The sequence below is a fragment of the Hirundo rustica genome, chromosome 3, assembly GCF_015227805.2.
Source record: "Hirundo rustica isolate bHirRus1 chromosome 3, bHirRus1.pri.v3, whole genome shotgun sequence".
Classification (NCBI taxonomy): domain Eukaryota; kingdom Metazoa; phylum Chordata; class Aves; order Passeriformes; family Hirundinidae; genus Hirundo; species Hirundo rustica.
In genome coordinates, this window is record NC_053452.1 from 95,678,835 (window position 1) to 95,823,013 (window position 144,179).

The 144,179-nt window shown below is 38.6% G+C and overlaps 1 protein-coding gene across 7 annotated transcripts; it reads right to left on the bottom strand.

Annotated features, from left to right (window-relative positions):
• Window positions 1–22,072: 22,072 nt before the first annotated feature.
• Window positions 22,073–111,832, bottom strand: MYOM2 (myomesin 2). Of its 7 annotated transcripts, XM_058419639.1 has the most exons (40): window positions 103,282–103,407; window positions 100,574–100,715; window positions 98,221–98,298; window positions 96,205–96,337; window positions 95,073–95,192; window positions 93,286–93,424; window positions 92,951–93,108; window positions 92,033–92,125; window positions 82,616–82,704; window positions 82,485–82,535; window positions 82,057–82,221; window positions 77,663–77,824; window positions 75,608–75,749; window positions 73,807–74,006; window positions 73,030–73,083; window positions 70,313–70,440; window positions 66,583–66,766; window positions 63,190–63,364; window positions 61,749–61,870; window positions 60,949–60,969; window positions 59,414–59,601; window positions 56,861–56,987; window positions 52,600–52,778; window positions 52,318–52,432; window positions 51,595–51,751; window positions 51,396–51,502; window positions 49,650–49,694; window positions 49,028–49,164; window positions 44,128–44,272; window positions 43,962–44,021; window positions 42,546–42,613; window positions 38,675–38,788; window positions 37,381–37,468; window positions 34,302–34,340; window positions 33,512–33,617; window positions 28,490–28,653; window positions 28,157–28,193; window positions 28,035–28,057; window positions 27,154–27,209; window positions 22,073–25,290 (listed from the first exon to the last, which is right to left on the bottom strand). In XM_058419639.1, the coding sequence occupies exons 4-40, from the start codon at window positions 96,309–96,311 to the stop codon at window positions 24,964–24,966; spliced, it is 4,392 nt and encodes a 1,463-aa protein (XP_058275622.1). In that variant the 5' UTR covers window positions 96,312–96,337; window positions 98,221–98,298; window positions 100,574–100,715; window positions 103,282–103,407; the 3' UTR covers window positions 22,073–24,963. The 7 variants fall into 7 exon arrangements, with proteins under 7 accessions (XP_058275622.1, XP_058275623.1, XP_058275625.1 ...); XM_058419640.1 differs by lacking the exons at window positions 100,574–100,715; window positions 103,282–103,407 and adding an exon at window positions 111,707–111,726; XM_058419642.1 differs by lacking the exon at window positions 98,221–98,298.
• Window positions 111,833–144,179: the final 32,347 nt, after the last annotated feature.

Here is a 144,179-nt window from a genome sequence, read left to right on the forward strand (position 1 = left end):
TAAATGGCAGTGTATTTACTTATACACTATTCATATATTCATAAATTCACACCAGCTGAGGATCTGGCTCCTGAAGCTCCCTTTCAGTCCAAGAAAGCAAAGTGCCTCATCACAGAGCAACAAACTGCTCACAGTTGGTGCCATTCAAGGTGCAGTTTGCAAAAGCAAAAGTACTTTGGAAATACTGGAAATATAGAAAGGACAGTGATTTCACATCCAGTTCACTGAAATGCTCTGTTCCCAGATTCAGGGGAATGACCAGAACAATGTAATATTTACTGCTAGTTTATAAACTTCTAAGAAAGCAAAAACCTGATAGTTGCTGATAATTATGTTTGGGGGTTTTTGTTAATATTTATATCACAAATGTCATAGAGAGCAGTTTGTGGATATCAGATTTTTTCATTTTCATAATTCAAAAACCTCCCTTTCTCAAGCAGGCAAGCCACCCAGTCAAGTAAACATACAAATCTGAAAGAGGCAGATCCCATTAAGATGGATGTTACTCAACAGTGCAGAAAATATGCTTTGTTACAGAAAAAATAATTCTCTAGTAGAGTATATGAACAAGTGAAGTAATGATATTGGATTTCTACTTCTTTATCAGGAATTTATTTAATTTACAAGCTAGGGCTGCAAAATGCTTACAAAAGTAACACTGATTAATTATATACTGCTCAAATTGTGCAGGGTATTATTGTTTCAGGATGAGTTAATTACTTTTGCCTCATTTTCTGTGCATTCTTCACATCATCATTCTAGAAAGGATATTTTGAAACAGGCTAGGTTTTGGAAAGATGGCATTGAACAGGGACTCACTAATTAGTAATAGCCTAACAGCAGTTTTGCTGGCTCAAGGAGCAGCTGTATTTAAGTAACAGCCGACCTTTATGCTACCTCTGCATGGCACATACATGTGTAAGAGAAAAATATTCAGAAGAGGAAAGAAGTCTAGCTGAGGTAAATAGCAATACTTTCCTTTGCAGCAGACCAGTAGAGAGGCAGTTAGTGAAGAGCTGCAGTATGTGCTGCTGTGACCTGTGCCTGCAAATATTTCTGAACAGCAGAAATGCAGAAAATCACTGAGGTGGTTGACACAGTGCTTGTAGCAGTCTGCAGTGGACCAGTGTTCCATGACACTGGGAAACTTGCATTTGTCTGCATCTCCTATCTTCTAGCCCTTCTGTATATAAGAATTTGGGAAAACAAGACAAAACAAAAACAAACAAACAAAGAAAGGAAGGTAGATCTTTAAAGGATGTAGAGAGACCAAGGCCGAGAGCTTATAAAAAGCTCTGAAAGTGATAGAGGAGAGTATGCTAAGATCAGCATTCATTTAATTAGGGAACTCAGTTGTGTATCCTTGTTGTCAGGTGTCTTCTCTATATTTGTACAAAAGCTTCTCTGCAAGCAGGAGAAATTCTCACTCATAATGAAAACGAGAGAGCTTAAAATATCCACCTGTTCAAGCTACTCATACTTAATTTTCCTAAGGTAAATTAACACTCAGTTTATCAAACTCCTTTTCTAAATCACCACCTCTGAAATGGGGGACTGAAAGGATGATGAGAGGAGTAAAATACTCCCCAAAATGGAGAGATTCATAACTTGTCTGTTAGAAACAGCACAAGTAACAACTTTACTGCATGATTTTCTCTGGCACCACTCCTACGAGTGGCAGGCCAAGATTTAGGAATGAGCAGTCCAAGACATTGTGAAAAAGTCCACATTCCTGGGCTGCTGAGCTTGACCATTACCCTTCTCCTCCACCATCCCACATGTCATCTTCAGCAAGGGCTTTTGTTCTACCCATTTCCTTTGGGTATGCTTTCACATAACTACAGATAAGCTTGTATTGGGAAAGCAATTTCTTGGGCAGAGCACATGGAATCTGTTCCTATGTGAGAAAGGTTGGAGTATCAAAGTCTTCCCTGGCTGAACTTGTGTCAGGGTCTGCTTGTGCATGGGAGTGGAAATTCAAACAACAGACTTAAAAGAAGGGGAGAAAGTAGGTTCTGGGCAAGGGCAGAGGGATGGGTGCAGTGAGTGGGCAGAATTATGGGACTAGCTGTAGGAAACTGAGACAAACTAGATGGGTTTTTTTGGATGGCCATTTTGTGTCCAGACTCTGCATCTTATCATGAGACTAAATTTTACATGTCACCATTATTGTTATATTCTCAGCTCTGCTCTGGGATCACCTGTCTGGATACACTTTCCAAAGCCATCTGTACACAATGTAGGTAATCAACATGCTTTCTTCACGGCCAAGATCTGTTCTTTATCAGCTGTAAACTGTGGAAATAGAAGTGACTGAATAGCTTGCACTTATCTCTGCAGCCAAAATACCGGACCACTGCCTGTGCATAGCCCATATATTCACACTTTAAGATCCAAGCACAAATATGACAGATGAAAACTTTCCGTGTTCCTTGTTGCCATATGTTCAAAGGATAAAAATCTAGACAGAATCAATCATCTTTTATACAACCCAAGTATTAATTGGAGTGAGACTAATTAGTTGCCTACCTTTGATGAGAAATGAGAAATGAGTTCTCCTCCTCTCTTTTTTAAAGTGAAAGATTTACTATTCAATTTTAATGGCATTTTAAACATTTCCTTCTCTTTTAATCTGTGATACAGATTTAATAGAGATACCTCTGCAGCAGAAAAGCTTTCTGCAAACTGATTCTGATACATAAGGTGAAACAAGACCATTTTTCAATAAATTCTAGGAGTCAACAGTAAGCCAAATATAATGCTCTGCTGCTGGGCTTAATTAATAAATTTGGACTATGGATTTAAAATGTCAACATCTGATGTAAATGTTAATAAATTATATTATCATTAGTATCTCTGACTATAAAATCTCCATTCCAATCTCTCTTAAAAGAAAACAAACTAATATACATTGCAATTTGCTGTGCTGACCCAATAAAGCCTTGCTCATTATCATAAAGTAACAAACGTGTCAAAAGTTGTTTTATTGGCTTCAAAGAGCTATACTATATGTAAACTATATGTTAATGACAAAGAGCCTTTCTCATAAAAACGTACTCAGATCTGCTGAATGGAAGAAAAAATATCTATACATTTCAGTGTCATTTGAGGAATGTTACTCTTTATTCTCACTATTCATGACATTGGCAGTACTTGTATAGCTACCATATATTGAAATATAAAATACTCATTATGAAAGTATTCTTCTCTGCTAGAAGTTAATGTAAATGAGAAAGCTGGACCTCCTGAAAATTTTTCTGTCAAGAAAATAAATATACAACTGTTTTCCCTCATGTCTTAGTGGATTTGAGAGGTTTTAACACAGCTAGAAGTCTGTTGGTACATCTATTTTATCAGTTAATGGATGATAAATTCAATAGAAAATGCTTAATGAAAGCTTCATGAACTACCCCAGGTCTCCTGAGGCTTACACAGAACAATTCTAATCTTTCATAGCATGATTTAGTAAACTTCAACAGCTCCATGTGTTTCTAGCACACACAGATTTAGTGAACAACTTAGAAATAAAACAAGGCATCATTATTTTAAATAAAAACATGATAGATAGAATTTTATCACCTGAAATTTACCAGAATCCAAATGCATTCTCAGGAACTTAACTTGAAAGCTCATTTTCAATTGAGGAATTCTCTTTCGCAGAATTAAGTTCATCAACCCTGTGGGGCAGTTTTTCTTAAATAACTTCATATTTACAGGGAGAAAAAAATAGTAGTATTTCTCAGTCTTTATCTTATTTAATATTTTCAGTGTAAATCTTGTATAAAAAGTGTTTGTATACACATAATTTTATTTAATTGGAAAATTTATAATGTTACATATGGGATGAAAATACTGCAGTCCAAAAAACAGTTTTAAAACAGAACATGCTTTATGGTGTACAATTGGATCCCTATGAACTTTTTTTTTTTTAATTAAGAACTAAAAATATTGTTTTTTGAAGTGATTTTGTCCATAATATCTGTACTGTAATTTCTGATATACTCTACCTAGTATATATTACTACTTAGGGAAATATTGCAATGCTGAACTTTTTCAGGGAGTGTGGTTTCAATGGAATTGTGTAGGTCAGTGATAGCTCTGGACCTTACACGATGTCTGAGTATCAGTTAATTCATCATCAGTGATCAAGCTGCTGCTGAGCCACCCTAAAATATTTGTGAAGACTTTGCCTTCACAACATCTATACTCACCTAGTAAAGGTTGGAATTAGTATCCTAAGTTTTCTTTCACAAAAGAAATTAAAATTTAAGTCTCTGTATGAAGTGACACAGCAAAGCAGAAATGAGCTAAAGATAAAACTGGACAGTGGATGTGCTTTAATTCTTCTATGTTACTACTTCATTCATGTTGGTTCCCACAAGTAAATTTTTTTTCTGTTCGATTTTCCTATCTCCAAATCAAAGATGATAGCACATCTTGTGTAACCTTGTACAATTTGCAGAAAACTTTCCATTGCTACTACCTTACACACTCAGTAGCTAGGACAATGTTCAGCATTTGGAAACTGCACCACAGAGAGGACCCATAAATACTCCACCTATTGGACTGAAAGTCTGTAGTAATAAGTAAATATTGGCTTGCTCTGGTGGGACTTTGTGATAGAACATACCACCACACTGAGATTGCAAGCAACAAATCTCCTGCCAACCACCCTCAGCCATCTCTGTCATGCGTTCCATCCTCCCTCTTCCTCTGTGTGACCCAATTTCCTTGCCTGAATTCTTCATTAGGTGCCTTTCCCAATGGGAAAAAAATGGTATTGGGGGGAAGAAAAGGGAAGCCGGGGGCAGAGGTTTCCCTCTGCAAAGACTGCTCATGCTAGGGAAGCTGAAGACAATGGTGCACATTTCCTGGTCCAGCCATCAGTCTCTCTTGCCTCTCTGCTTTCATGTCTCTCTTCCTGACAGCTGTTCAGTAAAGACACATCCAAATTCAACTAAAATGCAAAATATCGAAATGTTGAAAGTAGAAATGGAGGGAGGATAAGTCTCGTGTACTGAAAACCAAATGGAAAAACCAGTTCATTGATTCCTGAGGGAAAAAAAAGCTTTTCATGTTTAGTGATTTACTTGGAAAGAAAAGAAAAAGTATTTTTGATATACAACTACAATAAAAGGCTAACATAAATTCATCACAAACCAAAGATATTTAAAATGCACTAAGGTCCAAAAAGCCACAGATTATTATATTACCAATAATGAGATTAACAATTTTTTCAGTTTTGTTTATGCTTGGATATAGACAAGATACATGAATGTTAAGCAATTGCCATTTTGCTGAAATCAAAGTGGTAAGTAAAAGCCCCAAAAATTACATAACATGAAAATTTCCACCTTCATCCTCTCTTTTACAAACTATTCCTGCCAATGCAAGGGCATACAGACTTACATTTCCCCCTGCATAACACACCGCACAGTTGAAACTAACAACAAATTCTTCTTCTCCCGTGAAAAAGGGACATAAGTCCAGTGAAGCGACTTGCTTAGTAACTGTTGAAATATTATGTCAAATGGCTACTTAAATGACCCTAAAATGAATGCTGAATGACAGAGTTGCAGACTGTGGTCCCTGCATCCACTCTGAATCCTGTCCTCCTCTGCTGGGAGTCCAGCTAAGGCATAACTTGCTGAAAGGTAAGTCAGAGCTAGATTTATGGCTTAATTTAGATGCAATCATTTTAAAAAAGGACAAGTAAATTCTCATAAGTATTAATCAGTCTAGAGCTCATCAGGTGCTTTTTAAATTTTAGCTGGGAGACTGACTAAAGTAAACCAAAGGGCTGTGGTCAAGCAGAGAGATTCAGAGAAAATGTTACACCTGAGTGAGCCTGCTAATACAGGAGAAGCTTAAAGCATTACAGTTGAAAAGAAACCCAGTTTGAAAAAAACTCTGATTGGTAGCAGAAATCAGGCAACTTCAATTAGACTTGCCCTTAAGGAGATGTCTGAAGCTGCAATATGGGTACAAATTGCATTGCATTGAGAAAATACTGAAACTGTCTCTTTCAGAAACACAAAAATCTACTTTGAACAAACAATAAGCCTGCTAACATATCAAGTGGAACAAATTAAAACTGTCAACATCACAGAAACTGTTTAAAATTGGTAACTTAGCATGACCCTAAAGCGGAATAGAAATTAGATGTTCTGATAATGTTCAGAAAAATGAAGGCAGAGAGCAGTAGCCCGCCCTCGGAAACAGCAAAGTTGTAAAATGCAGAGCCCTTCAATGAAGTGTTGGTTCACCCACACAAAACACAACTTTAGAAACTTTTATAGGTTGTACGATAATCTCCGACAGAATAAACACCAAGGAAAAGAAGCCATTAGCACTGAGCAATCATCAGATGAGGGATTTAGCAGTAATCTTCTAAATAATCAGTCATGATGGTTGTGAAAACTTAATTAAAACATTATGGAATGAATATATAATCTCTACTGTAATGTAATGTGTAATCAATAAGCATGCAATATACAACCCTGCTGTCTTCCTAGCGCTGCTGTTTGGTTAAAAACAAAACAAAATGTATGTGTACATATCTGTAGATTCTAGCAAAGTAAACACCTGTCCCTGGCATGTTTCTTTTCAAATTCAGTTGACAAACTGACAAATTTGATAAACAAGATAAGAATATTAAGACTTCCAAAATATTTCCTCTATGCGCAGCAATCAGTCCCACAATAATTTAGGAATCAAACTGTTAAGCAATGTTGCACCTAGCCTTTAGGCATTCCATTGCAAGACAACTAGACCCACAAGGAAGAGTATACCAAGCACAGGGGAAGGGGTCCTGAAGAAAGGGTTTACACTAACTTAGTGCCCCAGCACTACCAGGCAGCACAGTCTTCCTTTTAGGATTTGCAAATCCCAAAAGGTGAGTTCTTAGACCCATTTCCCTCTACCCTCAAAACAAACCAATCAAACAAGTTCTCTCAAAGTACAGCTTCTTGGAGGTGGAATTTTCTAAGATAAGAATCAACTCTCTGCAAATCCTTTCTGAGGACACAGGAGAAAAAGGCAGAATTTGAGAGATGCAAGCTTGGCCCAAGCGCTCCCTGTTCCCACCACAGATATAGTGCTAGCAGGTAACTGTAATATTCTATTCTAGGTTTTAACAAATGTAAATGGTGAAGATTAGAGAGAATCTGGATAAGGGTTTGAGGATCATGGGTTTGGTGTTAGGTGTTTCCACTCTGTCTAAATCCCCCATCAGACATCATGGCCTTTTCCTAATCTTTGAATGAACAGCTTTAGGATGCCCTACAAAAGCTGCTTCATTCATTCAAAGTCAAGGAAAACAAAGCATGAGGCTGCAGCACATTTAATGCTGGCCAGATAAATGTAATAATGTGGTATTATGCTGAACTGATATGCTTGACTGATTTCTTGCTGACTGGACCAAAATATGCTGGAACTGCAGTCTGTGACCTTTCAGGGGTGAAAGTTGTTCCACGGTGCTGACATTTACCCAGGCTTTGTGAGTTTCTGTCTCCTAATATAGTGACTGATTTTTGAGAGATCTTGGCATATTCCATGGGAAAAAAAAAAAAAAAAAAAAAAAAAAAAAAAAAAAAAAAAAAAAAAAAAAAAAAGGGAGAGAGAGGGAGAGGGAGAGAGGAAGCCAGTGTAAAAAAGGACTTCAGCAACCTAGGTTACCAGGAAAAGGAAAGGAGAATGTAAGAAATTTTACATTCATAAGAAACATAAACTTAGTATTATCCCTAGGTAGTGGCAGATTACCAAAATTCAATTAATTTTACAGCTGTGACTTAAAGTAAGTGCGTTTTACTGCACAGATGAACAGTGTCAGTTCCTTGCTAGGTCTGTCCTAGTTTCACATGATTCATTTTCTACCTCCAAACTTCTGTTTGCTGGTGCTCCTGGATGCAGATGTTTCTTCCTGTTCTTCCACTAGAATAATATCTGTTTGTTTGTAACAATTATCTGCAGACGATAAAACCTGAAGATCTTGAAATATACTCAGAAAACTGCAAAATATACAAAGCTTTGACCAAAAGTCCTTGCAATGTAATAGATAATACTTATCACTAAAAAGCAGGCAGCAGAGCAGGCAGGCAGCTTTCACATGCACGAACATCACACTGTGAAAGCTGTAGAGAGGCTGCTGTTGCCCTGACAGATAATTTTGCTTTCAGATAACATTACTTTCCAGTTACCATTTTTACCCAGGTGAGTAGTCATTTGATATTGTTTAAAGAATTTTCTTGGATCCAAGGTTTACAATTAAAGCAAAATGAGTGTCCATGCTCTTACAATAAAATAGAATATAAACTAGAAAAATATGCAAAGCAAGGGAAAGTATATTGCCTTGGCTTGTCTCATGTGTTTAAGATGACTCACAGCATTTTACTGAATTATAAGGGCCAGCAGCAATGGAAAGATTATTCAGGGTGGGATAATTTCCTAGGGGGGTAGAAAAAATGCAGCAGCTCCCAGGTTGCCCTCAACTCTACAGCCAGAGTAAAGAAGGGAAAGAAAAAAAAAAAAAACTCATGCATGACACTGACATTACATCTGCTACAACAGCCACTCAGGATTACTCACAGCAGCAGTTATATTATTGTAACTTATGCCACCAGTCTGGTCTGATACGCAGCTGGCCCAGGGTCATGGTACTGACATCCAAAGTAATTTACAGCATCTGTGCACCTCACCCAAGTTACACTGTGTGCCCCACAGCTGCAATGAAGAGTCTGGATTGTTAACTTTAGAGACATTTAACTTATGCTTGCATTATGACTGCTGCCTGATGGCATCCTACTCCTCTCTCCTCTCAGGTTGCCATGACAAACTAAAAATCTTGATGCAATGACTAGTTAGTAAATCAGATAAGTTCCATGAGAATTTAGAGAATAGTAGCTCTGCCTCCAATATCTTAACAGATAATCATTTTCATGGCCACCTGACAGTGGCAACAGTTATGACTTCTGCATACAGCCTCATTTACATTTCTAGGATTCAGCATTTTCCAAAGATGCAGCCATTCTTTGATTCATGAATACTGCAGCACTGCACAGAGGATCCACATGGCCAGATATTCATTAGCATAGATTTAGGCCCCTGTGTACATGATCTGCATTTTTTCATTATTGGTAATATTTAGCACATCTCTCTAGCATCATGAGAGTGTTTTTACTCATATTCTGATAAGAAATCAGCTCCTTTTTCTCCTTTTTTGTCTTCACCCTTAACCTAAAACATTTGTTTCATGAAGTTGTAAATGATCATTTTAGATTTTGATGAGTTGGGGTTTTTACCTGTGCATATGAGTTGAACTGATTGATTTGTGCATCTTTTTAATGAGCACGTCCAAAACTAGGTACTTCCTAGACCTTTGTTTTCTCCTCTAAACAGTAAATACTAAAGATCAATCTGAATCAAATTGCAGATAATCTTCATTTTTATAAAAGTACTTCAAGAACATTGTTTTGTTACTCAAAAGCTATGAAAAAGGATTACTTGTATTACTCTTGTCAAGAGCAGTGATATTATGTGACAATTATGTTAATAAGCATATAAATATTTTCTTTAGAGTAGCAACATGCCACTATGAAAAGAACAGCATAATTTTTTGTATAAAGAATTTATTTATGAGTTAATAGCTAAAGATAACAGTTCTGTCTTGTGAATCTTACATTGCATTATTGTATATTGCAGCAAGTAGACTGTTATGTGAATACGACCAAGAAGGCTTCTAGCACAGATAAGGACATTGCTGTACCTGGAAATCAAACTCCCATACAAAGGATTGTTTGGGGGTTGGTTTTAAGCTGTTTCTTTTCTAATAAATCTTGATCCTCACATCATTTTAATTACAGGTGACGTAAAAATAATCTCATTGTGTTCATACATTATTAACTATAAGTCTTCAGGTTTATGATAAAGTTAAAACCTAGGGATGCTCACCTCACACCCAGTGGGACTTGCTACAGCCCATCAGAAAGAGGAATCCACGTACACTCCTTTCTCTTCAGCCAGTTCAGCAGCAACCAAGAGTTGGGGTTATTTCTAATAAATTGATTTGCTTCTATCATTTAATGAGGGAACGATCACAAGGGAAAATTATGGTGATGTGAAGATTGCAGCTGTAACAAGAACAGTTCATGTAGCCAGTCTTTCCTGACTCCATGACACCTTCAAAGAAAGGGACTCCAGAGCTGATCATTTGCCAGGTTGCTCCAGTGGCAGCAACGAACCCCAGGATGGGGTTTTTTTGGTGCATCTGGGGAGATCACACTTGTGAATGATGTGGTTGAAGTGAACAGAATAAGCCCAGTTCTCTTGAGAAGGGTTAAATGAGCTTGACTTCCCCTGGCCCTGAAGGGCAAACTTTTCTATTTGCTGCCTTTTCTAGTTCAGCTTCTCCAGCTTTTCTGGGCAACAACCACCAGATTAGAATTGAATTCTTATGTTTTAAATTAAAACTGAGATACTAGCATCAGTCTAGGACTTCCAAGTCTAAATTATAAGGTGATGCAGTAAAAATTAATTTGTGCCATTGCCAATGTTACATCTCATCAATGGATCTGAGGGGTTTGCATACTTTCTAGCACCATTCAGCCACGATTTTTAGCAGAAATTTGAATTTTATTGTAATAAAAAATAATGCACATTTGCATTTTTAATATGATTTTTAGCAGAAATTTGAATTTTATTGTAATAACAAATAATGCACATTTGCATTTTTACTATGATTTTGGTTTTGTCCATCCTTTATCACAAACTCCACTTGAAAGATAAATCATCCTGCTACTAAAATGCAAAATTATTTAATGAGACAAAGTACTGTAAACTCTGTCTTGTTCTCATCAGCCTTTTTCATTATCATGGGGCTGCAATATCAAATTAGTTTAACTTCTTGACTCACAAGAGAATGCAAAGAGCTCACAAATAAGATTCACCTGCATGAATGTTTCAGCACCAGGATTAAATGTGAATGCCCAGTTGATTGATAAGCAGAATTTAGTACAGGCGAATAAAGTCCTTGGAGACCAAACCTTCTCAGTGCCCAAGAACACGTCACATAGTATGACCCCATTTGTTTCAATAATATGACAAGTCTGAGACTCAAAATTTCAGCCTGATGATATACAGAGGGTTGCATCCAGCTAGAGGTCTTTAATGATTCCCATTTCTGAATGCAAATACAACTGTTCTTGTCACATATCTTTTACAGTGACAAAAGCTTCATTTTGCCTTCCCAGTAAGGGAAGAGATGCCTCATTGCTGTTGAGTTGTATACCCTTCATAATGACAGGGTCTTCTTCTTTTATTCAAGACTTTGTCCCTAAATCCATGATCTGAAGAAAGAATTAAGGTTTCACTTAATATGGCAAGATTACATGGGACTACTGCAATAGTTTTGCAGTTTTTTACAGCAGGAAGAAAATCAGTGACCAGCCTGGACAAAAAACCCCTGCCAGCCTGCCAGCCACCCCCTCCCCTCCTAGACGAAAACAAACAAACAAACAAAAATGAAGTTGACTAGCAAGTATTAAATAATTTGTAATTTAACTAATCTTTATTCAGCAAGACTCTTTCAATTGCTATTGAAGCTATGTCCCACATGTTAATTTAATCTTGCTGTTGAAAATTAGCAAATTGCTTCCAATTTGAATTCTGTTGCCCTCAAGGAGGGTTACTGCCTCATAATACCTGGTGTTGAATATTTATACATTAGTAATTTTTCAAGCAACAGAAGGATGGCTGAAGTATAGCACTGCGCATGTTTTCACACACTGCTTTTTTCACATGCTTTCATGCATGGTGCATCATATAAGACACAGAATCATCTGTTTGTCTGTAGAGGTGCTGTAGCCCTCTGAAAAACTTACCCCTCTGGGGAAGAATACCCCTGAGAGAAACTGAGATTTTTATGTGGATTAGTCACTGTGTAGAAGTATTCAAGTTCTCTTAATTTTTTCCTTTAAAATTTGACAGAAGCACGGGATCAATTAGGTTGGAGAAGACCTTGAAGTTCATCGAGTCCAACCTTTGATCAATCACAAGTCTTTAAACTAGACCATGGCACTGAGTCTCATATCCAGCTATTTCTTGAAAGCTTCCAGGGAAGGTGACTCCTCCATTTCCCTGGACAGCCCATTCCAATGCTTTATAACCCTTACCATGAAGAAATTCTTTCTGACCTCCAACCTAAGCATCTCTTGGTTCTGCTTGAGGCCATATTCACTAGAAAGGGATAATCTGCACCTTGTGACAACCTCTTTTCAGAGAGTTGTAGAGAGCAACAGGTGGGACAAGTTACAAAACATCTATTTTTTTTCAAGTTATGTTGTCAGAGTTCCCTATGTTCCAACACGCTAATTTTACTCCAGGTCACAACCTCAATTTTTCAAGAGCCTCAGCTGCCCATGACATTTCTTTCATGACATTTTTTATGCCTGAAGTGCAATACCTTTGCTCTGCTATCCTATCCCCATAATTTTGCTTTTCTGTGAAGAGTTTGAACACTGATCTATTAAAATTTTTCACTATAAAATATACTTCCAGTAAATGATAGCTAAGGTGTTGCCATTCTGGGTTGAATAGGAATACAGCAGCAGCTGTTATCAAGCTTCTCCAGTATGATTCATACTGCACAAGAGTTTATGCACTCAGTCAAATCCTTGTAAAAAAGGTTGGAATAATCATATCCCATCTGGAATTAGCCATCAAAATAAAATTAAATTGATAAAAAGGGAAAATCAGAGCTATATGAAACAGCTTCTCCTTGTCTTTCAAATTAGGTGCAGGTTCATCATTGAATCATTTATTATAATTCAGAAAAGTAACAAAAACAGAGCAGAGCTTGAAAATCAGAAAATGGGCAGTTAAAATATAAATATAAGCTGCCTTTTTTTTTTTCTTTCCTTCTTTCTTTCTTTCTTTCTTTCTTTCTTTCTTTCTTGCTTTCTTTCTGTCTTTCTTTCTTTTTCTTTCTTTCTTTCTTTCTTTCTTTCTTTCTTTCTTTCTTTCTTTCTTTCTTTCTTTCTTTCCTTTCTTTCTTTCTTTCTTTCTTTCTTCTTCTTTCTTTCTTTCTTTCTTTCTTTCTTTCTTTCTTTCTTTCTTTCTTTCTTTCTTTCTTTCTTTCTTTCTCTCCCAAAAGACACAGTTGCAACTCTTCACAAAATAAGTCATGGCCCCAGTGGCAAGGTAATGAAAACAAAAGAGAACTTTGAAAGCGAAGTATTTCTAGAGGCGAGAAAAATATATGCTAGATTCTTGACGTTTGTTTTGTACCACGCCAGAAGAGCAAGAGACACATAAACACTGAGGTTATGGCCACTATGAGTCACTGAAGCTGGGTACGGAGAACCAGGGACACATAGGTGAAACTGGCAGGTCACGGGAACCCTTTTTTTTTTTTTTTTCTGTTAAAGATTTTGGTTCTATAAAGCCAAAGCAAAAAGCTGTATGCAGCTTGACAGATGAAATCACTGCAGAGAGAATACTGATAGCTGTGCAGCTCCTGCTCTGCCCTATATGATATCCATCCCACTGCCAGTCAACCAGAAAAAAACATTTATTCAGGTTATATTGCCCAAACGCGATCTTTATTTTGTGGCAGCTCTGTTACTGGTATCTGAACAGCTGGTATGGAGGAGAAACTCTTCAAACTAAAGGATTCCCAGCTAGCACCTCCTCAGACAGAAGAAAGTGTCCCACTTTTCATCATGAATAACATGTCCAGGTCACCCTGCATATTAAGCTTAGCAGGTCCAGTGCTGCTCAGACATCCTGAGAAGGGGATAGCTAGGGCTGGCTAGAGCTTGACCTGTGTGCACAGAACCATCAGACACTTTTACCACTAGGAAATATCTATTCATGTGCAAATGAAAACTTACCAACTTGACCACATTTACACAGGCTTTGAAAAGGACAGAAAAAGACAACTTTCTTCCTCAAATCCTCTTTCCTGCTCCTCCTCTGTTGCATTGCGCTTTGTGTTGTTTTCATATTGCATTTTATGTTACTTATTTTTATATTGGGGTTTGTGTTGTAATGTTCTGTACTCCCCTGTTCTCCTGGAAAATGTTTTATTCCAAGATTTTTCCCTACCCCTCTTCCCCGTCACTCCTCCCAGTCCCCTCCTGCGGGCCCTGTCTGTCATTCAGCTGTTCCTCCCAGCTTCTGGAGAGTTCGGGTGAAGACATCGAATGATAGGGCAAGAGCCGAGGAGGTTCCTCCCTTTATGTTCCCACTGTTTTTTTTAAATGTCCCTCCAAGGCTGTTCCACTCCCACCTTATCCCTCATTGGGTGTTGGTTTGTCTCCTCCTTCAGCCCCTCCCCTGTATGTAAGCCTGGAACATGAGGCCTGGGTGGGAGTTGGCCTGAGCTGCTGAACTGAGGCTGGTGTCCTCAGTTTATTCTGTCCAGGACAGAATAAAGACCTTGGATTTTGCCCTCTCACCAAGTCTGACTCCTTTCCTCTGCCATAGACGTGGTCTCTCTCCCGTGAAAAGGGAAAAAGCCCCTTCACTGGTCCCCTGGTTTCTAGGACCCAGGGGAGTTTTCCTGTCTGGTTGCAGTCTCATGCTAGCTTGGGCAAAACAGAGCCAGTGGCTCTGGTAAGGACAAGCAACACTCCTCCATTCAATTTGTCATGAATTCATATCACTTCAAGAACTGCTGTCAAAGGTATTAGCAAAAGCAGTAATAATATGATGCTGTAAAACTGTGGTGTAACAAAGTTCCACGACAAGGTTCACTTTTTTACTGCAGAGTACAATCACTTGAACTCTGATTCAAAACTTATTGAGACAAAAATCCAAGTTAACAAACTCGAATCAAAGTTACCATATTGCAAGTTTATGCACAATATTGGTTGTTACCAAAGGTTAGTCACTGGTAAAAGCTCTCTCTGTCACAAGTAGAAACCTTGAGAGGTTTCCCAACTTTCCAGGGGAGATCACCATCATGTAGCCATGCTGCTAAGCAGGGAGAGCTCAAAGAAGGCTCATTTTTCGGCTGTCAATATTATGTGAGGGTCTCCACACTGAGGGTCAAGCTTGTTACCGTGTAAACCAGATTTGGCTTATGCTGCAAATGATTGCTCCTGCAAGAAGGAAAAACAATCCTTCAAAGGTCAGCGCAATCTCGAGGGAACATGTGCTGGTATTATTCCCAATATCATTCCTGAAAGGGAGTCTTGGCTGCATTTTCTGGATGGGTTACCCCTTAGAGGCTCAACTTGTTTAACCACTCAGACTAAAGATAAAGGTCCCTTTAGCCACTCAGGATATCCTTGTCTCTTTAACATCAAAATACAAGATAATCTGAAAGAATAAAGACAGATATAAGCAAGCTGCCAATCCTGAAATGCCTGTGGAGCATCTTTAATTACAGTCTGAGGCCTCAGGAGGAGACCCAGGAGCACAGCTACTGCAAAGTCATTAGCCCATGGCATTTTCAATTAAAGCCTGTCAGGCCCAAAGAGATGTGCTCTGATGGAAGGGGAATTACTAGCTATGTTGTTTGGAATGAAACAGTCGTACATTTTGGCATGGGATGGACATGAGGCCTGATCAGAGCCCATCGGAATGCCTTGTGAAGAGCTTGGAAAGTGATGTTTCTGAATCTTCACTACTATGAGGTAAGGATAAGTTTCTGAGAAGGGAAACCATGGCTAATTAAAGAAGTTACAATACACGTGATTTGATGTCCTGATTCCAGGTGGTTTGAAGTTAAATTTCTTTTTAATAGCTTGTAAAGTTCTGTGTTTTGGATTTAGTATGAGAATAACGTTTATAACACACTGATGTTTTAGTTGCTCATAGTACTTGATCTAAATAAAGGACTTCTCAGTGTCGCATACTCTGCCAGAGATACGGTGTACAAGAAGCTGGGAAGGAGTGTAGCCAGGAAAGCTAGCCTGAACTGGACAAAGGGATATTCCACACCAGAGAATGTCAGCCTATAAATGGGGGGGCTGTTGTCTGGGGGTTGCTGATTGTTGCAGGAAGAGTCTAGACATTGGTCAGCATGTGGTGAGTAACGGTATTGGGCACCACTTTTCTCTCTTGGATTTTATTCTCCTCTCTCTCTCACCCATTTTCATTACAATTATTATTAGTAGTAATGCTTGGGTTTTGGGTTTTTTTTAATTATTATATGGTAATTATCTCAACCCCCCAAGCTTGCCTTTTCTTTCCCACTTGTGTCTGTTTCTGTTCCTGCACTGGGTGGGAGCTGGCCTCCGGCTAGCTTGGGTCAACACAGCCACAGATGTTCCCAGTCCGGGGGGCACGCAGGCTATTACCTGCTGGGTCGGCTTCTCAGCTGGACCAAGTAGTATCTTGACAGCAGCAGCAGTAAGAAAAGATTGGCTCTCAGCTTTGCAGGTTAAAGATGTTTATTCAGGCCGGGCTGTGGGAAGTCCGCAGTTGGTCCGACCTCAGTCCTGTGAGGCCAGCAAGTGAGAGAGAGCAGAGCTGAAGAGCTGAGGAGCTGAGAGACTGAGAGAGTCTCTCCGCCGCCTTATAAGCGGGGGAGGGGTTCCAGGGAGGATACTACAAGACAACAAATCAGGGGATTCAGGGGGTAACAAGGTGTGCCCACCCCCAAGCCTTGGACCACTAAAATCCACAGCTAAAGGAATTCCCCCCAGGGGGCCTATCACCTGAAGCCCTCTCCCTGAGATTTCGCAACCTGGGAGGGCTCCTCAAAGTGATAGACAGGCTGCCCCAGAGAGAGACAGGCAGAGGAGATGTTACAAGTCAGGTGAGGAGTGGGAGGACTGACACAAAACACCTTATTATACAGACAACACAAAAAGGGTTACAACATTGGGGATACAGTGAAATGAACCATAACATAAACTTCTTATAAAAACCTAATAAAACAGTTCTGCACCACCACACCTATTCTTCTTGTTGTGCATTATTTGGGTTTATATTGTATTTCATTTTTATATTGGGTTTTGTAATAGTTTCTTCTGTACCCCCCTGTTCCCCAGGAAAATATATCATCCTGAAATTTGTCCCTGCTCCTTTTCCCCGCCCATTCTCCCACACTGGAATGTAATACAACTCTGTTCCACTCCCACCTTATCCCTGTTTGGGTAGTGTCTTGTCCTCACCTCTAGCCCCTTTCCCCTGGATAAAAGCCAGGAAACCACGTGGAGCTGTCTCTTGGCTTGGGGACAGGGACCGGGACTGGGCTCCAGACCCTGCGGGAGGACTACAGGAGAAAGACTGAATAAAGCCCTGATTCCCCCTGAATCAAATGCAGACTCTTTCCTTTTGCCATCGACCGGGGCCTGCTTTCTCTAAAGGAAAAGGTTCACAGCTACTCCTGGGATCTTTAGGGCCCTGAGGAAAAATCCTTCTGACTGTGGTTTGTCTCTCAAGCTAGCTGAGGCAGAAATGGAGCTGGGGCTCTGAGAGAGAGAGAGAGAGAGAGAGAGAGAGAGACCGCCAGGGTGAAGAGCTAGGGGAAGTGAGCAAGCAGCTACATGGTGCTTAGTTGCCAGCTGGTGCTAAACCATGACACTTAATGTAGAAGACAGAGAGATCTGCAAGAGATATTCTCTGATTTGCAGCAGGACACTTCAGGCAGTCACAAAAGGATGGGACACAGAATTACTTCATATGAGTAAGCCTGAAGAAGTAAGATTCATAGGAATTGAACTGCCTTTCTATTTGGAGAGCTGTGCATATAAAACATGATTGTGTTAAAAGAGAACACAAAAGCAGGTTTAAGACCTCACAACAAAATGAAACAGGTTTGCATGTCATGCTTAGAGGAAAAGATACATCTAAGAAAAATTGGAATCCCACTGACGAGTCATAAATGCCAGACTGCAGCAGCAGGGAATATGCACCAAAATAAGCAAAAAGATCGCACAAGAGCCCAACCTGCTCCTGAAAGGTCAGAACATAACCTTTAAGAGCCAAAGCTGCCATAAGTGCTTACTGTACGTGACCTGGAGGTCTATCTAAAAGCCAAGAAAATCAGGAAATTTAAGGTTTAAGCCTGTAAAATTCTGTGTATCTTGCAGATGAGTATAAATAATACTTGAGTATAAATGTGTCACTTAATCATAACACATTTTTTCCCTGAAGTTACCCAAAAATTAGTGGAAAGATAGTAATTGGTGAATGATAATAAAAAGGCATCATGAACAGGAAAGGGTCAACATCCAGAAATTCTGGGTTCAGCTACCAACAGTACAAGATTCACAAGCTGCTGAACCAAACATTTAATTTTCATTAAGACAGGCTTGCTCACTGAAAAGCGGTTATTAGAACAGTAGGCCATGTAGCCCCAATTATCTACTTACTAAAAAGTCACTAAGTCATGATGCTATCACATACAGATTTCATATGGCTACTGGTGCTTGGACACTTCAGTTATAACCTCTGAGAAAATTACCCAGCGCTAAGGCATCAGCACTGAACTTAATTAGCTAGTATTTTTATTTGTTTGGACTCACCTTAGCAAAGTTTTGGTGCAGGTCATCTCACACACTCCTAAACACCTCTTGATCTGAAGTTAGGGTGGGTAAGTACTGTCTCCAGTGGGCACTTAAGATGACACTGAAGTTTGTGGTGGGCACTAGAAGAGGCAAATGTGGTATGTACAGGGAGTTTGTCTAGGGAAAAGAAAAGTAAGCCTTGTGCTCTTTTATTTCTTGGGACAGATTTTGCTATTAAAGCAGGAATAAATGACAGCAGATGGAATGACCGAGGAAGAAAGATCACATCAAGAAATCACAAAACCTAGAGTAACAGAGCTGAACAGAAAGACAACTGGAACTAGTCAAACAGAAGACTAAAGCAGACAGATTCCAGCCCAGAAGCAGGGGTATTCAGAGCTTTTGCCAGTTATTGAGCTGCCTTGGGCAGAAGAACTTGGACTTTGAGAACCACAGAATGGTGCTTCTCCAGCCAGAGGGTGTGCTTTGCCAGCACAACAGAGAAACTGCACAAGGCACATCTTATGGGCATAGCTAAAGGACGCAAACAGACCATGAAAGGCTTATGACCTCCACTGGTTGAGAAACTGCCGCAGAAGGATGGCACTGAGCAAAGGCAGACACAATTCCTACACTAACAGCAGAACCACAGATAATCAAAAAGTGGAATGAAGACCTACATATTTAAAAGATCTGAAGGCATAATGTGATGTCTTCATAAAGGCCAAATGATGAGAATCACCTATGAGTTGGGACCAAGTGACAGATGGAAGTCAAAAAATGTTTGCACAGAGATTTTGAAATAAGATGGATATCACAAAGACAGCAGCAAATTACAAGACTTCAGTAGAGGAAGACAGCCTGTAAAAACACCGGAAAAAAACCCCAGGTATTAAGAAAGAAATGTGTAAATCGATTCTTCAAATAAAGAGCTAAATTAGAGAAAGATGGTGCAGAATGTATCACACCTGACTTCAAATATCAGCCAATGTGATGTCTCCCATCCAACAAGTTTATACTAAAATCCCTTTACAGACAGTGGAAAGAATATATGATTCATCTCACTGCTTTTGAATGACATGACTTGTGCCCTACTGGTACTTGTTTCTCTCCATTTCCAAGAAGGGAGTTTCAGTGATTAGCTCAGATGGAGACATCTGCATGTGGCCTCATAAGTCCCAGCCAGGGAGTCGTCTTGTGTTTTACCTCCCATTAAGCACCATGCAGGAGGTTGATTGCCATTTTCATATGTGGAAGGATTTTTTTTTCCCCAGGCAGCTAAAGTGGCACATGACTATATGGAGTTCTTTTTCACATACTATCTTGCAATCAGGAGGGCTGGCTTTGGGTTGATTTACAATTGTTGGATTGGCTTTTAGTGCACTTCTTTATTCAAAATGGTCCAGTGGAGGTCACCAAGCCAGCAGACTAAAATTTTGATCATTTGTACTGTGATTTAAAATGGTAAAGAGCTGCACTGGCTCCGTCTTTTACAGAAGTTGTAGTTCTTTCCATCTGCCTCTCTTCTCCATGCTGTGCACCAATGTCGTTGGATGGATAACGGCTTCCCCCACAGGCTCTCAGCAGGGTGGAGGGCAAATTCACTCTTGGGGTGTGATGGTGCCTGGTGAAATCTGCATTGGGTAACCTTGCTGGATAATTTAGGATACCATGGGAAAGGCTTTAGCTGCACCTATTAACCATATTACTTCTAACTGCAGTAGGGTATCTAAGTCTCTTTTTCCTATCAGATGTCATCTGTACACTATGAATGTAACAGAGGACAAACAATAACATAATATGAAGTTGCATTAACCTAAAAAATGGCATGTTTATTACAAGTTAACAGTCCATTACTGCATCCACATGAAGTTCAAATGTTCACAAACAAAATTATGTGAAAACAAGTGCACTATTTTTAAAATACAACATACATACAAGTCTGATAAACCTTGAGCTACCTGAGGACAAATCTAGTACTGTGTTACATACACATTCCAATGAGGAATTAAATATTAATCTAGAAGGCTAGCAGTAGTTTCTTACAGATATTGACATCACTGAATCTGGCAGAGGCAGTGCTGAGAGTCAGAGCTGTGCTCTTTGCTCACACATCTCAAAAGTTAATTTTAAATAGAATTGTCCCTCTGTAAAAACTGAATAAAAATTGTAAGTCATGGGCCTTACAGTATTGGAAGCAGTGTTTTGGAAACCTGTGGAAGATGCTAAGTCTGAGAGGCTTGCATTCAGAGTTCAAAATCAAATCTTCCATCATAAATACGGCTGATACTTTGGGGTTTTCATATCCTAAGGAGAAATTTGATCTAAAATGGGTCTTGCAATATTTTACAAGGCATGCTTAACCTCTTAATGTGTGTCATGCAAAGATTAAGAGGCAGTGTTATTGCTTGCAAAATCACCTATTTCCAGGAAACAGTCATTTGCTGGACCTGTCCTTGTCACTGGCATAAGTATAATGCTTTTAATAATCTCCCATTACCTAAGTGATGTGTTTGCATCAAAATGATGGATCTGCTATAGCTGGCAGAACTTTTTGAGAGCTACTTATTTCTATCTTGTTCTTCTGCTGCCATCTAGAGGTTTTATTCTTAGATTTACAAAAAAGAAAATAAAGTGTTTTATTATATTTCAAAAATGCCTTTAAAAATTGTCTGCACCTTAACATCACTTAAGGTGCTATTATTACCAAACTTCTGTCTCCATACAAGAGCAGATTAATGAAGTGTGTACAAGTTTTTGAGCTGTGGGATGCAAGTGGGCCTTATGGGCTGAAGTAAGATTCATACTAGAGGCAAACACTGGCATAAAAAAAAAAAAATCTTTTCCTCATAAAAAGCACCTGTAAATTGGCCTTAGGAGGAATTTTCATAGAACTTGTTTTCCAGCAAATAAACAGCAACATATCAACGCAGCCTCAATGTAAGCAGGTGCTTGGAGAAAAGGCAGCTTTGCCAGCCTTGCAGCAGATCGCCAACATGACAGGCACAGCTACGACTTTGGCCCATCAGCACAACTGGCTGACATCTTATCTGCCTCCCGTGACAAGGCAGTGATGCTCCATTTCACGCTAGCATTGCCTAGAAAAGCACAACATGAAACTCAGACAACACAAAACTCACCAGTGTGACAGAAAATCATTCTAATAGAAATATTTCTTCTTAAAGTAACAGAAACCGCTAATTCACCGTAATGAGCTCCTGGCTTTGTAAAAATAATAGATTCACATGCAGTATAAATGAGTCCATCTCCCTTGAGCTCAATGTGAATAGGTTAATTTGGCATCAGACCTTCGAGCAAATCTTACTTTCCTGTTTTGCCCCTTCAAATGTTTATTAATTAAAATAATGCTAACACCAGGCCTTTGGAGGGTGTGTGCAAATGCTAATATGCCTCACCATGTATTCCATCTGAATAGGTTACCAAAGCATCACTTTTGTCCCTCTGATATCCATTTGATTGTATTGCCCCTCTACGCAACTAGATGCATATTGACTCTGAAAAGATAGTCCCTTTTAAACTGAGTTGAATTAATTCATTTCCTAGCACTGATAATAAGATTTTTAAATGTGTACAAAGGAACCAAATGTACACTGAACACTGAAATATGTGACAGAGTTTCTAGGAAGTCCTTAGCCTTTAAAATACAATGTTCCTGTGAATGATAATTTCTGTACTTCAACAGAGGATTAGCTGTCATAATAAATTATTTCTGTTTGCCTGGAAGGAAATAAGTGAAACTTCCTTAACTAAGAAGACCAGCCAAAGGTACAGCAGAGATGAGACTAACCTTGCCTCTTGTGCCCAAGGATACCTCTGAAAAGCTGCCATAACATGTAATAATTTGATAATGTCAGCTAAAATTAACCTGTGTACTGTAGAAAGAGATAAGAACAGTATTAAATTCCTGCTGATACTCACTCTGTGTGCTATGAAGACTGGCTCTGATGTTCTGTGAGCCTGCCATAATAAGATTTTGAAAACCTTAAATACCTTTAATAAGAAATGAGAATAGAAAAGAAGAAAATATGGTTTATTTTGCTGAGACTTGCTGAAGTTCTTGTGATGACAGATTCCTATAAAAACATGGGTTTTTATTTTGACAGATACTCAGATGGTAAATCCTTACTTTTCTTTGTGTCCTAAAATCTCCTGGCTAAACTACTTCATGTTAGTACCATATTCTTCAGTCTTTAAACCTCTTGCACATTTTCATTCAATGACCAGATGCAGAATGTTTTCACAACAAAAAAAGTATTTTTCATCACCATTCAGTATAATTCCTGGATGTTTATACTGTACTTAAATACAAACTCACTGTTCATTTGCACTGGGTACAAAAATATTTCAAAACTATTTTTATTTAAAATCAAAGCATCTTTTAATAAAGTGTGATCAAAAGTTACTTGCTTTCCAGAGCTGGTCTGTTGTTTTTTATCATGACTACTTACAGATATCGATGAGTTGCAAAGGAGATTTGCAGTTTTTGGAGAATTTCAAACTACAGTGAATCCATCCTCATCATTACTTATTCAAACCATCAGACTCCTACTACCATGCCCTCAATCCTTCCTTGACTATTGAAAATTAGGATAAAATAAAAGAAAGGGAGAGAACCTCTCAAATCTAGTATTTAACAAGCTAATGTGAGAGGCAGGATGCCTAGGTCTACTCTCTTTTTCAGTCTGTTTACCCAGCCAAGTTAAAAAAAAAAAAAAAAAAAATAATAGAAGCAGCACTTCTAAATACAAACCAAACTCAGCAATAGTTCAAATCTCCATGGATGGGAAGGAGGAGGGAAGGGGTTACTGCTCTTCTGTCTCCCAGATGTGTGCTCCAACCTACTGCATCTGACAGATTCTAAGCTGGTTTCTCATTTCATCTGCTTTTCATCTTTCTCCAAAACAAAACAAAATTGCCGTTCAAGTGAACTGGGTTCCAGACAAAACAATGAAAATTTTGTCATTCAAATGAAATTTTGAAAAAATTTAAAAAAAAAAAAAAAAAGGAAAGCATGAAATTAAATTTGTTCCAAAACTGTCCATTTTTCTGAGGTTTTTTTCAGTTTGTCTGCTGCAGGGAGGAGGAGAGAAGTACAATACAATTGTTTCTGTATTTCCCATACTTAAGCTCAGAAGTTGAAACTCAGAATGAAAGACACAGCATCAGGTTTCAGCAGCGACCCCAAATACAAATTTATAGTCTGTATACTTGTGCTAAACTCTTTCATCCAGTTTGTTACGTGAAGATTTTGTAGCGCCATTTCTTCATGTGCCCCTTAATCCAAGCTCCAATCTCCCACAATGCCCCCTTTTCATCTCATTTATCCTAGAAACTGGAAGAAGTCACAAGAGAGGATGGGTATCCTGAGTGTTGCTTGCCATTAGAACTCTTTGCAAGAAGCTGCTTAGCAAGGAGCAAAGCTTCTCCTAGGTACATTGGAGGTTTTCTACTGAAAAGGGAACCTGATCCAAAAAAGTCATCACTGCATACGCTCCTTTATGTATTGTATGAGAGATAAGTGAGCAACTGATGCCCATCGTATCTGATTTGCAGTAAGAATGTATTGAAATTTTTCCCTAGAAGAATCACTTCACCCAAGGAAGAGTCCCCTTGTTCTTTTCACTGGGAGAAGAATCAAGGACATAATTATCTTAAGTGGCTGAATTGTATACATATCTTCTGGTGCCAGTTTAAGCTTGACCTGTATTGTAAAAAAGTAAAATTAATGTTGCAAGTGCCACCCAGTGACTGTGATTAACCATAATTTGCATTCTTTATTGAAAGTCGATAGTCTGCATGCTACCAGCTGTGAAATTGTGCAATAAGCAATAATTAAACAATGAAGAAGAGTAAATAGAACTAGTTAAGCATGATTTGAAGCAGTGAGTAGCAAAGGTGACTTTTAAAGTTTTATTAGCACAAAGCAGGAAAAACAAAATACAACCATGTGACCTATGGTTCAGTGAATAAAGAGTGAACCTTTGTGCAAGTCTACTAAAGTCACACTATTTATGGAACAAGAGTATCACTACTAAAGCAAGACTATTCACTAAATTTACAGGACCAAGGACTTCAAAGCAAAAAGGATCATCTCTGAATATCTATGTTACTGCAGTTCATTACATTTAGTGATGGGACATTTGTTCTCAGAGGCTTGTTGGATTGCTTGGACTTAGGGTTATTTTGCAGAAGTGTGAAAATGAAAATTTACTGTAGGTTTGTAGGGTTTTGAAACTTGCCATTGCATATGGGAACCTCTGGCAGGAATTTGGCTTTTCATTGTTTGCAAGTCCTACTCTATTATATGCATTCAAAATGAGATTGCTGCAGATGTGTACAGCACCACAGCTAAGCAAACTTAAAAGTTCAGTTTCATTCTGAACATTAACAATGGATTTTATGTGGCAATAGTTCAAATACAGCTCATGTATTCTATTCTGTTTGTCAAACATAGGGTGAAGCTTCACTTGTTACAGGATCTTCTTCACTTGCCCTGAGGTTTGAGGACTTCTTCTGATGGTGGTATTGGCCTGGGTTTAGCAAGTTGGCCAGGCTTAATTTCAGGCATTTTTTCACCATGTCTATACACACTTACAGTGACATCCACTGTTTCCCCACCATACTTGTTCTTGACATGGATGCTATATTTGCCTGAATCTTCTGAAGTCACTCCCTTGATGGTTAAACTGGCGTATTTCCCTTGTTCCAGTGAAAATGCATAGTGCTCATCAATTTCAAAGGCCTTGTCATTCTTGAACCAAACCACTTCAGGGTCAGGATTTCCAAATACCGTACAGGTCAGATTCAGTGTCTGAGGGAGAAAAAAACAAGTAATTTTGAGATCAGTAAGATTTGTTTAACCAGAATATTCACTGAATTGTTTTTAGGCATTTCTAATTCTTAGCTAATTAAACTAAGACAAGGTATCATGTTCTTGGAGACTGAAAAGTAGAGTCCCTAATATTTCTTTTTTCCTTGATTCAGTCTTTCCACCATCTCACCAGTAACTGTGATACAGTAATAGCCTCAGGGTTACATGTCTGAAGATGGTAAGTTGGACTGTCATTGCAGTCCTGCCTGCAGGAGACTCCTGACAACGCATTAGTCTGACATGAGGTTCAGGCAATGATAGTTTTAAAAACATCCTTGAAGCTTCCCTGTAGACAGCAGGAAGGAGAACTGAGCAAATCTTTTCTGACCAAGGCCTCCTGAGGTTATTGCTTGAGATGATTTAAAAAAAAAAAATCACTTAAAAATAGAATATACAGCATGAATCACTGGACACTGATTCCAGGTGCAGCAGACTGGTAAAGTGGAAATATTTTATGAAGAATAAATAATACAAAAATATTGGTAAAAGTGGTCTTAAAATAGAATAGAATGGTTTGGGTTAGAAGGGACCTTAAAGATCGTCTGCTTGCCATCCGCCTGGCACAGGGAGGGACATCTCCCACAGGCAGGGACACCTTCCACTAGACGGGGTTGTAACAGTTCCATCTAAACTGGCCATGTGTTACATGCATGTGAAGTATATTCAGAAAATAGCTGACATTATGTAATGGACCATCCTGGAAGCTTAGGCATTTTTCAATGGCTGAACTGAGATTTAAGGAGCTCATAAAATTTTCATGAGCATTCTTTCAAATTTTTATAGGTGTACTGCTGAACCCCATTTTTACCACCATCTAAGTGTGTGTATGTAAATTTCATGTATTTAGGTACAGTGATCACAGAAAAAATGAAAGAAACATCTGAGAAGGTGCATTGATTAGTCTGCACTTTGTTTACCTTTCCTGAAAACTCACTTTGGCCCTAGATAACTAAGATAACAAAGAAAAAACCCAACTGCTAACAACCCCAAACTGACAATAATTTCTGCCAGAATTCTTCCTTCCACATTCCCTTCCAGGTTTCATTAAATCCTGATCCAGAGGGAGCTGAGAAAGTCCATCTGTGTTCACTCATGCACGTTTTTGAGGAATGTTTTTCTTGATTGACGATAACTGAATAGGTGTGATATAACTCAGAGTGAAAATAAAACAGGAAGAAAATTTCAGTGATCAAAAGCACCATATGTTCACAAATAGAAGTAGTCTTGCACAATTCATGCAAACAAAGTCAGAATGTGGAAGGAAGATTTACATACTGTGTGTACAAACTAGTGTCAAGCTAAGTCTGTAAGTATTCTTGAAGTGATATGGTGTAGGAGGCAAAGTTAACTAATAGCATATAGGTACTAGACTTACTACAAAATATTTAAAGGAATGATGATGCAAACACAAAAATAAAATTTTGGGAAAATAACCTTGTGTCTAATAGTGTGAGTTTTAGTTTTTCTGTCCTTTTTGTAACGTGCAACTTTTAATTACTACTGCTTTCAAAAGTGACATCATTTAAGAGAAATTAATAATTAAACCATAATAATTAATCAAGTCTTAATAAGTTCATATTAAAAACTTAGCAGATATATTTTAGATATAACTTTTAGATATATCTATTTTAGATAATTTGGGTCATTTTAGATAATTTGGGTCTGTTCCACTTAAGAAATTATAGATTTGAACTAAAAATATTATTTTCTTGCTTTCAGTTTCTATGAAACCACTTGCATTCCTGCACCTTTTGACATCAAAGTAAATATTTCACTGCTTATCTTGACAAAAGCTGTCCTTACCTTCCCATCCATTATAGTAACGACATCAGGCAAACCACCAATGACTTTACCACGATCTAGGAGTTAAGAGAAAAATTTGGTGACTGATTGAAGTTGAGACCTCAAAATTACTCATTTCTTAATGATTTTTGTGTCATGACTCACAGCTTTTTTGTTTTGCTTTTTTTTTAAAAATCTTTAAAAAAAATGACAATTTTTGTGATATTTTGGGAGAGTTTTAATGCATTGCACAGTCCCTATAGATTTTTTTGGCAGAGACTGTGCCACAGCATTCAAAACTGATACACATAACAACCTTGCAGGTACTGCTGAGCTTCACAGTTTGTGTTTTGGGCCCAGCGCAAAGTAAGGAGGAGCTTTCAGCATCTTGGTGGTATCCGAAATCTAAGGAAAATTTGTTCTGCCACAGTCTTTGTGGGCAGAACCATGTCATCACCAGGGAATTGACATAATTTCCAGTATTCCTACAGTCCCTAACTGTAATGAGCTTCCCCACAGTCTGGGTCTCAGCAAGCAGTGCAGAACAGGCAGCAGCAGGCAATTTTTTACTGAATAGACAGATCTCAATATTCAGTATTCTCAGCAGCTTCCAGAATCAACACCTCCTTGTATGACCCAATTCACACTTCACCAAATATCTGCAGACACAGTAAGATACAGTGGAGGCTTGCAAAATACGTAAAGTGTTTAGTGGGTTTCCATTGCAATTAAAGACAACTAAATCGACAAATTACTATAGTTATTGCAGTATTTTGAGCTAACAGAGGATTTCTGTAGCCACAGAATTCAGTAAGTTATGGCAGCATATCATGATGGATACTTTAAAAAGAACACTAGATCACATTGCAAAACACCTATGATAAAATGTAAAATAAACTTACTCTTCTCAGCAAAAGCAGCTGCCCTAAAGTTGTTGAAAAAGAAAGAAAAACATATAATGTTATTTTTTCTAAGCAAAGACACTGTTGTTATGGCATTAAAATACAAAAGATGCAGCACTTACTTGAGTCGCTGGAACTCTGCATATGCATCATCAAAAGCTGTAAAAAAACAATTGAGAGGGTTATTTTCCATGAACATAACTTGCACAATAAACATTTCACAGCTCTTTTAAAAGCCATACAGGGTCACACGGTATCACAATGACAAACCAGACCCCTGAAAACTAATGCAGCTGAAAACAGATACAAGACTAAAAAGATAGTAACAGTTTTAAAACTTAACTATGACTTGTTCTGGCCAAAGGCTATCTGTTTTTACTCTAATTCCTCTGTTTCCAGTAACATCTGCATAATCTATGAAAAGGCACAATACAAATCTGGTCTTATAAATATACCTTGACCAGACAGATCAATTGTGCGTTTGTAGGATTCCTTGGCGCCAAAGATTTCAAAGGTGTAATTCCCCTTATCCTTTTCAGTGGGTTCAGTTATCTGCAACCAGGCAACGTCGTCTGCACCTCCAATTTTCATCTTCTCACCAGAGGAAATCTTAGACTCCCTGGGGGAAAAAAAAAAAAAAAAAAAAAAAAAAAATTAATAGAGATGAGTTTGAACATTCTTTTCCTGTATGTTGTGCATAGGAAATCATCTATAAAAAGTCACAAATGATAACATACTATTCCTAAGCTATAGACAGATTGCAACTAATGGTTTCATTTTTCCAGAATACTCTTTGCTTCTGGGTGGGAGTACGAAACACTTCAAAAATATTAGCTTGTGTTTTCATTTCTAAGATTCATTTGTTCACCCTCTTCTCATTCTTCTCTCCTCACACAGAGCTATGCTTACCTCTTTATGCACATACACGACTCTGTGTGAAAGTGCTTAGAGTTCTGTGCACTTCACACACAGTAAAATAAAATACATAAGGGTTGCAAATGATAGGCCAATCACCTTTTCTGATGAAGGAAAGGTATCTTTTGTCTTTCAATAACTTCAAAAATCAATTTGTGTAAAATTACTCTTGCATCAAGTTAAAATACTTTAAAAAAAAAGAAAATATGCAAATAAGAAAATTTCTTGGCTGCAGATAAGTAATAAAAACTCCTTAAAAAACAATGGCATTAACTTTACTTATCATCACTTCCTAGTTAAGAATAAAAGAAATGCTCTGCAGATTGAGATCAGGTGGTCTTCTGGGCCACAGTCTGTCATGAAGAGAGGAAATAGAAGCTATCTAATGAGAGTAAATAAACCAGACCACTTTCAATGGCTCAAAGAGATCTTTCTTCTTTCACTCATTAACTAAAGAAATATTTATTTTCATTCTTCCTCCCCAAGCATCTTTAGCTGGAATTTTTTAATAAATGAAGTAATTTTTACCTTTTCCTTGATCATTCATTTTATTTGCCTAGACAGCTAATTTGACTCCATAGCTAGAATTATTTTAATGGTGAAAAGTATTTTTACCATTTTCCTTTCTTTAAGACAACTTCATTGAGTTCAGCATACCAAATTAGATTTCTGGATAGAAACTGTTATATATCAGAAAATATTACATATAATGTTTCCCACTGTCGCTGGGTGGATGATGAATACTAGGTCTAGGACTATGCATGACACTGGATAATTAAATGCTAGCTAGAAACTTACATGCTAAAAAAAAAAAAAAAAAAACCAAACAAAAACACCACATCATGGGTTGTGTAGCATTTCAATTTTTCCAGGAAAAATAATTTGTTATAACCCCATTTAAAGGAGATGGGAAGTTTGGGAGAGGTTGGTCAATTGGTTTGTTTGTTTTGGTCTTTTAGCTTTAACAGCTCTGACTATAGTCATTATATTCATATAAGAATTGAAATTTTGTTTATTCAGAATCAGTGTTCAGTGATCTTCAGGACAATCAAGGTGTAAAATACATTATAAAATCTAAAATATTTGGGGTTTCTCTATGTAAATATGAATAAATATAAATATTATAAATTATATAAAAATAGAAATAACTATAACTATATAACAAATATAAATATAAATATAAATATAAATATAAATATAAATATGCACACTGATATTTCAACATTAGCCATGTAGCATTCTTTTTTTTTATACATCTATGAAATGGATGGTAGTATAGACTGTCACTTTTAAAACTCAAGCAGATACAGTAAAAGGCAGAGGGATTTTTTTTTTTTTTCCTTGCCATCATACTATTATCACTATTATGAAAGAAGAACTTTATAATACAAAGTCTGAGATATAAATACAGTTGCACAGCCTTGCAGAAATGGTCTTGAGCTCCCTGAATGTCATAATTGATGCTCTGTTTGTGTCCCCATTGTAATATATGTCCTAAAGTTAATTCGTGTTAAAAGATATAAGATGTAATTCACCCCCTATAAATATAAGTTTTATTTCTAATCAAGTATACTAAGGGTTAACTGAGACGAAAGCGGCACGGAGAGGGGTACAAGGAATTTCTTTTGCCAGAAATTACACAGGAGGGACACAAGAAACTATGCTAAGAATTACAGGAAAAGGGACACAAAGATACCTCTGCCGGGAATCGTTAAAAGGAAAACAAAGACAACGGAAAAGGGAGATGGAGAACCCAGAGAACCAAATGATTACATCAGATCGATATTTCATCCGTCTCCTCCTGACATTAGCACCTCTACACAGCCCCTGGACACAACAATCAAGGACATTGTCTTCCCGGGTGAATCCATTCAAAACACCAGAACCCAAACATGAATATCTAATGAGGCTGCCTCGGAAGAGGGAACCTCGGAGTCCCGATTTTCTCTCAGCGATCCAGTGTATCAAAAGAGACGGCTCCAAGCCAGAAATGTGAACTTGGGGGGTAACATACTAGCTAAATGTGTTACCGCGTTCACCCAGCGCCGATCCCGGGCTCGACGCTATCCTTTTAATTGTGGCTTTCAGAGACTGTCATTTTGTCTCTCAATAAAATTCTAAAATTTTGATTTATAGAATTTGGTCTATCATATTTATTACACCGTCTTCATAGAAAGCTCTGCAAATCTAGGACAACATATTCATAAAACAGACTATTCCTGTCTCAGTCAGACCAGTTCACTGTGTGTCATCTCTGTAGGCCTTGTAGGCCATTGAGAAATGGGAAAGTTGAAACCTCTTATAGAGTTTTAAAATCCTTTCAAATATTACCTGCAGTTTCAAACAAGTGAAGGCTTGGCATAACAAAACATTTGAACACATATTTAACTGTAAATACAGAGATTATGTGATTGACTCCAGAGTCAAAAATTATTGTAACAAGAGAGTGGAAAATTATTAGCAACATTAAAGCTCATTTTCAGCCATATTGTCAGCTCTGAGAGTTATTCTCAAGGTATTCTGGGCTCCATTGAATATCTTTTCAAAGAGGAGTATCAAAATTAAAATCTTTTGGGTTACTTAAGTGTAGTGGTTTCACATTCACCAATTTGTTTCTTAAAATTACTGTAGTGGTTTGAGTGCCTACTAGAATTATTTATTCATTTTCTGCTGTGAGATAGGATTATGAGGCTCAAAACTTAAAAGGTATAAAGATAGGTTTATTAACAAAACTACAAGAGAGAAAAAAAAATAAGAAGAATCAGAATAAAACCTTCAAAACACTTCTCCTCTCCCCCAACAGTTTCTTTTCTTTCTCATAGACAACATATAAAGACAAAACTTGAAACTGTACGTCAGTTTACCACTTATAAAATAGTCTTTCATCAGTTCATTTAGAAAGAGAAGTGTCTTTTAGTCTACTATGGAACTTTCCACAAAAGAGAACAGTCTGCCTGTGGCTTTTAACTCTCACAAAAGCAGCCGCCTGAGAAATCTGCAGTTGCAAAGTTCCTCCCGTATTACACAGCTTCCCACTGCTGCAATATGGGTCATGGCTCATGGGGTATCATTTTAAAGATGAACAGTTCTAAAAGCAAAGGTTTTTCTTCATCTCTAGGAACAGAGATCTTTTCTCTTTATAGGGGCAGATCCTCATCTTCATCTCACCTTTCTCTCTGTTCAAGCTTCTCATAAGATCACAGCTACTTCAATACTTACTCAGTCCATCACAAATGCCTTTGCTACAATTTGAATATTCTCCTCATCTCCATAACGCATATTTTTTCCACTATTTAAAGGGATATTCTAGCATATTACAGTCTATCACTGTAGCTCATAAAAGAAACGAAGGCATTTTCTCATCTCTTCCATCCAAGGTGTCACTCTTCCTTAACTGACTTTGATATCTTCATATCATCTCTTTACATGTCTTTACTCTGGCTTTCTTAAGACTCAGAGAAAGGTCAGTGCTCTGCAAGTTTTATCTGTGCAAGGAAATAGTTAATATTCTCTCCGGGCAGTGGCTGAAGGTGGTAAAATTAGTCCGCGCTGCAGCTGCACCAGGATGTCGGCAGCCAGGCAGGTTGATGGAGTTTCCCCCCCTTCAAGAGTTTCGTGGAGGGCCCGGCCCAGCCCGGGCTCGGAGTCGCTCCCCGGGCCCGGCGGACACCTCCTTCAGCCCAGATCAGCTGCAGGGCAGGCTTTAGGGTCGGCGGGATGTTAGCAGCCGCGGCCTCCCCTCTCCCGGCCAGTAGCTGCCAGGGCCCGCGGCCAGACCAGGCCCGGCCGCAGCGGCACGGCGGAGCGGCGGGGCCTGGCCCGGCCCGGCCCGGCCCATCCCGCTGCACGGAGCGGGCCGGGCCGCTCGGTACCGGCTCCCCAGGCCGGAAGGAAAAGAACTTTTCCCGACGTTCTCTGATTTTTAACCTCTGTAGTCCAGGGGTGTTTCTAGCTAATTTGTTCTACGGGTTGTCAGTATTGAAAGCGAGTCACTAATTGTTTTGTTGTTTTTTTGTTTGTTTGTTTGGGGGTTTTTGTTTTTGTTTTTGTTTTTTTTTTCCCTACAACCTTCTTCAATCAATGCAAGATCAGCACATTAAGATTATATATATCAGTTTAGAAAAAAATAATTCCCTTTTTAATGTAGTCTTTTATTAAACTGTGAGAGCAGATCCTTGGTATTCACCTAGAACTGGAGGAGAGTCACCCACTTTAGAAAAAAAGGCAGCCCTGAATGGGAAATTTCGCCCAAATATTTTGCTGTATTTTAACCAGTTAGATAATACAATACAAGGCAAAAAGTCTTGTGTTGAATAGGAGAACACACATTAGGTTAATTTTTTTTTCTGTCTGTTACAGCCCTCCTGATGGGTGTTGGATGAGCCTTTTAATATTTCTTTTACCTTATGGACTTTCTATGTTAAAAGAGAATATGTTGTTCTGGAAAGAGAAATTCATTAATGTGGTCCAATTTATAAATTAAGGCCACAGAATAGTAAATATTAAGTTGTAAAGACAGCATTTTTTTCTCAAGTAAAATTAAAAAAAATATTCTCATCTACCTGTGACACCAGCTGACTTTCATTTCTTCATTGTAGTATTTCAAGAAACACTGGAGCCTTATTCCTTCCTCAGTGCAAAGAATCTTCAGTGGAGAGGCTGACTTACCTAGATTAAATAGAGTATTTGTGGATCAAATGGGAGAGATAGTGGAAGGAACAGGAAATAGAGGACTGAATTATTTGAACTGTTCGGACAAAAGAAAATTCAAGACCTGGGTCATGATTCTCAAGTATAACAGAGACAGTTGTCATACCTCTCAGGGAACATCTGCTGATTTATATCAGGTGAAAGTTTATATCAGGTATAAGTTTAAGACTTTATTGTCATATACAAGCATCTTGACTGGAGAGATCCATTGTGAAATAATAATCGAGTCATATAATTGCCATGAAAGAGTAGTGTAATGATTCTATTTGCGTAAAAATTATATTCTTTATTTGCAAACCCTATTCTTTAAGTGGAAAGAACAGCTTCTCACTGGGAACAGATTCAGAACCTCATTCTCTCTATATCAAGGTTCACTTACTAATGGAAAGTAGGAAGAAAATTATTGCTGCAACATTTTCACAGTATCTAAACCAAACAAGCCAGGTGGAATAATATTTTGTTCCCTTTTAATAGTGACAATTAGCAAGGTCAACTGCCTGTTCAGAACTTAATAACATCCGTAATAATATAAGCATCAAGACTCTAAGAGATTTCCCACTTAAAATAAAAGTTTTCTGTCTCAGCCTCATGTGACTTCAAAATAAAAAAAGTACATGAAAATTCAATACGATGTTTACTTACCACTCATTCCACTCAATGCCAGAATTATATCATCATAAACTGCAGAGAGAAAGAAAAAAAAGGGAGAAAATGTACCATCAAAATTCAATCAGAATATAGCTTTTTTATGTTCAGTTTAATTAAAGCAATATGGGAAATCTTCATGTCCTTAAGCAAAGAAAACCATTAAAATTGCAACAGGTGTACAGGACAAATTGGAAACTGTGTGTGTACAGCATATGAATTCTGTGCTGTGTCACTCAGTATCAGCCTTTTGTGGAGTCAGCTGTCTGCAGACAAATCTTTGTCTCTCTCCCTTAGGCCCGCAAAAAGAAAAAAAGTCATTAAAACTGAATAGTTCACATTCAAAGGAGAGTGCAGGTGAAAAAGAAATCATCTCATTCTTGGTGAAAATAGTTTCACCTTCTCCCTGTAGGGTGGCATTTGACAGAAGTGAAGTCCTTTAATAGCAAGTGAAATAAAGCAGGTATCATATCAAGCTTTTGAAATATCACAGAGCTGATGGGTTTGTAGCAGGAGAGAACCCTGGAGACAAGGGCACAAGAGTGGGGAACCCTTTCATAGCAGAAGAATCATATTCAGTGACACCATGTAAGATAAAAAGAGAAAGAGAAAGAACCAACATAGTCTAAAGAATGCATAGTCAAGTCTGAAGGATGCTTATTTAACACTGATGAATTTTTATGAAAATGGAATACAGAGAAATGCGGGAAGTTCGGAAAACATTATTTATATATTTGTTCTGTATTGATCTGTATAGGCACATTTTTGTCTCAGCTAAAATAAATCACAATACAGTTCCATAATTCTTTGTAATCTCCACTATGCATCTAGTGACACCTTGACATAAGGACATGAATTGCATATTATATATATATCTTACATTACAGATGTCTGAGAAGGTAGGGTTATGTTGACCATACTGTCTAAATGAGGGTAGGTTTTTTAATCTGAGAGAATTATGGGCAGAATTTATGCAAAAGAAAAATGCCTGGGAGACTATCAATTGATAATATAGCCTTCTGCAGTAAACCACATCTTAAGAACTCAGCCTGATACTCATCTTTTCCTCTTGTTACAGGTACTTCCTCCATCTGCTGAAAAGGAATGTTAAGATTTTTGGTAAACTGAGTTATTTTTTTTTAAATGTCTTTCTCCTTCTATTAGGAGCCTGCCAAAAAATACCCGTTATTTGGGACAAACGGCTACATGCATTTGGGATGAATCTAGATTCACTTGGGCGTATTTGGTGGGACCTAAGCAAGTATATCCTGGGAAGCTCTCTTCACCAAAATTAAGTAAAATTCACTCATGTTGGCAACAGATCAGTGGTTTTTTATGGACTCAGAATCACAGAATATTCTGAGCTCGAAGGGACCTACAAGAATCGTCCAGTCCAAGTCTTAAGTTAATGGCCCATACAGGGATCAAACCCACCACCTTGGCATTATTAACACTATGCTTTAAAAAACTGAGCTCATCAGGGTCAAAGTAAACTGACATTTTTTACATTAAAAAAAAAATTAAATGTAAATAGAATTTCTGTATCTCACTGTGATGTCTGATATCAGATGAATCCTTTTCTAAATGTCTATCATGCATCTATTTTAGATTATATTCTCTTATTTTCATTTAACTTAATTTAATTTGAGTGTGAGTGGATACTGAGCTTGTAGTAATCTGCCCCACAGAATATACAGTCTTCCCTGATCCTGCTAGACTTCTCTTTATATCCTTTATGTTTCTAGGCTAACTCCACCATTTAGGAGACCCGTTGTTTGGTTTAATAGTGCAGTTTTCATGGGTTTGCTGGGTAACATTTTCTAAGCCTCCTGGACCCCCAGAATTAGATACTGTGAATTCTCTAAATAAGAATTTCACTGCACATTTCAAGCACAACACAGTTTGCCTTACCTGAAGTATAGTCACTGGAAACTGGACCCCCAGCCATATGATGGAGACCTACTGTATTCCAGTGGTCCGGATACACATACACAAATCCACAGACTAAGGGGATGTGTGTATATATCAAAGGGCAGGAAGGGAGGAGGTGATTAATGAGAACGTATTACTAACTGTGGGACCTGAGCATGACATAAATGGTATGGAGTAAGAGACAGAAATTATACTGATTTTGTCTGGAATAGACTTAATTTTCTTCATAGCAGCTTTATGGTGCTGTGTTTTGGATTTGTGACTAAAACAGTGTTGGTATGTTTTAGCTATTCCTGAGCAGCCCTTGTACAATGTGGAAGTCTTTTATTTCTTCTCCAACTGCCGCACCAAGAAGAAGCTGGGGGTGCACAAGAAGTTGGGAGGTGACAGAGCCAAGACAGTTGACCCCAAATGACCCAAAGGACATTTCATGCCATATGATATCATACCCAGGGAAGAAGGAGGAAGTGAGAAACATTTGAAGTGGTGGTGTTTGTCTTCCCAAGTCACTGTTACACATGATGGAGCCCAGCTTTACTAGGGACGGCTGAACACCTACCTGCCCATGGGAAACAGTGAAAGAATTCTTTGTTTTGCTTTGCTTGTATACACACCTTTTGCTCTACCTATTAAAACATCTTTAGCTCAACCCAGGATTTTTTCACTTCTCCCCTTCCAATTCTCTCCCCCATCTCACTGAAAGAGAGTTAGCAAGTGGCTGTGTAGGGCTGAGATGCCCGCTGACACTAACCCACAAAACAGTTTTATGATTTAGAATCAAAAACACTCTAAGTCCCCACGAAGAGTCCCACATGAATATAGCACTTTGTTGCTTTAGGGTTTTTTATAGATATTAAAGCTTAACAAACCTGAGAGAGAGTGATCTCCGATAAAATGGAGTGTCTGTCTGGTTAAAAACATACTTCATCTCCTGCCTGTCAAAATGCTAGAGATTAATCACAACAATGCCCAGTGTCACCCCTCCTAAAGTGCTGATCTGCAGTTCAGGCCTCTAAAACATAAGAGAAATTAAATTCAAAGAACGCCAAAAATTATGCTGATTTGCCATTTGCAAGGATAGCTCTTTGATACCTCTGGAGAACATGTGGAGATCATTATTCCATTACAGTAGATTCAATGTTACCTTTTCCTGATAATTCAAGAGAAGATACATCATGACCTCTATCATCTGATAGTGTCGCCTTATAAACTCCTTCATCTTTGCGAGACAGCTGCAAGGAAAACACAAGGTGTTTACTAACAAACTTGATAGTACTAGATTTGCTCAACCCCTGCATAATTTTCTAAATAAAACAACATACATTTTACGCTCTTCTGGATAAATAATCTTACCAGAGTCAAGATAGAAACTATGAATGGCTTGTTCATGTTTTTTTACAGAGGTACATTTAGTTCTTAAGCCTTAAACTTATTCTGATTTTGATTCAACTTCATCTAGAAACCAAGGGGGTTTTATCTTGTTTCAGAAAGACAGGATTGATCTAGATCAGTAGAAGTTAAAAGCACTGTAGTAAGATGCAACAAGGCATAACTGCAACCTACACAAACTTTAGAAAGGTAATTTTTCTTCAACAAAAATGGTTATTTTTTTGAATTATGTAAATGATAACAGCAAATCTATATCCTTTAATATCAGCTCCTTTTTATTTCTTGCATTCAAGCAGCAACTATATTTAAATTATATCTATGCTAAGTAAATAATTAATTCATTACCCTTGGAGAGTTTACATTCTGAAATCTATCACAGTGACATTGCATTAAAGTAGGGATGTTGGGGTTTTGAGGGTCTATTTTTTTTTTTTTTTTTTTTTTTTTTTTTTTTAAGCCTTAAGGAAAATGTACAAACAGTTATATATAGATTGGAGATGACTTAATACTTAGACTTATACAAATCCACAAGCACATAAACCATAGCACAAATATCATAAAACTGAATGACAAGTAACAATACTGATCCAAGACGAGCAGAAACCACTCTCCCAAAAAAGTCTGCTCCAGAAAGATGAAGCTGATATGTTGGTATCCTCTTTGAAGGGAAATGAAGAAAGGAAATTAGAAGAATATGAAGCCAATAAATAATCAATTTAGATGGAATGCACATTACTGAAAACAGAAAATCTCGTTCTGGGAGGTTTTGCTACTTCACAAACTCAGCAACTATGCAAGTTAAGGTTTGAGATAGAAGATGGGTTATTCTGTTTGCATAAAGATAAATTTTAAGAAGCCATAAACTTCAAACTTATTCATTTTAGGCAATAAAACTGAAACACTGTCAAAAATTAGGTGCTTGAATAAGCACATGTTTTTTTCTTACGACTGTTAAAAAAAATCATGATAACTGCCTTACTGCTTTGTCTGGAAAATCTATAATGTGTCAAGCAGGAGCTGTCATTTGACATCAGCAGGTGATAAAGTACCTTGGGAATACTGAGGTGACATTCTCCCTTCTGCAGATCAGGCAGCTCCTCAACATCAAACCCAGAACCATCCTTGTACCACTTAAAATCAGTCTCCTTCTTTGTGTTTGCAACCTGTGAAACAGAAAAGGCACATAAGCCTGGCTGTGTCCTGAGGAAAGGTATTGCACTGTGGGAAGTCACACAGGTACTTTCAACACATTAAACCATTTTTTTATAACACGTCAAATAAAGCCAAGTAAAAAACCAATTTCAACCAAGTCCTCCTAAGCAAATCATAGTCCTACAGTGTTTCTTTGCAGCACAGTATACAGGTTACAACTTCAGAGCCCTGTAAAATCCTTAAACAAAATCCTGGCAATCTCTTCCCTTAAACAGTTTTGCACCCTTGTTCTGTGCTTATAGTTTGTCTAGAGATAGCTGTGGAAGAAGTATATTTCAAATTAGAGCTTCTGAACTCTCCTTTATCTTTTTGTGTTTGCCCTGTGACTCCAGAGAGTTGTAACACAGAACTTAGGCCTTATCTTAGTCTTTGGCCAATTTGGAGATTTATCCCAGCTACCTAAGCAATGTCTCTCATGGATAAGCTGCAGAAAGCAACTGAAATTACTATCCTGAAAGCATCCAAGACTTCAAAATTGTGAGCTGCACGAAAAATCCTTTTTTATTTTACCTTCTACATTGAGCCCTATGGGGCATACAAAGACCTGAGCAATTCTACAAATTTCAGTCTCTCCCAACAAAAAGGGGCTTAACAACATAGTGCATATGCAGAGCAGTTGTTCGGAGGCAAGAATTTTGATGTAGTAGCAGCAATTCATTGAAACAATGTTAAGTAGACTACAGCTGTACCTGAAGTGCTGTTCTGATATAAAAACTGTATATGAGATACACTTGAAATATTGCTGGATAAATTCCCTCAAACTGTGAATTCAAAGAGCCTAAAAGGGCAGCTCTTTTCAGACACCCTGGCTATATTTATTTATTTGTTTGTTTGTTTGTTTGTTTGTTTGTTTGTTTGTTTACCCTCACTTTCAAAAACAGTATGGTTTATTTGACATCCCTTTCCCCATACCCTTCTAAAAGTCATAAAAATGCAATGGTATTTTCATGTGTAGCCTGAATTCCCAGTCATTGTGGCTTTGGTAGAAGGACAGAGCCAGCAAGATATTTCTCAGTCCCCAGGCAGTTGCTTTAAAAAGGCTCCTTAAAGAAAAAGCAAAAGACAGAACAAATGGCTAGAGGGCAGCCAGGAACTTTATACAGATCTGCAATAGTTTCCAAGTGGCTTGCTTGGAGGAAAAAACATGCACCAATTTCTAACCTTTTACATTAGAGAAGTCATTCAGTAGATGAACAGCTCTATGAAAGCTCTCTGTAGAGGGCCTTCTATACTGATTCCTAGACATCTCTATCAAACATGCTCAAATTAATCAAATAATTTATTTTTGCTTAATAACCAGTGTGGTTGCTATGGATCCCTGACAGTATTTGAGATCACCACTTGGCCCAAAGCAATGACTTGCTGGAGAAAAGTGAACAGCATTTTACATTTACCAGTAACTACAAAGTGGCTGTTCCTGTAGTCCTATGACATGATTGGCAATTTTATTTGAACAAAGCCCAAAGGAACAAGCCTTTAATGCTTTTCAACAATTTTTCATCAAAGATTGTTAGCACTCAATCTGAACAATAAATAGACTGACTTTCAGACACATACAATTTGCAGTGCTGAAGTTATTTTATGTTGGCATTTGCTATGAAATGTTACATTTTTCACTGTTTAGCCACACACCAAAAATCTTGCTTTTAACAGACACAGTACAAATAAGGGCCAAAGTTATGGAAGAGCAAGTAGCTTCTGAAAGTTCTAAAATTTAGAATTACTAGAAGCAAAATGACAGTAGTTGCTGGTATATGAAGAAAAATAAGCACAAAACAAAAAGCAAAAAGCAAACACCATCAAATTATCTTTCAAACGGACAACCATGTTCCACTGACATTGAGGGGCTACAATATCAAAAACATGGCCATCAATCCCAGCTATTTCAGAATTAAATACTAAGTCAATCAAAACTCAATCAGTTCAGAAAATCAGGGATATGTAAGGTAATATTTGATATATTCTTTTGTAACACAATCCATATTTGTCCATAATTTCTGTTATGGGCCTGGATCATACAGTCAGTCCTTTGCCCTACACAAACTTCCAGTTGATGTGGTTTCCTAGCTTCCCTATGCCATGCTACGGCCTTTAAAAAAGTCAAGGATGCCCTCTCTTATAGATACTTCCTTCACATTATCCCAGGCTCTTAGAAGAGGGAAAAACTCCCTTGACAATGTTTGTTTGCAGAGGAGCACTAAACAGAGCCTGGAAGAGACCTGGGTCAAGTTATGATATGACCTGAGATGGCAGAGACTATTTCTTGATTGTTTTTATTACCACAGAAATAGCGTGGAGTGGCCACACTTCTAAATTGTTCGTCAGATATCTGGAGTTTGAGGGACAAACCCAGGCTTTGTTTTTCAAACTCTTCCTATGTACAAATATAAGTTAAGCAACCATAAACAACAGTACCATGTGAACCTAATGGCCAGTCACATACTAACAATAACAAACATTATAAGGTCAGTAGCATAGTTAAAATGATGAGTGTGCAAGCAGCCCACATCCTAGATTTCATTTACATAAAATGTTCTGACCTTGTGAGCAAAAAGCACACTGGTGAAAAGCAAATAATCAGATGCTCAGCCTCTCACAGCTTCAGTGCCATAAACAGGCTTGACAGTCAATGAAAGAAGGATAATTTCAGATTAATTTGTAGAGAATTAACACTAGCATAACTGGTTCAGCAACATTTAATTCCCCATGTGAATGAAAGGATAAGCAGGGTTCATGCCTGAGGCACATGCATGTGGAGATTATAAAGTACTCCAGCAAAGGTACGGTGTTAACTAATGAGTGTTGAGCCCTAGAATGGGAGCACATGGAATGGCAGCTTCAGCACCAGGTCAGTTCTGCTGGGAATAACTTGAGGTTAAGGGTCTCCTAGTTAATGAGCTGGGGAAAAAAAAATTCCCACAAATATGCATGTAAATTTCTCATAATGAAAGATTCAAATTCAAGTTAGTCTAACTCTAAGTCAAATTTTATTCAAAAGAAAAGGAAAAAATTAATATAAAAGAGTGCATATTAGAGAAAAAGAGACTGAAGAAGAGTTTGATGCCTGAATTTAATTTACTTAGTTATTCAGACTTCTAATTAGACACTCTAGAAGAGCAAAACAAATGAAAATTTATCTGTTCAGAAAGGCTTTTAAAGATGTTTATAGCAGAAGTTACACCAAAATCAATACACATTATCATTACTTAAGATACAAAAGTCATTAACCAAAAATAATTTTAAAATCATGCCTTATAACCTTAATTCTAGAACTCTTTGATTACAATTGTTTAAATAATAGACACTTTGTTAGAGAAATCAGAAAACAGTAAAGAAAGATTTTGAACTGGCTTTTTCAAGCTATATTTGAGAAATAAGAAAAAGGATACATCTTAAGGGATATATATTTCATGTAAATTATTCTTATGGCTCACAATTTTTATAAAGAATTTGACCACCTATATTTGACCAAAAATAGTACATTTATAAATGTCCTATATTTGTTTCTGTTTTCATTAAAACTGTTGAAGAATAATAAGACAGGAATTTTCATATTAAAATTATCCAAATAATAAAAAATAGTTTTCATATGAAATTTTTGTTTTTAAAGGTACCTAAATCCTTTTTCATATTTTTCTAACTCAATTCTTCTTATGCTCTACCTTCTTCTTATACTCTAAAAAAATCTTTTCAAGTATATTTTCTTACCTTACAAGAAAGTAAAACTTCACATTCCTCTGTAACCGTCCAATATAAAAACTCTGAGAAGTGAGGACCTAAGAAACAAAATAATCTTAAAGCAATGTTGCAGAATGAATAGTATCAGAAAGATCCAGTAAAAGAAATAAAAAGGATGACAATTTCAACATCCTTACACCAGAACAAGAAGGAACTCCTGAACTACCCATGAACTAGAAGAAAAATCCTGCACATTTTTATCATACTTACCCAGTGTCTACATTATAGCTTAGAAACCTGAATCTCATTTCTAAATCTGCACGAATCAGGTAGTATTCCAAAATATAAAATGGTGAGTGAGAGAAATTAGTTTATTTGCCTTTGTTCCAAATTGTCAACTAAACAGAGGAAAGAAATGAAGTAGCTACAAACAAGTATACAAAGAATATATTTAATGTAAAAACAACAAACTCATAACAAAAATTGTTTGTCCAAATAATGTAAAGTTTAAAAATGTATTAAATATTACAGGCAGAACAGAAAATATTCTTTTTTCCCATGAAGGTTCCAATCTTGCAAAGAAATACATCCTGATGAAAATTTGTTGACATACACAGTCATTTCAAAATTATTATGTTTACTTATCCAAAGTCCAAAACTTTAACTTAAATCATTGAGTATTAAAAGATTTTTTCAGTTTATGCTGTAAGGTGTGTAATTTCTTTCCCAAATCAATTTTAAACAGGCTTAAAAAAAAAATAAAAATAGAATTACATTGTTTCTGTACAGAATCTTACCCAAGCTATTTAGGAAAAAGTTTTTAATTATTATTGGTACTTTCATCCTGAAAGCTCTATGCTTACAAGTGAAAATTACAAACTAGAGCTCAAGTTCAATTTTTGAAGGATTTCACACGGATAGATTTCTGAATTAGGTATCCAATAGTGATTTTTGCATTCAGCTGCAAGCAATATCAATAGTGAGTATATAACAAACTCTATAACTGTATAGCAACTATGCAACAAATATACATTTATTTCCTGGAATTTTTCCTCAATAGAAACTATAGGGTCAAGCTTTTAATCTTCCTTATCTGGTACTACTTGTCTTGTCTGTCTACTCTTCTATCAATTATATTGAACGGACAACCTGTATGCTTAGAACTAAATGCAATTAAAAGTTTTGTTGGACCAGAGCCTACAGTAGGCACAATTCCCATGACTATTGAGCAAAGATAACCTTTTGTGGAAACTCCTTTTTTTCTTCTTAATGAAAGTTCTGTCACAAACTGCCAGTGTTGGAAAATACAATCCACCAAGGTTTCAAGTGTCTCCTCGGACTGAACAATACACTCATTCTCTAACAAGGAACGGAAGCTGTAAAGCATTCACCAGAGATGAATCATTTGCAAACTGGGCCTAAAGTCACCAATCTGCTTTGTCTTACCTTGTTTTCTGAGAAATTCCTTTCGCTGGAGCTCAGACTCAGCCAATACTCTCTTGAATGCTAAATTTTAGAAGGAGTGAATGAAAAATTATTTAGTCACAAAATTACACAAAGAATAATTGAAATTCACTTCTTCATCAAAGTTTCAATGTTTCAGTGAACATACCATCTCCAATGAGAACTAATGAGGACTGGTTTTTGGCCTTTCCATCCTGAATCTGTACCGTATAGGTACCTTCATTGTCAATTGTAAATTTTTCCATCACCATTTCTATAATGCCATTTGAACGGTCACAATTTATTTTATGCCTCTGAAATAAACAGATAAGTACTTTAGTATAGTGCAAATTACTTATGATTCCTATTGAATAAATGATGATTTATATTCCTTCCTCCACAGTCAATCTTTTTCATGTCCTTTTAATTGTAAAAAAAAGGGAAGAGAACTCTGCTTTTATTTACTGTTGCACAGTAAGATCCCAGTGGTGACAGAAACCTCTGTGTACAGCTGCATTTGGAATTCTCAAGTCATCATAATATAGCTGGTTTGTATTTGAAAACAATTTTTTTATGGCACTGTGCATATTTGAACAGCCTAACAGCCAGCCTTTAGCTGCATTTAGCTTCCAGTTCAACAAAGGGGTTTGCTAGGCATAAGCACTATTCCTAGCAGAGTCCAGACACAACTGGAAATATTATGCTTCTAGACACAAATGTGGATCTTCAAATAAATCTATCACACCAAATCAAAAAAAGTCATCCCTACTAAGTATCTGAGACATATATAGTAGTAAATAGTGGATCTTATTTTCTCATAAAAAATAGTTTATCTAGGAAGAGTATAATGATTTTCTCATTTAATGCTAGGTGTTGACTTAAAGCAAACAACCATGAGAAAAGTAACTTGTGCAAAAATCACAGAGTTTCTGGGAACCATAAGGGATTGATCAAGTCCAGCAAAAGTGGTATAATTCTCTCAGGACATATAGTTACACAATTAAGTGTTTACAGAATACACAAAACATCAAATATTGACTTGAATTCAAAGTTAAATATGCTTTTCACTGTTTATGTCCTTTATGTGTTTGCTTTTCATTAAATCTTCTAGAAGGATAAATTATTGACAAGCATCAAACAGAAAATTACAAGCTGATACTGGACAGTATTTTCAAAATATGTGTATTGAATTTTCAGGTACTGTTTTAGATGCCACCATGTTTTACTAATATCCTCTTTATTCAGTGAGTTACAACTATGAGGACAATGTCCCCCACTAATAGTGATATTTTTTGAATCTCATCTAACAAATTCCTAAAGCTAAGTAAAAATAACCCATAAAAGTTTCTTAGTGAATACTTTTAGGTAAACAATGTGGCCAAGGATATTCCAATCACAATTGCACAGAACAGTAAATGTCACCATCTAGAAGGAGTTGCAGGAAGTGAATTACTATAGACCCTGTTACTTTTAAATTTGTTATACATACTGTTAAAAGAAGACATGATGTCTTATTAATAGAATGTTTTGATAAACTGGTTTATTGGTATCCAAAAGTACAAAATGGTATTAAAGTAACAGATGGACAAAGTTTAAGGAGAAGAAATAAGAAACATTAAAAAAGCTAAAAATGCCGAAAGTAGTAGGAATGACCCTACAGATATATCTGCTTTAGCTTGAAAGGACACATCTTGGCCAGCCTCAAAAACAGACTCCCTGCTGTATGGATAACAAGTCTGGAAGAACAGTGTCACACAATCAAATACTGGCATCTTCAAATATATAAATCTTTTGAATCTTCATGAAGTAAAAGAAGAATGAAGAAAAATAAAAAATATGGAATTAATAAAGCAGTCAGCTAACAGTCTGATCAGGATAATATTTTTTTAAGGGATATGCATGTTAATTTGGATACACAATTTCCTATACATAGTGCAAAGAAAGATACCATGTCAAAGAATAAGACAAGATTAAATTAATTGAGAAATGAATTCTTACACAACAAAATCTACTTATGTAAGGATTCATCTGTAAGATGATAGGTGAGAAAAGTTAAAAAGGGCATTAATAAACTTACGTAAACTATCAAAAAGTGCAAATTTCAATGTACAAAAATCAAATTCTTGCTTACAGCCTCTTCCCCTCAGAGGTCAAAGACTATACTAGCATTTATTTCATGAGTTCCCAGGAAGAACTTTAAATTAGATTTTGCCAGGAGCAGAAATGTTTAAAAAATAGCATTTTGCCAGAAGCAGAAATGTGTAAAAAATAGCAAGATGTATGTTTTAATTTGATTCTTCATCACACATTCTTTTTTCTACTTTTATTAAACATAATATTAAAATATTAAAATTAAACCTGAGTAAATGAGGCTCAGTTCATTCCACTTTAAGCTTATTTTGAAATCTTACCAAAAACACTCCCTGTTAGAACTTAGCAGGAAAAATTTATCACTTCAGCCAGTGTCAAGAATCAGACCACAATTCACCAGCATAATGGTCTATTGAACATGTTCAGTGACTGTAGCCCAGTCTCCAGACAGGTTTTAGAGTGCAATTAGCCTTCTAACTATTGCCATTATGCAGCAAGATGAAGTTCAATGATTTTATGGGCATCATAAATATTAGGTTTTTATGTGACTTTCCACAAAAATATCATCTGTCTCCAAACATAAATGTCACCTGTGGGTTACTAATTAAAGAGGTGAAATAATGCAGCTTCATTTCAAGACTCTTTCTGATTTCAACACTTCCAAAACATATGAGAACTAAAAATAGCTCATTCTGTTCCATGAAAATTGCCAAGAGAGAGTATTGTCATTTCAATACATCCTAGGCATGAATATTCAGGATTTCAGTGCTACAGTTTATTACTTTTTAAAGCAAGAAAAACAGAGAATTATTTTACTCAGAAATCATTCTGCTGCCAGTTGTCAATATGTAATTAAAATATATGCTCTTTGCTTTCCAATGGTATGAAAATGCTGATAAAGTTTCTCGGACCCAAACCAGGATTTACATTCTTGGGAATAAAATGAATCTTTCAAACAGCTGCACTGGAGATGAATTCTTCACAGGAATATATTTCCAGTGCTGTGCTCATCTCCTGTAGATGAACCATACTCTTGCCCTGCAAAGGCACAAACTTGCTTTCTTCTCAGCCCAATCTGAGAGATTTTTTATGCCCTTTTATATGAGAGGTCTTCCTAGAGCTATAAAAATGCAGGAAGCTGGTGGCCTAACCTTTCATCCTTACGTAGCCATTCAATGCCTAGTTTCTAATCCAAAATATAAAAAAAATAAAAAAATATATATATTTTTTTTTTTAAAAAAAAAGTGATACTATATAAAAATTAAAGTCTATGAACAGTGCATTGTCAAGTGCCTCCCAAATTATACATAAAACTAGCAATATCAGCCGCAGAGAGTCTTTGGGAACAGCATGTCTTGTTGGATTGGAATCCAAAACTAATTGAAACAGCCATTTTCTTGAGCTATTTTTCTAAAATATTTGTGCTTAACACTGGTCTGTGTGTAAATTCTCCTTCTGTTTGGCTGTTGATCATCTAGATTCCAAAAATTAATAGAGTCCAACTCTTTTTCCAGTATGAATAGGCTCACTCTGCAACAGGAATTCTATACTGAAAAAATACTTAAGTTATAGATTTGCCTTCTTTTCAGGTATTATCACATCTTAATAACATGATATTAAGACAATATAGGATCCAGGGAATGACAGGCCTGTCAGCCTGGCCTCAGTGCCAGGGAACATTAAGAAGCAGATACATCTTGAGACACACTAGGCAATATGCACAGAACAACCAGGGAATCAGGCCCAACCAGCACGGGCTTGCGAAGGACAAGTCCTCCTTTACTGACCTGATAACTTTCAGTGACAACACTACCCACTCAGTGGATGTAGGAAGGGCTGTGGATGTTGTCTACCTGGAATAAGTCAAACCTTCGACACTGTTTCTCACAGCATTCTTCTGGAGAAACTGGCTATTCATAGCTTGGATTCATGCACTAGCTCCTGGCTGGATGGCCAGGGGCAAAGTGGTGGTGAATGGAGTTATATCCAGTTGGTAGATATCGCAAATTATGTTCTTCAGGGCTCAGCAGTGGGGCCAGTCCTGTTTAAAATATTTATCAATGATCTAGAAGAATCAGATCTTCTGGAGGGTAGAAAGACTCTGCAGAGATATCTTGACGAGTTGAATAGTTGAATAGATGGCTCGAGACTATGAGGTTGAACAAGGCCAAGTGTTTAGTCCTTCCCTTGGATCAAAGCAAGGCTTGGGACGAAAGTGAAAAATTATCCAGAGGGAAAGGACCTGGGGGTGCTGGTTGGCAGCTGATTGAGCATGAGCCATCAGCATGTGCCCAGGTGGCCAAGAAGGCCAGTGTCATCTTGGCCTGTATTAGCAACAGTGTGGCCAGCAGGACCAGAGCAGTAATTGTACTCAGCACTGGTGAGGCCACATCTCAAATCCTGTGTTCAGTTCTGGTCTTGTCACTGCAAGAGAGACATTAAGGTGCTGGACTGTGTCTAGAGAAGGGCAATGGAACTAGTGAAGGGTTGGGAGTAGAAGTCTGATGAGAAGCAGCTGGGGGAAGTGGGGTTATTTAGCCTGGAGAAACAGAGGCTCAGGTGAGGCCATAGTGTTCTCTACAACTGCCTGAAGGAGGCTGTAGCCAGGTGGGGTCAGTCTCTTCTCCCATTTAACAAGCCATAGGACAAGAAGAAATTGGCCTCAAGTAGCACCAAGGGAGTTTAGATTGGATATTAGGAAAAATTTCTTCACTGAAAGAGCTGTCAAGCATTAGACCAGGCTGCTCAGGGAAGTGGTTGAGTCACCATCACTGCAGGTATTTAAAAGACAAGTAGAGGTGGCACTTAGGGACATGGTTTAGTGGTGGAGTTGGTGTGTTTCAACTCAACAGTGTTCTGTTGGAATCCATGATCTTAAAGGTCTTTTCCAACTTAAATGACTCTATGATTCTATGATAATAGAAACCTGCAGATTTCTAAACAAAATCATTTATGTATAGTATTCATTATGTACTTACGTCACTGTTTTCGACTTCTTTATCATTAATAACAAATCTGAAAGTAGAATCTGGAGATAAGCTTTCAGCCTGAATCCAGAAACGAACTTCTCCTTTATCAAGAACCTCATAAGCTAGTTCTGATTTCAGTGGTATTGCTACAAAAAGAAAAGAATGAAAAATCAATAGTTCATGAAACCTTATGAGGAATAGAAATATCATAATAAAAAGATAGCAATTTATGGATTAATTATGGATTTCTGGATATCAAATAAATTTTACACAGGGAAAAGTCCTCTAATGCAGCCTTTGGCTGATTTTAAAATTAATTTCTCAAAAGGAGAAGAGAATTTGCAGCTTACCATTTGTATATTGTGTAAGGATTTGGCTACTAACAGTCTATAATGTGTTGTCAAAGTTAAACTTCAGAGACATTTAGGAATCATGACTTTATTCAATGTTAACTAATATTCTTCTAAACAAACTAAAAGATAATGAAGCAAGATATTCCATGGTAAATGAAGCTACCATAAAAAATGAAGTTGCCATTGTCTCAGGAATAATCTTTTTGGAACTCCAGTCATTAGTATATAATAGTATATTCCTTCTAGAAGTATCTAATAGATACAGATCTTCAACTTACTTGGATTCTTTATTTCATAGCTTAATGCCATCAAACGTTCAAACTCTGAAAATAAGAAAAATGTTCATGCTTTAATTTATTCTGAAAAATACAGACAGCAAATGAATGTCAATGAAAGTAAATATCAGCATCAGCAAAGTTATCTCTTTAAAGTTTGTACATGAATACACAACTCTTTGGAAAATTACTGAAAAATAAGATTTAGGAAACCTAAATTTTGATACATGGATTTACCAAATGTTCCTATTGTATGCATTTTTCTGTGCACTCTCTCATGCAAAGGAATCTAAAGAAAGGCCAAAAACTGTTTTAAACTTTAAAAATATCAATATAAAAAAATATGGGAAACAATAGCTTCTAAGTAGTGTGTGAGGTTCCTTTATCTCCTGACTTCCTTTCTCAGACTGCTCCTGAAAATTTTGTTTTACTGTGACAGGAAAGAAGATGGAGTGCATGTTAGTCTGAAAGCAGTAGAGAAAGATTTGGTTAATGCACTAGATCCTCATGAAGGCTGTGTGAGAGTCTAGAATTCCTTTTTTTAGATTTTCATATTATTCCTATTTATCATAGTCATTACAAATAAAGATTTTGAAAATGAACATTACTGCCAATTCCAAATTTACAGATAATGTAAAGACCAGAGAAAATTAACATGGATTTATGACATGATAGAGGATTTAGCAAAATTACAGGAGAATTTGTAGCTTTTGAGAGAATAAATGGGCAGTGAAATGATGGTTTTCAGTGTTAAGATGCAAAATCTGATACTTGTGCAGGGATCCAGTACAATTTTCAGTGAAATGTGATCAGGAAAGATGTAGGAGAGGTATGGGATAGTGCTTTATGTAAAAAAATAATTTCAAAGATAGAGCAGATGGTGACAAGACCTACTGAAAGATTTCAGAGTGATGCTTCAAAACTTAGCCAAAGGGCAGTTCTTATGATAATGGCTCATACATCTTCCATGTCCTGGTGATTTTTTTTTTTTTTTTTTTTTTTTTTTTTTTTTCTCCTCCTGAACATGGATTTCTTCTCAACATTTGCTTGGAAAGGGTGGTTTGACATGTTTCTCACTGTGATTCCTTAAATGGCTTAGTGGTTGAGAAGCAGAAGGATATTAAAACTCGAGGAACTGGGCAGAGGAATTACAGCCAAGGACTGGGAAAGCACCAAAGTAATTTTTATTTTGCGTAAAATAGCAAACTCTCCTCTTTGCTTTTTATGTCAGCATTTCTCAATGATAAAACAAAGTGAGACTGAAGCAAATTAATTGTGAATCCAAAGAAACAAAATAGCTATAACGAAATAAAGCTAAACTAATATATATATGTAAGCCAAATGATAATTTGACCCAGTGTATTTAGACCTTGTTAAAGCATCATTGTTTTTCTCACTAATTTCCTGCATCTCAATTATGAGAAACTGCATCTAGAGCCTCAAGCACAACTGAAAGTGTAAGGGATATTTACAGTCATTATAATCCCAACATAAAAAAACCAATTTTCATTTGCCGTATTTTTTATCTCTATCTAGAAAATGTTGCCTGAAGTTATCCCAGCTTTCATTATTATGATAATCAGCAAAATAAGTAACTACACAAAGCCTGTTGTGTGTTCTTTTTTGTTTTTCTTTAATGCATAGGAAGTCTGTAGGAGTTGTAGGGTTCTATTCTTATTTTCCTTGGGCAATTTTTAGTACACTTGGGGTGATGCGGTGAAGAAAGATTTAAAATTATAAGGACCTTACCTTCATCATCCATAACGAAGCTGGAGGAAACCCCATCTGTGTCACTAACTGAGATAGAGTAAGTTCCCAAGTCTGATTTATCAGGATTTTTGAAGTACAGCTTAGAACTAAAATCACCAATGAAGAAGAATATAATTAGCTGGGTATCACATTTTTAACTTGACTTACTGATTTCCTTTGGTAGATTGCCATGACTTACTGAGTTCCTTCTGTTTCAATCTTAAATTTATGAGAATCATCAATCTCCTCATAAGATTTACCCCATGCAAAATGAGATGCATCTGTTGCTTCTTTGCACTCAAAAGCCAGGTAAATATTACCCTCATCATCCACACCTGAATAGATTTCTTTCGTTCCTGCAAAATAGGTATCAACACAAATGTCAAGACTGCATTTTTCTTTCAAGGTGCAATTCATAAATTACTAAATCCCATGTCTATTTTGTCCTAAAAGATACGAATTTTATTAGCAGGTTTTAAAGCAGGTTAACATGCTGACTCAGCATCACATACTAGTGCGTTTCTTACTCTACATGCAAGAAAGGAGTGATAATACTAATGAATGCTTATTGAGAAACAAATGAATAAGATATAACTGAATATGAGATGACATGAAAGTTTAAACAAATCAATTTTATTATCCTTCTTGAAGCTTTAATAAATGTGTTGTCACAACAAGTAGCACCTTTCTTAGAATAAAAAACTAGAATAACTGATTATCAAATAACTCCTGCAGTAAATAAAGGAAAAAATTCTAATCATTGTCTCAGTATCCACAAGATATTTTCTTGAAGTTTTAAGACTAAGAGCATCTTAATTCTTTAAATACTTATATGTGATATAATATCAAATGAGGTTGCTTAAACTCAATTCCAAGTATTTTAGTATTTTAGAAATAGAGGAGATTAAACAGTTCATTTTACCTGGCCGTTCCTCAACAAGCACTGGTTCAGATATCTCAGATGACTTGCCTACCCCAGCATCATTCACCGCACGAACTTTGAAAACATAGGTATGACCCTCATGTAAATCAGTGACCTTAAAAAAGATAAAGGGTAAAGCCAATTTAAAAAACACTCTAAACTATTTTATTTACTCATATGAAGATATTAGCAGAAGCTGAATTTCAAATACATATCTTTTTTATACTCAATCAGAACTTCTAATACTCAGTTTTAATTAATACTAATTAAGAAAAATGTTACCTTAAAATAGCGTTTTGAAGTAGGTTTTTCATTAGCAGTGATCCAGTCTTCTGTATCTACTTCTTTATAGTCCACTAAATACCCAGTAATAGGGCTTTTGCCTTCATACACAGGAGCTTTCCACAGAAGAACTAGTGATGTATTTCTAACTTCACATATCATGAGATCATAGGCAGGACCTAAAATATTTCAAATATTGGAAATTCACTTCAATATAATGAAATTTTGCGAGCTGTCCCTGTAGAGGCCGAAACGTATCACTATGATTTTGACTGAATTTGCTTTAAAAAATCTCATCCTTTGCAATACACTTTGTATGTGTGGTATTTAGGTAATTTTCATCTTCTGGCTGTATGCAGCACTACCTGCCTTATACAGTGACATTAGTATTCTGAAGCATACCTGCTTAGCTAGATCTCAGTAACTCTATTTTAAGGTTAAGTTAATCATGCAGAAAATTCATGAAGTTTAAGATTTTCCAACAAGCAAGAGAGGCTTCTTGTCTGTTATTTAAGTCACCAGCCTCACATCAAAGTTGTTCCACTGTGCCTGATTCAGGTTCATAATTTAACATCAGGATTTTTATCTTTTCATTAGTATACATGAGCCATGATCTTTCAAAGTAATCCAAAATCCAGTGGCACCAAGGGACTTTGGATCAGGCTTCTTGTTCCCTCACAGAAGAATTTTTATCATGAACTGGATAGCTGCAGCCAAGAGGAACTTCTCAGGATGAATATCTGTTAGGAGAAAAATTTAAACCAGAAATATCCTGATACTCTAAAAAAAAAGTGAGAGTTTATGTTTGCAACTACCAGGTTATGTTTTTCCTACTATACCTTCATCTTAACTCTTGAAGTGCCTTTCAGTCTAATTTATTGCAATTATTTTTTTACTATACTCGTGATATTTATTTTCACTAGTAGATAAATATCAATGTAAAGGCATAATCATATAAGTTTCCTGCCATGGTCAAACACCCATGACAGAATACTCATCTTCAGTCAAATTATGTTGCTTGCTTCTTGTGCTTTAGATGTAGAGCAAGGAAAGCTGAAGATTTAAGGATTAACTTGAGACTTAAGGATTTCCTCAGTTTTCAAGATATTAGTTTTCTCTACAACACATCTTACCATTTAAAATAATAATAAAAAAAAAGGAGTGGAAAGCCTTACAAATAAGTTTGATTGCCATTCTTGCCTACAGGATGTTAAACAATGATGAATGAACATAAAATTTGCAAAGGATGATATTCGGTAAATATACTGGGGGAAAGAAAAAAAATTAGAAATTTTTTCTCCAAAATGGATAAACACATTTCAGAAAAGAAACATATAAAATACCTGTTGCGGACCTTGTGGGGATAAATGTTAGATTTCTCATGGAAAGACTGCCATTTTCAAGGAACCTAAAGCCTTCCCTCAGGGCTCTTTAAAAATCCCAATCTGAATGTCTTTATATCCACAGATAATTAAAATTCCACTCTCAAATGGACCCAATAGAAATCTAGACAGTAGAAGGAAAAGTGTAGTGAAGCATGTTCTATTCTGAGGAGTCTGAGACGCCAGACATTTCTTTTTATTTAAAGCAATGTAAGATAACCCATTAACTATCAATGCTAACTCACAGAAACTCACAGAGACACCTAAGACTAAAGTTCTGTGGAAGAATGAAATAATTATGGACTCTGGGCAAAGAATCCATCACTTATGCTAGAAATCCTGCAAAAGGTTATGGCCTTTATAAGGAAACATTCTTTCTATATCAAAAGTTGGAAGAATATTTTGTTGACACTGAGAGGATATTGCAGTCACATTACATTAGTCCTCAGTATCTTTAGCGAGTCAGGGAGGAGGGTCAGGCTCTTTCTCCCAGTCTTATAACTCAATTATTTCTTTTCATTATTGTTTAGTCATTGTTTTAAAATATATTTTTAAAAAGGCTTGTGAAATATTTAACAGGTTTGGAGATTTGAGGGGTTTTTTGCAGAGTGGGTAATGTTCACTGCTTGTACTGGTTTTTTTTTTTAAGCAGGAGGAAAGCAATACTGTCTATTCAACTCATATCATAATGAGAACAACGTAATTAGCCAAATACTAAAAAGGTCAGATTGTTCATTATGGAAATTTCACTCTCTTGATTTCCTGAAAAAGCATTTTATTTTGTTTCTTTTCTGTCATTTAAAATGAAGGATAATTTAACTTCTTTACACACTATGTAATTTCAGTGATGTTTTGAAAACACTGTATAGAGCATAAATCATATATAATTTCTATAAGAAATATAATTGTTCAAATCATGATGCATTTATACTAAATATTACAAGATTATAAGAAAATGTATTTAAAGTGAAGTGAGTTAAGGTCAGGAGATTAACCATTTTGGTATTGACAGCTTTGTCATGTCATTAAAATCATATGGTTAGATTTATGAACTCTGAAGAATTTATCTAGAAAACAAAGACAAACAGCTTTTCAGCAAAGAATATGGGCATTTAAAAGAATTAAACTTGGAACTTAACAGGGTAATTTTTGTTTTAGAGGTAAAATAGAAGGGGATTTGTAAGCAGGCAAATGGCTTGCAGGAGTTATAATTACTCTAGTCAGCATTGAAAAATATTTATTTGGAGTAGTGTCTCCAGTTTGTGCACTGCCATTCAAGAAGGAGGTGAAACAACTAGAAAAAGTTAGAAGGGCAAAAACTTTTTTCATTAACAATAAGGAATACATGATCTATAGGGAAGGTTGCAGCAGGAAAGATTCAGGAGTATAAAATTAGGAAGATTAGGAACTGATCTTGTCCAAAGAACCTGGAAATTTCATGAGAAGACTTTAAAGATAGATTAGACAAGACTCTGTCAAGGAGATGGGTGTAAGTAACCTGCAAGTGACCAAGGAGCTGGATTTGAAAATCTGTCTTCATAAACAATTCCATGATCTTACTGAATTTTTTCTTGCTCCAGCTAAGAGCTACCTTTTATCTATAGCATAGAAAACTGAAATTTCCCTGCCATGTTGTGCTGCCTCACTAGTAATTTTGATAGTTTTACAAATTTACAAATCCAAATTTAGGCATAGAATAGATGCTTTAGGTGTCAGACAGCTCCTGATGACATAAACAAGTATTAGAATGGATTTTTAGGTACAGAACAGAATTCAATATAACAACAAAGCAGTATTTTATAGGATTTGTAGGAAAAGAAGGTAGAAAATGGTAGGCCTCTGGATTTTTACTATGGGCTGTACTTCTGACACACTTTGTTTAAGCAAATCAGTCTAGAAATCAGAAATATCTACAACAAATGCATGGCTCAGTATGAGTAACAGTGTTGCAGTGTTATAAAATAAGAAGAATGGACCTTCAGAAACCCTTTTATAGCTTATTTACAGGCCTTGAGCATTGCTGCCTGGGACATTCTTTAGATGTTTATAATTTTTATATTAAAAATATTGTATTGAATATATTACATAAAACTGTAACATATATACATAGCATATCTATTGTATTATGTATTACATAACAAATTTACATGCTTGCATGAGGAAGATTACAGTTTAACTTCCTTTTGTTGCGGGTCCTGAATTCACAGTACTTACAATTGCAATTAATAGTCTTCAGCTATCTCTACACTGCCAAAGAACAGACAATGTGAACAGGGTTTGAGTATTAGCACACAGCCATTCCTACTGTATGTTTGTTAACACATTTTTTCTAACAGCTGGCTAATAATAATGTCTCAGGTAACACCTCGGTACAATCCCGGGGAAGCACTCACACATGGGCACACTATTTGAGAGTAGCAGACTAGCTGTGCTACTTGTCTATGTCAAGAAACAGGCCCCTCTTACGTGTTATTCTTGACCATGAATAACATGAGTAAGTCTGAAACTCTTAATAGACTGCATTTATGGTGCAAGGATATTGTACAGGTGGTGAGTGTGAGGTGGAGCTTGTAGGGCTTGAAGAGGTGACAGAGACACAAACATAAACTAACGGCTCAACATTCTTCTGAGCTGGTGAGAGCAGTGAAAGAAAGGGATACTCAACGAGCTAAGTAAACGTCATCTATTTCCCAGGAGACTGTGTCATCATTGGAGGTGTGGAGGTACCTTTTAGCAGATCTCAGAAGCAAGGGCAATCTCAACAGATATTATGGAAGAAATTAAGCAAAAGAGATCCTGCAGAGTTTGGCTGGAGCTCTGTGGCAGTGTTTTAAGGACTTTATATTGAATTGAGATTCATGAAGAACTAATAGACTTACCAGGTTCTGGCATAGTCCAGGCTTTACACTTAAAATGCTCACTGGGATCTGAAGGTTGACCTATTCCAACCAGATTTGCAGCAGCAACTTTGAATTCATAGAAGGCATCTTCAGTCAAATTCTCTACCTTTTTTTTTGTTTGAGAAAACAATTCAACATATCAGAAGTCATTATTCATATTAATTTATTAAATACTTGAATATAAACATTGGTCAATTAATTACCAGGCCTTATTGCCATGCTGAAGGATCTAATTTGAAGATTTTACTCTTAAACCAAACATATTGCAGAGTTCTATATTATATGTCCACAATTCAGTCACATCATCCTAGGAATAACAGCACTCATATATTGGTATGAAAAGTTGTAAAAGTTTAGAGCAAATGTTCAAGGAGCCCAATCAATGTATGACCACTAACAGATACTCATGAGTGAGTGTTCTAAAATGCAATACCTTCTTGCATTGCTTGTTCATAAGCTATTCACTTATGCAGGAGTTCAAATGGTGTATTGGTTTAAATGGTCACAATGGACTGACCTAGGAAGAAGAGGAAATGATAGGAAACTAAAAGAAAAAGCAATCCAATTAGTTCCACAATGTGCTGATATAACTCCAGGAAAGAGTTTCTCAGTAGTATTTTGTGGCTTGTATGAATCTTTCTCTTAATGTTGCCTACAATTACAAAGTGAAAAAGCAAGCACTGGTAATGGGATGAGCAGAATCCATAATATTCCTGTGCAAACAGCCCTGGTAAATGAGTTCTGATTTATCTAATGAACCTATCCCCACACCAGCATCTCAGATTTTGAGATCAAAGTAGAGGGCTAAAAGGCATGAATGTCTTGACACCCAGAATGCCTCATGGAAGCAGCCCTCTTCCATCCTTCTTCTTCCAGAACAGCTAAATACAAAAATCAAGTCTTCAACATCTGATTCCTCCGAATAATATTCCCAGAATTATGTTTAATCACATGTCTCAAGAGAGACAGCTGAGAGTAGTACTCCTAGTGGAGATACCAAACAGTTTAAGATTTTCAAGAATAAATAGTTCTCTTTGAAATTGTGAGATAAAAAAAAGGATTTTGGTGTGAATTTTTAGATGATAAAAAGCATTATGGTAACAAACATATGGGGTAGCATCAAATACAAGACCAAAGCAAACAAGGTAACACAGGAAAGTCAGGCACTAAAATAATTTCCTGAAGACAAGGAGCCAGTGTGACCCACAGGACAGAATAATATATCAGCCTGTAAAAATGATTTTGAAATCCCAGGTTATTGAGGGAAAGAATATTTGTGGGGTTCACATAGAATTATTTAATCAGAGAAGGTTAAACCTTTAGTGATTTCCCAGTGCTGCACTGAATATCTCGGTCATTCTCTGTTTGCAGTATGTCATAAAATATTCTGTGCTGCTAAAAGCTGTCTTGGTTTTATTTCCCATCAGTATTTCAGATTCTAGTCATTAAAACTAATGTACAAAGATGCACCTTTAGGCATAAATACAGTTACTGGCAGGACTGACATTAAATATGTAGTTAAATTCTCCATGGTGGCCCCTAATTTATATTACTCATTTGTTTACAAATGCATTAAAAATAAATATATGTGGGAAGCATTTCCTAGTATTTCATGCCTATCCTACTTGCCCTTTTTTATTTCTCACTATCAATGCTCCATCTGCTACATCAGAGATGACAGTCATAGAATCAGTCATAAGCACACATGCACCTGAGTATTGCTGCGTGAGTTCTATGCATGAAACATTCTTCCTCAGCTCATCTGCATCATTATCTTCTACTTCAGTGTCAAATGCACTGCAAGACTTACTTCTGTCCTGAGGCTTGCAGGAAATTTGCAGAAATAAAATTTTAAGTAATTGTGAATTAAATCTGATTGTTTAACCTAATTTAAAAAGCATCACATTGATTGATTTCTTGCTATAGCCTATCTCCCTAACTTTTCTTCAAATTTTCCTATTTTAAGAAACCTTTCATATATTGCAAGTGCAACCAGAAATCATTTATTTCAAAACTGGTACTCTGTAAAGGAGGTGACAAGACATAAGGCTGAGTTCATTAACATACATGCTTTTTCAACTGAAGGCAGATTTTGAGAGTAAAAACAGGGACAGTTATATTTGTTCACAACCCATCCCCATTTCATTTACAAATCCTCAGTCCTACAGAGAGCAGTTATCTGTCCTGCTAAATGTTTCCATCCTTCCTCTGTATGTTGTTATCGTGGTGATGTATGCAGTGATCATTAATGAAAATAGCTTGTGGAACATTTTATAGCTCATCTTGTTCCTTCTGAAAAATGTGCTTCACATTTTTCCCTCAAAAAATTTCTTATCTGAATGTCCTTATTCGTATTAGAATTTCATAGTAGGTGTGGCACTGATTCTTTAGCCCAGGTTTAGCCTTGTTGTGCTCCAAATGGAAGTGCCTAGTTTTGCTGAAGCAAGTATTTAAAGAATTTCTCTGTTAAAAAAAAAAGAAAAAAAAAAATTCAAATCAACTCCAAAAATATAATGATCAAAAAATACTAACCGTATAAATCGTCTGGGTAATAAGGGAAGAATTTACTTCATGCCAGTTTTGATGGTTAGCTTCCCGTTTATCCATGTAATAACCAAGGATTGGTGAACCTCCACTGTATGTTGGTGCTTTCCAGCCAAGGGTCATTGAATGCCCATCACAGTTCAGAAGAGTGATACCATGAGGATATGAAGGACAAGCTACAAGGGATTAAGCAACCTGAGAGTTAGGACAGAGTCTAAAATGCTGCAGTGTAGAAGTTGCTTAGCATTTTTTATATTCTTCTGTTTTTTGCAGCATACTGCTCTCAGCCGCATACTGATAGCAAAGTAATTGTAAAGCTGCTAACCAATATTCATTTATCACCAGATATAAACATGGAAGGTTTTAAAACATCTGCCTAATGTTTTGTCCTCGCAGAAGGTATCAAGGTAAAATAAATTATCTTTGCAGGGAAATAGTAATGCCAGCAAGTGTCTCCAGACCAAAAATTATGCTAAAAGATTTAAATGGGTCAGAAGATCTCTTCCTAGTAAGAAAAAAATAGGCTGCTCAAATACTTCTGCAATACAGTAAAAGTCATCCAATAAAAAAGGAAAAAGATTTTAAACTTGAATGAAATTAAGTCATATGACTGACTGATCTATGGCCAACACAGTTTTCTTGTACTATCCTAATATTATATACTTTATTCAGACTGTGACTGCTTTTTTCCCTACAAAGAATAGAAGATATTTAGACTTTCAGTAATCTAACCTATGTTGAGGCAGAAAGGTATGCCGTTTGTGAGGTTACTTGCACGGGTTTACTCCCTTCTGTAGCAGAAGCACAAACGTCACCAAGGCATGAAGGAAACATTTTCTTGGGCTTTTTAATCCCCTCCTATTGGCAAGCACCCCTTGTAACAAGAAGTTTTACATTTGTCATCCATACTTGAAAGTCTGCCCAAAGATACCCCTTTCTTGGCACTAAGGTGCTTCAATCAATACAGCTAAGCACCTGGCCCTAAAGCTGATTTGATACTTTCAGTTGATTTACCAATATAACTTGAGAGCATGTAATTTACCTCATTCAGAAGGGAATACTTTAGCAAAGGCCTTAGTACAGTCCCTGATCTTTTAGCTGTACTAGTGACCACCATGAAAACAGGTAAAAATCAGCAGACCTGCCCTTTCATTCTTTTTTTTTTTCAGATATGGTGCTATACTCAGAGGTTGCAAAGTGGGATCTTTGTGTTTACTGCCGCTTCTTGGTAAATAAGAATGACCGTAGCAAACTCCTGTAAATAATCTTAAAATAATACTGCAGAAAGATTCTGGCCATGCTAATGTTAAGTAATCTGTAAATAGTCCTGCTAACTTCCTGTAAAGGCTACAAAAATGGATAAAAGCCATCCGCATCCCATAAGTGTGCGTAAGATCCATGTGCTCTGTGTTTGATGATATATCCCATGCAACCCTCACCTCCAAAGCACACAGTGACAAAAAGGTGCAAGTGCATTTACAACATTGTGGTGATAGATGTGCAAGTGTCCATGCACCACCTACCCATATGAGACACACTTCCTCCTAAAAAAGTCAAATAGAGTAACTTTGTCAGTAGTATACAAATTTACTTTCTATTGACTACCTTGAATTACAAATCTTTTAGAGGACATTTTTTCACGAGTATGTCTACTGGACTTTTCCCAGAGGTAGGGGGCACTCTTCTACAGAAAGCTCATCCTATTTAAAATTTTTCAGTATGGAGCTGACACTGTCCCTTAATTCAAATTGAACTACGATAGCCCAGATCCGTGTACTCTTTGTTGTAAATACTTAATCAACCTTTCAATCAACATGCACCATTCCTACTGGAGGTTGCACAACTGATCTTACACAGAAATTTTGTTTGTAGGACACCAGAGGAGGTAGACATATGCTTCAACATAGGAGCAAACAAAGGGCATTTTCTGTTTGGCAATGCAGTAATAAAGCTTACTGAAACTCATCTAAATAGGGCAGATTCCATGCTAAAATGTTTTACACCACTCCAAGTCACTCAGAAACTAACTGTCTAACTTAATCAGTATTTAAATTTCTTTGATACAGCCTAGGAGCAAAAGGCAACCTGGTCATTAAAGTGCATCTTACCCAATATTTCTAACAGTCATCATAAATAACTTTTTTTATAAAACAATGTCTTTTCTCTAGAATAGCCACATGCCAGAGAATAGACATCATTATACAGATATGCATGACAGCTGCAAGGTATGCTGTTATAGTAAATCAGACCAAAGGAGATGATTGCTGAAAATATGTCATGCATTTGGGAAAAAAGAAGCTGAGTTGCACAGAATCACACTCACTAAGGGCTGCCTGCACTGTTACAGCCTCCGACTCCTGCGAGTTTTCACTCAATCCTACAGCATTTGCAGCTTTCACGCGGAAGACATATTGCTCTCCAGTTTCCAAACCATGAACAACAAACCTGGGTAAAAAAGACAGCATCACATATTGGCATATATTTTACAGGAATCATTCCATGCTGTAACATGAAATTGTTGTCTCAATTAAAAAGCTCAACTTCATGAGTTTTTCACAAAGGAAAATATTTCCAAGAAGAAAACTGCAATACAATGGCATGATGTAATACAATATAGCTGGATGGGACGCTGTAGCAAAAATCACAGTACTCATTAGATTGTCAGTACTGAGCTTGCAGGTGAAGTCAGATAAAATGTAATAAATTCCCTCTGAACTTTGGTTGCCAAATTCTAATATATTCTGGGAAGGAACCATATCTTTCACTGTAGTTTTATAGTCATTGTCAAAAACAGTTTTCAGTTTTGACCTGAGGTTCTAGGTAATTACTGTACTAAATAAAATACTCTGAACTATTATTATTTAAGATATGTTCACGTATGAAGAAATTAAATGCTTTTTCTTATTTTTGTGCTTTCCCAACCCACTTTGACCAAGAATTAGTATCAAATTTTTCTTTGATCAAATTTCCTGACTACTTGAAAAAAAGACTCATCAGAAAACAAAAGTCACTCAGTTAATGACTGACCTAATACACTAAACAAAATGTTATAGAAAATAGGAAATACAAATCTAAACTTTGTATTTGGTGATTGATTCCAATAAAAATGATTTTTCGCAGAGGAAATTTCTTGAAGAATCCCATAATGGTATCTTCAGGAGGGAGTAAGAAATCATCAGAAATTCTAACAGTGTTAGTGTCATGACAGGGGAATTAGAAACAGGGTCAGTCTACTGTCCTTTATCCAGAGATGTAACAGATCACGGAGCTCTGATGTTTCTGGAATGGGACACTTGGAATTCCTGCACAATAGTGTCAGCTGCCAAAGCACTTTTGCCACCATATTTATTGCAAAAATGGCCTGACCTTTTGCTCAGTTATTCATGGACTATGATAAAGCTTTAGAATTCCCTCTCCTTTCTCATACTCTTCCTCATTGGGTCTGTTTACCCCACAACATAATTCATAGTTTAAAATGGCATATTTTGCACTTATGCCTAAGACACTGAATCATGTCTCTAGAATCTGCTTTTAAAACTCAAAGTCACGGAATAGAAAAAAATATTCTTGGAGGAAAAAAAAAAAAGGTGAGGAGAATTGCCCTGCAATTTGGAAATCTTGGCTCTGAAAGTCTGCAGACTGTTTTTCTTCATATGCATTCAATATTCTTCTTCAATGATAACCCTATGGTTTAGTACATAAAATGTCTTAAAAATATCCTATTGTTTCCAAACTTCCCAAAAATACAGAAATATTATCAATACCTGTTATATTTAATAGGTTTATGGTTACTGGGTTCCCAGCGATTTGATCCCACCACAGAATAGTCAATGTAGTAGCCATATAAATCCTCTTCATGTTTTGGTTTATCCCATTGAACTACAACTGATGTTTTTGTATTCCTTGTGGCCACCACCTGACCAGGTGCAGATGGCAACGCTAAGAAAAAGAGATAAAACATATAATATCAGAAAATACATAAAAATAAAAGCAATTTGAACTAGATGAAACACTGTATAATTTGATCATTTTTAATCACTAAAGCTATGACTCCCCTTACCATGTAAATATTGTTATGTGATATGTATTTTAATGTATTTTTTTCACTCTAAGTCTGGATGCCTATATAAACACATGTGTATACAAATAATTATTCTTTTCCCAGAATGCTCTAAGATGTGAGGCTCCTTACCTAAATGATTTTATTTTTATATAGGTTTTATGATAGTCAATTATAGGAGTGCATATTTTCAAATATGATAAAAACATACAGATGTGAAAATGCTTGCTCTCAAATTTCTCTCTCAAATAAGAGGTTGATGAATCGCTTATGTCCCTGTAGCATTAGCATCAGTAAGAAATCCACAGAGATATATGATATTATGAGGGCTAAGAAATACTGTCTTACTAGTTATTAGTTAACGAATTACTTAACTAATGACAGCCCAAATCCAAAAATATGAGCTTTTCAGGACAAGTTTAAGCATATATTTGAATGCCAAAAGTTTAGATAAAAGTAGCTAGATGAATGTCATAGAAGCATAGGAATACTGGTTGGAAGGGATCTCTGGGATCATCTAGTCCATCCACCCTATCACTGAGTCTGGGATCATCACCAACACTAAACTAATGTGTCAGTCACGGACTTGTATGAGTGTTGAAACCTTCTGACAACAGAGATTTCACAGCTTACCTGCAAAACCTTTTCCAGTACTACAGTCTTGCACCTTGCACCTTTCTCATTAAAAGAGCCAAGAGCCAAAGTACGTTCCAGAATGAACTTACTAAGATACAATCTTTGGCTGTTGGCTCTATTTGTCATTTGACAATGCTGAGAAGTTTGACACCATCCTCTTTGTAAGTCTTCAAACTAAATAAACACCTCTCTTCACAGGTCACAATCTCTAATCCCCTGGTCATTTTGGTTGCCATACAGAGGACCTCTCCACTTTACAACCATCCCTCTTGACTAAGGAAGCCAAAACTGGGAAACAATACTCCAGGACAAACCTCAACACAACCAAGAAAAAGAGGATAAAACTTTCTTCAATCTGTTGACTACAGTTGTTCCAATGTACTGTAGTATGCAATTTACTTTACATGCAAGAAAGTTTGTTGCTGGTTTACTCTGATCTAAACAGATGAATGTGCATAAATAGAACCAGAAATATTGAGATCCAAATGGAAAAAAACTCTTAGTAAGAACCAGTGCACGGTCTGTACACTATAAAATATCTATTTGATCTTTCATAATGTAAGAAACTACAGCAGTGTCTTAGCCTAACATGACAGGTTAAGAGAGCCACCCGGTACTCGCCTTTTGAAGCTATTTTCATTTCCTCGGATTAATATTACAGAGAACTGCTAGCAGCATGAAACAAAAGAAAGGCAGCATGATTTCTACTTGATCTTTCAATATTAAAATAAAAATTAATACTTACACACTACTATACTTTATGCAATAAAGTAAGATCAAATGGATTCAGTCTGATAAATGTACCTACATTTAGGCTTTTATATGAGTCTACAAGCACATATGCTTGAGCTGACACTATAGTCAAAGAGCTAGGGCTTGACTCAGTTACACAAATAAAGTAATTTAGGGCCCTTTTGGACCACCTGTCACTTCTTCATGGAGTTCTCAGGTATGACTCAGAGACAATACCTACAGTCCTCTGAAATGGCAAACTGAAAGCATTTGAAAAGGATGTCTCTTTGGTCACTTGAACTGAGCCTTCCATCAGTGCTCAGTAGGGTCCTGAAAATTATTCATCTCACCCCAAAACAGATGCTCTACAGCTGGGTGACATGGGGAAACTTATGACATCAGCCAGCTTATCTTCCAGGATCCAGTTGCTAAAGTCAGAGCAGAGGCATTTTTGCATCTGTAGATATCTACATGGAAACACCTAAATTTCGATTTTAATCTCAAACTGAATACTCCTAAATTGCATCATTTTAAGTGTCATTTAGGATGGCCTAGGATGCCCCAACCATTCTTCAGTTTCGGCTCATAAGGTACCCATAATCCCTGTGTAAGGATTGCTGTCTCCATGAATGTTTCTCAGTCGCCCTTAAGAATATCAAATGACAGGAAACTAAAAGGAGCCATGTGTTTCTGATATATTTTAGCTCAGGTGGCAAACTGTCTCTGAAAATAGTCTGAAGTTTCTCTTTAAAATTGATTCTTCTGCTTTGTGCTTTATTTAAAGCTGTAAGTTATGCAGGTGTTGCATTAACCCCAAAGGGATAGCTTATTTTCTGTGCTAAGTGCAATAAATAGAGTGTTTTTCTTCACTACCTTGGGGAGGGTTGAATGGTTTTAATAACTTATATGCATTAATGAGATATCAAATCAAGAATATATGAAAGCAAAAGATGCTTTTCTTTATCATGTAGTTACAGATCAAGCTGAAAGTATGGATTATATTTTTTAAACTATGGTATATTCAGACACTGAAAATATTTTGTATATTACTAGAGAGTGTACTGGTAAGATACATGCACTTAAGGTGACAGTTATCAATACATCTAGCTGTTATGTGTGTCTTCTGCAAAACTGCAAAAACAAAACACATATTTCAAAACACAAGATGAATAACCACTCCCTAATTTTCATTTGTGTTTTTGAATGTGACCTCAAGATAAAAACTTCATTTTCATTTGGAAAATCACCACTGAATATGTAGTTGTATCTTCCCCTTTCACTGAAGTCTACTCATCTCTATGACAGAGAAATAGTGCACCAGCAGTAATTTGCAACTCAGAATACTAAGAAAGGTATGAAAGCCTACCTTATCTAGCTGAAACTGTTGAGAATTACGTGGTATATAATTACCTGAGCCAGAAAATATAATTATCAAAGTTAGTGATTAACCTATTTTTTTGATGTCACATTAATAGAACACTAAAGAGTGAATAACTAAAAAAAAATTAACTTTATACTGATTATTGTTTTCAGTATCAAGGCTTGTGATCACTAGGAAAATTCAGGAAAGTCTCTAAAATTTAACATCATGGTCTTTTTTAAAACCTTCACAGAACTGAACACAGACTCAACTACTGTTATTGTAGTTATACTAATCTAATGAGAGTTGTCTGTTTTCAGTTTTTAAAATATTGTTTTTAATGTTAATGTCTTACAATTAATACCTTACCAATAGTATCTTGTGGTTGAATAGGTTCTGTGATTTCAGATGGATCACTGATGCCATTTTTGTTTGCTGACAGCACTCGGAACACATATGGTTTTCCTTCTGCAAGGTCAAACACTGCATAGCGAGGAGATTTTACTGCAACCTGTGCATTGACTCTTTGCCAACTTCCACTGCCAACCATGGACTGCAAAAAACAACAAAAAAAGCCATGAATCATTTCTGTGAACTGTCAAAAAATGAACATGTTGCTGTATTGCATCCTGTCATGAATTTATTTAAGAGCTATGGGAGAAGGATCACTCTCAGATGCCTGACTTAAACATATGCAAATTCTCATAGATCGTGCATTCCATTACTCTACAAAAAGGTGTGAATAGCTCACTGTCTCTTTCCCTGTCTTGACTTCAATACATGCACACTTGTACATACAGCCAGCTTTCTTTTAGGGCTGTGACTGTCAACTGTGATTGGTCCCAAAAGAATTACTTTCATGTCCTGCAAAACTCATGTGAACACCCAAAGGTTTGGAGTCAAGCAAACAATCCCTAATCCAAATTCTGTAGAAAGGTAAGGAGGAAAACGTTACTTTACTTACAACTTTATCTTTATTTATTCTGTTGAGTGAGGTCATGTCCCCTAAAAGCATTCATCAAATGAAGTAATTACTTTTGAGTATTCTCAGTGCAGCAGCTGAGCTTATCATCTCCACAACTGCACATGGACGAGAGCCAGCAAATCAGTACTCAGGAAGAAGTCTGTTGTCCATTAGATTTCCCACATAAACTGTTTAACCAAAAATTAGTCATGGAATCCTTCAGAAATTTTAGTAAAACCCAAGTGCTTAATAAACCGATTGAAGAACATTTCCTTGGCACATAGATAGTTGCATACAAATTATATATTTAGAAAGTTTTGGAACACAAAGTCTTAGAACAAAATCTGATAGACAGTGAATTTCTAAGAGGAGGAACAGTGTTTCATGGGTGCTTGGAAACTACCTTGTATATAATGACACCTACAATAGAGAATTAATAATAATGTAAACAGCTGGAGTCCATGTATCAAAATCTTTCTCATAGGTACTGAACCCACCTGGCGTTCTCAACAGAAAAAAAAAAAAAACAAAAAAAAACAACACCCATCAATTTTCATCTTAGTAAAAAGCTCCAAAATAGGAAATAAATATATTTTGCCATATATTTTACTTCCTGCCATGAAAAACATTAATTTCTTTTTTTTTTCCCCACAAACAATCAGCATAATGTTTTTTTCTGCAGTTTGATTTGATTTATCTGTTAAAAAAGTTTCAAAAGAATATAGAAAACTCATTTCCATTTTGTATCTCTTAAAGGCTTTACAAATACTTTTTTTTTTTTTTTTTTTTTTTCCTTCAGGACTGAATCTTCTTTATTTGAAGATTATTTAATTATTTAATTATTTGAAATAATTAGAAGCTATACTAAATTAACAGTGGAAAGCAAAAAATAGACATCCACCTATGAACTGACTAAGCTGTTTATATATATTAGTTTTTTATGCAAAATAATTTTAGATACAGGTATTAATTAGTAAAACAAACCTCTTTTTTCTAACAATAGCTTTTTAGTCCTCATTCTCACTTTTCTTCAGTAAGTCTGGTTTTTAATTGAGACTTTTTTTTCATCATTGTCACTGCTCTGTACTGTTTATGGAGCTCCACTGTTTATGGAGCTATATAAATTTATTTGTATAAAACAAGCAGATAATGTATACTTTAAAATTCATTCATAGAATAAAATTAAGCTAACCAAATGTAGGTGTCCATTCAACGGAAGTCTTCTTCTGACCTTTTTATCTGAGCTATTTCTGCATATTCTGTAACTAATAAGGTATTTCCGTGACAAGAGCTGGTTCAAAATACTTACATCGATATTCTTGAAATTTATGGAGAAAAGACATATGTAAGTGGGAATAAGTGCAAGTAAGGCATTATATTTTATTACATAGAAAGAAAAACTAGATACTTATTTCTATGAAAATTTTCATTTCTAATTTTGAATGTATAAGGCAGAGGTTGGAGAAATGGTCATGCTTCCTCAAAAATTTAACCAGTGAGTGGTGTTCACTTTACAACAATTTATTCATCATCCAGCAAGTAATGGATGATGGTAATTCTTCCCCCATACCTGGCACTGGTGAGGCCACACCTTGAGTGCTGTGTCCAGTTCTGGGCCCCTCAGTTTAGGAAGGACGTTGAGACACTTGAGCACGTCCAGAGGAGGCAACGAGTCTGGTGAGGGGCTTGGAACACAAACCCTGTGAGGAATGGCTGAGGGAGCTGGGGGTGTTTAGCCTGGAGAAAAGGAGACTCAGAGGTGACCTTATCACTCTCTACAACTTCCTGAAGGGTGGCTGTGGAGAGCTGGGGGTTGGTCTCTTTCTCCAGGCAGCAACTGACAGAATGAGAGGACACAGTCTTAAGCTGCGACAAGGGAAATATAGGTTGGATATTAGGAAAAAGCTTTTACAGAAAGGATGATAAAGAACTGGAATGGTCTGCCCAGGGAGGTGGTGGAGTCCCCATCTCTGGATGTGTTTAAAAAAGATTGGATGTGGCACTCAGTGCCATGGTTTAGTTGATGTGTTAGGGCATGGGTTGGGCTCGATATCTTGAAGGTCTCTTCCAACCTTGTGATTCTGTGTGAATGTAGAAATCATCCATGGAGTTCTTTTGAAGTGGAAGGTGATTTTTTGTGTCTGTGAGGGAAAAGACAATCTGGGGGGCTGCAAAAACAGGAGTACATGAACAGGACAGCTGGGAAATGAACTGTGGAGGAATGTGCAGAATGTTAGATGGGAGAATAAAAGAACTTGCATAGTAAGGGTCTGAGAAAAGGCTGTTACAATATTCATGGTGCAAATTGAATGTGTGGCAGTTTTATTAAGAGGTTTAGTGCTTGTGGATTGTTAAGAGGGTGCATATGCTAGAGGCATAATTCATAGAAACTAAGTATAGCTTGACCTGTGTTTTAGAGGTCAGGTATGAGGTCCATTTTACCTACCAGGAAAACTTCGTACTAAGTTGCTATAATCCAATATAATTTAGAAACATGCCTCAGGGACAGATTTATCTAGTTTTTGTTCACTTAGGTGGATGAAGAACAAACCTCTCCTACTGTGAACACTGAAGTCCTCTTTCAATTCAGAAAGAGGAAGGCAGCCATGAAGAGTACCAGGGACTAGTGAACATGAGACAGGCATCTGCCTCTTTGCTGACCTTACAGGGGATAAATTGGAAATGTCAGTGTATAGTGGAGGTTGCCATAAGCCTGCAAAAAGTGAGGGTCAAAATATGAGTTACTGTTTATTCCGTGCTCTACCATGGGATAAACAGAAACTTTCCTTTGTTGAAAACTTACAATCATGCCTGTAGGACTGTGAAAACTATAGATGTTTCTTCTTTATTTTTTTTTAACTGCTACTTTACATAATAATTTGTTCCTATTTAGACACCAGTAAACAAATAGCATAGAGAAATCCTTTTCTTTGGACCTTGAATTTCAATTCTCTTTAAAACTTGCAATAAGACATTTGATTATCCATGCTTCTCTAATATCCCACTTTCAAATCCTGCAAGACCACAGAAAGTGTTAGTTTTATTGCTCATTCTGCTGTTCTGAAAATGGGTTGAATGTAATTGCACACAGCAATGAAACACCTTTCAGCAGAGCACCACTATGCCATGCAGTACCTTCTCAATGAAATACGTCAGTGGCTCCCTGCCACGGGGAACAGGTGGATCCCAGCTGAGTACAATATATGTTTTGCTGATTTCTGAAGCATGTACATTGGTGGGAGGGCCTGGAATCTGAACATCCCCTGTAAGATTAATAAATGTAGCGAGTGTTAACAGCAGATTAACTCCTGCGTCAGCATTCATGCTACGGCTCATCTTTCAGATTCAACTTTCCCACCCTGCACTGCAATTCTCAGCTGTTAGGGGCTGTGATATCATCTGTGCAGCTCACCTGATCATTTCCATTAAATTTTGATAAATAAAACTTCAGTATTAAGAGCTAGTTTATTTAGCTAAATACTCTTTCAGTAAACGTTAAATGTGCTCCCTTAAACTGTGCATTTGTCACACTTTTTCCATGGATCATGTTCAAATTACTTCAATAAAAAGCCTACTCACTATATGCAAATATTTTTTGATCAAAGACAGAAGTCTAAAGATTTATTATGAGAAATTAGAATTAAAAAAAAAAAAAAAAGCTGGAAGAGAATTATAATCAGAAAAGAACTTTAAAAACAAAAAGGAAAGCAGGAAAAGGAGCAGAACCTATTAGCAATATATCCCTATAACATGATAATATTATCAGATGTATAGTCTAAAGCACTTCTAAAATCTGTGAATCAGAGACATAAAAGTATGTCACCAGCCCTCTGATGGCTCCACTATGTAGTATGGCCTGATGAAACCCCTCTCCCCCCTCACCTTGCTGAGTTACCAGCAGTGTAAGAGACAACCTCGCTACCTTGGGCCAGGCTGAAAGAATTCTGCTCAGCCTTTCATGGTCCTGCTCACTGACCACAGCATGAGAAAAAGCTGGTTCTGCTATCCAAGGAATTACAATGGGGTAAAACAGCACTAGATGGGAGAGTGACCTGTGACCAGACCTCTACACAGACACAGCTACACAGCCCTGAAGAAGCTTTGACTGGGTAGTAGGTCAGAAATAGCAACTCAGCAGACGCTTGAAAATTTTATCTTTATGATTTGTGATAGAAAAAGAAAAAAGCTTTGTTCGTTGAAGGAAAATTTTACCACTTCTCAGGCTAAGAAAAGAGCAAATATCCTCTAAATGTTTAAGATTTGTCTTTAAAAAAGCAAAAAATATTTCAGTAATAATCTCTAAATTATGGCAGTGATATTTTAAAGGATCATACATATCTGTAGAATGAACCGGGCTCAAAATATCTGTACACAGATATTATTTCATCATATATATTTACTAAATCAAAACCAAACCTTTTTTAAAGCAAACTGATATATACAATGAAAATCTATTTCTCACAATGCTTTCTATATTTGATCTACAGCTGTATTTTTACTTTCAGAAAGGCACATGAATCAGCTGTGTTTAAGATGAAATTGATGATGTATAATCAAGAAAATTACAATAATCCTTTATAGCATTAAGACCAAAGGCTTCCAACTGATTTCAGATAACAAAATCTCAGTATGTTTTCTTTCATTCTTGAAATAATAAAAAAAAAGCTCCCATACTTTGTAATGATATAACCTGGTGGTACAGAATGGTTGCCAGAACGGGACATCAACCCGCACTAAAAAGAAAAACCATTTGTGGTCTGTGAGATTGCTCTTTCAGAAATAGTCTCCAATCTTGCAGATGAAAGTAGTGATCTACATAGAGAGTGATATTTTAATATTCATACTCTATTAAATATGCACATTCATGTGACAGAAATCCAAATATCATTATTTATAACTATTCCAGAGTGGCCATTTACCGGACCTGATCATTCTAAGGCAATCCTGAGAGCAGAAGAATGATCTGTGAAGCCAAACAAGACAATTAAAATCTGATATTGTAATGTGCCTCTGATCATATAATCCCCATACCAATTCGTTTAGCATACTATTACAAAAACAGTGAAACTTCATCTGTTCTGTCCATGCATTGGGAAAGCCATTTAATGTCTGATTCTCCTTCAAACTACATATGTTCTCAGGTGATTTCTCTCTTTATTTTGGAGTTACAACTTTATAACCTTTGTGGAAGACAGCAGACCGACACTTTTTTTTTTTTTTTAGCCATTACAGTTAATAATTTTAACAGTTTAAGGGTAAAGGAGGTCATTATTCAAGTCTAAAACCAAAATCATTCCATAGAAAAACAACCAAAACCAGAAAAAATTCAAACTTTATCTCAAAAGTTGTCAGGGATCACTCCAATTCTCCTGAGGAAAAACAGTACCTAGTCTATAACCTTAACCTTAAGAATAACCTCCATATTCAGGTAGATATATTAATTAAAGAATTGAGATAAATTGTGTAAGTTTTTATGAGAATGGCAATAACTTTCTCATATAGTCAAAATCAATCTAAAAAACTATACTTAGCTCCCAGAAAGCTAGAAAGAGGGGAATCAAATGCCCAATCAAATGGGCAATTAAATGTTCAGCCATTTAATTCAGCTTAGCACTAGTAAAAGCAAAAAGGTGAGAAAATGCTATCAACAGATCATAAAAGTTTTGCTGTTGAGAGTGTGATGTTCTCCATCCTTTTAGATCTCACTGTTCACCTGTGTTCTCTCAGCCTTGCAGGTCATAGTGCATCTTTATTTCTTAATATAGAGACTTTATCACATGGAATTCTTTTCAAGTTATGTTTCTAATTATGATGCAAAATTCCTGGACTGAAATTGTAGAAATGCTACATACCTTCAAGGTCATCCTTACTGATCACAATCTTTCGCCCTGCATCCACATGAACAGCTGTTAATCAAAATATTCAATTAGTTTCTCAAAGTAGTTCAATGTATTTTCAAATTTTGCAAATTATTGTTTGTCACCTGTTCAAAAGTCTCTCTACCTCCTTTTTTATAATGTTGTTAAATCTTTGCCCAGATAGAGTCAAATTGAAGTCATACTGGTTTATCTACTTTCATAGGAAAACAGGGCATGATAAGACAGTACTATTCAAAGATGTGCTAAAGAGCAAGAGTCATAGTCACAGTAGGTGGATTTGATTTTTGAGGCAGATTACTAATCAGTTGTGTCATGTACAGGGATTAATCATAAGGAATACACACATACATAAAACACATGTAAAGGAAACTGCATATTCAGCTCAGATTTCACAGGCAACATTGGGGCAGTGCTTTAAGGCATTCGTAATTACTTTAATTCCCCTCTTACTAAATGGAGGACGTGAAACAGAAGGTGTTCAAGTACATTATATACAGAATCTGCACAGGGGTTTAGGACAAGGCTAAATCAATAAAACTACTCCCCAGAGCCAGCCAGCTTACTCAAATCACAGAGAAGCTCTCATAACACTACTTTGCAGTCTGTAGCGAGACATTTAATCAAAGGAAGAAATAAACTCTGCTCCTTAGGTTAACTGGCTAAACAGAATCTTTAATCTTTTTTTTTTTTTTTTTTTTTTTTTTTTTTTTTTTTTTTTTTTTTTTTTTTAAGCCGCCTTGAATAACCTACTTTGTGTTCTCTCCAGGTCAACAGGGTCAAGCGCTGCAACAGGTTCTGAGGCTCGAGAAGGCCGGCTAATGCCAGCACTGTTCACTGCTCTCACACGGAATATGTAAGACCGTCCCTCTTGAAGACCAGTCACAGGATACTTGCAGACTTTTACAGGAGCATCATTGCACTGGACCCAGTTTTCCAAACCTACTTCACATCTTGGAATAGCAGAAGACAGCATTTGTCAGTCTCATCTCACAGTAAATATGCCCCATGCTACCCACACCAGGTCAGAACCACAGAAGTCACCCTTGCTAGGCTGAGGAGCTAAATCATACATCTCATTAATGAAAGTCACACACTTTATACACTCTTCACTGATTAGAGATCCAATTCCCACTCTGTTCATATTTTTTTTAAAATGCAAAGGTCATTTTCCTTCTTCCATGTTTTTTCGCCTTTTCAAATCTCTTTGCTTCCCTTCTGTTTGGTTCTCTTCCTTGCCATGTAAAGAATAAATTATTCACTTTCATTTTTAATATTCATCTCCGCAGAACATTATGAATTTGCAAGATTCACCTAATCATTTTCATTTCTTCCTTGTCATATTTTCAAATAAACTTCTTTGTGCCTTTCCCTTTCAAAATGGCTGGGCCACAGAATCATCAAGAAGCAGAGTGATGTCCTCATACTGACTGCTGTGTGTGAACATATATAGTTTGTATCCTACTACTATAAACTTTTGTGTAGAGGACTCCCTTTTGCCCTGACTGTATCAGAAAAAAGTCGTGTCATTATCAAGGGCTCCTTGGCACTGCAGTTATACAAGCAATGTGTCAAATGGCACATCTGACTAGATTATACACAATCTTGGTGAATACTCTTATGATCTATGTACTGCATAAATTGGATATAGATGGTAGAGTCCCCAGGTCTCAAGTTAATTTCCTCATACTGATTGCCATTTATAAACCACTATTTTTCCAGTTATTCCCAGACAGTTATCATTGAATTAGACCAAATGACAGGGTAGCAAATAGCAACGAGCTGCAAATGTTGCTTTTAAGTGCAGACCAGTGTACATTGTAAAATCATTTCAGTAAGGCTTTGCTGACTGACAGTTTCAGACACCAAGGATTAGATGTTCTGCTCTGGCTACAAGGATCAAGCATTCACTTCAGTGGAAGAGACATGCAAAACAGCGCTTGGGTCCCCTGCTCGCCAGCTGCCTGCACTGAGCTGAAACCCCAGCAAAGTACAAAGCTCACTGAAGGACAAGGGCCTGCCAGTCTGATTTAAACTGCCAACTCCCAGGAGTCCAGGCCTTGAGCTCCTGATGTACTACATTTAAGAAAGAAATAAAAAGATAATGTAATAACTCCTAGGTTTCAGCTTTTGCAGTATAGAGATTAAAGAGACTAAATCTCATTCGAGATGCCCATGGATTCTAGCGTTTATAAATTAAATACTGTCAGGACTCATTCTCTGATGTGCCCACATCCATACTATTGAACATTTTAAGTGCATGATAAAATGTGTCTGCCTGCAAATATTACTTGGAATGGCCTCCAGCCCCTGCTAATTCCCAGACTGTGCCCAGAATTGCCTGTGAAAGTACTAAATCATCTGGGCCAAGAGTTTGCCAGGGAACTATCTAGTAATCTAACACAGTGTGTAACAGAGTTCAAGTTTCAAGTGTCTGTAAAAATATATCCAAAGAACACACACGCTGAAAGGATATAAAGGTATTTTTTTTCTCTTCGGTATACACATATCTCTGGTGATTAACAAAATAAAGTAAATGCTAATGTTTACATACTTGTCAACAAAATATCCAATAACAGGGCTCTCACTGGTTGTATTTGGTGGTTTCCAGGTAACAATAACATAGTCTCTGTTAGCATCATGGCATTTAACATCCATTGGTGCCCCTGGTGCTCCTGCGATCAATGCATCAGCATCTGGACCACAAATAAAAATAAATTCGTTTTGACCCCAACTCCTCTGACATACACCAAAAAGTCAAAGGGAAGGCTTCCAGTTCATTGTGCTGCTTCTTATATGAATGGAAGATGAAACATTTCATGACATACTAATTCACTGCAATAATGATTCAGGACCATAATGTCTATATTTTTATACAAAAATAGACAAAATATTCAAGGATATTTTTGAGAACAGAAAAGCTTTTTAGGAAGCAAACACTCATTATTTTCCATGAGAATTAAAAGCCTAACCCAGCCACGTGCTTTTGATGCTCCGTCACACTGAAAGCTGTGACTCAGTGTGTTAACAATCAGACCAAGGTACTCAGTAAAAAAATGTAGATCAGGAACACAAATCTCTTAACGAATAAAAAATTGTAAGCTCCTGTAACATTTATAATGCTACATTTTATTTATAGTCTTAAATACCACCTTTAAGATACTTTTTTGCAGCTTCATTTTGAGAGATACTGACTAATGTGAACCCACAACTCCAAATGAAATCTCGTAAAAGCTGAAGTTTTCTCCCTTCAAAGGAAGATTTCTGTAACAAAACCCCACCCTGTAGAGAGTCTAAATTTATAGAGCCTAATCGCACTCAATTGTGAAGTAGTTTGTGCTCAGTATCAGATCACAGCCTACATGAAAAAAGGCAAGAGAATGGCCAACAGACAACACTAGAGACTCCAGAGGATAAAGCACAAGGCCAGTGTACTGGGCATGCAAAGGGGTTAAATATAGCATAAAATGGACAAGAGAGATATGTAAAATTTATCCATCACTACAACAAAAACATCTAAGAAAGCTTTTACATATTAGTGGGCATTTTTCACCTGAATAATGTTTTTCTTGGAATGTAACCTGGACGTAAACAGCTTTAGCAAATCCTTTCTGATAAGATCAGGGTGCCAGAGTGGCTTGTTCAAGACCCAAAAGCTGATGAAGCCCTTGCACTAGTCCTGTGAGGAAGTTGGATTTCAAACCCCTGAAAAAGACATTCACTCCCTCTACCCCACACAAACTGTCTGGATGACACTCCCAAAAGAGCACATATGTTCCAATATGTTTCCAAGAAGAACAAGGTTTAAAATTAATACAGCTACAGCAGCCTCAGTGGGGCGGTTCCAGTTTTCCCCCATCAAGTATGTTGTCCAATATATTTAAGAGAGTGAAAGAACTGCTCAACCAGAAATATTTTTATCTTTCAGTGGAAAAAATATAAAACTGAATACTAAGTTCAGCTCACAGGTACATGTGGAAGCTCATTTTTACTTCTCTGAGAGCGGTGCATGGAAATGTGATGAAAAGTTCTGACCTTTATTCTATTTTAATACATTTACCTCCTTTTATCTATGTCTCTTGTGGAAACGGTACTTCTTCAGTCAGCTAGTTTCTTACTTTTCTTCTTTTCTCTGGTTAATGACATGGCTATGACTGGGGGTATTTCTGTGGTGGGAATATTTCTTTTGCTTTCTTTTGCGTGTATCCCTAAGACCAGGCACAAGACACAAGAACGCACAACAAGGCTCATTCCCAATTTCCAAACTCCAAAGCCAAAACCATCACAGTGAGAACTGATTGTGTACAAAGATGTTATTTCCTACCAGGAAAGGAGATGAAAAAGAAGAAACAAGTTGTTTCTTCACAAGCATGGTTTCTCTGGTTCTTCAGGAAAAAAAAATACCTTCAGGATCATGCTCTTCTTGAAGCTCCCCATTCATGTAAGGTGACGGGTTTTCAGTACAGACTACTATGTACAAATCAAATTACGTTGAAATCCCACGGGGATAAATTTCTTTCTTACTTCAGTTATTACATAGGCTTTTTTCATAAAACTAAACTTTATAATGTTTTTAAATTTCTCCTCAAGGACCAGAATAAAGGTTTACCTCTTACAAACAGATATGCACTGCATTCACTGATTCCGCCTCTCGAAACCATGCGCAGGGTGTATAAACCTTCATCATCTTTGTTCAGATGAGTAAAGGAAAGAGCTGCCTGGCCTTCTCCAAAGTACAGCTTTGTCCACTTGGAGTCCTTTATCAGCACATCTAGAAGAGAAGACCCACCAGACACGTTACTGTGCTGCTAGAACAACCTGTGTCCTAATGCAGTGCCAACCACAAAATTCCTATCACTATAATTTTTAATACTCTGAGAGACAAAAATGTTACCCACATTTGAAAATATTGACATGAAAACTTGCCATACCCTATAATGAATGCAGGGTGGAACCTTTTTTCATTTGTAGTAAGTTTTGCTTCCTGTTCAGGTCAAATGTCAGTTTACTCATTTATTTTTCTTCCAAAATTAAAAAAATAGATTTAACTTTAATCTGAAAACTGCTATAAAAATACACCAAACTTAAATCTTCAAGGCATGCCTGTTGAGAATTGAATTAAATTAAATTTAAACCTCTCAAAAGTGAAAGGTGATGACCCATGATTAATGCACATTAATCTGATTGCCTAGTGAAACTAGAGCAAAATAATGAACAGGATATTTTATGGTAGGCAAGGGACTTTCTCATAACATCTTTTTAAATAGCTGATTGGATTATTTTTGATTTTTAACTCCATAAGGCTAATCACGTACAAATTTATTGTAATTAATGCAGGAGAACTGCATTTAAAAGATCTGAATATCTATTAATGTTTATTATTCTATTGCTTAAATAGATTTTGGAGCTGGCACTCAAACATTTGCAAAGGAATCAGGGTTCTTGCATACCAGCTGAGTTGCATAAGAAGGTATAAAACGTGACACACATTCAGATAATAAAGCATGTGGAAGACACGTGCTACTAAATCTTACAGCCATAAATTCCATATTCAGCTAAGCACATAGTAGTTTTGTGAGAAGCACACAAACTTCATTTAATCATGTTCCTTCCCCTGAGATCCTTGGTCATGAGATCCTTACCTAGAAAACCTGAGTGTCCCCTTTCTGTCATGCCTGTCACAATGGTACTCAGACTTTGTGTAGAGAGGCATGACATACTTTGAATTAAATCAGAAAATATCTCCACCTAGAAACTTTGCAATGCATGAGACCTGCGTAAAATCCTAAGCGAAGAAGAAGAAGAAGAAAGAAAGAAAGAAAGAAAGAAAGAAAGAAAAAAAAAAAAAAAAAAAAAAAAAAAAAGAAAGTTGAAGTTGATTGGCCAGCATCTCTGAAAAGCTGGTTGCTTATTTAGACTCCAAGTTTCAGTGGATTGGTAGCCACCATAGTTTGCATACATAGAAACTGTAGGTAAGCCTGAATTTCTACTAAGGCCAGAGTCACCCATTTCCATTCTTTATGTGTACCTGACAGCAGGAATTGAGGAGGCAATTGTGTTTGGTAAGAGCAGAAAAGCTTCTCTCCCCGGCACAAGGCCAGAGATCCACCAGAAATCAACAGAAGCCCACTTTTTTTTGATGCAGTCTGGCTGAATGACTTTGCAGGCAAGACAATTCGAATAAAGTTTGGAGATCTCAAACATATTTAAAAATTCTAATAGGGCAAGTATTCATAAACCTGCCACCACAATAATATTACAATTACAAGTTCTCACTATTCACAGTCTATTCATGTGTTGTGCTCTGTTATTTCTCCCAGAATTTGCTTGCAGAAGACTAACCCTCAAAGACAGTGTGTCTCAAGCCTCACAAGCTGTTTTAATATATAAGATAATTTTCATAATACATATACTCTGATTAAAATTCATACAAATCATGGGGAACTACTATATACTGAAACTTCTTTTCATCATGTATTTTTTGTTCTGCTGAAATTTTAGCTAGTTTCTTCACTCCATTATTTTTCCTTCTGAAGTCAATTATTTATTCTAGATTACAGTACAAATGGCTGCAGAATGCTGGTACATATAGCTTTATAGTATTTATATTACATTAGAGATCAATAATGGAAATTTCCTGCTATCAGCTGAAGTCATGTCCAGATTAGATATATGTTCCTGAAGTATTATTTTGATTTTGTTCTTTCAGTATTTTGAATGGTTCTTTCAGTATCCTAAATTGTTCTAAGTGGGCCATGAATAAGAGACATCATATTCATGTTTGTGAAATCCCAAATCAATTCAAAGGATTTAACTGAGCTGACTTATATGCCCCTAGGAGTCCACTAGATACCTTCAATAAGGCTCACTAGTGTGAAGCTTATTTATGCTAGATAAACACATACTTCTGTGTATAATTATTAGAAATAAATAATATATATCCATCTCAGGGCTTTAGTTGCTATTATTCGATTAACACAAACTGAAAAATTTTAGAAATAGTGCAGTCTTAATGCAAGAGTAGAATTAAATATTACCTCTCTAAAGAACCAGAATGTCTAAAGCACATGATGTTCGACAAATTATTAACTTCTCATTGCTTATATTTATACATCATCTCCAGCTCTCAAGGGACTCAACACAGGGAACTGCAGCACGTACCAAAGGTCCGTAGTGCATTAATTCCTGCTGTGTTTGGGAACAAGCTCTGCCAGCTAATGCACCTGTACACCTCTTGGAAATATTGTGATCCATGTACTTGTAATGAAGGACAAATCTAAGCTTGTTTGTAACATCCTATTTCACGTAACATCACTAGAATAAAGGGATGAACACCTATCTGACTCCCTAGAAAAAACTTATTGTCTTAAAACTGACCAAGTTTTCATCTCAGGTTTTCACAAGTGAGGACTTATTAAGTTAAATAAGGGGGGGAAACAAAGAGCATAGTATTGTTACATATCAAGAAAGAATTATCTTGTTGTTATGAAGGCACAAAAAAAAAGGGTCATGAGCTTTTTTTCATAGTGCAATAAAAATTCATGTTCAATGAAAAGTGGAACAATATTGTGCATTTCTTGAAAATTAGAAGGTTTTGTTAGCTGCAGTTTCAAAATTAGAATTTGAGAGATTTGGCACCTTGAGAAACTGTGGCCAGTAGAAGACAAAGTAAAGGTATCCTTGAAAATGATGGTTCATCTGAGAGTGAAGTGAGCAATTGTTTTTAGTTATTAAATATCCTGAAGTGTATAGCAATTCCTGTATGCTTCAGTGAGAAGAGAATACGAATTCAAAGACCAGCCTTGGATTTTAGGTTATTCACCAAACATAAAAAGCTGTTTTAATTATCTCATATTTTTTTACTTTAGTGACACCTAATAGTTCATCACAAAGAAGTATCCACAATGACAGAAAAATAGCAATGAAAGATTAAGTAGTAGTTTGTTCCCCGAAGGATCAGATGTGAATATATCTAAAACTATGATGTACATGAAACAAAAGGCATAACAAGCAGTAACAAAATAACCCTTTTTCTGATTTTCATAATCTTGAATGTTCTTGATTTATTAATTTTACTGTCATTTCTTAGTTTATTCATCACATTTTGTCCACTAAGAAAATTTCTTCCAACTTTTTTGGGACCGGTCCAAACACCAGTCTTGGAAGTCCACCATTCTCAAATGTGAACCTTTTGGGGAAAGGTCTAACTGTTCAAAAATAACCAAGGATTTCCTTAAATCCTCAGGTAGAGTAATTACTTTAGAATCTCACACAGATTGTGGTTGGTGAGAAGGGGTCAGCTAAATACCTACAACGGACTGCTATCCATTAAGTTCTAAGTAGCTAATTTCATGTTTCAAACCCCTTTTTTGCTGCAGTGAACAAACACTGTTCTTCCAGTGTATGTGTACCATCCACCCCAGTATATGATAAGTTTAGTGATGTTATTTTGAGCACTTCAAGGTAAGACCGCTTCACCTGGCATAACACAGGTTGTTACAGACAAAAGAGGCAACGTAAGAAACCTGCTAACATGGTTCATAAACAGCAGAGCAAACATATGTGTATCAGGCCTGGCTTCTGTAAGTATTGCCTAACTACACATCCATGTGATTTTAATATAGAATTCACAATAAATGCTGGAGCAAGATTAAAGTGGAGACCCATACCTCAGTACTTCAAACTTTAATTTACTGCCCTGTGAGTACCCTTTAGCTCAGTGGTCACAGTATTCAACTATGAGTCATAGCAAAATCTAAGAACTGCCTTTGCATCACTTCCAAGTAGATGTTCTACTGTGTTATCACAATATGAGATTACCTCCTGTGTGCTCAAGAAAATGTTGAGCAAGTCACTTAATTGAGAGTGCAGAACTATAAATTTTAACTTGACTTTTTTTTTTTCTCTCTATACCAGGTTTAATTCTGAGAATATGATGATCTAAATCTGACCTGAATCCTCAATGTCTCCTCCAGGTAGGTTCTATTCAATGTAATAACTTACCATCTCTATACCACTCGGCACGAGGTCGTAGTCTTTTCAACTCTGGAGTGATCAACATAGAACACTTCAAGGTCAGTGTTTCACCTTCAGTTGCAAAAGTGACTCCAAACTTCTCCAGAAACTGGACATCAATGTGGGTGAAGCAAACGTCATATGACAGGGGCACTAGCATGAGAAAATGAAAGCATCCTTGAGTGCAAGTAAATTGTACTTGGCACAGATTAGTGTATGATCTTTGCAGGAGATGGAGTGTTCTGCTGATCTAGAAATTCAGCTGGGAAAGCAAGAGCAGTTGGGCAGCTCCTACTGTAACTCAATGCTTGGAAGGAAAGTCAGGACAAGCAAGTTGTATCCAGTATTCTCATCTGTAAAACATTACTCTGACAAGAGGACATAAATTATCAAAGCAGATAGGAAAAAAGGCTTACAGTGGAAGGGCATTATCGCAGCTGGGTGAGGCTCTTCATCCTCTCTGAACCCTATGAATAAACAAACAAGAAACATTCAGTGACATCAGCATGATATTTATTTATTGTTTTAAATATAAAGTAGGACTTACTTCGCACAATCACAGCACAATTAGTTGATGCTTGACCATGGACATTTGTTGCCACTGCTGAATAGGTTGCAGAATCATCAAAGTCAGCTCTGAAAAGGGGAAAAACAGACATCTCTTTATGCAAATAAAAATTCTCTTAATCATTGATATTACAAGCCAAACTATGTTAACCATAAGGAAAGGGTAGAGAGCTCTTTACTGGTAAGGAAAGTGTACAAAACTCTTTGCTTTTTACACAGTGCAAGACATCGATGAAAGACAATCAGAAAGCCGCTATTGTTTATCACTGTGGCTTTATCACAGCTTAGTGTGCAGGCTGCATTAACTTCAGCAAGCTGGAAATGTCCTTTATACAATGATCAAAAGGAGATAGTTGGACAATGCCAGTCTGGCTATTCACTTCCTGTATGTAACCTTCTTTAACCCATTTTGTCCTTCTGCCATATTTTAGGACAGAGACATGAAATAAAATTGCATGGGATTCTTGCTAAAATTCTGCCTTCTACGGCTATTACTAGCTGGGAGACACTGGTATTTTTTGCCTCTCTCATATCTCAATCCAGGAAAATGATAAATAGTGAGGAACACTGACCAAAATTGTTTATGTGTATACATGGCTTGGTTTGTTATATTTTTTAGTGAGGAAAAAAAAAAAAATCATTATACAAGGACATTATAAAGCAAATATGAATATGACAATATGAAGCAAAAAAATAGTTACTGGGTGCAAAACACTGATAGATTGTCTCACTTAATACATCCTTCCTTGAAGTTCCATGAGCACATATATGACCAGCTGTTAAGATATAGGTATAAACCTTGATGCCCCAGTTCTTTTCTTATTTAAAATGGAGTCCATCAGGAATAGTTTATTTAGTATTAAATTAAGTGTAGGCCACTCAAAAATTTTCATTTATGAGATACAATATTGTGAATGCATCCATTTAGTTTCCTCTCAGAAGAACAAATTCATGTCTTCTTGGCAGCTGCCAAGTGATGAAATTCTGATTGCACTTATCCTCTAAGAGGTCATATATCCCAGATGTGGGAGAAGGAATATGTAAGGGTGTTTTATGGAAATTGCATAACAGGATGCCAAATTTGGAGCATGTAGCAGCTGTCACAGACACATGAGACACCTAATTTTCACTTCTTGCATATGTTCTGGACAGTGTTATATCATAAAAATGATACTATCTGTGTTGTGATGGCTAAAGCACAGCTTGATGAAAGTTCCATTAAATTGCAATTTCTCTCTCAGATTTGCAGGTCTAACAGCTCCTCCTGGAGGCAACCTTTCAGCCACATATTTCACAAAATTAAAAAAACCAGTTACAAAGTTTATCATACAGTTAATTATCAAAGACATAAGGGTAAGTCCCAAGATTAACTACATAACCAAAAAGCCTGTAGATGGGTAGGAAACTCCAGTACAGTCTGGACAGGTGCAGTAAAACTGAAAATCAATTTAAAAGATTTGAAATCTTAGAACTGTTAAAGTTGGAAAAGACCTCTAAGATCATCAAGTCCAACAGTCAACCAAGCACTACCACCATGTTAAACCATTAAACCATGACTTCATGGGCCAGAGCTACATAATTTTTGAAAACTTCCAAGAATGGTGACTCAACCACTTCCCTGGGCAGCCCGGTTCAATGCCTGACAATCCTTTCAGTGAAGAAATTTTTTCCTACTATCTAAACTAAACTTTCCCTGGTGCAGTTGAGGCTATTTCCTCTTGTCCTGTCACTTCTTGCTTAGGAGAAGAGCCTGGCCCTACCTGGCTACAGCCTCCCTTGAGGCAGTTGGAGGAGCAATAAAGTCCCCCCTGAGCCTCTTTTTCTGCAGTCTAAACACCTCCACTGCCCTCAGCTGCTCCTCACAGCACTTGTGCTCCAGACCCTTCCCCAGCTCCATTGCCCTTCTCTGGACCCTCTGCAGCCCCTCAATGGCTTTCTTGCAGTGAGGGGCCCAGAAATGGATACCGGACTCAAGGTGAGGCCTCAGCAGTGTCCACTACAGGGGGACAATCACTGCCCTGGTCCTGCTGGCCACACTTTGGCTGATACCGGCCGGGTGCTGTTGGCCTTCTTGGCCACCTGGGCACACAGCTGACTCATGTTCAGCTGCTGTCAACCCCCAGGTCCTTTTCTACCGGGCAGCTTTCCAGACACTCTGTGCACAGCTTGTAGCCCTGTTTGGGGTTGTTTTGATCCAAGGGCAGGATTCATGACTTTGCCTTCTTGAACGTCACACAGCTGTCCTCAGCCCATTGATCCAGCCTGTCCAGATCCCTCTGCAGACCCTTCCTACCCTCCAGCAGATAAGCACTCCCACCCAACTCAGTGACATCTGCAGACTGACTGAGCCTGCACGCATTCCCCTCATCCACATCGTTGACAACAATATCAAACAGTTCTTGCTCCAATACTGAGCATTGGGGTCACCACTTGTGCCTGGCCACTAGCTGGATATAATCTCATCACCATCCGCTGGGATGTTATTTAACAGTTTGTTTTCATGAAGGATTTTAAAGAAATTACAATACCTGTTCCCAGAGCTATAGAAAGCTTAACTGATTCTGGACTTGTTTGAGAGATATCAGACTTGACAAAACTTCTTTGCAATGAAGTTTTAAAAGCAGAACATTTTTTTTTTATCCCAGTTTCACACTATTTAACACTTGTGTAATAAAATGCCAAAATGCAATACAAAACTGCAGTACAAGACAATTTCCTAAGTCATGTTATGCCTCTGTAATGAAATGTACATAGTTAATGTATTTATCAGAGCCTGGTACAGTAACTTACTGTTATATAACAAGTTAACAACAAATGAAGAATCTCAAAAATTCCTTACAGGGAGCTTTGCAGAATTAACTGTTCTGGAGCTGTATGGCATTTTTTTCACTCTGCTATATCCATAATTTAAGAATTTATGTATAGAATATACAGTAAATAGTGTAAATATAGTACATAGTATATTTACTAATTTATATTACACATTAGCAAATTAAACAGCATTCATCCCCAGAAACTGGATCTTGATTGCCCTAATGTCTATGTTTTAGAACAGCCCTTGCCATGCCTTGGTGTGCTCCAGCTCACCAAAAGGATTCCCACACACTGCTCAGGAGATAGTAAGGGACCTTTTCCAGAAAGCAGACTGGATGTCTGGCAGCCCTGTCCTGAAGGGTGAGAAAATCAGTATATCTCACGCCAGGAGGTCACTGTGCTAGAGCATGTCTTTAATTTGCAGAGTCAGGCAGAGCCCAGGAGTGCGTTTCCTAGGCACTGGCTATTGGTATATGCCACAGAGTGCCCCGCAGTCCTCGTCCCCAGATACCTACCCTGTAAGGGCTTCTGGCCCTTCAAGCCACAATCCAACCCACATCCTGCCAAAGATCTACAGAGGTGCAGAGTCTTCCTACCACCTACATGCCCAGGTTTCTCCTGGATGAGATAGACCCTCCCAAAGGATGGTGCACACTTACACCCAGCAGGACATTGATGGGAGAGCAATCCTGTGTATGCTGATCAGGCCTGATCCCTCCCTGGCCTGGGCATGATTTAGACAGCACAGAGCACCCAGCTCATAAATGAGTGATGAACACTACACCAGCACTGCTGCATTAGGCCATTTCCTCACATAAACAAATCATTACTTCAGGCTGCTTCACTTCTCTTAAATCCAACTTAACTGCTCTCTAACATTTTGTTGTTGCTGTAGAGTGTTAACAACAAAGATTAAAAACTTCAGCATTGCTTGACTGAGGTTAACTCTGATTAAATCTCACTTTAAAACATCTCTCACTCTAAATCATTTGCTCTCAATGTTGGCTTCATTTTTCAGCAGAACACTAGACAAAATAGTTAAATAGGCACTAATATCTGCAAGTATTACACAGGATTTAGGATCTGAAGAGAGAGTTATTGTTAGACAAAGGTGGCCTAAAAATAATCCAGAAAATAAAGAAACATGTATTTTGGACTAACTTGGGGTCCCAAACTGTGCTAAACCACCCAAAGTGTCAGAAATTTAAAGGTGTAAGAACTGCAAAGTTGTCTCCTCAAAATGAAGAAGCAGAATGGCAGTTACCTGATTAACTTTTCAAATGGATATATAGCTGTGCTCATCTCAATCCCCTCCCCATAGATTTGCTCTCCTAAGAAACAGCAAAATAAATCTTTTGATGAGCTCTTTCTGTTTGTGATGGTGTCCAAGGTAGAGAAAACAGAATATGATCTTTTATATCTCTATAATAGACATGAGATTCACAAAAAGGTCATATCTTTAGCCAAAAGAAGCTCAAAATCTGAAAACAAATATTTGACAAAAGTTAGTGATAGAGTTATAATTCATTTTCTTAGGGGGAACATAAAAAAGAACTGACCAAATAGCTGACCACATTCTTACAGCATCCTTTGTTTTTTTTATGAAGAGAAACGAGGTTCTTACAGTTACGAACACACAATTCCACAGGCCAGGCACTTCTTGATATTTAAGAGGTCATAACAAATCTACCCATTTTCTGTAGCTTACTGCTTTGAAAGCAATTTATATGTCTTTGCTATGATCACTCATCTGACTCTCCAGAAGAGAAATAAACCATGTTAGACAGCGTAGTACTCACTGAAACCCCTTTAAATCTTATATTGGAAATGTAGGGTTTTAGTGGCTAGGATCTAGACAACACTTTTGTTGCATATCCACTATTAAGAAAGTTGGACAGGATGGAAAGTTACATAATATTCTGACTTTTCTTTTGTGCCAGATAGTGCTCAGATGGAGGATTATCCTGGAAATTATCTGTTTCCTTGTATGCTAAAAAAATCCTAGATTTCCTAAATTACACTGTAAAGTGCACTGAGTCAAGACCAGTTAGAAACTGCATTTGAAGTACCCCAGAGGTGAGGTGTGGTCCAACAGTTATTCTTGTTTTATGGCGGAGAATGTGTTTTTCAGCCTTTACAAAGGTCAGATAAAATATGCATAGAGTACATTTAGATAGCATAAAATGTGAGTGCAGAACCGTATCTGTCCCAAGGTACCAATACTTTTTTGCGAAAATTAAATTGCTCTGAATCCACATGAGGTTCTGAAGTGCTAATACTTGTGTGGGGAATATTCCCCAGGCAGATACATCTATTTAAAATGCATATATTCATCCAACTGCCTAGTGTAGATTTAAACACAGGAGTTAAGAGTGAAATAGCATCTTTGCCTGAATTAGAACACAATTCAAATCATGTAAAGAACATGAGGCTGAATGTAGTAAATTACAGAGTTAAAAATTACTCCTTTGAATCCAAATGACAAAATTTTCAGTGTTATGGCTATAAGACATCAAAATGTGGAAATACTCTGCAGAACTGCCATCTCCTGTCCTGATTCTCCAGTCAGAATGAATCCGACTGATTCTTCCTGTTTGGTTGGATTTCACGTTTAGGGAAGAGGGACCTCTGTTATGAGGTGGCCACTTCCTCCAGCCCCCAACTACTGCAGCATATAGGGGATAGGGACTGACGAGTCAGAAGATCACATATTTGGGGGCTGCTGTTTTCCTTTCAGCAAGGAAAGGAGAGCAACAGAGCATTTCGCTGCCTCTACGGCCACTGATACTGCATACCTGCCAAACCCAGGGAGCTGCAGTCTATCACCCACCCGCCTCGCACAGCTCAAAGGCTCTGCGGGCTGCGCCGGAGGATCGCCTTTGTCTCCACACCTCTGCTCTGCTCTGCTTCCACTTCCAGCGGAGAAAGGGCACGCCTCGCTCTCTACCTCTCCAGATTAAATCATTTCAAGCCTTTTGTGCCTAATCAGCCCAAAATAGCACTCTACTGACCGCACAGGGTCATTTGTTAAATGAGAAGGCTAGACGAGAAGGTTCATTCAGTTTTTAAGCTTTTCTTTTTGCGGCGGCGCAGGCGGCGCCGGCTGTGCCCGCTGCAGCAGGTGTTACACTGCTCTCTGCCGGCTCTGCCGCGCAGCTCTGCGGGCGCCGCTCAGACCTTTTCCTCGGCGATGACGGGCACTGCTTAGGCTGTGACTTTAGAAACACAAAAGGGAGAGGCCCATAATAAAAGACAAAATACTGTCAAAACTCGAGCCCTATACATGTATGAATCTGTGTGGCCACTGACAGTGCTCTGGAAAGTCCAATGTCCTTCCCTGCTCCTACCAGCCAGCTCGGCTCACCCTCCCGCTCACTCAGGGGGGCGGTCAGGAATACTCCCAGGGAGCATCCTGCTGTCTTCTCTGCGCACCAGCCAAGCAGCCAACGCAGCTGGGAATACAACACGGTCAATCACAGCCGAACAAAACCGCGTGATCCATTTAACCAGTCGTCACAGTAAACGAAGAAACAAAAAAGCCCAACTGTGTTGCTAAACAAGTATTAGCAACTAAGAAGTTACAACTGTTAATTACTAGGATGTTCACTAAGATAGAAAATATTTTTCAGCTATGCCATGAAGCAATGACCACCCTCATCTAATACAGAAATCTTTTCTTGTACTATATGCCTAACCTTAGTTAAATTATGTGGGATAAAAAATACATTTTAAACAAACCCGCACATTCTCAGACACGTAAGATTCATTTCAACTACCAGGAGCTTTTCTTGCAAGAATTCCTCGCAGTATCCTACTAATAACCTTTCAGATGAGGGTTGAAAGATAGGATGAACCACTAGCTCAGTGCATACCAGTTCTGCTATAATTATGAGATGTGCAAAAATAGACTTGAACTCCAAACTCCTTTTCTTTGCTGCTTGAGGGAGATCTTGAGCTCAAACTCCCATTTGAAGAAGTTTAAAAGGAGCAAGGAAGAGACACTATATAATCATGATACCACTGAATGCATGCAGAAAATGTAATTGAGAATGTTGCATCATAAAAATATGAGACAGAGGAATTAAAATTATCTCGTTACTGTATAAGGCTTATGGGTTCTGGAGAACAGCAAACAGTGAGGGATGAAATTGTGTCCAGTTACTACTTTAAGACAACAAGGTGATGGTAAGGTTTCGGTGCCTCAAGAATGTTTCCACTGGGATCAGGGAATACTCACAGGAATAAATATCACACTTGCATCAGAAGGAAAAAGTTCACTCCCTGGGCTTCGCTGAAGTGCTAGAAAAGTAGCCAAGAAATTCCAAGGCCGTTCTGAGCGGCTGTGGATAAGATTACATTCAGCTCAGCACTTTAGTATGAACAGCTGAGAAGAGCGCAGAAGCAGATAGTAAGAAACTCCCAATGGCTCCACCTCCCAGAAAAACAAATTATTCACAAAATACAAAATATAAGTGCACAAAGATATTAATGGAAGATACAGAATTAGTTGATACATTTGTATAAAAGTGTTAATAATTTATATATTTTAACTGATATCCATACATCTGGTTTTTTCAATACAAGATAGAAATGTTAACTATGCCCTAACAAAATGTTCTTCCATTTTCTGCATGTCCATTTGCTGTGTGTTTAAGACAGAAAACACAGCTGATGATCAAGTTTTGAAATAAAATTAATTAGAAGTAAAGAAAAAAATTAACTTAGAAATTTTAATTTAATAAACTGTATCAATCATAACCATCCCCCAGTATTATTTTACATGTAGCAGGGAAATCCGTGGGAGAGCAGCCAGGAATCTTTAGGTGGCAAAAAGACAACACTGCCAGACAGAATGAAAGAGAAATGGAGCAAGAGTCTCTGAAGATGGCAGCTTGTCTGAATGTGGAGGAGTCTGCATGAGTACATGCAGGCCTGGGACTAGTAGACAGGGGAAACCTGAGTGGGTGCCAATAAATGACTCTGTGGTATGTCTGAACTTGCCTGAAATACAGCTGGGTCTGAACACTCCCAAAGCTGGTTGTGCCTACATGACTGATAACCAGCAGAGAAAAGAGATAAAAAGTACCAAGGGGGTGGAAGCCATTATAACCCTTCAGCCTGATGGTTACAGGTGCTCAGAAAGCAACATCAGCACTGATTCTCGTTTCTTCTAAAAGTTATTTACTCCCAAAATGTCACAAGGGAGCCTACATACAACATAACTGGTGTCTGGACTCACCAAGCAATTCCTCAGGAATGCTAACCGAGGGAAATAAAGTCACAGTCACTCACCATCAGGAAGCGACCAAAGTACATCTCCTGACTGGCACTCACACATATGCAGACAAAGGGGAGAGTTTTCCCTGCTAAAAGGGAGAGGAGTGCAAAAGGACAAGCTTTCTTTATATTTTAACCTCCTGTTATTATCTTCAAAAGTAATGTTTGTGGGAAGAAACTGTGGTATGGACAGATTTCATGGGTACTGAGAGCAGTGAGCAAATTATCCATGGCCTGGGGCTAGAGACTGAGTGCCTTTGAAGCATCTTAGGAAGCAACAGCCTGGTGGCTCTTACTGCCAGGTTCTGTACAGGGATATGTTTCTCCCATCCCGAGCTATGAAAAGGTTGACAGCTGGGCTGGACTTGGCTGCAGGATGACAAAGGCAAGTAGTCTTTCCCAAAAGCAGAAGGAATGATGCACTTATTTCCTGTACTAATGCCACAAGGCTGTGCTCAGGGCTGCTTCCACTCCTGACAGATGGAGACAGGGTAGAAGATTAAATGTTTGGCCAGCCAAGTGTTAGCCACAAATATTCCAGCTGTTTCAGCACAGCTGATGCCCATGTTCTGGAGAAATTAAAATAAGGGGTTTGTGTTTCTAGATATTAATTTTCTTTTTAAATATTGCACTCAAGTCTTCATTTTTATTTGGGTTTTTATATTTTTTAAAAAGGTTACCCCAAGTCACATGTAACATTTCAATTGTTTTGGAAAGCAGGGAATTAGTTTATGGGAAGTTGTTATACCCAAGCATGTTTTATATCACAAAGTTAACATTTTGAAAAAATAAAATTAATTAAATTAGAACCTTTAAAAAAGCAATTTACACCTCATTATTTTGGGAAGGAAAAAAAAAAAAAAAAAAAGGAGAGAGATGAAAAAGTAAGCAGAACCCAGCATATAGTACAACAAATACAGCTGTGTATCTCTGCCCTGCCCAGATATGATTCTGTTTACCTAAAAAAGCTTCATCATGACGAGAACATATAATCTTCCACTTCAAATGCTGAGAGGATATAATTCTAATAAAAATGAACTACCATTTTTGCAGCTATTTGCCTCTTCTTTTTATATCTTGTAGATTGCTGAAGTTAATAAATACAAATATCAAATTTATCCTTTCATTTTCATAATCTAATATTCAGATACTTGGTGAACCTTCTCCAGCCTAAGAGTACCAACAGAAAAGTGTGCTGAATTTAACAATTCTCTTTCAGCCTTTGTGGCAATTTTTAATTGTATTTGATATAAAATACTTTGTATAGAGTATAAAAAAACCTGTTGTATTCCCCAGGAAACTTTACCTGTTTATATGTAACACATGCACTCCATATTTGCTTTCAATTCTATACTTTGTTGGATCACTTGCAGGAGAAATCAATTCTTCATTTTTGTACCTGACAATCAAGCAAAAAATAAAACTCATAAATATCAGCAGCTATTCATCCATTTGGTAGATCTTTGGATCAAGATATCATTTACTATCATCTGAACTCTCTCTACTTGCACAGAGTATTTTCCCGTATGTAAGGATAGATAGATACATATTGGGCCATGAAGTCAAAGCAGGACCATCATAGCAGCAAGGAAGTGGAAAGAGATGCGCACTCAATCTAGAAGAGGAGGAAAAGAATTAAGGAGAAGATGGCATGCGGCTTGGATTTTCAAGTCCACTAGCCCTGACACAAGATGGGAAGCAAACTTTATCTTGCACCACAGTAAAATGCTTCAGCACAAAATAGTGGGGCAGCAACAGAATTATGCCTCATGTTAGGTCTTTGCTGTCCAGCCTGAGGCTTTCATATACACAGGACAGCATCTGTCGAAAGTACGGTCATGTCCTCCTCAATGACCGCAGAGACAGCCATGACAACAGTGGTGCTGTGCACATTCATCCAGGCTTAGAAATTAGCCTGTGAGGTTTGTGTATTTTCCCACTTGTGTTCAGGAAACTCGATGGCCAGAAAGACTGGAATGCCTTCCACTGTCTGCCTCCCGAAATACTTGAGTTTGCTTCTCACATTGCATGGGGCCACTCAGCAAGTTTTCCTCCCACTCCTTCCACTGCAGTATCAACTGCTACGATCCAGCACATCTAGGAGGATTATAAAGGGGATTTAACAAAGCCATTATACGAATGACACTTATCAGCTATGGCATAACTTTCAAATGAAAAAAGCTTAACAACATTTTTAGAGGGCTAGGAAAGGCCAGTCTCTTACCATTGTACAACTGGGGTTGGAAATCCTTGTACAGTAAAGCAAAGGCTCACAGACATCTTTTCCCAGACAGTGTGAGACCTCAGGCGCACTAGAATTTCAGGGGCTCGACTTATTCTTTCTTCAATGATATGTCTTTCCAGAGCCATATTTTCTTCTACCTATTAAACATGGGAAAAGAAAAGAAGCATATGGCACAAGGCTCAAATAGGGTGGGAAATCTAAATTTAAATTCATTAAAAGATGCTTCATCACTACTCATATTTGAAGCACAGGCCTAAAATTCAGTATATCTTGAAACTGTTTTTTGCATAGGAGCAAAAAGGTTCAGTAGGTACCATTCTTTGCACAGCAAGTCTATCCAGATGCTCTCGAGCACGGTGCCTGGCTGTGTGAATCTCTTTTTCCAAAGCAGACAACTCACTGGCAAAACGGATTCTTTTCTCATCACTTACATGAGACTTTTGCTCTTGACTCCTGTGGGACAAGAAAAAAAAATCAGGTAACCACTGTGAAGTTTGAAGTTTGTCACTCATACACATCAGGCAACGAAGGGCTCTGAAATCATGGGATACCTGTAGGATGTAAAATTTAGGGTAGGAATATTTCTTAGCATCTGTCTGTGTATCCTAATAATGGATATGTGATATCATGTGAATTTTCTTCAATATTCTTTCCCCCTGTATTTGTGGGGCCACAGCTCTAAGTCAAATTTTGCTGTGGTCACATTGATATGGTTCCCACAGTCCTCTGGTAATCAAGATCAAGAACCTGCCTGGCCTCCTGGTCCTGGATTTTCCTTCCCATGGACACAAGAAGGCAGAGGAGTGAAATCAAGTTCTGTGCCTCTTCATGACCTATTAAAAGTTGTGCCTTGCTTACATAGTACCCTTAGATTTAGAAGTTTCAGAACCTCGGAGCTCTTGTAGCTCCATGGGCTGTATCACCTGACCTCACCTAAAAGATACAGACCAAGGAGCTCACAAAGACTTGATGAACAGTTGCATGCAAAAAAAACCTGTCCCTTGACAAGGATGAGCAGGAAGTATTATAGAAACTACCAGGAAAATATAAAGTTTTGAAAAAATTGTGAGTTGTTCCCTGAAAACCTAACTCCACAGATTTTTTTCAGAATTCCTAAAAGTACCCCAACTCATAAATGTTTTTAGGAAGCGATAACTCAGTTTTCTTCATGCATTCTGATTCAGTAAACAGCCTATGCTACTATTTTCCTTCCCAGGACAAATGGAGGTGCTGAATATCAGATATTTCTAACATGTCTATCAATATAATCAACATGTGGCAAGACTCTGAAAACAGAACCCAAATTAAAAATCTTCCATGAAATTCAGTGAATCAAGATATTACTTGTCTGATACTTAAAAAGAAATTATTTGGACTATTTCAATGTATTTTAAATGCCAGCCATGTCTTGTCATTTTTTAATATTGCTGAAATTAAAAACAATTTTAAGACCTAAATTAAAGTATACAAAATCATTTGATTTTCCTAGAGATTTCTGTTCTGAGGTTATATATTTCAAACCAATCCAAGTACCAGAACCATATGGATGTATATGATTTGCACAATATATTTTCTACAAACAAGGCAGAATTCCTTCTTGTAATATAAATCCTCCATGTCTTTGGTGCAGTAGCTGTAGAGCAAAGCAGAGCACAAACAGTGAAATTCACTAAGGGGAATATTGTCATCAGCACAGTTCCTCTGGGACTTCTTATCAATGTGATAACTGGCACATGACAGTAAACTCTTCTGATATTCAGGAAAGAATTTAAAACATTTAAATTGATCCAAATTAGAAATTTAGTAATAGTGGAGTAGCTCTGTTCAAAATGAGTTCTGGGTATCAGGAGGATTCTGATTTTTTGTTTGTTTGTTTGTTTTAAAGCTATTTTCAAGGGTCAGAGTGGGGGTTGGGGGAACAACTCTGGGTTGAAATATAAGACTGAAAGTGACACTCAGTCATTTAGTGTTCCAGCCAAAACAGATTAGTGAAGAACAGTGACAGGGAAGCCTCCAGTCCTGTCAACTCTGAAAAGAGCCCTGGCAAAAGAGTCAGGACCAGAGCCACTACATAAGTCAGTTTGAACCAACAGAGCTTTACCTTTTCCTGGATTCCTGCATTGCTTCATGCGCCAAGGTGCGTGCCCTCCTGGCACAGAGTCTGCACGTTGTTTTGCCCAAGCCAGATGATTCATAATAAGCAGCCTGCCTGGAAGCAGCCCTTCAAATTTAAAAGACATTGTTATAACCCAGCAATTCAGGCAAAACACGAATTCACAAATGTCAAAGAAATTACTTTGAGCTGAATGAGCTGGACACCAAGACAGAGCACTGTTCAGTGAGAAACCTTTGCATCTTCACTGACTGCACTAGGTGCTGATTGTCATTTGTCCTTCAAAGGCTTAATGCCCATCATTTGTCACTGGGGATCATTAGGCATTTTATTTAATTCCATTAAATTTATATTTATTTCAGTTTTCAATTATTCAGGTATGATGATAGCATTTCAGGTAATCCCAAGGGTACCAGCCTGTCTAATGCACCAATCATAAAGATTCCCCATAGCATTGTCTGTTTCTAAGTATTCCTGCTTTTCTATATTTCACAGAATTTTCTGCAACTGTCCTCTTTCATAAGGAAATCTGGACCAGCTAGACAGCTAAGTAGGCATGTTAATTGCTAAGTAGGGAGAACAGTAATTCGGAAGCAACCACAATACAAAGTTTCAGGCTTTGAGATAAAAAGAATTTTCTGGTTAAAACTCTGTGATTTCAAATGAGAAGCATTAAGGCTTCATTTAAGTTTAAAAAAGGAAATTGAATCACAAAAACTATAATTAGTTTCAGCCAACTTCGGGAGATGGAATATCATCATGTCGTATGGAAGAATGGGTAAAAAGCTGTTTCTATGACTTACAATAAATTTAATGGCAATTTTTCTCAAGTCAGAGTTTCAATTTTAGCCTACAAGGAAGAATTTTCCATTCAGAGGTACCAAACAGGAGAGGTCCTAAGCTAAAAGGTCTGTGTAGGTATTTTGCAATGTTGGTAGGAAGATTAGCTCTGCTCGTGGGAGACTATAGGCAAGGAGCATGCCAATGGAAGGAAGTGGAAAACTATTGTTCGGTATAAATCACAATGTTTTGCGGGGGGAGGGGAAAGGTAAGTATCTTGATTCTAAGAACTGGCTAGCCAAAACAGAGACCTGTCTATGTTCAAATTCACGGCACTTACTTTCTTGCTGCATATTCCTCAAGCACATATCTGGTCTGAATGTTGCGATAGGACTGATCAAAGTGCTTGTGCCTCCTCTGGTAAAATGGCACTGCTATTGAAGACATACTCCCTCTGTGATAACCAGCAATTCCTGCAGAGAGTGGAGTCAGCCATATATTTAGCCATGCACACATACATCCATGTATTTCAGACGCTTTGGTTTGATATTTTTTGATATGTAGACGTGTGTGAACATATCCAAATGTATAAAATTGCACCAATTTGTGGCAAACGGAGCCATCAGTCACACACGTCAGAACTTCAGGCTGTATCTTATCAGTCAAATAGTGTGAGCTATGGAATCATAGATGATAGTGTAAAAGATATTTCACGCAATCATTTTTCCCCTTCTTTGCAGATGTCATTTAACGCCTCCAGAGAAATTTCCAGGGATGGAAATTTGACAGGTTTTTGGCCATTGTCAGACATTTCAGCTCTCTGCTCTTCAAACCTTTCACTTTTTCCATTTTGGCAATTTATGCTCACTATATTTTGTCCAATTCACCATGACAACAAATAGACAGTATTTGCTCACTTTTGTAGCAGCCTATTGAAGATTTTCTTTACTTTTCTTTCCTGTTCTCTAATTTAAACTCAACAAAGCTGTCCCATGCAATCTTTCCTTGTGGGTTATTTTTTCTGGACTATCAGTTATTCTGGTTTCCTTTTTACGGACTTTCTCCAAAGTATGGCACAGTTTTTGATCAATATTTGGATAGATGGTTCTAAGAAACGTTCAGGGTGCTTCTAGAAGCAGTGTGGGGGACAAGAGCACGTTTCCCACTGAGTTAGAGTTAAGCAGATTACCAACCAAATAATTAAAAGAACACAGAGGTGCCTACATCCCTTTGTGCTCATTAGAAATATGATGACAGCTTCTTGCAAAAGTAGAGAATATCATGAGCCATTTTGTGAGTAGGTGCCAGCTTGTGTAACTGCAGTCTGGGTATGGTGTTCTCTACTCCTGGGCCATGTGGCCCCAACAGTGGTGAGGGATCTCAACTGAACATTCAAAACATCCCCCACAAGGCACCTATCCTTTGGTGACAACAGAAGAAAGCTCCCAGTATAAATCTATAGAGCAGATAAAGATTTAGTTAGGTAAATCACTGCAGTAACCTCCAATACCCTACTAAAAGCTGAGGGGAGTGCTTGTGTTGTTAATGCTCCCTGTAGGGTGCAGGCTGCCAGCTCCATGCCAGCACCCAGGGCACAGGCTGAGGCACAGCCAGGGATCCACCTCAGGGCACCCATGGCAAGTGAAGCAACACCAGCTCACCCAGGAACAGGTTAAGTGTGTCAGGGTCCTGAGGACAGCAATGGCCCTGACTGTCCCAGCCCAGCCTCCTCCAGAGTTCCTCTGACCCTGCCCACCTACAGCCCAGGACCTTATGTCAGTGCCCAGGACCATCAGTTTCTGCCCCAGAAACGACACAGCAGAACCAGTCTCCAGCTCCCCGCAGCCTGACCCTGCCTGGACGTGGACCGTGCCAAGAAGAACCTGCCTCAGACCCACACCAAAAGTCCAAATTCGTAACAAACATAAATAAGCAGTCACATAAATAAGCAGCTCTGTGATGTATATCAAATTAAAGCTCAAAGGGATTTGAATAGAAATATTATAAATTCATTTAGATAAAACATTTAACAAGTTAAAATGATAGTATATACCGTATTTCCAGCATATAGTATTTATCAAAAAAAAAAAAAAAAGAAAATGCTTGTCCTTGGTTAAGCAGAGTAAAAAAACTGTAACTGTGTCTGATTGTTACTTGCAGATAGTCAAGGGCAGTCAGCTCCTCCCAAATTACAATGTTCTCATATCAGCTACTTCTACTTTTTCAACAAAAAGTAGGAGTAAACAGTACATATTTTTAATAGAAATCGCATCTTATTTTAAAATGTTCAGAGATATAAAGAGACTTTTACAATTTATCACTTCATAACTGCATCTTCTGCATAACTTGAAGTTACCTTTTCAGCTCTTTTTTGAGATATGAGAATGACAAGCCACAGGTTCAGTAATGAGAGATTTAGGCAAAGCACAATGCACTGCAAAACAAAAATTAAACAGGTTGACAACATTACTATGGGGCACTAAAGAAATATATTGCCAGATTCACTGAGAAGTAAGAAAGTTAGCATGACCCAAGTTAGTTCAGGACCTCACAGAGATGCTGGCTTAGTAAGATGCCCTCGTACAATGCTGAGCTGACATGGACCCCTCACGGACCTATTAACTCATCACATGACACAATGTCTTGGTTACATGAACAGAGTTGCACAGACCCATGAGCAGCCTTGGCTTTTCCTAGTTTTGATATCTGTACATCATGTGATGCTACATCTGCAGGCATCGAACACCGGTTTTCCTCCTGCTGTCTAACTGTGTGCCTATTGTGTACATGACACCGGATTTCTACATTAGTTCATATGTAAACTGGACAATTAATGGTATAATTTTCCTTTTTTTCTATTTTTAATTAGCCTTTTTGCCTAAATGAAGGTGCAAAAGACAAACACAGATTAAGCTCACTCTGCTGTTATATGCTAGTCATGTTTACATCTGGCCAGGTTAAATAATGCTGTAAATTTATCAACATGCAGTGTAAATTTTGCTATGGATATAATTCACACTGAGATCAAATTTATAAGGATTGCAGAGAAATGCCCATTTATCCAGACAGCTCAGCCTAAGTTATTTTCATTTTTGAGAGAGGAGATAAAACCATTGTTATTTACAGTGCAGCCTTTTTCACGAAATGTAAAATTTACATTTGAATTAGTGTATCTTCTTCTATTTATCAGCACCCAGGACTCCTCAAATTTGGGTTAATATATTTTTTATTTACTCAAACACCTTTAGTATAGAAGGGTAGCCATCCACTCACATCCTTCATACAAGCAATTAACTGAGCTTGTTAGCAGCTAGAATCACTTTGCCTTCTGCTAACACAGAGGGGAGCTGCCTGGCAACAATTCCAAGTGCAATAATAATCGTCAGTTAATTACAAAAACATTTGTGTAGTATGTATTTAATACTTAATAGTGCTGCAAAGACAAGTATCAGAAGAGCAAAATCAAAATCCCACTCTAAAAGCAGCATATAGGGTATTGAGCTCCCAATAATAGAAGTTTATACTGTATTACTAGGAACAATATGTTGACTGTTTTACCAATTTTCCACTGATACACATTTATGTGAGATGTGTGAAATATATTCTAATATTTAGACAACCTACTACTCAGACTGTTCGAGCGCATGATATGCTGATGACAGCTTAAATCCAGTGAATTTATTGATTTATGTGAACCAAAATTTTATTGATGACAGTGTCTGAAGACCTAATTTTATTGGCAAGTGAATTGGTAGAACTGACTCAAAAGAGAGATGAAGAAAGTGATCTGGTAGAGAAACTGGGGGGAAAAAATCCCAATGGAAAATTGAGAGTACAATAACAACAACAACAAAGTGTAAGTCCAGAGAAAGACAAATTAATTATCTAAATTGTTATAACAAATTAAAAAGCTAATCTCAAGTTTTATTTACCAAGTTCTGCTGCAAGAATTTTGGAGGCCTTGCTGAAATACATGGCATGTGTGTCATAAACAATCTTTGTGTTACATCCACGCACATCCTATTAACAAACCTGGGTTTCAAGAAAAAGACCTAGAATTACAGGAAAAAAGGTGATTCTAAAACATTTAGTGTCTCATCTGACCTTTACGTTGTTAGTGCAATGTAGCACCATTGTACTCATTTATTAGTAGTATTATTATTATTATTCCTATTTGTTTCTGTGACTGTAAATGCTGGGGACATCAAAAGGACCAAAAGTGCACTAATCTGTGTGCTGTAGAAACCACTCAGAAGACTATTAAACACAAAGAGAAATATTACTTCAGCCAAAATGTCCTTAGGGATTAATGACATAAATCACAGGTGAATTAGACTATTCAAGTCAGTTTATATAAACACACATTTCTTCATGCTTTGTAGCATGTATATAATTTTTTTTACTTGATCGTGAGTAAAAGGCCAAGCTCCCAGGTCAGGATGTGCATAGTTTTCTGACACAGTAATACTGATCTGAATAGAAAGCCATAATCTAGGACCACATGACAAGGGGCCACATTCTTGAGCAGAGAAGCCAAGGGTCTGATATGAACATTGTTAGTCAGATAAGTGAGTTAATTTAGGATTTAAAGGACAAGCAGTAAATTCTAGCACGATCATTTACATTGCCTCAGAGAACAGGCACACAACCAACTAAATTGATGGATGGCTTGACAAATGCCATGGTAAGAGGAACATGGCTGCACTCACCATAGATAGACAACTTGCATTCCCAGATTCAGAAGGCTCATGTCATGAGCAGTGCACTGTACAGCATGTATTTTCTCAGCCTGACCTGCCAGTGCTATACCATGGAACATGCACTTCTGTGCTCATCTCTGTCCCTGGCCATCTGCAGAAGTGCCAAAAATTATTCACGTGTTCTTGCGTGTCCTCACGTAGCTAGAAATTTCTTTGACCATTTGCACTGATTTGAGGGCTTGTCCCATTTTTTCCATGACTTAGCCATTTTTTTCTCTAGCTGTTTCTTGTTCTGCTAGCTATTCTCCACATTGTTCAAAGTTAAGTGTTTTCAACCAGCTGCCAACTTATACTTTTATGGTGAATAAAACCCCCTGATATTTAGCTAATAAAATATATTTAAATCCATATCACCTACATACCACAAAGAAAGATAGGAAAAAACACCATCTTCTATTGATTGCTCCTAATGACCAGTATAAAAAATTACCATGTTGCCTCAAAAAATATGTGATCTTTTCTAGAGTTATATCCATGCTGTAGAGATTGTAGATTTAATAACATATTATCATTTTCTCCCATAAACTGACTTTGGTGGAAATCTTGTAAAACCATCATGAGTCATTATGCAGTTCTAGACACTGCAGTCCAAACAGAATGGGATGTAGAGGAGCACATTAATTCTTCTCCCTTTTGATAAGAAGCTAATTTGATAAAAAACTGATTTGACAAAATTTCTAATATGTTTCTCCAGTCTATTTTCTCTGTACACATGTGCATATTTAGATCTTCCACAGAAAATTATGTTTTGTGAATGAATAAACCTACTCATTTTAAGATGTTTAAGTCCTTCCATTGAAAATCTTGTTTAGTCTGCATAAGAATTCAGTTTTAGCTTTTTTGACAATAAAACTCAAATGCTCATCATTTGAAAAAAAATCATATGTAATTCTCACTTGCTTTGCTGAATTTCAAACATCATTCAACAAGGTTGAACACTTCTTGACTTTTTCTTTTTGATTTATTTAGTTGCATCATAGTTGGTCTTATGTTTTACCAATCACACCTCCTTTTCATGGAAATAGTGTTTTCCTCATTTCATCAACTGATTTAAACAGATTCAAGTAATCCCCCAAAATGCATGCATTGCTTTTGTTATTAAACATAACAACAACAACAACAAAATACTTCTCTCCTCTATTTCTACTTATCTGAATATCTAGCAAAGAAACATTTTCAAGCAGCTGACGATACCAGCCATCACAGATTTGTCTATCATTTTTACTAATTTCATATGTTTTGAATGAGTAGATTTTCAAATTTCCCAACATCAAATGATACTGTTTTCAATGACATGCAGGTAGATTCAGCAATTAAATGCAATCATTTGGCTACAGCACATCTATGATCAGTTAGAATCAGCACCTTGACTTTGTAATAGTCCCTGAATGGCTTGTTTCATGCTCTAGCCAGAGCAGTCAGTGTGGAGGTAATTTGAAATATATAATGGGTGGTCACAGTCATATCCACAGCCCTTGATAAGGACCTTTGCTCTGTGGAGGTGAGGAGCAGGCAGTCATGGGTACCCTTCCCTCAGCAAGGTAATTGTTGTGGAGGGAAGCACCAGATCCTGTATTTTAGTGAGTCTATAAAAGAACGTAATTTTGCATTTTCTGTGACTCTCATGAAGGAAAGGAGTGGAAGCTTCCAAACTGACTTTCTTTCCATATCTCTAATAAAAGCTGAACAGTATATATCCCAGATAGGGTACTAATGTGGGTGTTACCTTATGAATTCATGATCATACAAGACTGGGAATTAAATGAGGCTAAATTTGTCCACATTGACTTGAATCCTTACCACCTTAGTATTCCAAATGCACAGAGTTCAAACATGTTCTGATAAAGCTTGAAGACTTCCTTTCACTTGGCAAGTGTATTATATCCCTTCAACTGGACAGCTAGTAACATTGGAGAGTGAGATTATAAAAATAATTTCCCATCATCCCAACATTCATTATCCTTCATTATGGTACTTTCATGGGCTCATAGGCATTATCAGCACACAGGTATAATTTCAAGAGCATAAACTTGATTTCCCAAGACTCTATCAGTGGTATTGAGCTGGAATTTTCATGTGACACAGAACATATAATTTAGCTAAGATCAATACAGACACCAGAAACACATCTTCTGGAAATGTGTACTTGAAAGCATGGCAGACACAAAATTAAAGTAGACTTACTTTTTTCCTTTTGCTTAGCTACATCCCATTCTTCAGCAGGCCAAATAGTTTTGCAAGCTACTATAGGATTTTATGCTTAATTATTTACACACAGACTTCAGAAAAAATGTACAGTATAAGCACACAAGAAAGTGGCATTGCCAATATTTGTGCAATTGGAAAAGGATATATACGAATTACATTTCTGTAATGTAGTTCTTTATATGCAGAAAGAAACAGAAGGAATGTAATAGACAATAAAATCAAGGTGACTATGCACAGGACAAAATAATCTTACCTTTTTTTGTTTTTTGTTTTGCTTTCGTTTCATTAATCAATTAGTGTCCTATTTATTGCTTGTTTTCCCTGAGGAAAGTTTTGTTTTGTTGTTGTTTTTTTTTTGTTTTTTTTTTTAACAGGAAAGCACCCAACCCCCTTCTAAAAGCACTCTCATTTTTCCTGTACAAGAAAACATGGATAGAAAATGGACTTACCAAGGGTTATAGAAAAACTGCAAAGCAGAGAGGAAGACCAGCCTTTCCCAGCTTAGCAAACCCTGCCCAAGGAAAACAAATAATTCCCCTCTCTAAAGGCTACTGCCCCTTCACTCCTATTTAAGGGCAGATGCAGTGCTATTTTTAGAACTAACCAAGTGATTCTCCCAAAACTGGGGTCAGCCTAATACGCAATAAGGGACTGATATAAAGGCAAAAGAAAAGCATTAGCCTATAAGCAGTTTAATATTTTATTTTAATAAAAAACAAGCTTTATTCCTTTAAAAAGCAGTTGTTTATGTTAAAAATGGGGTTTCTTTTCCCAGCAACACCAAGCACATGGGAAGCAATAAATGTCAGAAAACAGTTTAAATTTTTTATTCAGAAAAGTTTGAAGTTTTGAAATGGTCGGTAACTTAGAAGACTAGTGAGGAGACGTAAACTCCAGAATATTATTAATAGAGACATGAAATCCCCTTGGTGCTCTGGGCTGTAAAATGAGCCTCCCTATTGCTTTCTTAAGAGCTCTCTGGATGTGAGAATGTCTGCAACATATGAAGGTATCCGAGTTCTACAAAACCTCTATTATTTCCATCTCCATTACATCACCAGTCAATCAATTTCTGTGTCTTGTAGGTAAAATAGGAAGAATTGAATATGCATAGAGACATAAACATGCAGAGGCAAAAATACAACCAAAGCAGTCAACCCTGTGAGACCTTGGTGGTCCCTGATGGTTCCTGATTATTACTATCTAAAATGGATGCTTGCTGCCTGTAGGGCTCCTGGCTTTCTGTCCAGAAGCTACAAGGCACTACTGTGATGGCTCTGACATGCCCGGATGGCATGGGGTAGCAGCACTGGCTCTGCAGAGCTGGTAGGCTTGAGATCAGTCACTCTGCCCCATTCTGGGGGTAGACAACTCCACGGGGATTGCACCCGTAGGGGGGAAGTGAAGCAAGGGTAGGATCTCTGACAAGGCTTTGTGACAAGCATGAATAATTAATCACACTCCTCTAATTCTGTCTGGAAATAGGACAACATGCCTGGGAAAACCTGGCTATATGGCAGACCTAATCACGCCTCATGACTTAGCCCATAAAGATTCAAATAATCAGTGAGTCAGCAACATACAAAAGGTAGGGAATTCATTGATCTTAAAATTATTTGAAAATAACAAGACCTATTTTCAATTTACTTATATAGAAATCTGGTAATTGCCAAGGTCACTAAATGACAATCTCTTCCACTGCTTGGTATGTGACACTGATACCTGAACAATGTTCTTTTTAAGTTGTGTATTCTTACGTATACACACAGGGAAGCAGAGCAAGAGGTGGAAAAACCTTTAAATAACTGATTCTTATCCCATCTGCAGTGTTTATCCAAGTTTCCAAAATAGCTCTCGTAAGAATCTTTCTTACTTTTGTATCATCTAGGGCTGCCATTTCCTTGAAACAGACTTCTCCCTTCCTCCCATTGATCTTGAATTATAATTCAGTCTGACAGAATTAGATCTACAGAGACAGACAGAGTGGAATGACTGCATATGCCCTGAATGTAGATGTTGCTTCAGAAGCAGCTGTCAAAGTAATTAACCTGTAATAATCCAGAGCAAACCCACTTTACTTACCCAGCTCCATCTCTTCTCTCCTATTGAATGCTTCTGTGGGAGGTAAAAGGTCATTTTTTGGAAAATTTTGAAGTTCTCACTATGCTCTGCTTTTTATTTCTTGTTCTATATTTATTATCTCTACAGAAATGGAGGCATTTGCAGCCTGCTCTGTCTTCCTTTACACTTGAACACTCTTCTATTTTAAGTTTTCTTCAGGGTGTGGCTGGATGACAAAAATTTAGAAGTGCATCCTAAGGACTGTGGGAAAAAAGCCAAAGGCAAGAGCAAGCCATGTAGGAGGGCCAGTCCCAGACTGTGTCCAGGAAAGACAATAAATAAATCAATTCTTCTCTTCATAGATATCACACAATAAGATAGAAGGGAAAACTGCAACATTGTGTTATTCACTGGTGGTGAAATTTAGGCATCAGAGCACCAAAAATTATCCAGAATTTTAACTATGAAATAATTTACATTATATTCCTACTTCCCCCCTAACACAGAAGTTGCCTTCTTTTTATCCCTCCACTTCCCAAATAGAAGACTTTCCCTAAGAACATTTCTAAAGCAGATATTTAACAGGGTATCAAAAGGATTATTCAAGCATTTAAAACTTGGCCTGTGCTAAAGTCCTTTTGTGAATTTCACAGTTTAGAACTACTTCTTTATCATATCTTATCTTCAAGCCAGTCCCTTGATGTGGGTTGCTAAATTGATACAGGTCTAAGTAATGTCTCAACTACTCCAGCAATGGGGAAGACAAAGTACTGAAATGGAGCTCAGGAAAAAGAGGTGTTAGCTTTTTAGCCATTGGATTATACATCAAAACAGTAATGAAATTAAATGTAATTGTGTTAGAAGAGGTATGTTTTTAGCATATAAGAGTGCCTTAATATCAGCCTTGTGCTTTTATCTTTCTCCAGTTCTAAGAAAGCCTAATGCATCTTTGACGGCTTCTGAAGCCCAGCTTTTTTAATATGTTAACTATGGATTTCTTCAAATGCTTGTTGCATATTTATAGCTTCTTATAAATTAAAAGATTGGTAACTAGCAATGAGGTTCCTCATCTCTGCAGATGTCCTAATTATTCACACAGCTCTGTGGTGAGGTTTCTAAAGCCATGCTAGAACAGTGGATACTGTGCACTGGTAATCTTAGGGCAGTCTGTCTTTACAGTTACCCAAGTCCCAGCTCTCTCTTGATATTACAAATGAAAGATTAAACAGTGCATGCAAATTCAACCACTTAAAAAAATAAATTGTGTTCTTTCCTCTGTTAATGCCTTTGGTCAGAAATTCAGGATTACCAGTTATGGGCTCCACGTATGAACCCGATAGGATGTGTCTCATTCAGAGGAGAATACCACCACCTGAAGGACTGAACTCAAAACAGTTTTGGAGCAAGTGCACCTGCTCATGAAGATTAGGTAGCAAGAGAGGCATAACAGATGCACTTGACTGCTCACAGCACTGCAAATGTGCAGTTGAGCACAAATCCCCAAGGGAAATACACCTTACTGCCTCTTTCAGGTGGAGAGAGAACAACTCCATACTAACTTCTAAGCCTAAACACTTCTCTCTCTACCTCCTCTTTTCTGCTTTTTTTTTTTTTTTTCTTGATGCATTTTCTCTTCTTCCACTAGAACTTCCTGATTTTCTTTTTAGTGCCCAACTTGGAAGTATTTTAAGGCTGGCTCCACGCAGCTGAAAAATGTCAAAAGCTAGAACTACCCTTCCCAGAAATGAGACTATGCTGTGTGGAGATGAGACCAGAGAAGAGTCAAGTAATTTGGAGGAGGAAAATCCCCTTCCAGCTAAGGGAAGGATGTACAACTTCCAGGAGAGAGGAAAATGGCAGCTGAAGGAAAACAAAACAACAACAAACCCCCCCACATTATATGCAAGATGTTTTAAACAGCCAGACAAGGATTTTCAATCAGAAATTCATCTGAGCTAGACTGAACTGCGTCCAGAACATCAAACAATTTTTAACATGTCTTTGAACAAACACTAAAATACCTGAGCATACAAAATGCTGGGAATTTTTTTCCTGCAACGTAAGGTAAAGTGAATCTCTTAATAAGTATCTAAGAAGACAAACACACCAGCAAGTTACAACTCACTGAGTTACAGCAAATAAATTATTTTTTAAGATATCTAAACAGTAATGTGTCCCCCTGCTGTCCAAGAAGCTACTATAATTCCCATCAGAGTCGGTGCTAAGGTTTTACTGACTCAGTAAAGCTTTGATTCATATCCTTCTTGATTTAACATCAGCTCAGTGGCCTCTCTTTATTTACCTTTACAATGAGGTGTGAAGGCAAGGACCATAAAGATGTTTATTTTATTCTAGAATATTTATTCCAGTGTCACACAACACACACAGCAGACACCTGCTGCTGCAACAGTTATCTTTATCCACTAACCCCAGTATCACCATTAAATCTAGAGAGACACAGGTTTTAAGAAGGCAGAGGTGGGGACAAACACTTCAGTGGTGTGGCCCTGAGGTTTCACCACACTTGGAAATGAAGGCAAGGCAGCCGCCATCCTGAATCCACCATTATTAAGTAGCACTATTCAAAACCTATTTTAATGTCTTCAGGATTCAGTATCTATCAGCTGCGGGGGTTACTTCTTGTGACAACATTTACATATAGTATTCACATCAAAGAAGCACAGACAACTGAGGCACAGAATTAGAGAATGTCTGAGGTTGGAAGGGTCCTCTGAAGGTCATCTTATCCAGCCCATTTCTCAAACAAGGCTACTTGGACCAAGTCCAGATTTTTAATATTTCCAAAAATGAAGACTTGTGGTGGTTTTGGCTGTTGTAGAATTAATTTTCTTCCCAGTGGCTGATACAGAGCTGTGATTTGGATTTTTTCTGAACATAGGGGGGATAATAGATGCTTCTGTTATTGCTGAGCAGGGCTCACACAGAGCCAAGGCTTCTTCTGCTTTTCACGTCGTCATGCTAGCAAGGGAAGTGGGGATGCATGGGAGGTTGGGAGGAGACACAGCCAGGAGAGGTGACCTAAATTGACCAAAGGGATATTCCAGACCATATGACATCCTGCTCAGTACATAAAGTGGAGGAAGGAACGGAGAAGAGAGGGCACATTTGGAGTTATGACGCTTGCCTTCCCAAGTAACCGCAGCATGTGATGGGGCCCTGCTCTCCTGGAGATGGCTGAACACCTACCTGCCCTTGGGAAGCAATGAATTCCCTGGTTTGCCATGTTTGTGTGTGCAGATTACTCTTTTCCTGTTAAACTGTCTTTATCTCAACCCAGGAGTATGTTTTACCCTTCTAATTCTCTCCCCAGTCCTGCTGGTGGGAGTGAGTGAGCAGGTGTGTGGAGCTTGGCTGCTGGCTGGGGTTAGACCATGTCAAGAATACAAAACCTCTCTGGGCAACCGGGGCCAGCTCTTGGGTACTCTCACAGTGGGGGAAAAAAAAAAGTTTTCTGATGTTCATAACCGCTCTCTGACTGGAACTGACTCTGGTTCTGTCCCCTTCTCCACACACACATTTGCTGTCTGGTTGCCTACTCTCTCTCTATCTGCGTCAGTGCTTGCTCAAACAGATGCACACTCTCATGATGGCTGATGTTGCAGGCACCCCACACCCATGGGTCCCCCAGATAGCTATATGTAGAGTATAAGGGCACCTAGAACCCCCATTCTGATATCAACAGCCAGCAGCCAGTCCCCCCAGTAACTGGCAATCAGCCCACTCCGTACTCACACACACGGATGAAGAGTGAAAGGACACAGATGTGTAGTTAAGAAAGGTTGGAATGAAGACAGGATGGTGATCAGGCACAGGGCTCAGTCAGATATGCATATTTTATATGCAATCAGCCCTTTTTATAGCCCTTTCTAGGTGATCCCTCCCTTTGTTCTTATGATTTCTTCCCCTAAATATTTCTTCATCACTTTCTGCAGGTCAACCAATTCTCACACCTCTGGTCCAGCACTCAGGATCTTCACTCACCCCATCCCAACATCTCCAGGCAGAATCTTCTCACATTCCAAATATCCTCACACAGATAATGTGGAAATTATCTGCTCCTGTTTCACAGAGGAAAAATGGAAGGAAAGGAATACACAGCAGATCACATGGCAGAGCCTGCATGATGAGTCCAGCGTGAGAGCTGACATGAAAACCTCAAACAGTATCAAGTTCAGGCATATCACTCAATTCAAGGTCATTGAACTTTTTATGGCATATCCAACAGTTCATGTCACTGAAAGCACATAGCTATGATGTGCATGTCCCATGCCACACAATATACTGCCTGACATATATGATCATTGCTCTACTTTAGAATAATGAACTTTTACTGTATTCCTGGAAGCAGGTAACTCTCAGTACAAATTTTTTTCTTATTTTTTTCTTCTTTTTTTCTTTTTTTTTCTTTTTTTTCAGAACTAAATTACTTACATCCACAACAGCTCCAAGGAATGAAGATCTGACAAGATTTCACTGTAAATGGGCAAGAACTATGTAAATGGACAAATGCAGATCAGGCACAATTTTCTTAAAGAGATATCACCTGGACCCCTTAATTCCCATTCCTCACTACTGCTTGATATCTTTGATTCTGTAGTTGCTGTAAGCAAAAAGAATGAGTTTACTGTAGGTAGCTATAACAAGAAATGTGCTAAAGCTGATAGTCTCAGGCAGGCCCCAAATTTACACTGTTTTGATAGATTTTCATATTTTTAGTAAGAATAAAGAAAGAAACAACTGCTTAGCAGAAGTGTTAATGAACCACGCTGATTCTTCTCCATCTGCTCATTAGTTGCTTCTCCAGCAGCTCCTCTTCAAGAGCAATGCCATAGTGCATAAAAACAAGGCAGTATTTCATTACATCTTCATACTGAGGAGACCTACTTGATTATTCCATCCCAATCTCCAACTACTGTTTCTCTCCATGGTCCATATAAGGGTGCTTCAGGTCAACATGCATTTGGAGGTCACCAGTTATCTCCATTTCTGCTACTGCTCCTCCTGTACAGCTGTGAGTATTCCTAATGGGGAGGTTTTGCTGAAATCTTCGTCCATGCCATTTAACTGATTATTTAATCTTCCCACTCTTTGCCATTCAGTTGTCACTAAATCAGTCATCCACTAGTGTCCTTGATTCATTTGACATAGCGTCAGACTCATTTCATTTCAAAGGGTATTTTTACCCAAATAAAAACTGTAGGATTCCTCACCTGAATACTGTTCACATTAAAACAAAACCTCCTTATTTGTTCCTTTCTTTTTTGTTTTTTTTCCATAATTCATCCAGACTAGGCCTTGTTTCACATACTGGCCTGCTGAGTATTCTTCTGTAACTGTATTTTAATTACAAGGTAATGTTTACATTACTGATTGAAAAACTTACAGATAAAAGTACATATATTTTGATTTCTACTTTACTGATATCTGAATCAAACAATTTTTCTATTATCCTTAACTTTAATCTGAGTTTAAGGTTAAGAATATGTGTTCCAGATACACAAACAAGATCTTGATACTACAGTAAAATTTTTGCACCACCTGTTTCTTTTACTCTGATTTTCTACTGCAATTAGACAGCATTAGGTACCACCATACTCCATCTGGTATCTACTGTAACATATCCTAAATAAATGGTAGACATATTCAGAGAGCTGCAAGACCAAAGCAGGCTTTCATCCAGCTTAATAAATATCTTGAGGCTTACGTCACATCAGAAGGGCACAGAATGTAAAGCTCTGAATGCTTAGGACAGCTGTCCTCCTTCCCTGCCTCGGTGGCCTTTCTGATTACACTTGTACCCAATCCCATCCACTGGCAGTGTTTCCTAAGTGACACAAATATTCCAGCAGCACAGGAGACAAAAAAATCTCGAGCTGAGTGTGGTCGTCAAGATGTCTGGGTATTTATGACAGGACAACAGCAACATCACAACATCACAGAAACCATTGAGGCTGCCTAGAACCCCAGTGAGTTCTGTGAGTGACAGATCGTTGTCCTTTACCTGACGAAGGGACCCAGTTTTCAATGCATAGGAACTCTTGACTGTAAACACAGAGTTTGAGGCCAGAGTTTCATAGTCATAGTTGTCTTATTTATACCTCAGAATCTATTCAGTTTTCCTGGCTACTTCTTTGCAGTGACACCATGCAATTGAAAAAACATGGTTAAAACACCAGCTGGCTGAAGTACTTGTACTATGAAAGGAAATAGGTCTTAATTTGGATATATCCAGGAACTAATCCTTACTGATTGCTCACACTTTTCTCCAACTCTTAATTATGTTTATTATATGTAAAAAAATGTGCCTTTTTTTCTAGAATTTAAATTTGCTTAGCATTACCTTCCACACAGTAGATTTTTGCTGGCTTCTCAGATTTAAAAAAACACCATATTTTCTTCCTCTGAAGGTGTTCACATACAAGCCCTCAAGCTTTACCTTCCCACTGCTATTGCACTGCAATTGCTAGACAGGATAATGGTATTCTGGCAGTGCAGCCTACTAGCAAAAAGAGGTCAGGATTTCTGTGAACAAGGTAGGAAAAAAACAAAGAATTAAAACAAGTTTGGATTTTAGATGTTTATATAATCCTAAGTTTCCAGATGTTAAAAAATAAAATAAAATAAAATTAAAAAAAAAAAATCATTGAAGATATTGCAAGCAGGCAATGAAGTAACAAGGAAATTGGAACTTTGTGTTGACATAGTAGTGAATAGTCAACCAGAGATGAGAGACAGACATAGATCATGCTAAACATTAAGCAGTGGAATAAATAGTTTGCAGTGATAACTTACCAGCAGCGTGCCTTTGTGCCTTTCTGCAACTTCTTATTAGTATAAGTGTAAAAGAACGGTGCTGCTCTTCCTAGAGTTGAAATCTGCCTATCATTACCTTCCATGCAGTAGTTCATGTCAGACAAGCAGTATGAACTTGCCAGCAGCGTGTCTTTCTGGCCAAGAAGGCCAATAATATCCTGGGATGTATTAGGAAGAACATTGCCAGCAGGTCACAGAGGGTGATCCTGCCCCTTGCTCAGCCCTGATGAGGCCAGATCTGGAGTGCTGTGTCCAGTTCTGGGCTCCTCAGGACAAGAGAACCATGCAGCCCCTGGAGCAGGTCCAGCAGAGGGCTATGAAAATGATTAAGTGCCTGGAACATCTTGTACAAGGAAAGGCTGAGGGAGCTGGGCCTGTTCAGCCTCAAGATGACTGAGATGGCTACAGGTATCTGAAGGGAGGGTGCCAGAGGACGTTCCCAAGCTCTGCTCAGTGGTGCCAGGCAACAGGACAAGAAATGGGCAGAAAGTGAAGCACAGGAAGTTCCACCTGAACATGAGGAAGAACTTCTTTACTCTGCAGATGACTGAGCACTGGAACAGATTGCTCAGAGCAGGTTATGGAGTCTTCTTCACTGGTGATATTCAAGAACCATTTAGCACAATCCTGTGCTGTGGTGGTGTGAGAATTGTTTTTATTAAGTTATTAAGTTATTTTTGTAAGATTTTTAAGTTATTTTTATAATGGTTTTGTTCACTGTATACCCCTGTGTTCTGCATTGGTTTTCCCTTCTGCATCGGTTGTTTTGTCTATTGTAAAACCAGACGTTTTCTGTCATTCATCCCTTCCCTGCACCTGTCGCTGTCAATCCCCCCCCCCCTCCTCGTGGTCGCCTGCCTGTCACTCAGAGACCCTTCCCTGGCTTCTAGAAAACTCCGGGAAGGGTGCCGAGTGATAGGCTGGGGCCCGGGAGACCCCCTCCCATCATTTTGTGGTTGGTCCCCAGTTCTATGGTTCACACCCCCGGTTAACCCCCCGATTCCTGTGACTGGCTGACGGGTTGTCGCCACCCCTGTTTCCACCCCCCTTAAAACCTGCCGCACGCCTGCCCTCGGGGTCTTTCCTGGGCAGCAGGTGCAGCGTGCAGAGCCCCGCGCTCCCTCTGCCTCAATAAACCTACGTTACATCCTGCCCAAGAGAGTCCGCCTTTCATTCAGTTGCCGAGGTCGCTTACGTCATCTACGTGCCCATCGCTGAGGGTGGGATCCAAGATCCCACAGAGAGGAAGCGGCGCGCTTCGTCCGCTGCTCCGATCATACCACGTTGTCACAGTGAAACTCTGAGCTAGCCTGTGGACGCGCGGGTCAGCGCGGATTGGACACGGTGACACTGTGCCACGTGCTCTAGGATGGCCCTACTGCAGCAGGGAGGTTGGACCACAGGATCTACTGTGTCCCTTCCATATGACCTGTTACCCTGGTTTTTCTGAGCCTTTTGATTTTCTTAAATGGAGTCAGATCTTTTTAGTTATTGTACAATATTAAGAGCAGTTTTCTACATTTTCCCACAGATGTAACATAAACAAATCCTTTGTTTTTCATTCTCTGTCCTTTGTTTGCATATTTCTAACCTGAACACAATTGTAACTGACCATTGGTTTAGCCACTTGGCTGAGGGGTGAAAAACCCCAGAAGCCAATCGTCTGCTAGACCCACAAATGTATAAAAAGTAAGAAATAAAACAAAGAGGCTCTCTCCACCCTGTCTCAGCTTTGAGGTGGACGGAGAAACCTCTGCTCTGCAAAACCTCTTGTCTGCTTGTGGCTGCTTTGTGTGTCTCGGTGACAACGACCCATTCCTTGATTATGTGATTCTCTTACAAAAAATAATAATATTCCAGAAAGAGGAAGCATGTAGGAAAAGGAACCTTACCAAAAGGACACCTTAGGATTATAATATTTTCTGCTTTCTGGGAAATGCTAATTAAGCAACCCGCATTGCATTCTTAAATCGTAATATAAAAGCTTTGTGTCTATAAAAAGAAAAATACCCATTGTAGATGTTTTTCCTGTTTAATCCTAGGTAGAATTAGTATAAAGATGTAAAGGGTATAAACGTGTGATAGCTGCTGGTGAAGAGACCACCTGACCGCTTGGAAGATTGTGTCTTTGCAGGAATCATGAAAAAAGTCAGTAAAAAGAGGTCTGTGTAAGGGAAAAATAAGAGCTCTGTTCTGGACTTGGTGAGTTTACATGGGCAACAAAATATGATGGCTGGTTTTCTCCACATTTTTGATCAATCTCACTCTTTAAACTCATGTGTGATACATGTGGGACAGAAATACTGCCTCCATTTTCAGCTGGAAAAAATATGGCACTGAAAAGACAACAGATTACACTTGTAATCTCTCTAATAGCAGAAAGGAACATAGGTACAGTGTTACTCCCTCTCTAACATAAGTAAGGCAGGGATTTCCTCATGTGTCACATACCCTGAAAAATAATTGTGCCTCATGATAACTACATAGAAATAGCCCACTAAAGCTCAGTTCTCAGGTAGCACAGAGCAGCTGTCTCAGCAGTTTGACTTCTGATTTCCTGTGTGCCTTATTCATTATTATTGTTTGCTATTTCATCTCCTCCCCTCTCCCCATACCTCCCTTAATGATTCTCAAGAAAAAGGAAGGGGAGATGTCCAGATGTCCCATCCTCAGAGCCAGCCCAGAGAAGCTGTCATGAGACAATGACCAGGATGACAATGCCACTATCTCTCACCACTCAGACACATAACAAGCAGGGTAAAATATAACTTACCAACATAAATAATAATGGCATCCATTAGTCTTTTGATAGGTCTCTGTACAGCCATCAAACCTCCTGCTGATGGAACTCACAGGCACTTGGAACATGGTGGGTTAATTCTGGTCCTGAAAGCAGCCCTCCACATCCAGCCCTTCTGAATTCAGAGTGACAGAGGTGCTGTAGTCCTCCCATAGAGGATTTGACCTGAAATTGGGTAAGAGGATGTAAACTGCTCTGGGGAGCAGCACAACACACACATTTGCTTTGTTTTTTAGATCTTTCCTGGGGACCTGCTATTTGCTGTAGACAGGGAAAGGACACCAAAAGTACCTCTAGGCCTGATATAATAAAATCATTCTTATGTTAAGAAAAAGCCCATGAAATATGCACCGGGGATATTAAGGAGGAAAAGGTCAAAAAATTGATCTTCATTCCAGAAGCTAATGAATATTTGCTTGGTGAATGTAATCTGTTGAAAGAAAAGAATAGAGAATAGCAACCAAGTAAGGAGGAAAGATAAATCATTGTGTATGAAAGAGATCTGAAGAGGAACAAAGTATGATGATATCTTTCTAGACAGATAAATTACAGCTAAAGATCAACACCAAATATCAACAACTTCCTCCAGGAAATAATTTAAATAGCAGCTACCCAAAGACAGCTTCTTGTAAAAGTTGTTTAAAATAAATAATATCCAGAATCACCTCAGATTTCTTTAAAACATTCAAGGAAGTTTCATGACTTGATATTTCTGGCCACCATTTAGTAGACTACTAACTAGTATTTCATTTACCACACTTGAAATAATTGTGCGTTATTAAAATTTTATAAATAAGCTTTTATGCAGACATACCATGATGGTGATTAAGGGATTTGAGCAACGGATACACAGGGAGAGGATGAGAAATCTTGGCTGCTCATCCTAAGGAAAAGAAGTTTCAGGGTTTTTTATGTATGTGTGTAAATATCTAAAGGGACAGTGTAAAGAAGACAGAGACAGGCTCTTCCTAGTGATGCTCAGCATTGTGATAAACTGTAGATTGGCTCTGGGGGACTGAGATGTGGCCATGGGCAGAAGGAGGCTCTTATTAACTCCAAAGTTACATTTGGGAGGGAAAGTTGGTGAAAGTCTCCTCCACACCTCTGACTTCTCTTCAAACACATGGCATTGTGTTGGCCATCAGTGAAACTGCTTTGATCAGGAAATGTCTACTGCCTTCCTTCTACCACAGAATGAACCATTTGTTGAGTAATAGGAATCCAAAATAACAGAGCAAGGTTTCCATGATATAGCATTTGCCTTTAGACAACTGGTCCATTCAGACGCTGGATTTTATTTTAAAGCTTCATTTAATTTCTGCAATATATTATGACTCACAAACTGCAGTTTCAAATAGGCAAGTTTCAGTGATTTCAATATTGCAAATTATTTAAACTTTATGCTGCAATGTAATGATAAATATCAAACTTCATATTAAATATAATATTTATAGTATATGAAATATTAGCTTGCATTCTACAGATAAGTACATCTGTGAATATGGAATTGCTAGAAAAGTCTTCTCAGGACCAAGGAGGACTTTCAGACAACAATGAAGGTGTATCTACATTGTTTATGAATTCTTAGGATACGCTTCTGTCTTCCCTTTCAGGGTGGGAAAGCGCAGGACAGCAGATCAGCCACGGGTGTAGGGCCCAGCCCTTACCTTGTGGTTTGAGGAAGAGATGGGAGGGCAGCCAGGAGCCAGGAGGGTGGCTGGATGTGAGGCTGCTCCCACCAGCCTTGGAGCTGTTATTGCTAGTGGCTCACCAATCCCGAGACCGAGGTCAGAATGAAGGAAGCATTAGGAGGATTGAAGGAACCCTTTTCCAAAGGTCTCCTCAGAAACAGCCTGCCCTCTGATGGAGTCAGCCACAGCCCTCAGCCATGCAGCTCGAGGTTTAGCGCTCTGTCCTGCATCTGCCCACCCCCTCATCCCTGTGCTCTGCAGGGGGGCCTGGGCTCTGCTCCTCTGCTCCAACTCCTCCTCTTTGGTATTGACTTCCATATGGAATAAACTGAATTTTCCCTCTGCGAATTGCTATTTTTGACATTGTGCCAAATCTCTCTAAAGTCTGAATATTAAATATCAAACAGAAATAGCTTACCTAGGAGACCACATAGAATAAACCCGGGATGCAACACTCAATACAGGCAAGAGAAGGACTTCCGTTTATCGTTAGTATCAGTACTGTTTTCCTGAACTTCAGAAATAAGAGTGAAAAAGACATTTGCTATTTAGTCTAGAGTGGAATATATATATTTGTGATACAAAGTTTCTCTCACAAATAAGATATATTTCCTAAAAATCCTTTAAGTACTCACCTCTATTCACCAGTCAGACCTTCATGCCTTTTCTGGGGAACTGAGCTAGGTCAATTTTTGGTCAGTGTAATGGGACTTACGGGACCATTCCAGCTGCTGCAGCTCCAGCACTGTGCTTCAGATCATTTATTCTGAAAGTAATTTTGTCCAGGATCATTTATTTTGGAAACTATTTTAGTCCCTACAGGCTGAGAAACACAGCAAAGGGGAAAAAAAAAAAAAAAAAAAATTTGGAGCTTCTCCAGGATTTTCACAGCTAAAGATCTTTTCCACTCTCCACCTGACTCCTGAAACAGCATAAAACTAACCTAGGCTAATGAAATAGGGAAGTGTAAGTGTGTAGTTAAAAGGAAGTCAGTAATAGAAGCTAAAGAACAAAAGAAAGAGGCTGAAAACCAATAGAAAATAATACAAAAAATATGTCAGTAATAATAAAAGGAGAAATTATTTGTCAATCACTTTTTCATACTAAAACACACTCGCATATTGTCTTTTAAAACTCTCCCTCCTTTATAAATAGCAAACCTAAGAGTGAGATTTTTCAAGGCATGGAAAGCTACTTCACTTGTCTTTTCCACACATATGCTAAATTTAAAAAGAAAAAAAAAAAAAAAAAAGGCCAAGAAAAGGTAATTAAGACAAGGAGATGATCAAGGTCAGCAGTCAAAGTATGAAAAGGCTTCTTGCTCAACCATAGTCTTTTTCTTTTAGCCAGGTTATCATTTATCTTCCAATATCTCTACCTTGGGAATTTCATGGACAATTTTTAAATAACCCCACTAAGCAGCTTAATAAAAACAATCAGCCTATCCTTTATAAAATATTTTGTGAAATAACTGTTACTTAAATGCAGGACTACCCAACCTCCATCCCTTTTGATACTCTCTGAAGATACAGATAGCACAGAAACACTTCAGAAAGTGCTTTTATTGGGGTTCATCTCAAATTGAAAGACTACTAGCTATATTACAGACACCGTCTTCAAAGCAGCTAGTTCTGTGAAACACATTTGCCAAAGAAAACAGCTTTGTCCTTACCAAATAGGTTAGCTATTTCCTTCTTTCTTTTTATTTTTCTTTTCAAAAGGTAAAATATTAGACAGCCATGGTCACATGCTTTGTCTAGCTATTCCTTACTCCCTTGGGCTACTCTGGATGACTTAAGTGTAATTGAAATCCAAATTTGGCTCACTAAATTAATTTGACAGATGGACTAGGAAAATGTCATTTGTAAAAGTAACTCAGATAAAACCCTTTTTCATTTATCAAGACCTACCTTCTTTTCCTAATAAATACATATAACAGGCCCTGTCTGAACATGGTTGCCTTTGTAGAATCTGGCATAAAGTACATAATATTTTGTCAAGACAAAATACAGATTTTAAAGGTTTGGCTCTCACAGACCTCTTAGTGTGGCTAGAATGTTTTCTGTTTTAAAGTTTACCTAAGAAGACTCTTCACTTAAGAGTAACTTCACACAGTAATTACACACAGTAATTACTCATATCCTTGTGTCACTTACCAATGACTGCAGCACACTGAGTGAAATAATGCAGCCATTCCATTAATAAAAGAAATGCAGAGGTACAGAGAAGAAATTGATGGTTTATCTCCTCTCCTCTCCTCTCCTCTCCTCTCCTCTCCTCTCCTCTCCTCTCCTCTCCTCTCCTCTCCTCTCCTCTCCTCTCCTCTCCTCTCCTCTCCTCTCCTCTCTCTCCTCTCCTCTCCTCTCCTCTCCTCTCCTCTCCTCTCCTCTCCTCTCCTCTCTTCTCCTCTCCTCTCCTCTCCTTTCTTCTTTTCTTCTCTTTTCTTTTCTTTTTTTCTTTTCTCTTCTTTTCTTTTCTTTTCTTTTCTTTTCTTTTCTTTTCTTTTATTTTCTTTTCTTTTCTTTTCTTTTCTTTTCTTTTCTTTTCTTTTATTTTCTTTTCTTTTTTCTTTCTTCTTTTTTCTTTTTCCTTTTTTCTTTTTTTACTTTTCTCTTTTATTATTTTTTATATATTTTTTCTTTTTTCCTTTTTCCTTTTTACTTTTTATTTTTTCTTTTTTACTTTTTTATTTTTTTTTCCCCCATGATTAGGGTGTGCCTCCACTATGTTATGAAAATCCCTCAGCACAAAACGTGAAGTAACATTGTCTTTGCAGAGAGAAAGTTAAAAAATGACTGCAGGACAAGAATGAACAATTACTTGATTTGTGATTATTAAGCTTTGTAGGAAATTTTTGTATTGGCTCCTTTTCCTGCTTCTCACTTCTCAGCGACACAAATTAAGTTGCCCTTGTTGCTGCTCAGTAGAAGCCACTACCCACTAGATGGAGCTCCAAGGCAAGAAGTTCTCAGCTCACAATGCCCGGTTCACTCTTAGAAGCTGCATTTCCAGAGGAGAATTATTATAAGGGCAAAAAGTGGTCAGAAATATCAGAACCCCAAGTGTGTTTAAAAGTTTGAACTGAATTTGTAGTTCAGACCCTCTACCACACAAATCCTAGGCTACCTAATCCTTAAACTCAACATTCTTAAACGACAAAGAAAAAAAAAAAAAAAAAAAAAAAAGTCCCTGCGTTTAACCAATAAAATTCTGAAGATTTTTTCCCTGAATTGATCTGACTACACAGAACTATGGCTATACCTACTCACAGGGGAGGACAAGCACAAATCATGTGTAACAAATAGCACCATGTGTTTCCTCACTGTTGGTCCAGACAACAGCAATGCCATTATCCCTTAGGAAAATATGTTTCCAACAAGCTATAGTCCTCAGAGACATTTCAGCTCTCTCTTGGTCTGCTGGGAACTCAACCTCTCACAGAAATGCATCAGCTTCCCGCTGATTCCCCAGATTCTGCTTCATAGATACACATAGATCTACAGAAAATACTGATCTTTGCATATTTAGAGAGAGAAGGAGTCACAAAACAAAAGTGCACTTCACGCCCAGAGACATAACCACTGATCCAAGGCATTATTGTGATTTTTACTCACTTTGATGCACAACTGTTTCTCATTTAATCCGTTCAAAGTTGATTCTCAGCTGATGTTTTACCACCTTGTATGCAACTGTCCCATAATGTGAGTGCAGACTGCTATTATATAGCTTATCCCCACCTATAGTTGTACCTGAACTCATTACCATGGACTCTCTTTACTGTCAGTGGAGAAGGCCTCTCTAGAAATGCAGTTCATCCCATCCCAAAGCAGAATTTACCCTCCTAGGGTAAGTAGTTCAGACATAGGTGCCAAAGTGGCAGAGGTCACAGAGGTGTGCAAAAACAGCCACTTCATCTACTTCTCAGAGGAGACATTGTTCTTAGCCTTGTGTTTAACAGCACATGTTGTAGTCCTCTGAGTAAGAACGTGAGCTTTTCTCTCAGATTTATCAGATTTGCAAAGTAATTTTATTTTTGTATATAATCACTGCACAGCAGCAAGTGCAGTGATGGGCACCAGCCCTTTGCTTGGTGAACACAACCTAGACTTGTTCATGCCAAAATGGGTAACAGCCAAGCCGAGGCTGGCTGAGTTGTTATCCTATTTATGTCTGCCTGGATCAGACCCTGGAGAGGCAGCCTTCTCTAAAGGCAACTTCTGAAGGTGGAACACATTGTCTACTCATCAAGCTAACAAGAGATTCCCAGGCATGGTAATTCAGTCATCAATAATGAAACAGTATTCAAATTCCTCTCTTTTGGACTATAAGACATGGCACTTTCCCAAACAATTCCTGAGTACAGGCAGGATTCAGCCCGAGAAAGGCACCATTGCCCATGGAGGTTTGAAGGCAATCCTGTACTACCAGGTAAGACAGCTTTACAGTGCAGTATAAAGTAGTCCTAGGGATGCCAGTAGTTCTAGGGATCAACCATGACAGCCATAAACCTGGTCATTTTAATCGTACATACACATATATATGTATGTCTGTCTGTCTATCTATCTATCTATCTATCTATCTAATAATACCAGAATCTGGTAGACTTAAAAATGGAGCAGTTGCTGGGAATAAAAACTGCTAAGCAATGTTGGAGTGAGGGCAGGGGAGAGACAAGCACCGCAGGAGGAGTATGGAGGTGAAGCAGCTTCTGCATACCATGGTAGGGTCACCAACCATCTTGGAAGTCTGTAATTGCAGCAGGGGAGAACAGCATACCATAAGAGAACTGACAAAATTCAAATGAAGGAATGGAATCATTAAACCCTGTAAATTCAGGGTTTAACTGGAGCAAAGAAACTAAAACAGACAAGACTTGTCTATGTTCACACGTAGGCTGGCGCAGAAGAAGGAACATGAGGTCCAGATAACACTGAATATTTGCGGTGACCAAAATAGGAAAGTGCTTCTGAACAGGCAGGTCTGGAAGAGCCGCTAGTTCCTGATGACAACTAGGCCTTCTTCAGGAGCTGTGCAGAGTAGGTCCACACTGAAGAATGCCATCTCTCTGCTTTACAGAGCTTTCAAAACAGACTCTCCTCCCATCCAGTAATATAAGGAAGGGGGAAGAAGATCTATTACTTCATCCTCGTGTATGTGGCAGCTTTTCTTTGCTGCCTCCTACACTTCATCTGCCACTGCTTTAAATCTGCCCACTCTCCCCCTTTCACATGGTTCTTGTACAGCTTTGTGCCAGATATTCCTTTGTCACCTGCAAGCCTCATTTTGCCAAGGTCACTTTCTCACATGCCATCATCAATTGTTCTTTCTCCTCACATTCTTTTCATGAATCAATCAATCAATCAATCATTTTCCATGTTTGTTAACTTTCTTTGAGGGCTTTTCATTCTCCAAGTTACTTTTCTCCTGTGCTTTATTAGACTACAGTCTGCTCTCTTCAAAATTCAGCATGAGATTATATGTGAGTGGGTGAGCCCATAAGCTCTCAGACAGTCCTCTCAAGATAATTAGAAGCATATATTGTTAGAAACATGGCATCTTTGTTCAATTAATCCTGAAATTACTCAGTAGTACTGTATAGCCTAAAGACACTTCTAGAACTTACAAAATACAGAGTTATGCATTTCAGGCATTGAGATTTTTAGTAATAAACTAATTAAAAAATAAGGATGTTGTGCAACTTTAGGTAGATTAATAGGACTATTACTACCTTAAAATTTGTCATAGTATCCAGCCTGAATATTTCTAGCCGGAGAGGAAGCAAAAATTAATCTTATTTCTTTCTGCATTTCCTAAAGAAACAAAGAGATCAACGAATCATTGATAGTGCTGTTCTACATAATGAAAGATTTTCATGTTCCCAACTCAGGAGTTTTCTTTTTTAAGTCAAGCATAGCCAGTGCTCTGAAACTTTCTTCATTTCCCAGAACTCATGTTGCTTTCCTCTGAACTCTCTCCACTGAGTCCACATTTCCAGGCAGGACAATGCCTGAAAGGAGGTGCAATATTTCAGCCAGTCTCACCCATGCAATTAATCCTCATTTTACAAATGATGCTCCTGTTCAGACTTTTTAGCTGAATGGCAGATTTCTCTTTGGTATATAACAGACTCACAAGGTAACCCAATATCCTTTGATTTCCCATACTATCCTGAGGGACTTGATGGGATTCTTTCACCTGGCCAGCTGTAATCTACCCCCATTTCACATTTAATTTCACATCCACAAGAGAAGCATTTAGTGTCACTCATGGCTTTTGCTCAAGGTGTGAAGGGAATGCCTTTGTTTTTCATTCCACTTAGGAATACCCCGCAGCTCTCCTGCTGTACTGCAGGCCCCTTGCTTTTTGCCATATCTGCATGACTTCATCCCCAGAAAAAGATGCATACTGAGACGCAGTGTGAGAAAGCACTTCTGGAGACCAAACTCCTCCTTGTTCTCATGAAGCTCATTTTTATTGCCAGCCGTGGCATATGGGAGGAAAGACACACAAGCCTCCATGTGGGGTAACACCGAATGTAAGATCTGTGGAGGAAGCAGGAGGAAACTGATACATTTGTTACTACAAGGCAGGGAGCGACGTGACACAGACCAAATGGCTAAACCAGGAATTGTGTCCTGGACCTTGTCGAGAAAGAAGAGATGAAATAGACTATATGGCATTAAAAAAATAATTTAAAAATAAAAGCAAACAAACAAAAAACAACAAACCCAGCAAAAGAAGCAAACAAACAAACAAACAAAAACCAGAACAAAACAAAAACCCCATAAAGCTTATTTCAAGCATCACATTGCCCGAACAGTCTGGGAATGGGACGGAAAGAAAACCAGCTTATCATTTAATCCAAGACATGAATAACTCTGAATTCTGAGTTTTCTTTTCGGAGACCACCAGAACAAAATCTTTCAGAAGAATAATATGTTCAGATCAACAGCCTGAGCTCACTCTGGGCGCCTGAAAAGCCGAGCGGGGCGTGTGAGTTACTCGCTGCCTGCCTGGAATGTCATGTACAACACAAAGCGATCTCAGGTGAGTCTCCCTGAAAACTGTATAGCCTGAGTTAGGAAAAGCAAGACCTGCATCTACTGTCATGGGTCAGTACAATTTGGTTTTTTAGTTGTAGAGGAATGTAGAATGATTCTCTGGGTCAGGACCTGGGAATCGCTTTAGAAAGGACAGGGACCTATCAGAGGGCTAGTTGGAATATTGGCATCTGTTCTGACCACTGAAAATTGTCAACTACGACTTTGGGAAGTACCATATAAAACCCCTTGATTGCCTGTAGGTGGGTCTTTTCCTTCTTCCCTTTGGCCAGAGAGAGACAGGTAACATCGAGCTGGGCCTGCTGCTCCTCCCTTTTTGGGGGGAGCTGGCCTGAGGTCTGGCCGGATTCCATCGGCTCCCGGGTGAAGTGGGGGAGGAGGGGTTGCTGCTTTATAACTACTTTCTCCAAACTTCCCTGGAGCAGGGAGAGATCTCTGCTGGGCCCCTGATAAGAGCTATGGGCACCATTTAGGCTGAGGCCACCCCGATTTACACCGAGGGTTGGGCTGAGAAGCCATTTGTGATCCTGCCTTTGTGATCTGTTTTCTTGTGATTCCAGACTGCCTGGGTGCTCTGATCTCTGATGTTTGTGTGAGTTCTTCCTCCCTCACCAGCTTAGCCTTGAACATCTAACACCAGGAGCTACAGAGAGAGAGAGACAAAGACCCTGAGCAGATTTAACCCTTTCCTGGCAACATGAAGCTTCCAGAGCTTAGCCCTTCTCTGAGAGAGTAAGAAAGGACAGAGTGAACATAAAGAAGAAAACAGCATGAAGTCAGTAGAGCAAGAATGAAAAGACTATTGGGACAGAGGGTTGAAGAGTTGGTTGTTCCATTCTTACTTGAGCCATGGAAATTGTTATAAATAAGATCGACCAAATTCAAAGTATCAAAATTTAGAATTTTATTTTGAGACAAAATATCAGTCTCGGAAAGCCACAATTTAAAAGGACAGCGCCGAGCCCGGGATCGGTGCCGGGTGAACGCGGATAACAAGCTCTGTCAGCCTGGTATCCCCCCCAAGTTCACAATTTCTGGTCTCCGGCTGTCCCTTTTTATACACAAGATCGCGGAGTGAAGTCCGAAATTCTGACGTTATCCTCTCCGAGGCGTCTTCATTAATTATTCAAGTCCTGGTATCGGAGGTCTGAATAGACCGGTAGGGTGGAACAATGCTGTTGATGATCGGGTCCGGGTGTGTCGTGTATATGTTAATTTCAGCGGAGACGAGTAGAGATATCCATCTGAGGTGATTATCTTGGTCTCCGGACTTGTATCTTCTTCTTCCGTGGTTCTTTGTTTCCTTTCAGGGATTTCCGGCAGCAATAGTTTCAAGGCCCCCTCTCTGGTAATTCCAATCATACTTTCCTCGTGTCCCTCCTGTGCTTCCCAAGCCAGGAAATTTCTAATTTTTAGTTTCTACATTTTACCTTTACTTTATGTACATTTGAACACATTTCTAACATTCATATTTTATACAGTTCAACATTTACCTTGTATAATTTGATAACACGAATTAACTTTAGCACATTTATCACAATCCCCCCTCTTCCAAATTCACCAATTTAATTCGTGTTCTGGTTATAGTCTTTTTTCTCTGTCAAGATAAAAAAGCCTCTTAACCATTATTCTGTTAACCTTTCCCCTGTCGTTTTGTTCTAATATGTTCTCTCTATGTTTCTTCTCTGTATCTGGGCTTCAAATTTTTCTAACACTTGAGCCGCAGTACTTCTTTCTTCGGTTAAATTCATAATTTTTGAGGTGGCTTTTTCTTTGGCTAATCCTCCTGAAGCTAATTCCGGATCTATAGGAAGGGCTGCTATTTGCATTCCCTGGACTACCGTGTGAATTAGTCTTATTAGGCAAGGTATTAAACAAGGCAAGAACACTAACCCAGCCACTGAGCACAGGATAAAGAACCCCACCTTCTTCTACTAATCTCCCGTTCTAAATATTTGATCCCACCATGATGCTTTTAGGATCGAATTCCATTTCTGCACTGGGACGTGCGCCACTTTTTTAATTTTTGCAGCCAAATCTCTAATAGTTTCTCCATAGTCATTGATTTCGATACAGCATTCTGAGTCATTAAATTTCTCGCACACACCCCCTTCCTCTGCTAGTAAATAGTCCAGAGCTATTCGATTTTGGTATACGAAAGCTCTCATTTGCGAGTGTTGTTTGGCTAACAATTCCAGGGCGTCTGAAGTGTGGTTAGACACTATTTCTACTACAGCCTGTAGCCTGATTAGCCGGTTCAATAAGTATACTGGGGTCCTGTAACCCCAACTTCCATCCTGTGCCCAGGTGGCTGGACCATAGTATTCTATGATGCGCTCGGCAGGCCATTCTTCCTCTCCCCATTTCTGATTCCTTCCCACTTGTGGGAGTCCTTTCTTTACCTCTCGCTTTCTCCTGCTGAGGGTTTCATACAAAGGGGCCCCTAGCAAATTGCTACCAGTCCTGGGGAGTGTAAAGAAAGAGGGTCTAATCATACCTAGGGTACAGGACCTTTTCCATTTCCGGGGCAATTCACTGTAAGCTCTTTTCCCACAGATCTAATAAATCCCGCTGGGAGCTTTCTATTTAATGTCTATATTTTCCGGTTTGTCCCAAAATTCCATCAGTTCAGTTAAGGAGTAATATGGGTTAGCGTTAGTGAGTTCATGCCAACAGAGTTCAATTTTCTCTACTCAATTACACTTTCCTTGCTTCTCTTTTCCCCAGTACCCGTTTGGGGGTTCTGGTTGCCACATTTTGGATCTGTTGTTGGAATTTACAGCCAGAGTGGATAGACAAGGGGTGTATCCCACTATATCACTGTACACATTCCCTTCCCTACTAATACAGATTGTCCCTATTACTCGTTCATCCAGTGTCCACCCTCCTGGCCGGGTTAAAGTGTTTAAGATTTTATTATCCCATTTTAATAACTGCTCAGGAGTTAAACTCTCACCTTTCCATGGCCATCTTTCGGCGGATTTTAGTCCTCCGCAGATCCAACAATTAGTTAGCCCTAACTCGGTAGCAATCTCCTGTACCAAATCCAGGAAAAGATTTTTGCTGGAAGTAGCCAGACTCTAATCATTAGACTGTCTTTCCAATTGATCATATTGTTCACTTAATGTCTTCATTCTTTCCTGCTCCATTCTCTTTTTCTTAGCTGCCAATTCTTGTCGTTTAAATTCCAGGGCTACCTTTTGTATCTTGTTCTCAGGGTCTAACCCTTCCTCGTCCTTGGAAAAGCAGAAAACTTTATCCATTCTTAAACAAACCCTTTCATCATTCTCCCCCAACATATCGAGTAATATAGGTCCATTCGCTAAAGTAGCTGTTTGCAATTTCTCATTTTGTCCCACCCAATATGTTTTTCCGTTCAAGGCACACATCTTCAGTTTCTTCTTATCATAACATAAAGGGTTAACTTGGAGATATCCCACAAAGGTACTCTCCTTTTTCCCTCCAATCCACACAGTTTTGTTACATTCTTTGCATGTTGTGATCAAAGGAAGACTGCTTACCTCCCTCCTTTTTCTAGCCGTTGCCATCGGGTGATTGGATTTGTTCAATTTAACCCCTCCATTCCACTGACGATTCTCCCCCCTTTTTGGTGTAAACCAGTCTACTCGTACCCTGGATTCCAAAACTCTGTTCCGGGTAAGGTTTGGAGGGACCGTGGGGAGATTAGTTTCCATCCCCATCCCCTCTTGGGGTTCGTGGAGGCCATTCGTGGGGCACATGGCTTGACTCAGGATCACCAGGGTTACCCATAGGCCTATCCCTCTGCTCCACCCTTCGCCCGTTGGGTTGCCACCAGCGGCGGGGTAATCCATCTTCTTGGCAGCAGGGATATTCTTCCGGGTCCCTGCCGGTGCTTCTCTGAGCATATCGCCTCTTGTACTGCTCCCACCTCGTTCTCCTTATTTGATCTCCTCTACAGGGTACTTTCAACGTTCTCCTGCACTCAATTACGAGTGGATCTGCTCTTTTATTCAATCCTCCCCTTAACCCTTTAGTGTAATAGTGGAACCACTCAGGAGAATCTAATTCGAACAATCCCGATTCTGTGGCAACGTATAGGAATAGGTTGGTAAGCCTGACCTTCTCCTCGTAACAAGGTACACACAAATTCCAAGGTCTAGCCCCCCGGACACAATGAGTTACTCAAACTTGTTCACAATACCCGCATTTAAAATGAACAAAAGGATAGCAGGGACATCCTGCTTGAGTGCAACTTATCCGATAAGCGCTGGTCATTGGGTGTCCCGGTGAATTCTCAGCTTTAAATCCCCAGGTGCAGAGGTGATTTTCTACTGCGGAGAGCTGCTGTGTTGTTCCACCTTTTTCACTCGGGAGCAATGGGTCCAGCCTTTCTCCGCTGTTCTCACGGCAGTATCTGTTGTGAGGAGGACGAGGAAAGGTCCCTCCCAATGCGATGACAGTGGTGCTTCTTTCCACGCTCTGATCAATACTTGATCGCCCGGCTGGATCTTGTGGATAGCAAACCCCAGCGGGGTGCTTTGTGCTATTAACTCACGCTTCCGGAGTTCCTGCAAATTTTTGTTAATCACAATGATATAAGACTGGATCTGACAATCCTCCACCCGGGGATGTCTAACTGGCATTCTATGCTCATAAGGCATTCCGTATAACATCTCGAATGGAGATAATCTTGAACCGGAATGAGGTTGTGTTCTGATGTTTAGGAGGGCTAGAGGGAGGCATTTTATCCAAGTCATTCTAGTTTCTAGCATAAGTTTTGACAATTGTGCCTTCAGAGTTTGATTCATTCTCTCTACTTGACCTGAGCTCTGAGGATGCCATGGGGTATGATATTCCCATCTGATTCCCAGAGCCTCTGCTAAGCTTTTTATGACCTTGGATGTAAAATGAGTTCCCTGATCTGAATCAATGGAATCAGGGATTCCATATCTGGGAATTACTTCCTCTAATAATCTCCGTGCTACTGTTTGAGCTGTAGCCCTAGGGCTAGGGAATGCCTCCACCCAATGTGTTAATTGGTCTACTATTACTAGCAGATATCTATATCTACTTATTTTTGGTAACTTTGTAAAATCCACTTGTATTCTCCCAAAGGGGCGATATGCTAAAGGACGTCCCCCTAATGCATTGTGTTTGACCTTTGATTTATTAATTTTCTGGCAGACCAAGCAACTCTGAACCTCCTGCTTGGCTAACTCGAAGATACCTTTACATCCAAAAAATTTCAAAAATTGTTCTGCTAAAGCTTGAGTTCTCCAATGAGTTTGTGCATGTAATCTTTTTAATATGATCCTTGCATAAGCCTTTGGGATCAATTCTCGACCGTCAGTCAATTTCCATTTCCCATCTATTAAATTTCCCCCCATTTTCTTGAAATCCTCAATCTCTTTTTCTGTGGGATGAGGAGAACCTTCTCCAAAATTTTCTGTCCTGCTTTCCAGGGTATCCAGGGTTAGGAGAGCTGCTTTCCTGGCTTCCTGATCAGCCAAATTATTCCCACGTATTCTGAACTGTAGTCCAGCCTGGTGACTCTTTACATATACTACTGCAATAGCTTTTGGTTCTCTCACTGCTTTGAGAATTTGCCTTATTAGATCCTCATGTATTAACCCTTTTCCTCTAGTGTTTACCAGTCCTCTTTCCTCCCAGATTTTCCCAAAGGTATGCACTACCCCAAACGCATACTTTGAGTCAGTGAAAATAGTTCCTATTTTTCCTTTAAGTCCTTTGAGTGCTTGCAACACAGCATACAATTCACATGCCTGAGCTGACCATGAAGTGCCCAAAGGGCCTGACTTTATCACTCCCCCAGTTTTCCCATCTATAATTGCATATCCTGATTTTCTTTTCCCTTCTATAACCCTGGCTGACCCATCTACAAACCATTTTTCCCCTTCTTCGAGCTCCTCGTCCTCCAGATCTTCCCTAATTTTTGTTTGTAATTCTACTAGGTCTATACAGTTGTGTATAGGCTCTGATGAAGCTTCCCCAAACAGGAACCCAGCAGGATTACTTGCTTGTGTTGTCCTTAATTCTAATTCTGGAGCATGAAGGAGAATGGCCTCATACTTCAACAATCTGGCATCTGTGAGCCATTTTTCAGCTTTTTGTTGTAAAATAGTTCTTACATTATGTGGAGTGTAAACTGTGATGGGAGCCCCAAAAGTAATCTTTTTGGCTTCTTCTATCAATAAGGCAACTGCTACTATCGCCTGTAAACATGTAGGCCATCCCCTGCTTACAGGGTCCAACAATTTTGAAAGGTAACCTACAGGCTTCCTATCCCCAGCCCATTCTTGTGTCAATACCCCATGTGCTGTGTGGTTTTCTACATTCACAAATAATTGGAATTTCTTATTGATATCTGGGAGGTTCAATACTGGGGCAGTCACCAAAGCACCCTTTAATCGCTCTAATTCCTTATCATCCTGTTCTGTCCATTTTATCCTCTCTGCAGTTAATTTTTCATACAAAAATTTTGCTTTTTCACTATATCTTTCTATCTACTGCCTACAATAACCTAACAGCCCCAATAGCTGACGTACTTGTCTTTTGGTTTTAGGGGGGGGCAGTTCTATGATTCCAGCTACCCTTGCAGGGTCCAATTTCTTTTTCCCTTTTACTAACCAATGCCCTAAGTATTTCACCCCAGATTCTGTGAACTGTAACTTTTGTTTTGCTACCTTTAATCCCTTTTCTCCTAAAAAGTTTAACAAATCAATAGTGCATTCTCTTACACCTTCCTCTGTTTCACCAGCCACCAGTAGATCATCTACATATTGTAAAATCTTGGTCCCTTTCCTAGGGGAGAACTGACTTAGCAACTTTTCCAATGCTTGTCCAAATAAATTTGGGGAGTCCACGAATCCTTGGGGAAGTGAGGCCCACCTTAACTGTTGTTTCCTGTTAGTGTCTGGATCCTCCCATTGGAATGCAAAAAAATCCCTGCTGCCTTCAGCTAAGGGCAGGTCCAAAATGCATCCTTTAGGTCTATAACACTGTACCAAGTATCTCTCGGGGAGATCCTATTCAGAAGGGTGTAGGGGTTAGCCACTACAGGGAACCGAGTTCTTGTTCTTTCATTTATGGCTCTTAAATCTTGCACTAACCTATAATTCCCATCTCCCTTTTTAACGGCCAGTATTGGGGTATTGTGTCTGGACATACACGGCTCCAATATGCCTTTTTTGATCAAATCCTCTATTATGGGTTTCAGCCCCCGCCTCCCTTCTAGAGGGATTGGGTACTGCCTGATCCTTATGGGATCTTCAGGCTTTTCAATCTCAATTGATATAGGTTTCATAGCCAATTTCCCCGCTTCCTTCCCTGTGTGCCATACCTTGGGATTAATTTTGTCCTCATCTTCACAGGTTAGTTTATATATACTAACCGTAATCTGTGAATTCCTTATGATGAGGTTGATCCCCAGTGCAACCATCAAATCCCTACCCAGCAGGTTGTAATCAGCCTCTTCTACTAGCAACATATCTCCCAAACAAATTTTATTCTCTGATTCTATTTCCACATTCTTAACTATAGGTACCTTGAATGGCTCCCCTTTAGCTCCTATAACTACCATAGAATCTTTACTTACTCGGCATCCTGGGGGCAGCTGCTTGAATGTACTTCTCTCAGCCCCTGAATCTACCAAAAAATCCATTTTTGTTCCCTGGGGTCCTATTTTCAATGTTATCAAGGGCTCTCCTGATGTTATGGACTCCAAAAGATAGAGCCCCTGACTTCCCTAGTCCTCCCGGAACATCTTCTCATCTCTCATCTTCTTTGGACAATCTTTTTTCATATGTCCCTTCTTTTTACAATAGAAACATTCCATTCCCTCTATCCATTTTCCTGAAGTCCCCTTTTGCGGGCGTGTGGCTCCCCTCGGAGGTGCTTTCCTTAAGGGTTTCTCCGAAGCTTGTGGGCGTTCCTGTTTCTGGGCTTCCTTTACTGCAGCTACTAACACCCTAGCCTGTATTTTCTGTTTTTCCTCATCCCTTCTCATGTAGACTTTCTGGGCTTCCCGCAGTAATTCCTGCAATCCCTTCTCCTGCCACCCCTCAATCTTTTCCAGCTTTTTCCTGATGTCCTCCCATGATTTTGCTACAAATTGGGTTTTTAAAAGTACCTCCCCCACGGGAGAATCAGGGTCTGTCCCAGAGTATATCTGGAGGCTTTTTCTCAACCTTTCTAACCATTCTGTGGGGGTCTCATCTTTCTCTTGACATTCCCCAAAGACCTTGCTCAGATTTTGTCCCCGGGGCACGGCCTCCCTTATTCCCTGTATGATGATGTTCCTCATATCAATCATGCTTCTCCTACCCTCCTCAGTTTGAGCATTCCATCGGGGATCTTGGCTTGGCCATTTCTGATCTCCAGGAGTGCTCTGAGGGTTCTTCCGTTCCCATTCCCGTATCCCCGCTTGTCTGATCATTTCCCTTTCCTCCGTGTTGAACAAAGATCTGAGAATAGCTGTAAGATCTTCATACGAATAGATGCTAGTTCCTAAGAATTCATCTAGTCTTTCGGAGACCCCTAAAGGGTCATCTATAAGTTTTCCCATCTCCTTCTTAAAGGCTCTCACGTCACTGGTATTAATCGGGACGTTTACGTACCCGATAATTCCGGGAGCAGTGGGAATTTCCCTTAAGGGGAAAAGATTTGCTCTTTCACCTTCCCCTTCACTCTCCGTCTCATTCATCCTCTTTAGTTGTCTCCTAGTCCTCCTAGCGGGAGGTGAGTGTTTTGCTTCTGCCCAACCCTGCTGTGTGTTTTCAGGAGAATTAAAGAAAGCCGCCAGATCTAGATTAGGCAACAGGTCATCTCGGGCTGGCGCAGGGGTGTCTGTACTTTGTGTACCTTTTCCCAGTGACTGAGTGGCTTGTACAGGTTCTAGCGGGGGAGGGAGCCCGACCGGTGGGACCGGGGCCACTGTTCGTGACTCTAACGGAGGGGCAGAGGGGAGAGACGGGGATATAGGAATCCTCCGTCCCAGAGGGGGTCCCAATCTCCCCGGGTTCTGTGGATTGTTCTGCTCAGGGAGGGGAGGGGGTGAGGGTACTATGTAAGGTGGAGGCAAGTTGTCTAGAGGTTCCCACTTATCCCCGGAAACATCGGCAGGGTCCTTTATCCTTATGGGTAGTAATTTTGCATCAATTCTACCCCAGACCCCCGCATATTCCCGTTCTTCCACAGTTCCCTTTTCTCCGACATAACGTACCAGTGCCTTACATATCTATTCTTCAAATGTTCCAAACACGGGCCAAATTACGTGATCTCGTATTTCTACCCCACCCCATACTTCTATGCAAAAATGCACCATCCGTTTCTTGGATTTTCTCTCCCTTATGGGGCATTCTTCCCAATGTTCTAACATCCATCCCAGAGGGCTCTCAACTGGGATTTCAGGGATTCCTTTACCGGTTCCCCGCTTTGGTTTCCTAAGATTCCTTTTGCTAGCTTTGCTTTTTGTCTGTCCCATGGTGTGAGTTTACCAGATACTAGCCCTTTGTGGGTGATCGCTCCCCCCCCCGGGTTTCCTCTGGTGTATGCGAGCTCTCTTCTCCTTACTTCCTTCCCGGACCGTCCCTGGTCCAAGGCTGGAAGGTTTACTAGTCCCCGGAACTCTTGTAAGGACGTAACCTTCCCTCCCAGCCTTCCTGTGACCGACCCCCCTTTCCGAAAACTCCCCGAGTTTTCAGGGCTTAACGTGTGAGGTGCGTTTTACCCCCGAAACTTTCGCTTCCCCCGCAACCGACCACGCCCCTCGCGGGACTATGGAACTGCGATTTTGGGGTCCCACTCGCTTCGTGATAAAATCACGTCTCACTCACACGCTCGGTCACTCCCCACTCAACCACGCAATACTTACGATCCTTTTCCTGCGTGGATTCTTCGTGCACGTAGATTTTTATGAGTAGATTTCTTCACCGCGGCTCCGGAGGTTCTGCTTCCAAAGAAAAAACTTCCCCGAGTTCCCCGAGAGCTCTGACCTCGCCTATCTCCCTTTTAAATGTGGCTTTCGCTGTTTCGTTCGTCGTGTGGTTGATCGGTTCCTCCCGGATACCCCAGTTCCGCCAGGCCGCTGAATTCAGCGGTGCGCCTCCTGGTCAGAGACGGGGGTCCCTCGGGGGTCCCGGTATCACTCCAATCACGTCGGGGTCACCAGAATTGTTATAAATAAGATCGACCAAATTCAAAGTATCAAAATTTAGAATTTTATTTTGAGACAAAATATCAGTCTCGGAAAGCCACAATTTAAAAGGACAGCGCCGAGCCCGGGATCGGTGCCGGGTGAACGCGGATAACAAGCTCTGTCAGCCTGGTATCCCCCCCAAGTTCACAATTTCTGGTCTCCGGCTGTCCCTTTTTATACACAAGATCGCGGAGTGAAGTCCGAAATTCTGACGTTATCCTCTCCGAGGCGTCTTCATTAATTATTCAAGTCCTGGTATCGGAGGTCTGAATAGACCGGTAGGGTGGAACAATGCTGTTGATGATCGGGTCCGGGTGTGTCGTGTATATGTTAATTTCAGCGGAGACGAGTAGAGATATCCATCTGAGGTGATTATCTTGGTCTCCGGACTTGTATCTTCTTCTTCCGTGGTTCTTTGTTTCCTTTCAGGGATTCCCGGCAGCAATAGTTTCAAGGCCCCCTCTCTGGTAATTCCAATCATACTTTCCTCGTGTCCCTCCTGTGCTTCCCAAGCCAGGAAATTTCTAATTTTTAGTTTCTACATTTTACCTTTACTTTATGTACATTTGAACACATTTCTAACATTCATATTTTATACAGTTCAACATTTACCTTGTATAATTTGATAACACGAATTAACTTTAGCACATTTATCACAGAAATGAACTTTATATTTAGATTACCCCTTTAAATCATGGGAAAGATATGCATTTGGGGAGATGATTGTTTAGATTTGTGTGTGGATTTGAGCAAAGGTGTTGGTGATGGACTAAGTGATATTAATCCTATAAGATGCTTGAACAGAGATAAAGATGAGAAGCCCTCTGTGCCAGTGAAGATGTGAGAAGATATCTCTGTACCTTGAGATGAAGAATCCTTTGCTTTTGGAGTTATTCATCTTTAAAAGGTGACATCCCAGTATGCAAGAGTCTAAGACCCATGACCCATAAGCAGCTTGGGAAACTGCTCCTGGGAGGGTCACAAAGGCAGGTTTCTCTGGGCAATTGTTTTTGTGACAGTTTAAAACCCACAAGAGAACTGTTCTAAGTTGTCAGTGGGATCCATGACTCTAAGAGAGACGCTTCTCCTAAAGAATTGATGAAAGACTATTGTCAGATGGTGAAACTGACTGAAGATTACAAGTTTTGTCTCTTTATGTTGTTTTGTAGGAAAGTGAACTGTTTGTAAGGGGAGGGAAGAGTGTTTTTGGAGTTTCATTCTGTTTTGTTTTAGTTTTTTCCCAACTTTTTCCATTCTTTCAGTGTGTGTTAATAAAACTATTTATTCATTTTTAAGGTTGAGCCTGCTTTGTTTTTCTCCTAGTCTCTCTTCCACAGAAAAAGAGTGAGTACTAAGACCAGAATTTAGTAAACGTGAAACCAATACATCTACAAAAATATTCACACCATTTGTCACAGCCCTGGATATCCTACACTCCCTAGTTAAGAGACTTCACATCTTCTTGTTCTTGCACCTTCCAGTTCCTTTTACTGTTTTCCATCTTTGTGCTACCTCCCTTTGACAGCATCACAGTCAGCTTCTCCAACATTGTCCTGCAATTCCCTATATATTTTCAAAGCTTCTTTTCTTGTGAAAGAGGAAAAAAAAAAGTAAAGCTATGGCATTTCAGTTCTAACCCATTGGAGCAAAGTCCTCAAGAAAACACACATTTTTACTATATCTACCAGTCATTAAATGATATTTTCTCCCTGAGGTATTTCTCTTTCTGTGCTTGTCTGCAAATATGGCACCAGTGTGGCATGGACATATGCTTAGTTTCCACACAGAATAATCTCACTGAATCCCACAGGTGAAATTCAATCTAATTACAGTAAAAAAAGACCTGTTCTTGATTGTTTTACTTGGGTACAGCATTTCAGCAGTAAAACTATGCTGGCACAAACTATTAAGCTAAGCACAGCACCTGCTGACACAGCAGCTATTCTACTAAAGCTTCAAGGATATTTTACATGTATTTAGGAAGATTGAGAATGCATGTGTATGGTAGTATACAATACTCTTTAAGCATTGGTAAAGCTACTCAACTGCAGAAAAAAACCCTTCAGTATTACCCAGAATAATGACTTTGATGGATTGGTTAAGGGTTTAAAGACATAATGTATTTTATGTAAGAAGCAGTGACCCCTCTGAACAGCACAGGACATTTAGTTACTGCAACTTGTCCCTTGAATGGTATCCAGAGAGAAGAACACTGGGACCAGTGAGGAAACTCAGCCTGGGGATAGGCAGAGAGAAAGGCTCTTTTGTGTGGCTGCAGAGGCAGAATCCCAAATGCTCATTTTCACACGAGGACAAAGGAGGAAGGGCAACATTTATCTCTTCTGTTTTTTCTAATTTTTTTCCAAGGTCTGCAGCACAAAATCCCTCCTAGGCAAGCTGTCAGCAAGGAGGAAGCACCCATTGTGCAGGGGCCCAGCCTGGCAGATTAGCAGTACTGCTCACCGCAAACCTGATGCAGCAAGAGAAGCTGCTGTGAGAGGACACAGCAGAGGACAGCTCTGAGAGCTGTGTAAGAAAATAGCAGATACAGCTGAAACTCTAATCATTGCACCAAGTTTCCAGTGATGGCCTCATTTTGCCACACCAGTGACCCAGTGTGGGATGCCAGAGGAAGTCACAGCAGTCAGTGGAGAAGATGGTAGGAATTACAGCTGAAGAAAACTGGTGTAGCAAAGCTCAGTATAAGCTCAATCCTGCATGCCACGCTGTGTGGCTGCTGCATTTTCACTTCACTTGTTAAGAAAGACATGCACTGCAGCTAACTGGGCTCCTCTGCTGAGAGGAATGCAAACTCTAGATCAGGGGTATGACAAGAGACACAATTGCCTGCAGTGACGGTGGCTCACAGCTGGGCAAGAATCAATCATGTTGGTTTTTATTTGTGCTCCTGGGGCTCTTGAGCCTTTTGCATTAAAACTCTGCTGCATACACAGCCAAGAGAGGGGCCAGACTCTGAATCTGTCTGCAGCAAACAGCAGTGTCCAGCACATTTTTATATCCCATCTCTCATGCCCTAAATCTCTCAGCATCACCTCACTGTCATAAAAAGAAGATGAGACTCTTTTCAGTTTGAAGGGTCTTGGACGATGTGGTTTTAAACTTCTTAAATTACAAAAGACACTAGAAGATATGTTAGTGACAACAGTATTAAGAAACTGTATGGCAGAGCAACTGATGCAGATATTAAAGAAACAGAATCACATTGAAAACAAACTTTTTAGGTAGCAAATACAAGATATGAATGTGCATGGTATATTCCAGTGAACTGGAGTACTTCTGTTCCAAACAGAGACAAGACTTGTGACAAGCCCAGTTTTATGCTCACTGCACCCCCGTTAATATATCAATCATTGTGATGATCCGAAGGGTCTTTTCCCATCATAATGATTCCATGAAACTAATTCATCAACATCAGATTTTTTTCTAGGCACACAAAACTTACTCATCTCCACTGCACCACAGAATGAGTCCACATGCTCTGGGAACATAAATGCCTCCTTGGGCACAACAGAAAACCTATAACACTGTCATACAGCTCCACATTTACGTTATCTCCAAGTCCACCAACTGGGCCTTTCACACTAACACTCTCATTCAGACAGACCTCTCAGGACCTCCTGTGGGGGTCAGGAGCTGCACAAAATGCTGGGAGAGTGATTAATCCTGTGTATCAGAGGCAATTATCAGTGGTTTATTGTATATGAGGGAAGAACAGTTTCATCTTTTTCTCTGCCCAGGGAAATGTGAGCTCTTATCATCACATCCTGCTGATACAACTAGCAGTCTAGAAGTGTTTCTAAATGCCTTTCACAGTCTTTTCTGAGCAAATGGCATGAAATAATGAAACATCTGATGGCCTGTACATGGGAAATAATTCTACAGCTTACTTTGGAGAGTAGATATTGGAGTTAGATATTAGCTACTCCTTCAGGATTGTTTAAAAATAATCTGGAGTACTGGCATGTCCAAGCATTTTGGTGACTTAAACTCTAAGGTTTTGCTCATACCATCTATACCTCTGTCATAGAGCCTGCCTAAGTGAACTGCACCTTACCCTGTCTCCTTAATTACAGTGTTACCTTTTCCACTGATCACAGTCACACAGAGAAACTTTCTGCCAGTCTAACTCACTCCATCTATGCCAGGCCATTCCCACGATCAGCTGACTTATGTGTGAAGGCTCTAGTGCTTCACAGATGTCTGTGTTACCTCTGCATAAACCATGAGTCCGGACAAGTTACCCAGCCATAGGGATAAGAAGCATCAGAGTTCTCCTAGTAAGAGCACCACCACCTAGTATGGACTTAAATAAGGGTCATGAATTTGCCATGAAGAAATGTGGGAGAGAGGGAGGTGATGGGGAGGGATTGATGCTGTCAGGGGTTCCCAATGCAGCAGGGGGCTGCAGCCTTCTGCAGAACTGGGGGCTCTAGGCATGATTATAAAAGCTGATCTGCTTTCAGAGAGTGAAAACAGTGTGGAGCCATCAGGCCTGGCACCAGAGATGTCCTCCATCCTGTAAACAGGATGTAGAGCTGTAACAAGGACCATGAGTCCCTGTTTTTCTGTGCAGGTGAACAAGCCCACACAGGCAATGCCTCTGCTTCTACAACCTCCTCTCTCTCCCTGCCTGCTGCTCTCAGCCTCCCCTGCCCTCTGGTGAGGACAGATGGGAGCAGCCCTCTAGGCAGTTAAATGAATCCATGAGGAAGCAGAGAGGGGAGAGCAGACCACAGCTCCCAGCCCCTCCCTGCTCATCACAGGTTGCTGGAGAGATCGAGCCAGAGCTATCTGACAACGTGCTTCAGGTCTGGATTTAAGAACTTTGGATAGACTGGAGGTAGATACAGGACAGGTTTGACACCCTCCTCCCACACAATTTCTGACTGAATGTTACTCCATCAGTGTTTTTAAATTTGTATTAACCCTGCAATGGATAATGCTCAATGCTGTTTTGCCCAGACATCCAAAATTACAAGCTCTTTCAAATGGTGAAAACCAAAGCATTTTCATTTTTTTTTTAAAGCAGTTCAGGTTTTCCTCCATATTTTGATCTGAAACTATGTTTTCTTGTTTCAAGGAGGTGCAAGCCAAATATGTAACCCAGGGGAGGTATTTGAACAGGAGCTGAGCACAGCTCTCGAACGGACTACAAACCTTTCATCCCTCACTCTGAAGCCTCTACTTTGTTTATGCCAAACAGAATTCAGTAGAGTAGCAGTTAGTAATGCTAGTGAAGGAAGCTGCAGGCTGGGTGTGGGAACAGGCCTTCTGTCAGAGCACAGTTCTTACCTTCCCTCGATGCTTATGCTCCCTTCATGTCTCATCTGCTGCGAGAGATCATTATCCCCCTGCCTGCCCTAGCACCTCTGCACTGCCACTATCACTTCATTATTTGTCATCCAACCCACCAGTTTGCATTTTTATGCAAATTTCATCTGTCTTTTGCTTTACTATCACCTGCTTCATTTAGATTTATATGCCACCTACTAGCAGTAAGGCAATAGCTGTTTCCTCCCGTGTAAGACACTGAAATGTTATGGATGATGGCTTACACATTTTTTTAAAAGGACTTTGCTCATTAGAGCAAAATTGTATGAAGAAGCTGTGACCACCTAAGCCCCCTCCCTGGCTGAATATACCTCCTGACTGGAACTGTGAGTTAAGCCACCTAACGTGAACTTGAGAGGAAGGTGGTACTGCTGTCCAATTATCACAGATCAAAGGAGAGGAAAGCCAAACCCAGCAGCTGTCCTGAAAATTAGCTCTGGCCAGGTTTGGGGTAGGGGAAGCCACAGCCCACAGACTCATTTGCTGAGGCCAGGTTTGCACACATTCCCCTCAAACCAAGGGGAGAGGAGGAGAGGTTTTGGGCATGTGGTGTAACCCCTGGTCAGAGGGAACACCCACCCTCCCTTACACAGACTGTCTCAGTTGTAAAACCCCCCCACCCCAGGAAAGCCACATCCATGGGTCATTCACGTGAGAGGCAGCTGAGGAGGGATCATAAACCATCAAAGACCCCCAAAGGAGCCCCAGATTCATTCCTGAGGTTTTGCAGCAGAGGACTGCAGGTGATTCAAAGGGATGCAACCAATCCAGAGTCTATGGCAAGAGACCATGTAAAACTTCCCTGCCAGAGGAGGTACCTGGGTGTTCCCAACTAGCCTGAACATGGACTAACCCCCAGAACTCTGTGTTTTGTGGATCCATCACAACCAAGAAAACCAGAAGAGGATCAACAGGATGCTGCTGGGATCCACAGAGTGGTGGGTTTTCCATTTAACCTGTCTTTCTGTCATTCTTTCTCTCCCCCCACCCCTTTCCTATCTCTCTCTCTCTCTTTCTCCCTGCCTCACATTTACTGATAAATAAAATTCATACTACTGACTTTCAGTATATAGTCTCTTTTGCACTTTAATTTGGGCAGAGACATCTCTGTAACAATAACTGGATCTTAACATCCCATAGTAAGTACCTTACCTCTGGAAATAGTTGATTTTTTTAACAGAGAAACATTCATCAAAATACTCAAAATATTATTTCTTTATGTTGAGACTTTTTGACTGATTTTTCCCCTCTTTTTCCCAGTTCTGTTCCACTGATGCTTGCAACGGTCAGATAGACAACCCAACTTAAAATACTGCCACTAGTATCCAAATTCTGTCTTACACAGCTCTTTGAACTGCATTAAAAAACACAGTGTTTGCAATCCCAATGGTCTCTTGCAGCTTTTTGGGCTAGATACCAAACTCTGCCATCATCATCATAATTCAACTAGTGATTGTAACCATGGGAAATTTTATTTTAAATTATCATGGAGTACATGAAGTCAGTGTCACCTAGGAGATGCTGAATGAGTAGGAGTTTAGCCACAAATGATTTTGAAAAGTTGTATTTTCAAGGGTGAATCAGATGATCCTTTCTTTAGCTGAAAGGTGTCCGTGTGACTAGTGAAAAATAAAACATTTGATATAATCTTTTTTGAAAATGCAGCTGATAACAACTGTGATCACATCTGGCATTTTAAGGAGTAGTAAAAGCAGTTGTGAATGAGCAAAAAAGAGAACAGTGAAAGATGGAGAAGTAGCACAAAGGCTAAGGAAATTACTGAAATCAGTTACTTAACAACAGACAAAGAAGTAAAATTCATGTTTCCTGTATATAATTATGCAAGTTCTTACCATGAGTGCTGATCATAAACCCATCAGTGAATAAAACAGAAAGTAAAGTGCAAAAACCAGAAGGAAAGTCATCTAGATACAAACTCTTGGAAGTGGTGGGAGGCATCCTTTAAAATAGGGGATATAATAAACCTAAAAAAGGGTCATATGAAAAATGTCTCACTTTTCTAAACAAAATAAAAAGGTGGAGGAAAAAACAGAGATTGTAAGCTTAGCTGTGTGCATCGATACAAACACCATCCTGCAGACAAAGCTTTGCCTACTGCCCCTTAATTGAAGGAGCTATCCTAGAGTTTTCTTAGATCAGAGAGAAACAAAAAGCAACCTATATGGGGAGAGAGAAAACAATCACGTCTCTGTTTCCTTCCTGAAATTTACTAGGGCCACTGTTTTTACTGCAGAGTCACAGGCCTTTTCTATTTGCAAATTCAAAGACCAGTGCTAAACTTTAAAAGATGCTTGTGCCAGGCTCTGTTTCCAATTACCTGCACACTGTGTGGTTTCCCTAGTGGGGTTTCTGCTGAAACTGTAATCAGTCTAAAGTAAGTCATAACCATAAATGGCAGTTTGGATCAATGGGCTGTGTTCCACGTCCCCGGCAGCCCCATCCTGCCCACAGAAAAAAGCTGTCTTTACTACCACGAGAACCCAGCTAAACTCAGATACATTTGGCTCCAAATCAGATGTAGGCCAGCCACTCAGGAGAAAACTGGGGAAGGGGTATGAGAGGAAACCATTTATAAGTATTGTTTCTGTAGCACCTCTTTATGAGTTTTCCCTCTTTTCAAACGGCTTCCAGTGGCGAATGCAAGAGGCTACAGAGGATGCTTGAGCATGCAGAAGAAACAATCTGCCCTGTTTACTAAACCTCAGTATCTGTAAAGGATTTCCAGCATAGCATCCAAGCCTCCAGTTTTGAAAGGAAGAGGAAACTATATACAGGACTGCTGGAGAAGCTCTGTCCATAAGCAGGTTGTGCCCTTGAAATGGAGCGAAAATCTCCTGCTAGCTAGTTTGGATGAAGACAGAGTTACCACACTGCCAAAAGGAACTGCTGAGTGTTTCTCCATACTTTGTTTTGAAATTTTAAACCAGAGGCGTTGAGGCAATCACCAGCGGCTGCCAAATTGACTGTTTGGTGAACTATACCACCAGAAATATTTAAAATTTCTTTAATGGGGATGGCTAGTGTATTTTAGATACCCTTACAGGCTTAGATCCTTACAACTGCACATGGAAAGACACTGGCAGAGGCGTTCCAGAAGCAGTTTTTCAGGAAGCACAGATCAGTATTGTTCTCTTGACTTCATGTATCCAGACTTGCAGCCCTTGACAAGACCTGTGAAATCTAATGAAAATGCAACCTTTTCCAGTGAATGTGTTTCGTTGATGCTTTTCTCCCTTGTATTAGGGATTTATTATATTTCTTCTTCTTCCTTTTTTTTTTTTTTTTTTTTTCCCCTTTTCTGACAGAATTCTAAGTTCTCTGAAGTTTACAAAAAGAAACACTTGAACACTGTAATGAGATTTTACCCTTTTAGGATTTCGTAGGAGAAAAAAAGGAGGGTCCTATCTGTTTTAATTCACGCAAAAGACTAATTAGCTGTTCAGTACTTTTGATGTAACTTTTGATGTAACTTTTGAGAGTTAAGATAAAAACACAAGAACAATCTCACCCAAAATCTTAAAAATTTGAAATGAAAAAATTGTAAATTGATTTGTAACCTTAATTATGTGCAGATGGCAAGGCACTGAACATCACTTCAGATAAAGTCTCTCAAAAGACACTGTGAGGAAGAACATCACCTTTTCATCACACTTCTCTCAAGACTACATGCCCTTCCTGATATAAAATACAGGGGCAAGAGATGAAGGTGGAGGAACAGGAACAGCAGAGGTATTACCATTTCCAAACTGTCCATGTTTTTACTCAGCTGGTTCCTCCACTGCAGACATCTGTGCATCTGCAGAAAGGCAGGCATCCCACTGCATTTTCAGAGTCCAGGAATGATGCTGCAAAAGGTCACAAACAGGGACAAAAGTAGGTACAGTTTCACTCCTTTTTTATTCTGGTCAGCTTCATAGGAAGAAAATACTCTGTTCACATGAAGCAAATACAGTAAAATGCTGAAACAGTAAAATGCACTCCACTGTATTAGCCGATATTCTCAAAGTCCTTTATTGATGAAAAAACCCCAAACTTATTTCCAATATCTGATGGGTTGAATCACCTTTCTCTTCCTCCCAACTCCCACTTTTCTCTTTGGAGAGAACTGAAGCTTTAACAGATTTTCCCCAGTAATAAATGGAACTTTATGGCAGAACCAGAAATGAAACTAGGTCTTCTTGATGCCTCTACTTCCTAATGCAAGAGCAGCAGGAACTAATCTTTCACTGCTCATAGAATTATCTTTTTCTTTTTTGAACTATGTGCTAACACATGTAAGAATTGAAAAAACACTAACAGGGAACTGTTTCCCAGGCAATCTGCACCTGTGATTTCTTTTCACTAAGAATGCTTCACTCAAGCTCCTCATTGCTCCCGTGTTTTCTCCCTACCTGCTGCCATCCTCCACGGCACAGCAGTGTAGAATTCCTGTGCAGCGCTGTGGAAGATGAACTGCTGCAGTCACTCAAATGGCTCCTTTGACTTTTTAGTGCCTCCAGAGAGCAGGGAAAGTTCAAAGAAAGTGAACCTATTGCCTGAATCCCTTCACATTTAAACTGCACATGAGGAAGCCCGGGGTCTGGTGAGGGGTCCTACACTCCAGCTGTTTCAAATACAGTAGCAACATCTAGGGCAGCCACTGCAAATACTGGTTTTTTCACTGCCCCTTCAAAAATAACTTTTACAAGTTCTTTTTTACCACATGTAAGCTGAGCATTTTTCTTGGCTCTTGGGAATGAAGGGCAACCCTGTAATTTGAGTAAGAGGAAGCCTGGAAGTGTGCTCTCCCCAGAGCCTTACAAAGGAGTAACAACTGAGCCGCTGTGCCTCTCTTGTTTTCAGGAGAGAGAATATACAGCTTTGCTCCTTTCTGCAGGCAACGAGCCAAGCAGTCTGGTCAGGAAACCAGTGGGAGCCTGAACAAAGAGTATGAGGTGAACAGAGAGTTCCTCTTCTTGCCTGGAGGCACAATGCCCCGAGCTAGACTGGGATAAAGACCTGTTATGGGCATAGGTAGTGATAGGTAGTCTGATGCACACCTGTACACCAACAACCTGCTCAAAAAGTCTGATGTAGCAACAGCAGGTATGATGAGTTAAATGACAGGCTGGGCTCCTTCCCATTAGTGTGTCAGCCAGCTGAGCAAGAGCCAGCATGGGTTTTTCATGGACCAGGCTTGTCAAACATTCCATATGCGCTACCATCACACCTTTACACTCCAACTCTGTCAAAGGCAAACCAGACTTGGACACAGACAGAATTTACATTTAAATAACACTGGATTCATTGAAGAAACACTTAAGAAGGAGAAGTGAAGGAATCAGATGAT

Coding starts and splice junctions, on each gene's coding strand:
- MYOM2 (XM_058419641.1), bottom strand. CDS start 96,311: ATGTCTTCAATAGCAGTGCCATTTTACCAGAGGAGGCACAAGCACTTT. Junction 82,222..82,484: donor TGCGATAATGCCCTTCCACT/GTAAGCCTTTTT, acceptor TTCTCATGCTAG/TGCCCCTGTCATATGACGTT. Junction 66,767..70,312: donor TGACGTATTTCATTGAGAAG/GTACTGCATGGC, acceptor TGTTTTTTGCAG/TCCATGGTTGGCAGTGGAAG.